The sequence below is a fragment of the Juglans microcarpa x Juglans regia genome, chromosome 3D (assembly GCF_004785595.1).
Source record: "Juglans microcarpa x Juglans regia isolate MS1-56 chromosome 3D, Jm3101_v1.0, whole genome shotgun sequence".
NCBI lineage: Eukaryota > Viridiplantae > Streptophyta > Magnoliopsida > Fagales > Juglandaceae > Juglans > Juglans microcarpa x Juglans regia.
Genome location: NC_054598.1, coordinates 25,135,391 through 25,269,584, shown reverse-complemented (window position 1 = coordinate 25,269,584; position 134,194 = coordinate 25,135,391). Strand labels below are relative to the sequence as shown.

The 134,194-nt window shown below is 35.9% G+C and overlaps 7 protein-coding genes and 1 non-coding gene across 11 annotated transcripts; 5 read left to right on the top strand and 3 right to left on the bottom strand.

Annotated features, from left to right (window-relative positions):
- The first annotated feature begins 10,652 nt into the window (after nt 1-10,652).
- LOC121256449 (F-box/kelch-repeat protein At1g23390) lies at nt 10,653-12,113 on the top strand. The gene has a single exon (XM_041157250.1). The coding sequence runs from the start codon at nt 10,760-10,762 to the stop codon at nt 11,885-11,887; it is 1,128 nt and encodes a 375-aa protein (XP_041013184.1). The 5' UTR covers nt 10,653-10,759; the 3' UTR covers nt 11,888-12,113.
- Nucleotides 12,114-33,006: 20,893 nt separating this feature from the next.
- On the bottom strand, nt 33,007-33,121 carry LOC121256778. Its single transcript, XR_005939071.1, has one exon. It is a non-coding gene; the product is annotated as a small nucleolar RNA snoR77 (small nucleolar RNA).
- A 6,025-nt stretch (nt 33,122-39,146) lies between these two features.
- LOC121256448 (protein NSP-INTERACTING KINASE 3-like) lies at nt 39,147-45,418 on the top strand. The gene is made up of 11 exons (XM_041157249.1): nt 39,147-40,022; nt 40,514-40,646; nt 40,771-40,842; nt 41,059-41,202; nt 41,364-41,435; nt 41,526-41,585; nt 41,683-41,780; nt 41,875-42,021; nt 42,920-43,261; nt 44,088-44,479; nt 44,908-45,418. The coding sequence occupies exons 1-11, from the start codon at nt 39,920-39,922 to the stop codon at nt 45,223-45,225; spliced, it is 1,881 nt and encodes a 626-aa protein (XP_041013183.1). The 5' UTR covers nt 39,147-39,919; the 3' UTR covers nt 45,226-45,418.
- Nucleotides 45,419-46,931: 1,513 nt separating this feature from the next.
- On the top strand, nt 46,932-49,349 carry LOC121255174 (protein FAR1-RELATED SEQUENCE 4-like). Its single transcript, XM_041155449.1, has 4 exons — nt 46,932-47,049; nt 48,450-48,698; nt 48,761-48,979; nt 49,129-49,349. Exons 1-4 carry the CDS (start codon nt 46,932-46,934, stop codon nt 49,347-49,349), a joined length of 807 nt encoding a protein of 268 aa, XP_041011383.1.
- Nucleotides 49,350-58,338: 8,989 nt separating this feature from the next.
- On the top strand, nt 58,339-63,164 carry LOC121256447 (protein trichome birefringence-like 2). Its single transcript, XM_041157248.1, has 5 exons — nt 58,339-59,535; nt 60,580-60,772; nt 60,861-61,051; nt 61,301-61,459; nt 62,704-63,164. The coding sequence occupies exons 1-5, from the start codon at nt 58,571-58,573 to the stop codon at nt 63,044-63,046; spliced, it is 1,851 nt and encodes a 616-aa protein (XP_041013182.1). The 5' UTR covers nt 58,339-58,570; the 3' UTR covers nt 63,047-63,164.
- A 32,356-nt stretch (nt 63,165-95,520) lies between these two features.
- On the top strand, nt 95,521-104,293 carry LOC121256446 (homeobox protein knotted-1-like 6). The gene is made up of 5 exons (XM_041157247.1): nt 95,521-96,248; nt 96,870-96,989; nt 97,120-97,255; nt 103,192-103,430; nt 103,852-104,293. The coding sequence occupies exons 1-5, from the start codon at nt 95,931-95,933 to the stop codon at nt 103,996-103,998; spliced, it is 960 nt and encodes a 319-aa protein (XP_041013181.1). The 5' UTR covers nt 95,521-95,930; the 3' UTR covers nt 103,999-104,293.
- A 3,468-nt stretch (nt 104,294-107,761) lies between these two features.
- LOC121256445 (cysteine-rich receptor-like protein kinase 2) lies at nt 107,762-113,039 on the bottom strand. Of its 3 annotated transcripts, none has more exons than XM_041157243.1 (8): nt 112,772-113,039; nt 110,521-111,365; nt 110,282-110,395; nt 109,814-109,953; nt 109,482-109,692; nt 109,045-109,279; nt 108,667-108,817; nt 107,762-108,546 (listed from the first exon to the last, which is right to left on the bottom strand). In XM_041157243.1, exons 2-8 carry the CDS (start codon nt 111,284-111,286, stop codon nt 108,205-108,207), a joined length of 1,959 nt encoding a protein of 652 aa, XP_041013177.1. In that variant the 5' UTR covers nt 111,287-111,365; nt 112,772-113,039; the 3' UTR covers nt 107,762-108,204. The 3 variants fall into 3 exon arrangements, with proteins under 3 accessions (XP_041013177.1, XP_041013179.1, XP_041013178.1); XM_041157245.1 differs by having other exon boundaries at nt 110,521-111,078; nt 112,772-113,037; XM_041157244.1 differs by lacking the exon at nt 112,772-113,039 and adding an exon at nt 111,453-111,733.
- A 1,971-nt stretch (nt 113,040-115,010) lies between these two features.
- On the bottom strand, nt 115,011-119,373 carry LOC121256443 (cysteine-rich receptor-like protein kinase 3). 2 transcript variants are annotated; one of them, XM_041157242.1, is made up of 8 exons: nt 119,078-119,373; nt 118,254-118,945; nt 117,468-117,578; nt 117,241-117,380; nt 116,940-117,150; nt 116,618-116,852; nt 115,817-115,961; nt 115,011-115,699 (listed from the first exon to the last, which is right to left on the bottom strand). In XM_041157242.1, exons 2-8 carry the CDS (start codon nt 118,858-118,860, stop codon nt 115,367-115,369), a joined length of 1,782 nt encoding a protein of 593 aa, XP_041013176.1. In that variant the 5' UTR covers nt 118,861-118,945; nt 119,078-119,373; the 3' UTR covers nt 115,011-115,366. The 2 variants fall into 2 exon arrangements, with proteins under 2 accessions (XP_041013176.1, XP_041013175.1); XM_041157241.1 differs by having other exon boundaries at nt 118,254-119,373.
- Between the last annotated feature and the right edge of the window lie 14,821 nt (nt 119,374-134,194).

Here is a 134,194-nt window from a genome sequence, read left to right as displayed (position 1 = left end):
TGAATAATTTCAGCTCATCAAATTGTGGTGCAACATGTATTATTAATAAGAATCAATTATAAAAAAAAAAAAAGGAAAAAAAAAAGAAAGAAAGAAGAATCAATTATAGTGCTTGAATAGGAGTCTAAGAGATACTAATAGACAATGAGATAGATAGATAGTCATAGAGCATAGCTATACGAGACTCATTATCAAACCTAACTATGATACATTAGGTTAATCTTCTGGTTGGTCTATTATATCTTGTAGAGGTGGATTGCCGTGTTTGACAGGGTCTCTAGGATAGCCCTTTCACACTAATAGTTTGAAACACATGCTATAGCCTATAACCCAGGTCTTGATTTGTCTCTCATCTCCATTCCAACTACATTCAGCCCGTGCGGTACGTGACTCTGTGCAAGTCCAATCCTCCAACAAATAAACAGCTCACATTGAGCCCACTAATCCTACTCCATCCATACAAGACTCGGACCCCTCCCCAGCCTAGTTGAAGACTGTTCACTTTTACATTCGTCCTCTCCACATCAAACCTGTCTCTCTCTAAGACACTGAAATCTCTAGCCCCTAGGGGTGTAAGGTTATCGGTCTAGACCGAAAAACTTGATCGGAGTTCTAAATTGTTTGGACCAGAAAATGTTAGGAATTTGAACCTACCAAATTCACCCCCAGGATCCACTTTTTGGTAAAATATGAAGAGAACCAGAGAAATAATAACAACACAAGAATTTACGTGGAAACTCCCAAAAACAGGAGAAAAACTACCAAACCCAGAGAAAAAAATACATTATGTGAAAAATTATTACAATCACACAATTTTTCTCCTCACCCCAAATGACACCCACAAAGCTTTCCCACTAGTAAAACTTTAACTCTCACCTCTTTCCTTTTTATAAGAAAAAGCTAATAGAGGACTTTTCTTAGAGTCACAAGTTACTAATTAAGCTTATGACTTGGTGTAATTAACTAAGAGGCCAAGCACCCTATTTATAGGCCTTGAGGCCTGCTCCTCAATTCTCTCCCACCGATGTGGGACTCCAAAGGAGCAACCCAACAATCTCCACCTTGCGACTTTGGCTGGTCCCACAGCCACGCTCCACTGCAATGAAGATCTTCATAGCTTTTGTTATCATGCTCCACCATAAAAGCATACCCACTCAGAATAAACCAATTCCAAGCATTTCAATTTCGGCCCATGTCAAAAATAACCTTGCTGAAAAATTATGGTGCAACTTCCACGTTTGGCTTTCCTGGAAGTTCATCAGCCATCGACATAAATTTCCACCACACACCTTGCATTAATGCCAAACCAATGCATGTGTGCAAACTTGTGGACCCACTAACATTAACACATCCTCTATCATGGTAACTTTGGGAATTAGCGGCATGCCATGAGGATGTACATGTCCCTTTAACAGACATCGTCTTCCATGGAGAGAGACACAACGTTAGTTTCATTACCAGTATCTCCATTTACTGACTTGGAGCCACTTGCCGAACCTGCTCCTGCTCTTGGACAATTTTTCTTGACGTGCCCAGATTGTCTACACCCCCAGCAGACTACTTTCATCTTCATGGAGTTCTTCCTCTTCCCATTACCAGCTACTACCAATGCTAAGTTTCCAGGTGAACCATTTCTTCCACCACCTAGTCTTCTCTCTTCAGAAAAGAGTTTACTGGTAACTTCTGAAAAAATTATTTTCTCCTTCCCATGTATCAAAATAGGCTTCATATGCTCATAGGAAGATGGAAGAGACCAAATGAGCCTCAAGGCTTGATCCTCATCATCAATTTTAACTCCAATAGATTCTAACTCAGAGACAATTCCATTGAGAACACTTAAATGATCTGAAATAGTCGTACCTTCACTCATCTGCAGTGTATGAAACTGCTCCTTCAGGTACACCCGATTTGAGACGCCCTTTGTTTGATACAACTCTTCGAGATTTTTTCAGAGTTCTTTTGCCGTAGATATTCCATGAATATTTGCAAGAACATTCTTGGCCAAGCACAGACGTATCGCACTTGCTGCTCTCAAATCCAGATCCTCCCAATCTTCATCGCTCATTACAGATCTGCTCTTTGTTTCATCAGTCACGCTAGTATCACTGCTGACTTCAGGGATTGGTCTGCCCTTCAACGCCTTGTGTAATCCTGATTGAATCAAAATATCCTTGACTTGAACTTGCCACAAGCCAAAATTGATTCTCCCATCAAATTTCTCCACCTCATATCTGATAGAATTTGAAGCCTTACTTCCTGACATTGCCTCGATGAATTTTACTGTAGAAATGAATGGTACTCACTAAGTAAGTTCCCAGGAAAGATTATTCTTTCCTAGACAGAACTTCAAGGTTCCCAGGAAAGATTGGAGGGTCACACTGGACCACTTAAATACCAATCTCCTAGACAGAACCTCCTTAGACTGTACGTATCCACACTACCACACCAAAGCTCCACCCACCAAAAAGAACCTAGTGGCTCTTATACCACTTGTTAGGAATTTGAACCTACCAAATTCACCCACAGGATCCACTTTTTGGTGAAATATGAAGAGAACCAGAGAAATAATAACAACACAAGAATTTACGTGGAAACTCACAAAAACAGGAGAAAAACCACCAGACCCAGAGAAGAAAATACACTATGTGAAAAATTATTACAATCACACAATTTTTCTCCTCACCCCAAATGACACCCACAAAGCTTTCCCACTAGTAAAATACTGAAATCTCTAGCCCCTAGGGGTGTAAGGTTATCGGTCTAGACCGAAAAACTTGATCGGAGTTCTAAATTGTTTGGACCAGAAAATTCAACCGGATCTAACTGTTCTGGTCGGTCTCGATCTCTTAGCTTTGGGGTTTTCGATTTTTGGTTCGATCCTAGGATATGATTTTTTATCCCAAACCAAACCAGACTGACCGTACTACATATATAGTTTTTTAATAATTTTTATATAGTATTTTATATGAATAAATCTTCACAATCTCCTCACACTCTACACTCCACATTTTTTTTTAATTTTTATTATTTTTTTCTTTTATCAAATATTTATTATGGGAATAATGAATAAAAAATTTGAAATAATTTAAAAAGAATAAACTCAAAAAAAATTTTTAAAAAAATATTAAAAAATTTAAAAATTTAAAAAAAATGTGGAGCGTGGAGTGTGGTGGAGGTTGTGTAGCAAAACTCATTTTATATAGTAGTTGTATAACTTAATTTATGTTTTCATCTAACTTGCGATCATTGACCATATAAAATGTTATATATACTAAATAATTTATCAAAAAAAAACAAATATGAACTAAACAGTGTTTTTAGCTCCTTTTTTAGTTGGGCGGAAATAAATAGTGTTTATTGGTAAGTTGGGTCTTTAACAAAAAAGTGGCTCGTTTTGCACAAGTTCAAACAAAATAGACTGATTGAACCGATAGATAATGATCTAGTCTGGTCTAGAGGTATCATCAGTCTGGTCTCGGGATGGAAAATGGGTGGACCAAAAGTTTTGATTCAATCCAAAAATACCCATTCGGACTGACCGGACCGATTACACCCCTAATAGCCCCTGCCAAACCTTTAGCTCCCACAATTACTACTGAGCCAACCGCCACCCGACATCCCATGATCGTTCGTTCTTGGAACAATATATTTCGACCCAAAGCATATTGATGCCTTTGTCCAATACCATTGTCCAAACCCTCTTTGATGAGATTGAACCTACCAATATTGAACCCACTTGCTACTCTATAGCGGCTAAATCACCATAGTGTCGTGCCGCCAGAAACAAGGAGTTTGATGCACTTTTAATATAGAGAAATGATTTGTACAAGTCTCAAATAGACAAGCCGCATACAAACCCTTGTAAAAAAGTAGACCCCACCTTAGAAAAGTGTAAAAAAAATTATTCTTTATTAGTGAGACCCATTTTTTTAAAAAAGACTTGTATGAAACTTGTCTATTTAAAACTTGTATCTAGCATTACTCTTTAATATATAGCCGTGAAATCGTACAAGGTTTATATAACCGTGAAACCATCCCATCCACTAACCCGAAGGAGTCCATTTGTGAATTTGTAATTAGAATTATATATCGTTGTTCCTATTTTCAAAGAATACAAGAAATATATGGTCAATTGATTTTAGATAGACCATCCAAAAATTATATCCTTTACGCAGTCTTTTTCTTCAGGGTTTGACTAAACTCAAAATATGAATTAGAAAAAAGAACAATTAAAAATTTAAAATATTAACAGAAAAGATGGATTTCAAAGAAAACTAGAAAGACTATATTCATTTTCTTCTAGAGATAAAAAAATATATCATATTCTTCATTTTGTACCTATGACGGTTTCCACTTTCCACCATCTACATTGCTCCTCTTTTGGTGCTTCTTAAATTTGAATCGTTGAATAACATTCACTCAAAATCTTATTAAAATCTCCTAATTCATAATTTTAGAGGCAGTCAATTTATAGACAGCCTTGATCGACCTAGAGTTTATAGACCCAGTCGGACAAAAAAATTGTCAATTTTCATATTATTAATATCATGTTTCGCGTGCCTTTAAGTCGAGTTCCAGAAACTCGGGTGTTTGGATTTCCACCTGCACACTTAAGCTTAAGTAAATACAGAGAATAGGAAGTCTTGGTGGTGGCCGGAGAGTCTCCGATACTAAAATCAATATATCTCCTTAGTAATTTGTATATAAGGTTGGAGAAATCAGAGAGAGTTCTTTGTACCTAGGGATTAGCTTTTAGCCTTTTATACCATATTTATGGTGGGGATCATCCGTCCCTGACTCTGATAAACTTATGTCATTTCTACTGTCAAAATTCTTTAATGCAACGTAACTTCTGAGACGGTGTCATTAAATGAGGTGTAGAGTCCATGGGGTGGTGTCATTCCCACTCGCCTGCCTGCACAGGTTCACGATGATAGAGTGTCAACAGGGTGGTGTCATGACGGCGAGTCTCATCTCCTCTTGTTGTTCGCTTTCCCCATGTATGGGTGAGCTTGATGTATGGGCCGATAGGAGAAAAAACCCCTTACACATATGGTAAAAATAGTTTTATATGAATTCCCCTAAACATTGATAATACTTTAATATGAAGTCAACTTATGGATTAAGTGACTATGTTGGCAGTGACGACTTGAACTGATCGGTAGAATCTAGAGGAAAAAATAAAGAAATTGCAGAGGATAAAAAGAATAGCACAACACAAAGGAATTAGAATGATTCAACTCTAAATATATATAAATATAAGCTGATGTCTTTAGAAAGTCTTGCAATAATAATAATAATTGTCGTCGTTCTAAAATGTTGAAGTCCGTTTTGAACGTCATCGTCACGACCACGAAACATTCACCCATTTTTTTTTTAGGGAAAAAGGCCCCACGTTTTTCAGGACGGCAGATTTCCACAGAATAGGAATATGTCAAGGCTTCTAATAATAGGGTCTATTGAATTTTGTTCAGTCAAAAGCACCTCACCTATTCAGCCGTCTTGGTTTTATATTATTTTTCTGATTTTTGGGATGAAAAAGTGGGCCAACTCATTCCAATTTCAGTCTCCATCCGATCATTTCAACACATATGCCACGCCAGACCCAAAAAGCCTAAAGGCAAGAAAGAAAATTAAAGAAAACAGCAAGCTCCTGAGTTTTGTCAGTTGTGGCCACGTATTTAACAAGTTAGTCATAGTACTTAATTAGTTAGTTAAGGCGTGTTTCATAACTACCAGTTTCGAACCACGCTGAGTTCCTGTAAAATAGAGTGGTTGAGTGTATTTGTGACACTTTCGATGTCAAAGTTAGAATATATTTAGTATCGAAGAAAAGAGAGAGAGCAGAGAGTTAGTTCAGGGTGATTAACTTCATTCCATTACCGGCTTTATGCAATTTATATCCACCTCAATGGAGTTTTGTCTACTCAGATAGTTATACTGTCACATTTAATGCGGCAGTCACTTGTCGACAACAGGATCTTGTGTGGGAATTTCATGCTTGCACTCCATGCTAGCCTATTTAATGAGGCATGATTTTTCGCGCATTACTTAGACTAGAATTCACAAGCATTTACTTGGACTGAAGCCTTCTCTTCACGATATTGGGCCGGATTAGATGCGCCTGATCCCATGCCCAGAGAGGTACGAACATAGGCCCGATCCAATGAGGGGAGAAATATCCCTTCCAGGACTTTTTGGGTTCTCTCTCTTATTAATGTTTTTATGACTAATAAATAAAATGAAAGTTAAGATGTGAGTTGGTAACTGGTTAATTAAGTTGGGATACAAAAGTTAGGAGAGAATAGGCTGGCTATTACATGAGGTTGGTTCAACTCCATTTGTTGCTGTAGCTAAATTTATTTTCTATTTGGAAGTGTAGAGATCACAGCACTACACATCCAATTATCTATACTAATTACAAGAATTTAGAGGCTTAAGGGGTTGTTTATTTGCTTTGTTAAATGAGATTAATTCATATTACTTCAAGCGGAGCAGACTACTCAGAGACTCGAATAATTCAAGTTATTCAACGTTTCAAGATCAAGAGACTAAGATAATTGTTCTAAGAAATTATAGAGAGATGAGGAACTTTTTATTTTTAAGTTTACTTTGTTTCTTTAATAACGTACATAAGAGTTATGTCTCGTTTGGTTTCACATATAATTTTAACATATCTCATCTCAACACCCTAACGTTATTGAAGCACAAATATTTTTTAATTTTTCAAATTTTTTAGTTAATCATTACCTAAACGTTACAAATTTTTCAACATTCTAAATAAAAAATAATTTAAATTTTTTCAAATTTTAAAACAAAATGATATTAAAAAATAATATCATAACAATATTTTAATTTTATAATATTTTTATTTTGTTTCTTTCTCTTTTCCAAAACTACATAAGACATCTATAACTTGATTTTATTATTATTTATAAACTACTTTCATCCGTGTAATCAAATAAAATTTAAAGAGACCAGAACAAGTAACTTTTCTTGAAATTAATTAACTCCAATGTCATTAATAACTCGTGGGAAGTTAATTAAATTAATGGCAACTTCTCTAATTACGTGGACACTGCATAAACCGTTGCTACCTACTTCTGACAGCTGACAGGCAGACTTTCTTCATAATTTACTTCTTACCAATAATTTTATTAATCGCTGGCAGGCTGCCTGTTTGTCGTTCAATAAATATATAATTAAGCAAATCGCACGACTTATTTCTCATTAAAAATTAGAAAATAAATTTCTATTAAAAATTAACGTTCAAACTCCAAACAGCAAAGAACAATGACTTTTCATAATGATCCACATATTCGTTCTCATAGCCACGTTAAGCCCCATATTTTCTATTTTTTTTAAAAAAAAGAAATTTGTAAAGGAGTTTTAGATGGTAAAAAATTAAAATTAAATCGAAATGATATTTACAGTATTAAAATATATATAAATTTCATATATTTTATTTAAAAAATATATAAATTTAAAATCTATATTAAAATCATAATTTTTTAATAATATATCATAATTTTTTTTTAAAAAAATACGTTTAATTTAAATATTCTAAAATTATATATAGCATTAATAATGGATACTTAATTCGTTTAAGGTTTAAAAATAAGAGGATTCCGTCAACTTTCGGGAGCTTAGAAAAACATATTTTAACTATGCTTTAGCCTTTTACTATACGTTTCCTAAAGATAATGGTGGGTCGCATATCAGCATAGGCGGCCAATCAACGGATAACTGGAAGTCTTATTCTGAGATAGTTTTGTCAACAGCTGATCTTGACCGAAAGAATCAAAAGGAAAGCAGAATCACTGCTCCGCCTGTGACTGCGGCCCCCAAAATGGGTCCCCTGATTTTGTCCACCATGGCGTACTACTTTCTACTATTCACTCTCTTTCTTATTAAAAATAAATAATATGAAATTACCCATTCAACAAGAGAATAATAGGACATATACTATGAAAAATCGAAGTCGTGATCGAATCAAATTGAATTCTCTCCTAGTAAAAACTCTTTCCATCCTCTCTATCAAAAACAACAAAACACGTTTTTGTCTTCCACTTTCCCCCTCCTCCCTCTCTTACACTCATTCCTTCCTTAACAAACTTATAATGAATTGGCTTTGATAATCATATCAAACAGAAAGGTTTTAATATTTATACTTAACCGTATTTATTGATACGGTAAAAATCACACAATAAGTTAGAAGGAGAGAAAGAGTCATTCCTGACTCACTGAGATAGCTTGAGCCTCATTCGATATTGTTTGGAGCCCTCGACAGTAATCCGATGCGACTATTCGGTATCGGTGTGTAAATCTATAGCAGTGAAATGTGTAGAGAAAATAAGAGAAGATTGACACATGAGTTTACGTGATTCGGCATAATACTCTATGTCCACGAAATTTTAGAGAGGAAAAATCTAATATAATATTCTTGTTTACAGTCTCTCTGTAAAATTGTAATCCTGAATATAAATTTATTGGAAAGAAGCTTTCACTGGAACTGCCTGTTCCAAAATTGAAAGAGAAATCGAAGAGAAAGAAGAAGAACCGAAGAATAAGAAGATCCTCTTAAAGTCATCCGGTCAAGGGTGGGGGGTGGCAACGATTGAGGGTTGCTCCCCACCCGTACAGGGCTAGTAGGACCCCTATTAGTCATGGGAGTTATTCGTGTATTTCTGGTCAAGGGTGAGTACCAACAGCATAGTCAGATGACTCTCTCATTTCTTGCACTGGTTTGAACTCCTGCAAAACAAAAAAGTCATCACCAAACTCTGCCGGGTCCTAAGGACAAAAGGCATTCCGATGATTAAATTAGTCATTTTGTTATCTCTAGAGAAATTCAAGAGAGAGTGGGAGCCGTTTCATCAATTTCCCCTTTGATCTATCCCCCCTTTCCATCATATTAAATGGTCTTTTTATATGATTTTCAAAGCCCATAGGTACTTGCCGTGTATCAACTTTGGATCGGTTAGATAAGTGTGAGTGTGTGGTTATTTCCTAAAAATGGGACCTAATGACCATTATCTAATAAGTAGGTTCATGCCATTATTACCACTTAGACTACGTTTGTATGTTGAGTTGAGTTGAGTTAAGTTGAGTTATTTATAAATAATAGTAAGTTAAGATGGTAGAGTGAGTTTTATAGGGTCCACCTAAGATGAGTTTAAATATGTTTAGGTGTTAAAATTAGTTTAGATGTATTTATGAGAAAATGAAAAAAGTTATGGGTCTTATGTGTAAAGAGATTTTGAGTTGAAATAAATTTAGTAATTTGAGAGTTATTTGTTTAGATATTAAATTTAATTTAAAATTAGACTGAACTGAATTGAACTCGAATGAGTTTAACAACCAGACGGGACCTTAGTGGTTTGTACGAGTAAGGACCACTATCTACCCTTGTCTCCAATTGGAGTCATAGAACTTTTCATGAAACTATAAGATGATCCAAGGTTCGCTAGGTCCATACTTAAAAAAAAAAAAACTAGTTAATATAATAATTTAACACATTCGAATCATTATAAAGCATTCAATCATCATCTCCCACTCGAATTAACATATGAACCATTCACCATCTTTCTATACACAATCTGTATTATGCAATACTTCAATCTCCACCTATAACATATAGGTGGGGCACAACTCAAGCCTCATATTTCTATTGGATTTGGTTTGATGATATTTATAACGATCTAAAAAAATCTCGAGTTATATTTTAGCTCGTACTCTTAGAAAAAAAAATAGTCAATATCATAATCAGAACCTTTTAAAATCAGTATAAAATGTTTGAACTAATTATATGACCTTATTTGCTAATTTCTTATACATAATTTGGGCAACTAGAGATTGCATATAGCAAAGACATGGTTATTATTTATCGTTGATGCCATAGTCTTTAGTTTTCCTCCTCTATTCAGGTGTTCATCATGCTGATCTGGCCGTGTGGCCGGTCAAGTAGAGTTCAATAAACCTTTCCATCTGGTCACCATCGCCTATCATCGATAATGTATTGGCCTTATATTTGGGATTGTGCTTTTATTTTTGTAGGCCTCAGTTCCAAATTAATGGGTCAAACTCACATTTATATATTTTATGATTTATACAAGTTACAAATAGACAAATCTGATACAATGCCTTATAAAAAAGTAGATCGTATCTGTAAAAAAATGTACAAAAACTATTCTTTATTAATGAGACTCACTTTTTTACATAAAATTTATATGAAATTTGTCTATTTGAAACTTATACCTATCATTACTTCTGCTACTAATACCTCATTGGCAGGACTTATTATTATGTTCTCCAAAGAATTATTCGATCATCCTTGTTCCTAAAATTTCGCATTACCATGCGCTTGATCACATTGACAGATTCATCTCCCTGAAGAGTATTTTTTAAATCGAAACAATTAATTATTAATGTTTTAGTCTTCTTTGGCTAACTAGGAGTCAAAATACAAACTTATTTGTGAAAAAATGAGGATAGTCTTCTTATTATTAAAAGTTTAATAGTTATATAGATATTTATAAATATTAAGTCACCTGTGCTCCGAAATTAAACACTTATATAAATGATTTTTGTTAGAAAAAGACGACGGTCCAATTTGGCTACTGCCCCATGCCACTCGTATCGCTCCTTCTGTTCTATTTAAGCAGCATCAAACAATCATTTCTTCCTCACACAGCTCCAAACCAACGACTTTTTTTTTTTTAATCTGAGAACATCGTAATCCTCGACCGGTTTCTCCACAATGGAGGAGGAGAAGAAGTTGGAATTAGAAGAAGCTCCAATATTCCATGGAGATGTCTTAGAGGCTGTCCTGTCGCGTGTGCCTCTCATCGATCTCGTGCCTGCATGCCAAGTGTCCAAGCCATGGGAATCTGCCGTTGTCTCCTCTCTTCGACATCTGAATCCAATCAAGCCGTGGCTCATTGTCCACACTCAGACCACCCGGCACCCGTACGCTACCACCACGCACGCGTACGACCCGCGCTCCGACCTGTGGGTGGAGATTGAGCAGCCACCGATCAAGCATGTCTCGGTTCTCCGGTCTTCTCACTCAACCCTCCTCTACATGCAGTCCCCCTTCAAATTCGCCTTCTCTTTCGACCCCCTCCACCTGATGTGGCACCTCGCCGACGCTCCGATCGCGTGGCGAACCGATCCGATCGTCGCTCTAGTGGGCCAACACATCGTCGTCGCTGGCGGCGGGTGTGACTTCGGGGACGACCCGATCCCCATGGAGACCTACGACCTCCGAACTGGTACGTGGGAAACGTGCGAGTCGATGCCCTCCATCCTCAAGGATTCCGCTGCTTCGACGTCGCTCTCTATAGCTGTGGACGAGCAGAGAATGTACGTGACGGAGAAAACCTCTGGCATGACTCACTCGTTCGATCCCAGTACCAAGACCTGGCATGGGCCGTACAATCTGCGACCTGGTACGAACGTTTTTTCCCCCGTGATCGGATTCGTCCACGGCCGTATGGTGGTGGTGGGCCTGATCGGAGACGCAGAGAATGTCAAAGGCGTAAAATTGTGGGAAGTCAGTAAGGGAACCGAAACGGTGGAGTTGAGGGAGGTGGGTGAGATGCCAAAGGAGCTGGTGGAAAAGCTAAAGGGCAAGAGCCCTCGTCTACCGTATATTGCTATGACGTCGATGGGTAATTTGGCGTACTTGCACAATCCATCGGAGCCAGGGGAGTTGATCTTGTGCGAGGTAACCGACGGCTCAAAATGCAAGTGGGGGAGTGTACGGAACGTGGTCGTGAACGAGGTCAATCGGATGCAGACTTTGGCGTTGACGTGTTCGAACGTAGGACTCGGAGATTTGCAGGCGGCGTTGAGCTCTGGGGATCGGAGATTCATTCACTGTTGAAGGACCGGAGTTACACTTCAGAGGCGTTTCCTAGGAAATTATTATATGAATATTGAATTGAATTAAACATCAAGAGAACAGGAACGGGTATATATACGGTATTTTGCGATTTGTGGACTGAGGGATGAATCTGGGTTACGTGGCTCCATTTGGGAGTGGAGCTTCATTTATTTCTGATTTAGTTATATTATGTAAATATATTGTAAATATAATTTTTTAATATGAGTTTTTAATTTAAATTTTAAAAAAATTAAATTATTTATTATATTTTATATAAATGTTTAAAAAAATTATAATGAACAGATAAAATAATAGTTTGCATAAGCAAATGAGTCTAGTTACGGACTGCTTTTCTTTTGTTCGGTAATTTGGCCTTTTTAATGATTTTATTTATTTATTTACTTTTCTTTTCATATACAATAGTTGGCTATTTCTGCTGCTTCTTTATTTATTTATTTTTTAATTTCTATTCAAATAAGCCTAATGTTATTATGTTTTTAATTTATATCATTTATTTTGTCTTATTAATGTGTGGTGCTGCATGACTTATTAAAAAATCTAAAAAATATATATTAAAAAAATGATTAAAAAGATAAAAAACATGAAGACTACACAAAAACTCTAAATTCTTCTTACCATTTTATGGTTGTATTTTTAATTTTTTTAATTTTTTTAACAAAGTCACGTGGTACCATATCGTGGTACCATATCAAAGAGATAAAATAAGTGGTATAAATTATGAGGTATAGTAACACTTCTCTTTAAATAATTATACTTTTTAATAATAGTTTTTTTATTGACATCAGATGGTTTTTACAAATTCTGGAGAAAAAGTTTCGTATAAGTGCACTCGGATATTTCAATTGCTTCAAAAATAAATATGGAGTTTCGAATCCAAGAAACGGCTCAGTTGTAGCTTTGATGGCCATAAAAACAGGTCTAATTGATCCGAATAATGTTTTGGAGAATTGGGACATTAATTCTGTAGAGCCAGCCCTCTTCATCATCTCCGCGTCCTCGTCTTTTTGGAAGACTCATTCGCCGCTTTGAATTCTAGTCCCTCAGAATCTGCTCAGCCTACTTCGTTACCTTCCCTACATACACCTACAGGTCCAACTCGTACCCATCACATCGTTACTTGCACACGAGACGGTACCCAGAGAACCAATATTTTTCTGTCAACTAGGCATCCTATTCCAACCTGCTTTGCAGCAGAATTGACCAACCCCCGAGCCAAAAACATACAAATAGACTGGAAGGGATATTTCGGACCTTTAAGCAAATGAGCTCGTGCATTGGAAGGTTCAGAGTCGAATCAACTCTGCAGGCCCAGAGTTTAGATTTTTTACCACATGGTGAATAATATAAAAAATAAAAATATTTTTGATAAATCAAGAAAGTTATCATATCTTTTTATTCGATAGTTATCCAAGATAAATTTTAGAGTCAGTAGTTATCAATATCATCATACTCCTATAAAAAACATATGAAAGTAACATATTGAGATTCATTCATATACATATACTGAGAACATTTCTATCTAACTTAGGCATCGTAGTAACTCCCATGCACTCAATGCCGCCATCTTATTTGCTGCAGGTTATCCGTACAGTTGGTGGTGTAAAATAGGTCCTTAACATTTCAACTACCACGCGATTTCAAGTAACCTGTGACCAAGAGATGAAGACCACGGACGTAGAAGCAAGGTTGGCAGAAGCTAAAGAAAAGTTGGAAAAGGTGACGATAGTGGTTAAGTAGCTACAGAAGGAGAACGAAGAGCTAAAGAGACAGAATGCTGCTACACCACCTGTCCATAATGGATAGATAAAAGAAGATGCACATAGGACAGGAAGTATAGACGCTGAGGAGTTAGAAAAGAAGAGGTTACATGACGAGTTGCGCAACCTCCTAGATAAATATGAGGACATGGCAAGGAAAATTGGAGGATCTTCCTTTGTAGAGCAGCTACTGAATCGGACTGATCTTCCCTACAGTGAGGAAGTGATGGCAATACCACTCCCACCTAAATTCAAAGTTCCCCAAACAGACAAGTATGACGGATCCAAGAACCCTGTAGATCACTTGAAAGATTTTAAAACACACATGACTCTCCATGGCTTCCAGAGAGAGGTGGCTTGCCGTGCCTTCCAATTAACATTAAAAGGAATAGCACAGGGCTGGTTCGGAACTTTACAACTAGGATCTATTAACAACTTTGAACATTTGGCCAAGCAATTTTTAACACAATTCATGGCAAGTAGGAGACGTCGATGACCCGCCGCTTGTCTTCTTACCATTAAGCAAAGCGAAGATGAAAGCATGAAAACATATTTGACCCGATTCAACAAGGAGAGGCTGACAATGAATGATCAAGATGAGAAGATCACCCTAACTGCTCTTTTGGGAAGACTATGGCCCGAAGTCCATTCATGACCAAGTTGGCCAGGAAAACCCCCATTGACTCTGAGGGAGTTCATGGACATGGCAGATGATTATGTTAACACCGAGGACACATTGTGAGCCCTCTTAGAACCCAGGAAGCAAGAGTTAAAGTTAGAGACCAAGACCTTGAATAGTGCAATGAGACAGGAAGGTCGGGTCAAGTCATCAAGAAGGGCAACGAGAAAGGTACTCCACCGAGCGAGATCAAAAGCCTCGCCTCATCCACAACAATCTGAGTGTACAAGAAAATGCAGAAATCATAAGGAAAGAAGCACGCCCACCCACAAGGGGACAACACTATTGCAAATACAACCAATCGGACACCTACTGGACAGAAGATTGCTCAACCATGAAGAAAAGAGTGGTCAGATTGGCGGGAAGTGGGGAACTTGAGCGAATGCTGGCCGAACACACCAAACCGAGAAGAGAAGATGGTCGGGAGCAAGAGCCTAGGCGGAGTTGTAGTCCAAAAAGACAGAGACAAGAAAGGGAACAGAGATATGACACCCCTTGCCAACCTCACAACCAAGACCAAGCTCCCCTGGGAGAAATCCGCACCATAGCAAGAGGATTTGCCCGAGGGGCGTGATGACTTCTAGTAGAAAAGCCCATGCCCGTAAAGTAAGATACCAAGAGGTATACATGGTAGATAAACCCTTCAAACACCCCAGGCTGGGTACCACTCCCATCATCTCTTTTGGAGATGAAGACTATCAAGGGATCCTATACCCATACAATAACGCCTTGGTAGTCACCTTGTTAATTGCAAACTACACAACCAGTCTGTTACTAATCAACAACGGGGCTCAGCAGACATCTTATTCTGGGATGCTTTCGCCAAGATGGGCATTATCCCCGACAGGCTACACCTGTCGCCAACCCTCTAAAGGGATTCTTTGGCAGGCTGTACAACCAATAGGCGTCATCGCACTACCAGTCACAGTCGGCCAGGTTTCACATATGGCAAAAACAATGACAGACTTCTTGATAGTCAAAGCCCCATCACCCTACAACGCCATACTGGGACACCCAACTTTGAATAAGCTGAAGGTTGTCACTTCTACTACTACTTAAAAATGAAGTTCCAAATGGAGATAGGCATCAGCGAGGTTCGGGGAGAACAAATTTTGGCCCGAGAATGCTACGTGCAAGAACCTAGAGCAGAGGCACCAAGTGTATGTGTCGCAAAAGGTCTAGAAGGGAAGCCACCGCCCCACCATTAATCCCAGCCAACCAGGACATGGAAGCAAGGGATGAGAATAACCTAATGCAGGCAGAGGCAAATGAGCCTCTAGAGATCGTAGCCCTATGCTAGGATCGGCAAAACGCCACGACACGGGTCGGAACAAGGCTCCCGACCGAATATAGGGAGGCATTAAAACAACTGTTGATCGAACACGCATACGTATTCACCTGGAGTGATGAAGATATGCCGAGAATTGACAATGCAATTATAAAACACAGCTTGTGTGTTAATACACCGGCAAAGAAGGTACGCCCAAAAACAACTTTCAGCACAGAGAAGTGCATAGCCATAGCCATGGAGGTAGATCATCTCCTAGCTACGGGGTTTATAAGAGAAATATACTACCCATAGTGGCTCTCCAACGTAGTGCTAGTCAAGAAAGCCAACGAGAAGTGGAAGATGTGTGTGGACTTCACGGACCTGAATAAAGCCTGCCCCAAAGGCAGCTTCCCCTTGCCACAAATTGATATTATTGTTGACACCACGATAGGATACTGAGTGTTGAGTTTTATGGACACGTATTCAGAATACAATTAGATCCGCATGAACCAAGTGAATGAAGAGAAGACAACATATATCACTGACAGAACTTTTTATTGTTACCGAGTGATGCTCTTTGGGCAGAAGAATGCTGGGCGACTTACCAAAGGCTGGTCAATCGAATGTTTAAACAGCAGATTGGAAAGACTATGGAAGTATACATCGACGACCTGTTGGTGAAAAGTAAGGAACACTCCCAACACCTAGAAGACATAAGAGAATCTTTTGATGTGCTTCGTAAGTATAAAATGAAATCAAACTCAGCGAAGTGTGCTTTCTGGATAGTTTTGGGAAAATATTGTCTTCATTGTCTTAGAAAAAGACATCGAGGCAAACGCTAAAAAGATTGACGCCATCTTGAACATGAAGCCAACTCAGAACATCAACGACGCCCAACGGTTGGCGAGTAGGGTGGCAGCATTGAACCGTTTCATGTCAAGATCTACTAAAAAATGTCTTTTATTTTTTAGGGTCTTATGAAAAATACACCTATGGAACGAAGAGTGCGATAGGGATTTCCAGAAGTTAAAGCAATATCTATCTAACCCACCACTGTTAAAGTAGCCCAACCAAAGGGATACCTTACACGTATATCTGGCAGTATCCCCACACGTCGTCTTTGCAGTCCTAGTGAAGGAAGAGGGAGCAACACAGGCGTCAATGTATTACAAAAGACGAGCATTAAGAGGCATCGAGACCAAATACCCTCAAATGGAAATGTTGGCATTTGCATTAGTGATAGTCGCCAGGTGATAGCAGCCATATTTTCAGGATTATCCCATAAAGGTGTTAACGGAACACCCCCTTGAGAGAATATTGCAAAAAACTGACAGCTTGGGAAGATTGGTTGTGTGGTCAGTGGAACTTAGTGAATTTGATATCGATTACATGCCCAGGAGTGCAGTGAAGGGGTAAGATTTGACAGATTTCATCATTGAATTTACAGACTTCCCAGTAGAAGTTGAAGTTGCACTACACCGACAACCTTGGTTGGTGTTTGTTGATGGATCCACCTGCCAAATGAGAAGAGGAACAGGGGTCTACGTCGTAGGAGAAGCAGGGCAAGAACACTACTACATGGCCACACTTACATTTAAAACTATGAAAAATGAAGCCGAGTCTGAAGCACTGATAGCTGGACTATCCATCGCAAAAAATCTAGGCATTGTAAAGATTGAAGCAAATGTGGATTCTCAAGTTGTGGTAAACCAAGTGACCGGGACATACGCCATGAAACGGGAAAATTTGAAAAAATATTTGAATCGGGTATTGGAGATCTATGACCAACTTTCCTAATTCAGTCTTGAGCAGAAACCAAGACAGGCTAGCCAAAGCCTCCTTTGTGAGAGAAGAGGCAAGTTTACCGTGGGAGGTACAGAAGAGAGTGATAAAGATCCCAAGAATCAAAGTACAGGTAAATCAGGTGGGGCCCACAGGGCAAAAGTAAGCCAAGGAAATATCGGAGTACCTAGACACGGGCAAACTCCCTAAAGAGAAAGAGACAGTGAAGAAAATCAAGAGGAACGAAGAAATTTTTGTCAGGATTAAGGGAATCCAGGGCTTTGTCGCTCCTTTGTTGAGATGCATCTCACCTGAGAAAATTCAGTACAATTTGGCGAAAATACACGAGCGCGTTTGTGGCAACCATTCTGGCGGAAAGGCTTTGGCGTAGAAAACCCTTAGGGCAGGCTACTCCTGGCCTAATGCCCTAAGAGAAGCCAAGCAGTTTGCAAAGAAGTGCATCAGATGCCAGATATATGCCCCCGTCCAGCATTGTCCCCCCGAGAAATTATTTTCTATTATCGCCCTTTCCCTTCAGGCAAAGGAGGGTAAAACATATAATAGTTACGATAGATTATTTCACAATATGGGCAGAGGCGGAGCCCCTTGCAACTATAACGACGAAAGTCATCATCAAATTTCTATGGAAAAATGTTGTCTACCAATTCGGCATCCCCCACAGCATAATCTCTGACAACGTGAAACAGTTTGAATCAGAGCATTACAAATAGCGTTGAATCCAAGCCAAATACTCGTCATTAGAGCACCCATAAGCTAATGGGCAGCCAGAAGCGATAAACAAATCCTTACTCCAAATTTTAAAGGAGAAGCTCACTGATAGGAAAGGAGATTAGGTAGAAGAGCTCCCAAGATTAATTTGGGCCTATAGGACAACTACGAAGACCCCAACGAGCAAAACATCATTCACACTAGCTTTCGGGAGCGAAGCAATCACCCCGATAGAAGCCAGTTTGTGTACGCACCGAACTCGCCACTTCAGCCAGCCTAAGAACAACAAGGTGCTCCTCAACCTCCTAAAAGAGAAAAGAAGAAGTCGAAATCCAAAATATCTTAAACAAAAGGAAGACAGAATACTAGTTCAACAAACGAGTCAAATCCAAATCTTTTAAAGTAAGCAACTTAGTGCTCAAAGATAAAGGAGCAACGACCCAAGACGAAGGAAAACTCAGACCATGATGGGAGGGGCCATACATAGTAGGCTCTAGCAACCAACTAGGGTCATATCGCCTTAAAGACAATCAAGGAAAGGAATTGCAACACCCTTGGAATGCCGAGCATTTGAAAAAATCGTACCCTTGATTCTTTTCTAAGATGTATTCAATAAAGCAAGGTCAATAAAGGCAAACAGTTTCTTAGCTCGCACGTCTCACCCTTAGCCACCAAAGTCAAGTTCAAAGACTCGCAGTGCAATCAATGGGCATAGAGGCCAACAGACCCCACGGCCACCAAAGTCGAGTCTAAAGACTCACGGTGCAATCAACAAGCGTGGAGGTCAAAAGACCCTACGACCCCCTTACTTAGCTACCAAAGTCGTGTCCAAATACTCATAGTGCAATCAACAGGCGTGGAGGTCAACAGACCCCACGACCCCTTTACTTAGCTGCCAAAGTCAAGTCCAAAAACTCGCAGTACAATCAACGAGAGTGGGGGTCAACAGACCCCATGAAACCCTTACTCAGCTACCAAAGTTGAGTCCAAAGACTCAAGATGCAATCAACAAACCCCACGACCTCCTTACTTAACCACCAAAATCGAGTCCAAAGACTCACGATGCAATCAAGAGTGTAGGGTCAAAAGATCACACGAACCCCTTACTTAGCCACCAAAGTCGAGTCTAAAAATTCGCGGTACAATCAACAAGCATGGAGGTGAACAGACCCATGACCCAATTACTTAGCCACCAATGTAGAGTGCAAAGGCTTGCAATGCAATCAAGAGCATGGAGGTCAAGAGACCCCACGACCTCCTTACTTAGCCATAAAATTTAAGTCCAAAGACTCTTGGTGCAATCAACGGGCATGGAGGTCAATAGACCCTACGACCCCCTTATTTAGCCACCAAAGTAAAGTCGAAAGACTCGTGGTGCAATCAACAGATATGAAGGTTAATAGACCTCACGACCCCCTTACTTAGCCACCAAAGTCGAGTCTAAAGACTGGCAGTGCAATCAATGGGCTTGGAGGTCAAGAGACCCACGACACCATTACTTAGCAACCAAAGTCGAGTCCAAAGACTCGCAATGCAATCAACGGACATGGAGGTCAACCCCACAACCCCTTTACTTAGTTACCAAAGTCGAGTCCAAAAACTCGCGATGCAATCAATGGGCATGGAGGTCAAGAGACCCCACGACCCCCTTACTTAGCCACCAAAGTCAAGTCCAAAAACTCGCAGTGCAACCAACGGGTGTGGAGGTCAATAGATCCCATGCCCTTTTATTTAGCCACCAAAGTTGAGTCTAAAGACTATAGATGGAGCCAATGGATGTGGAGGTAAGAATTAACATCACAAAATAAAGACAAACCAAGCACAGCATTGCAAAAAGAAAGTTAAAAGAGCCATATACCAACTATACAAAATGAGGCTAAAATAAGAACCACCATTACGAAAGGAAAACACAACAAAGAGTTATCATTACAGTCTTTCAAAATATTGTTTGATACAAGGAAGAAGATAAAAAGAAGCAAAGTCTTCATGAAGGTGGAGTCATCGAAGGTTTTGAAGGTGAGGGAGCAAATGGGAAGGCGTCAGGCATAGTATTGCATCCCAATGCGTCCACAACCTAGCATGAAACCTATCAGGTCTGAAGGAGTCGATGCCCAAACGCCTCAAGTCAGTTCAAGGATTGGCCAGCAAGTGAGATCCCAAGCGAACCACGCCAGCCCCATATCCGTATTCGAAGGCCCGATCCCAAATGGCCCTGACGACCATCAGTTGTGGGAGCACACGGGCCACCTCACCCTTGGAAGCGGCCAATTATGATTCCACTTCCAACATCCGCTGCTTTTGCTCCTTCACTTGTGTATCCAAGTGTTGCATGATTTGGTTCATTTGGCTCTGCTTTGCGTTAATTTCTTCTCTACCCTTCTTGTAAGAGGTAAACCTACCGCACAAATCTTCGTAGGACCCCTTTATTTCTGACACCTTAAAGACAAATTACCTACGAGCTTTTTCATAAGAAGTCAATGCCTGGGCAAACCCCAAACATCATTGCATGTAGCTCTCCTCAAAAGAAGCCAACGCTTGGCAAACCCCAAGCATCGTTGCTCGGTAGCAACCAACAACTGTTGAGAGGAATCCAACTCTCCACTTAGGTGGGATAGTTAGGCACGAGTAGAATCTCATTCAGACTCCGCCAGTTGCAAGGCAAAGCCATTAGGCATGATGAGGAATTTGGCGCGAAGTAACTCACTACAAATCTCGGATGCTTTATCGTGAAGGAGCTCGAGGTCTCCCTCCAGGGAGCGGATATTAGGGGTGTCAATTCATGTTAACGGGTCGTGTTCTTGTCGTGTCAAGATATGTATATTATACTATATGGGTCAACCCTAACCCGACCCGTTAAGCTTATCGTGTAGAAATCTCAAACTCTAATACGACCTATTAACAAAATGAGTCGTGTCATATCAATTCATTTTGACCCATTTATGTAGTTAACCTGTTTGATCTAGTTAAGTTTAGTATAATTTTATATAAATATTAAAATCACAATATCTATAAAAAAAATATAAAACTAACTACAAATCTAAAATTACAATTCAAACAATAAAAATATCAAAATTAAAATCTCAGAAATTTTATTTTTAGGTATAAGGGTATAATTGTAACTTTAACTTTCTTAACGGGTCAAAATGGCTTGACCCGTTGTCAACCTGTTAAGTAATCATGTCTTAACAGGTTAACCCGTTTTGATCTAACCCGTTCAGACATGACCCACCAACCTTTCCTAGGGGTTGAGGAATCCATGTCACCTCCAAAGGACGAGGGTGAAGGGGAAGAAATTGAAACTATTTCATTGTTCGTGAGCGGAGCCTCACCCTTGGAGACAGTTGCAGGGAGGGAACTTAGGTTGGAGCCTTGGTTCCCACGGTCATCAACGTTGCCCCTCAAGAACACAGAGTCCATGGTACGACTCTAGCCACCACCATCAATAGGAGTCGCAGCTTCAGACGCCGTAACCCCAGCAATGCCCATGGAGAAGGCGTCATATATGTCAAATGCAAACTTGCCGCCACCGGGAGTTGAGACTGATGAGAGGAGAGAAATGAACTCGAAAGGGGGTGTACCCATTGAGTCTGACCCCTTGGGGGGCAGATCAAAATCAAGGGTTGTGGCCAAATCGACATTGGCACAAGAGTTAATAGTCACTTCTGGCCTCACATCGTCAACGGTGCCTTCGATGCTTTCAGCAAGGTAATTAGCAGGTGCATCGCCCTCAGTATGTCGAAGACATTTACTAGGAGTCTCAAAAGGCGGGGAGACAGGTCTTTTCTTAGAAGGCGGGGAAGCATACCTCTTCTTTGAAAGAGGCATCACAACCTTTAGTTTATGCCTCTTAATGTGGGAAAGATCAGGCATAATAAGGAATCTATCAATGTTGGCAGGAATCAAGAGCTTTTCAGTCCACAGGGCACCCTTATTATCTTTGGCCCAATTTTGGACTATGTCAATGCGAGAACGCTCTCAATCAGTCAGATCTATCAAAATCTTTTTGTCATTAGGGACCCTTCCCCAATTAGCTCGAACGGTGAAATCTTGAATGTTAGGGGCGAGAAATTCCCAGCAACCACCAGAAATAAGGAAAAATTTCTTTTCCCACTGTTTGGCATTCGAATGGTAGATTTAGAATGCCACCAAACATTACGAACGAACACAAAAACTACAAATGTTACCTGATAGCCCTTTCACATAATAGAACGACAAGAATTTGCGAGCATACAGATCTAGGTATATGTCCCTCATTCCAGAACCATACGAAACACCACGCATGAACACAAAAGTACGCGCCAAGCGTGCAAATGAAGTTGGGCAGGGGCCAATCGGAAGAAATCAAGGCATCGCGAATGGCATGGATGAATGGAAGGCGTAAATTGTGAATTAGGGCAAAAATGGGGAGAGCAACCCTCCCCGAGAAGCCTTCTTAGTCAACAACACCTTTCACCGAAGGAGTGAGAACCACGGTGTCGGGGATGCGATACAAATCCATCAGCTTTGCCAAGTCTCGGGTGACAAGTGTGGAGCGCCACTGGAACCTTTCAAAGAAAGGTAAAGTTTGACCGTCAGAGGATTTGAACTCAAAATGGGGAGAAATCCCTGATAGGGCTTAGGCGAAGGCAAGGTTTGGAACACAGGAAGAGCCACGTTGAGCCATTGTTGAAGAAATGGGAAGATACGAGATCAAAATAGTGAAAGGTAGTGAGTGTTTGAAACTTGAGAATAAAGCGAGAAGAGAAAATGATGCAAGAAGATTGAAGAAGCAGAGCGAGAAAGAGAGGCAATGATGAGGAATTATTGGGAAGACGATAGGGTTACAGTGCCATCGTTTATTATTTGAATAAAAGAAAAATAATGAATTAAAGCACTGGAACAGTTCCAGATGACGTGGTGTCGTGGGCCACGTTCTTAACATAACGAAAAAATTTTTTTAAAGCCCACACCTTAGTTAGTATCGAAACTAGCGGGGTATAGTGAAAGCACAAACTGATGAATTTCCCACGTGCAGGCACAAAAGAAATTAGTGAGATCACTGGAATAGATATTTAGGGCCTTGAGACAAATAAGCTCATGCATTGGAAGGCCCAAATTTGAGACCTCAGGAGTCGAATTAGCTCTACAAGCCCAGAGTTTAGATCTTTAACCACGTGGTGAACAACATAAAGAATAAAAACATCTCCGACGAATCAGGAAAGCTATCATACCGATTTATTCAATAGTTATGCAAGATAAATTCTAGAGTTAGTTGTTATCAATATCTTTATACTCCTATAAAAACACATGAAGATAACACATTGAGATTCATTCATATACATATACTGAGAACATTTCTCTCTAACTTAGGCATCGGAGTACCCCCCCAGGCACCCAGTGCCGCCATCTTATTTATTGCAGGTTGCAGTGTGAAGCACGTCCTTAACACAGACCCTCAAAAATTTCAAATAGCAACAAGATATGCAAGAGGAGATAACAACTCTTCATGCCAATCATACTTGGACATTGGTTCCACCCACTTCCAATATGAAGTTGGTAGGCAACAAATGGGTGTTCAAACTCAAAGCTGGAGCAGATGGAACTGCTCAACATTATAAGGCACGTTGTGGCCAAGAGTTTTACACAGCTTCAAGGCCTTGATTATGATGAAACCTTTAGCCTAGTTGTGAAGCCTGCCACCATCTGTTTATATTGCATCTTGCTTTATCTCAAGATTTGCCTTTGAAACAACTTGATGTTAGTAATGTCTTCTTGCATGGAGACCTTCAAGAAAGAGTGTATTTCACTCAACCACGTTTTTCTCCTCTATATAGTTTTGAATGGTTTTAAACAAGCCCCTCAAGCTTGGTACTTGAAATTCAGCAAATGGGTTTCAGCAGGTGTCTATATGACACTTCTCTTTCTTTCAAACACAAGGGTCTGACTTTCTTCTATTGCTCATCTATGTGAATGATATAATCCTCATTGAAAACTCTACTTATGACATTCAAAGATTGATCTCTCATTTTTCTACTGTCTTTCACATGAATGACCTTGGCGACTTACACTATTTTCTTATAGTTGTCCATGATGCTAAGACCCTTACCCTCAAGCTCGCTATCTGTTATCTCTTCTTCAGAAGTTTGGTACGGATGGTGTAAAACTTGTCTCAACGCCATTAGCCTCAAGAGTACAAATATCTACTATAAAGGGTTCTCCTCTCCCTAACCCCATGGTGTATAGGCAGACGGTTGGCTCTCTTCAATATCTTACGCCCACCAAACTAGATATAACATATGTTGTCCACTTTGTCTGTTATGCAAGCTCCTCGTGAACCCCATCTCATTGTTGCGAAAATAATATTTTAGTACCTCAAGGGCACTCTCAACGTGGGGTCCAGGAATGCAGGAGAAGGCGGTAACGAAAATGAAGAAAGAAAAAACATGCAGGACGAGCTGCGTAACCTCAAAGGAAAGTACGAAAAGATGGCGAGGAAGATGGGCACTTCCTCATCAGTAGACCAATTGCTCACTAGTATGGGTCGTGCCCCTATCGCTAAAGTTTTCGAGTGCCCTTCATGGACATGTACTATGGAACTAGAGATCCCCTTGAACACTTGAAAACCTTTAGAGCCCACATGACTCTACACAGTTTCCAGGGAGAAGTGCTTGTAAAGCTTTCCCGTTGACCTTGAGGGGCTGGCGAGAGTATGGTTAGGGCCTTTGGCCCCCGGAACCATAAACGACTTTGGGGAGCCAGCATGTATGTTCCTCACACAATTTATGACAAGCTGGAGAATGAGACGCCTTGCAGCGTACCTCGTCACCATCAAGCAAGGGAAAGACGAGAGCCTGGAGGCATACCTATCCAGGTTCAACTAATAATGAATGACAATGGAAGACCAGGATGAAAAGATAACTTTGGCAATGCTTTTGGGAAGAGTGCAGCCCCGATCTCAGTTCATGGTAGAATTGGTTAGGAGAACTCCTGCCACGCTGCGAGAATTCATAGATCAAGTCGACAACTATATCAATGTCGAGCACAAGTTTCAGGCCTTGATCAAACTGAGGAGGAAAGAACTGGAGCAGGCAGAGAAGAAAGGAAAGGCGCTAACCAAGGGCAAGGCTCGCGAGAAGCCGAAGAAAGGGCCGCATGTCAACAGGAGAGAAAAAGCCCTTACAAAGGACCTAGGGCTTCAATTTGACCAACCAGTGCTCGCCATTCAGAAAGACGACTGCCAACCCGCCCAAGAAGATGATTACAAGGGCGCCAACAGCCGCTATTGTCCTACCACCAGTCCCTTCTCATAACACCGAAGATTGTCTTTCCTTGAAAGAGAGAAGAGAACAGGATGGGAGAACGAGGTTGCGGTACCCTCCTGCCCGGAGTCCAGAGAGGGAGTGGAGGCAAAGATCGCAGGAAATAAGTGCTGAGAGAGTTAGAAGGCCAAGGAAGGAAGGGAGCTCGAGGCAAAGGGTGGCTACGCAGGGACCCCTAACATGATCGCCCTCGCGCACCACATCAAGAAGGGCCATTGCTGGGGGAAATCATAACCATCGCAAGAAGGTTCGCCGGTGGGGGCACAACCTCATCTGGGAGAAAGGCGCACATCAAGCGAGTGAGATACCAAGAAGTATATTCAACAGAGTGCCGCCCAACCAAGTACAGAAGAAACGAACTGACCCCTACCATTTCTTTTGGAGAGGATGACGAGGAGGGGTCATCTACTGGCACGAAGACGCCCTAATTGTGACTATGCTGGTCGCCAACTTCACCACTAGGAGGATGGGTATCGACAAAGGCAGCTCAACAGACATCCTGTTCTAGGTAGCCTTTACATGGTGGGGATAGATGCCTCCCGATTCCAACCAGCCCCCATGCCACTAAATGGTTTCTTTGGGGACACAGTCCAGCCGGTTGGAACCATCATGTTGTCGACTTCCTGGTGGTGAAGGCTTCTTCGTCATACAACACCATAATTGGCAGTCCCACCCTCAACAGCCTAAGGGCTGCAACATCGACCTATCACTTGAAGGTGAAATTTCTAACCTCTTAGGGGGTGAGAGAAATTCGAGGAGAATAGGTCTTAGCGCGAGAGTGTTACACACAAGAATTGAAATCGAGGGGCGGCAGGGTGCACATGGTCCATGCCCACAGGACGCTGAGTGTTTGCGTGAGTTTCACTACGAAAAAGCCTTGTGACTTGTAATTTATATTTCCATGTCAATAGCGTATATTTCATTAATGAGAATGTGGCTTTTTCAGGGATAAAATGTGTCTCACCTATCTCAACTCCTTACTCCATCAACATAATCTTCATCAACACAATCTCCATCAACGTAATTTTCATCAACATAATCTCCATCATCATGATCTCCATCAACATAGTCTCCATCAACGTGATCTTCATCAACCTAATCTCCACCAATCTATCTCCATCAACGGAATCTCCACTGACGACAGTTACCTCCCCGCGAGGTATCAAGCAGATGAGTTACGCTTAAGGCTGCTTTATCTTTCTCGCGATGGAGAGTGGGCCAGACCTTAGCTGCTCGACGCTTAACTTCCTTGTGGGCATCAACAGGTGGGGGCGGATCCAGTCCCAAACTGCCCAGTAACTTACCTCCCTACGGGAGGTAGATGGAGAGATGTGCCTTAAGGTCACCTCGTCCCTCCCGCGACGGAGAGCAGGTCCAGCCCATTGACTACCCGACAATTTACCTCAACCTCTACCACGACTAAGAGTGGGATCAACGCCAACCTGACCCAGCACTTATCTTCCATGTGATGTCAACGGGCAGAAGTGAGTCTAGTCCTAAACTGCCCAACTACTTACCTCCCTATAAGGGCTAACGGATGGGCAGGCAGCCTAACCTCCTTGGTGAGGAGAGCTGGTCTAGCTTCTAAACTCCCCAAACAACTTATCCAGCCCCCATCATGGTGAAAAAAGAGAGCAAAGCAAATGACAAGGAAAAAAGAAAGATAAATTTATTGATAAGTTAAATGAATACAAAGCACGAGCAAATAGCCGCAAGGGCGTCCAGAGATACTTGGACAAAGTTCTTTACAAGAAAAGAAAATAATGTGTCTACCTCTACAAACAAAGTAGCACGAACGAAAACTAAGATACGGGAGCATCAGGATTTTGCTTAAGAGCATTGGGGTCTGGCACAAGCACATTAGGATCTGGGTCGAGAGCTTCAAAATCGAAAGAGAAGGCGTCAGGAATTATGTCTCTGCCCAAGGTGCAGCCATGCTCGAGCGCATCAAGGTCTGAAGGGAGGTCACAGGGGTTAATGGCTCTTAAATGTGCCTTTAGGGCTCTTGAGTTTGCTTAAGGGTTCTCTAAGATGTGGTCATGCATCCTCTTGAGGCCTTCGATGTATCTGTATGACCAAGCTTGGTCGCGGAGTAACACGGGTGACCTCAGCTACTTTGCTAAGCGGGGAACAACCTCCTGAACTTGAGACAGGTCGCTCCGCAGATCTTCAATGACCACTGCCTGAGCTTCCAGCCTTTTCTCAGCTCCCCCTTAATCGTCAGATGCTTGGTCAACCCTCATCCTCTTCTCTTGGTTGGCAATGGCTTGGGTGACCGCCAAAGAGTCTTTTCGTCCTTTCAAAGCTACAGAAAGGGACTGGCAGCCCTTATCCAACTACTCAAGCTGCCGGACCTCAGAGTCTCGTCTGCCCCTTAAGTTGGCATTCTCCCCCTGCAACTGGCTCAGTGATTCCTTAAGGGCCACCACCTTCACGATCAGTTCATCAACTGACCCCTCGATCGAGCTCTTCACCATTGACGCAGTAAGGACTTCATTACGAGCCAACTCGGCCTACTCATTCGCCATGACAAGCTCGGCTTTTAATGTCTTTCGCTGACGATGCATCTGGTTGACGTGCCCCCGACTCCTTTTGTGAGCGAGCCAGGCTTTCACTAGCTCCACTTCTTGACGCTCCTTATCCTCCCTCTCCCCCTGAGCACATTGCGGGCTTGGCGCATCAGAGAGTGAAGGGTCTGGTTCTCTCCTTCAATGGCTTCATGGCAATCCACAATGAAGGCAGCTAGCCGAGATGCACTATGTCGGCAATAAAACCAAAAATGGGAATAGTCAACATAGGACCCTAAGTAACAAAACAACAGAAAAGAACAAACCGATGCGAGAGACCTCTGAGAAGAAGCCAAGGATTTTGTCTCCCATTCGAGAGACTCCGCTCGAGCTCCTCCCCCTTGTGATCGAGCGAAGAAAGGAATGGCCTCTACGGAACTCTCTTCAAGGGATGGCTGGTAGTTACCCCCGCATCCCTAACGACACCCATGACCCTCTCGGAAGGGCTAATGGAGGGCTGGGAGAGAAGATGTCCCTCGGCGGTAGGATAAATTTCTCCGCCAAGACTTTGAGGCCCGTCTCTCTCATGGAAGTTCTACGGACTATCTCCCTCGCTTCTCGCCTTCATGGCCACCTCAAATTTTGCATCTGGCGACCCTGTGACAAGTACGAGAAAGAGAGAGCAGGGATCGTTTTCTCCACAACAAGGTCAAGAACCACGACCAACTTTGGCTCCACCCATTCCCCTCTAGAAATTCTCCCGACAGGCTCCTCGATTGGGGCCACCAGGATCTCAACAGCGGCAATAGCAGGAGCAGAGCCCTCAGAAGGCGGTTGGATGCAAAGGGATTCGGGGGAAGACATCCTCCCCACACCTAGACTGGAGCTCCAAGTGCGATCCTTAGCAGCACCATCAAAGACTTGACCCTCGATGGTAGACTGTGCCTTAGATGGGAGAGGAGGGGATCATCTCCACGTTCACCTCATGAGAAGACTCAACTAGTGTTGACCAACGAGGAGCTTGTTCCAAAAGGGCCCTATAGAAATGCGTTGAGAACATATTTGCCTTGCGACACAACCTACACGGGCCCATCGGCGCTGCTGGCTCAGTGAGGACAGTGACCGTGATGGGCCAAATGGTCAAAGATGCCGCTGCCTCTGGGACAGTAGGGCTTTTTCCTCCATGGCTTCTTGGTGGATTTGATTGACAAATATATGGGGTTGGTTGTGAGGGAGGCATAAATGGTGGAGGACGTCGTACCTCAATCAGCACTGAGGACTGCCCCAAAGGAAAGCGAGAAGGGAAAATTGAGCTGTTGTCGGCCCTAGCAACCTCCTTGCCTGCAAGAGGAGGGCTTTTCGAACGCTTCCGAGCCAGGGTGGCTCTGGGCTGCATGGAAATGGTACGGTCATAAAAAATGGTGTGGCCAATAAGAGGCAAGAAGGCCTTTATGCTTTCCTCCCCAATGAGAGCCTCTGAGAGGGCATTGATCGAGTGCTTCTATACACATTTTCTTACTAGGGCAATACAACACAACTCCTTAGGAAAGGCCTTCAACCGTATCGCTTTTTCGTCAAAGACCACTCCCAAATATGGCTTGAACGGGGAACTCGCAGCCATTCACCTGCCCGACTAGAAATTCCCACCCATGGCTGGACAGTAAGAAAAACTTGAGGGTCCAATCCATGAATTTGCAATAACGCGGTTCCAAAGAAACAAGGGCGTGCATCTCCCTAAATTCGTAAATATTCCCCTCACGCTTTATAAGGTTATGAGTCAAGAGAAACTCACGACCAGTAAGGTCAGCATACTCCGGGTCTAACTCCGACAAAGCAGATGATGCAATAATATATCAAGATCTTCCACGAATTTGGGTGGAGTTGAGAGGGAGCCAATGCGAGGTGATCCAGCTGGTCACGAACAGGGCAAAGGAAGGGTAACCTCAGCCAGCAAGAAAACATGTTGGGGAAGAGGGCGACCTTCGAAGCATAATCCTCATCGTCAACAGCCCCCTCATAAGGCCTATAAACCTCAAAAACCACCTTCTCTAGAACATGAAAGGTGGAAGCTAGCAACGATAAGAACTAAAGGGTGACATTTGAATGCCAGTTATATCCAATGTAGAATTGCTCCACAGTGCGAACCTCGGGGCTGGTCCAACTCCCCTGGAATCTTAGGTTGAATGGTCTTCTTGGGAGCCATAAATATTGAAGTTGAGAAAGGCAACATAAAAGAAGAGGAGTCGAGCAAAGGGAACGAGAAAGCTAAAACAGGAAGAGACGAGGATGTGAAAAAGGTGAGAAAAAGAGGGCAGAGCCATGTTTATCTAAAGAGGAAGTGACGGTTGCCCTTTTGTATCCACGTGGCAGAACGGGGGATACGAAAGCATTCGGATCCTGTGAAACGCACTACATGATGCGACATGAAAAACAAAATGGCAACTCAAGGCAAGTCTAAGGAGTCTAGTTGCTAGGACATGAGGGTAAAAACATAAAAGAATGAAGGAGAAAGGCCAAAAAGAGGGCCCCAAAGACAAGAGGGGAAACTTAAATAAACGGCAGCGGTGTTTAACATCTCAAAGTCGTGGGAACGCACGCGCCCAGTGGAGCTAGCAAGAAGTGGATGTATCCCACAACACGTATTGTGCAATACGACATAGAGAGAAGGAGCCGCTTGACTCCATAAAGTGCCAAAACCCAATCGTCAGAAAACATGCCAATAAAATCGAGAGGAGAACTGTTGTCCAACATCACTAAAATAATGAAAAAGCCATATAGGCATAATCTTGAGCCGGGAACCTCACAAGTAGAAGAGCCGAGAGAATAATAACTGCACATTTCTAGGGAAGAGGATCTCAACAATAAAAATAACGGGAAAGTATATTATAACGTGAAGACCAAGGTAAAAAAGAATTTCCATCAAACTAGTCTGATAAGAATTGGCGAGATAATTGTAAGAGGCATTTGTCCTCCCTATTGGCCCTTAAGCAAGCCCAAGATGGGTCATTGGAGAAGTAAGTTAGAGAGCCCGACCAGGCCACCACCAAGGCCCCCCATTTTTTGTGTTTGCTTAAATGTTTAGGTGTAAGCACGAAAACCCAAGTTGCTGGAATCCGGCCTAAAAGTATGCAAAACATGACGTTAACAGTTACCAAACAATAAATAACTTTTTAATAGTAGAACTTATTACTTAATATTACTTAAGTTATAAGTTATAAATCATAAAATTATAAGTTATATTTCACACCTCAATCTCAAACATGCACATGTAAAATACATTATTTCAGTATTTCTTGCTTACTATAAACTTCACAAATATCGATGAAATAGTTGCAAGCCCTTAAAATAAATTTATACTTGTAAAAAGAGAATGCATAAACTAACTCCAAGGTCAAACAATATTTCAGTATGAATAGTAATAAGGTTATTACTCTATTACTATCTATTTACTACTCATAGTTCATTTCAAGTTTTTTATTTTTTTATCATTTAAATATTTTTTTAACATTATTAACTATTAAGAAAAAATTAAAAAAATATATAACTTTATTAATAGTCACTTTTTTAATCATTAAAAGAAATAAAAAATTAATAAAAAAATTAAATATAGAATGAGTAATAAGAGTGCAGTATCCCTATTATTTTCCTAACAGTATTTCTTGCTTAGTCCATGTATACTGCACCACAGTACGTGTTAAAAAATCAATACCCAATCAGGAGAATTGAACAAGTGGGTCTTTTCCTTTTAGGAAAAATCTACGTACTAAACTAATATCCCATTATAATAATAAGATGGTATATATTGTTTATTAACTCTTTGAATTTTTCTTTAAAATGTAAATTAAAATATGATTAAAATGTGATAAAATGAATGACCATATTTTATACAGTGAAATGATTGGCCTTGAGTGTCTTCGGTTTGCCAACACAAATGCGCACGCCTAGTACCCTACCTACATACACGCGATCGCGATCCTGAAATAAAGATGGACCCACTTCTGGTCCTTCCAACGAAAACTGTGAAATTAATTTTTCCAATCTTTAAAGCAGATTTGACTTATTGTGTCATTGTTTTAGGTTTAAAATGCAGAGACTCATGAATAATTATTAATTTATTACGTAGTTTATGATTTTATCACAAATATTATATAATTAAAAATAAATACTTTTTTTTTAAATAATTTGAATAACATAACATCTTATAATTAGACGAAAATATCAGATCATCTGCGCTCGGAACTACCCTATCCTTGGTGTCTTCTAAACTGGTTTTTAAACTGTTAAAAGTAACCATCAGAGTCAGTGGTGCATTGCCACTTTCTTCGATTAGTTAAGAGTTAGAGGAACGAACGAACGAAGAAAACAAATATGAGAGATGCTTTAAAAAATGTCCCGAAATGGAATTTTCTTTTCTTATTTTTACCGAATGATTAAAAAAATATTTTTATGAAATTTTTATTTTTTTAAAAAATGTTTATGAAAAAATACATAAAAGAAAATTACACTATTCGAGATACTTTTTAAATCTCGAATTCAAGACCCATAGCAGCACTCAACAAATATATAAAGAAAAGAATATATAATTTATTCAGTTTAGTTGTTTTGTTTTTGAAGTGGGATTTTAGATAGTAAGAGTATTAATAGTGACCTCAATAAAATTTGATCAAAATTTAATTAGAAAATTTATTTTTATAAATTTAGCTAGTCATTTTTCAATAATATCAAATAACAGACTCTCTAAATCTATCATTATTCTATTAAAATATTAATTTTGATATTTTTATTTATTTTAATTCTAATTATAATTTGAATATTTATGTAATTATAACGGACTCTACACTTGGCAGATGTTGTAATTTTATCATATAGTTGGTAGGCTTTCTTGCATTGAGTTTAATGCTTCGTTTGGATCATCAATTCATCTCAATTCATCATTATAATTTTATTCAACTCATTTCAACATCCAAATACAGTCTTCATGCAGAAATCATTTATGAACACCAAGGACTCTCTTATCAAAGACAGTAGCATTTTGTGGTTTCACCGAAAGACTGGGGAAGAAAACACAAACAAAAGAATGTAGTTGAGCTTACGAGACCAGCTTCAAAGACATCTCAGCAAGTTTGAAGAGCAAAAGACATTTGATCTACGAGCAGTTTACCAGAACTCAGTGGAATATATTTTCTTGATTTGATACTCCGTCGATCCATAAATGATGGAAACAAAACACAGTGGAATAACTACAGTTGGAGAGAGATCAAAGAGAGACATGTGGGAACAGTAAAAAGATAGTGATAGGGTTACTATCGTATTACTGCTTAACTGCTACCTACGTACATTTTAAGTTTTTTATTTTTTTATCATTTTTTTAACATCTAATTACTAAGAAAAAATTAAAAAAAAATATAATTTTACTAATACTCACTTCCTTAATTATTAAATAAAATTAAAAATTAAAAAAAATCAAGTAAAAAAAAGTAATAGATAAATAGTAATAAATTAATAATTCCATCATTATTCACAGTGAGAACGTAAAGTTGAGAGTACGTCAGGGAAAGGGAAGTAGAGACTAAGAGACCAAGAACAATCAGTAATACTTGTTGAAAGGAAAATGTTGAAATTTTTGGGAAGTTTTTAAAACCAGTAAGAAAAGAGGAGACTGTAACAGAAGGCTTTACCAGAAAGGGATGGCGAATAAACGTTCCGAATCTGGGAGTCGACGGCGTCGACGGTTGCAGCTGCATTCAATTTTTCCTTCGGTGATGCTTGGGTTTTGTTGTATTTTTCTTCACCTTTTCTTTTTGCATGGACAGCAGTAGACAACGGCTAGCGGGAAGTGAATTATTTAGTTCGAAAATAATATTTAGCTAAATATTATTTAGATTATAATTACTGTTTATTTATTGAGTTTATTATAGTGAATTATTTTGTAACCTAATTTAATTTTAGTTAAAATTTAGGCTTTGTTTGTTTTCAGAAAACATCTCATCTCATCTCATCTCATTTTATCATTATAATTTTATCAAATTCTTACATAAAATAAAATAAATAATTTAATTTTTTTAAATTCTAAAATAAAAATAATATTAAAAAATATATTTTAATAATATTTTATTCAATTTTTTAATTTTAATCTCATCTCATCTCTAAAACAAACAAACCTTAGTTAAATTGAGTCCACGGTGCTAATAATATAATAAGTTATAACCACTACCACCGATACCAAGAAAAACAAAGGGATAAATCCAAGTTGGTGGAGTTTGGTTTACCTGTACAGATCCATGACTGCGAAATGGACCCACTTTCCCGACATCTTGCTCAAGTTGCCTACTCATGGCCCCCCATTAAAATCATCTCTGTTTTTAATTTCCCCCGCCCCCCAAAAATTCATATCAACCATGACGTGTAAAGCTACATCTACCAGATGATTACGTCAATGTGTTTACACCTTTTTTTTTTTTACCAAGGCCTCGCTTATTTTATTTCATTTTATTTTATTATTATAATATTTTTAAATTTTTATACAAAATAAAATAAACAATTCAATTTTTTTAAATCTCAAAACAAAAATAATATTAAAAAATATATTCTAACAATATTTTATTCAACTTTTTAACTTTAATCTCATCTCATCTTATCTCATCTTTAAAAACAAACGAACCATGAATTCTTCTTTATATATTTTTTGTGCATTCATTTTATATTATTGATAAAAATAATTATTTTATATTAAAAAAATAATATAACTAATCATATTAATAATATAAAAGTGACTATATATAAAATTTTTATTTTTTTATATACAAAAACTAAATATATAAATTTTTTATAAAAAAAGTTAAATTTCACTATGAAAAAATTTTAAAAACTTACTTTTTTTTTTTTTGAAGAGAATCCCACATTTTTATAAAATGGAACTTATACTTAATATTATTTTTAAAAATAATCTCGTAAATTGACGTAATTTTATATAATTTATTATATTTATTTTATAATAAAAATTTGAAATGATTTAACTACAGTAATTTAACATATTACTGTTGTGAGCTATTCCACATGTATGTAGCATATATTAGGGCCCACTTTCTAGTATGCTTTTTGGGAGGTGCTCTTCACGATTCAAAGCTTTGCTTTTTTTTTTTTTTTTTTTTTTTTTTTTCTACACTGATGTCCCTTTTCGCAAGAAAAAAGTTCTGAAAAAGTTTGGCGGAATCATGCAGAGCAACAACTGAACTGATGTTGGATTGGACTGGGTTTCCCAATCAACAGGGGAAGAAAACACCACAAAAAGTAGGTGTATTTTTCACCAACGTCAATCTTTCTTATCTGCCATAGACTGTTTTCTTTTAGTCTGGGTCCCCCCATGGACCCCTCTGTATTTCTTATATTGACCAAAATTGGCATATGTATATATACAGAAAATAAAATATATAAATCACATAAAAATTATTCTTATTTATTATAAACTGGCAAATTAAATTCGGGCCTATACTTTAAAATAATTAATCCATAATATAATTAAAGTCTCGTTAAATCACTATAAAAAATAATAACTTTTAATTTTCAGACAATATAAGATCTTATATACTATATTAATCGATATAGAGTATCGCATTTATCTTCATCTTATAAAAAGTATTATTTTTCGACAGCAATTTACACATAACCCTTGTTATAGGCATTTTGATAACTTAGGTATTTTTTTTATGGTTAAGTTTTCTCAAGAAGAAAAAATTCAATAAAATATGAAACTAGAAAGTAGCTCGTCTACTTGAGTGTCCAAAGTAAGAAAGAAATAATAAACATTTGAAATTACTCTAAACAATCTTACCTCATTTCAATATGGCTACTACTTGTGGTATTAGAGGACTTAGGCCAATTCATCCGGGTCCCCTTTTTTTCCAGTTCGGTCCAGAACTTGGATAATCAGATTCCGGTTACGGGTTTTGGCCCGATACTCTTTTTTTTTTTTTTTTTTTTCCCTTCAATTTGAATATTTTGATATTTCTTTCTTTTTTTTTTTCATTTTTAGCAACTAAATAGACAAAAACTCAAGAAGAAAATACATATTATGTCAATGAATCATCTATTTTATAATTTTTTTTACTCTCTTTTTCATGTAATTTTTTATTGGTAATCAAGAAATATGTAAGCTTTGATTTAAAAAAAAAAAAGGGTGCAACCCAGAACCCGAGTTCTAGATTTTTAAAAATTAGTTTTAATCTGGGTTCTAGCTCGAGTTTGACCCGGACTAACTCAATCTGGATCTCGGCCCGATTTTGAATCCAAATGAACAGTATTAAGAGGACTGACTTAATGAGACCAAAATATTCTTGGAGTTGGGTTCAAAGTCTCGATTTTGGTTGTAGAAATTCTGTGAAGAGTAGTGATAAATATACAATATTTTTTACAATATTTTTTACAACACATTATAAAATAAAAGTATTTTTATAAAATGATATTAATTTTATAAGGTATTTTATAAAAATATCTCTCTTTTTAAAATATTATTGTATAAAATATTATAAAATATATTGTATATTTATCATTTTTCTTATGTGAAATCTTATAATTATTTCGTTTATAATTTCAAAGAATGCGTTGAGCAGTGTGTATTACTCCGCTGAATGACAGTTTAATAGAATGGAGAATATTCAGTTCTCCCAAAGCGACAAACATACCTTTGGCGTGGGGTTTGATGCATGATTCCCATCGCCTGCATCACATCTAGGCATCATCTTAATATCATATTATTATTGTATTTTTATTTTTATTAGCATATAGTACAAAAACTCATCAATTTATGTAACATTAATTGCCAATTAATCACATGATGTTGGTATTTTTTAATAAATCTAATTTTTAATAACGTATTTTTTGTTAATGTCTTCTTACGGTGGTTTTTTAAAATTTATTTAGCCATTAAACTTGAGAGTTACATTTGATTAAATTGTTGACACCATTTAGTACTTTTTAAGGTTAATCAGATTTTTATTTTAAAAAGGATTTATGGTTTATAACGATGGTCAATGAGTAATCGTGCTCTTAACTTCTTATTTTGGATTCAGCAGACTCCTCATTTAAGTAGTTGTTTAATCGAAATTTTGTATATTGTAGAAGACTTGAATTTTCTTAAAAATAGTAAGATTTTTGTACCTCAATTCAAATTAATTTCGTCCCAATTTTAATTTTATTAATAGTTTTTATTTTATTATTGTGTATTTTACCAACACAAGAAATTTTACAGCTCCCGTAAATTGGTACAGGGTGTTTATGCGTAGCTATTGTCACAAGAGTAATGCTACATGTAGTCGTAGAGTATGCAAATATCGTACAGTCACTTTAAAAAATAGTGAAATTCATTATTAAAAAAATAATTTTTTTTTCATGTAGGTCCTATATTTATTCTTACGTACTCACGATTACAACTAGTATTTCTCTTATCACAATTCTATAGGGTAAATGAAAATTGTGAAAAAAATAATTAAAAAGGAAAAACGAAAGGAAAAAAAGAAAACAAAATTGATGGAAAAGAAGAGTAAAGAATGAAAGGAGAGGCGCATGCATAAAATTTTAGGGTGGTAAAGGAACTATTTGATAAATTTGAATCGAATTGAACTTATGAAAAAACAAAAAAAAAAAGTTTACTTGTAAAAATAGATACTCACTCGATTATCAAATGACTTAAATTTGATTAAACTCGATTCGATTAGATTTATTAAGGTTCACTTGTTTACGTTTGACTCGATTCGTTAATTTCTCGATTTAATTAAAACTCATTCATATATCGATAAATGTGTGTGTATATATATATATGTATTATTTAAAAATATAAGCACAACTATTTTTATAATTAAATAAAATAGTATGTAATCTAATTACTTATGTTTATAATATTAAGTATACCCCATAGTTATATATTATTTATTTAGATAATTAAGTCATTAAATTATAATAATTATTTTATAATTTGTAAAATATATAATACTTGATATATATTACTATATTATGTGTATATATTAGTAATTTATGAAAACATATAGTATGTGGTTATAATGGATAAATATAAACTAGTTAAGTATGAATTATTTATAAATCTTTACAATTTTCTTATTCAACACAGGGTGTATTTGTTAGTGGTAATTCTATATACAGTCTTTGAGTGTATAATCTCTGCCTACTCATTTTAAAAAAATAAATTTTCATGTAGATTTCAAAGTTTCTTACTTTTCTCAAATAAAATATGAGAGAACTATATACTCTAGGCTTGCAAATTTACAAGTATAATTTCTTATAAAAATTATAATAAATTTAGAATTTTTTTAATTATTTAATTATAAATAAATAATTCAAGCCGAGTTGGCTCAAATTCGAATTGGGAGCTCAACTCGTCTTGCTGAAACAAAAAGAAGATAAAAATATCAAACTCAACTCAAGATTTTCAAGCGAGCTGAACTCGAATACAAAGGCCGACTCAATTGGGTTACAATCCTAAATAATAATAATAAAAGTAACAGTAGGAGGTGCAGCAAGGCATGCGGCATATGTTGCGGTGGGCGCATACCTATTAGAGATTCTCTCACGATGTCCAACGAAGAATAACGACGGGTACAATACAAAGACCCTCGCGCGCACTTCCGCCACCCCACTTCCTATTTCTTTTCCTTTTTATAAAACAAACTCCTATTAATGTATTGAAATTCTTTGAAAAAAGCCTATGTAAGTCTTGTATTTTTTTTTTTTTTAAAAAGCCTAAATCCACGTAAAAATACTTAATTTTAAATAATGAAAAATGAGTATGCATGATTTGAATACTCTAAAAGTGTACAAATAATCTCCATTTCTATAATAAATATAGATATTTTATTGGTGTAAAGAGTTTTAAATAAAATTAATTTTATTTTTAAATTTTTATTTTTTGGATATTATGCTTTTGGGGTTCAGCTGAAGGGAGAAAGGATTAAAATAAGGGAGGTGGGCCATGGCCTGTAAAATCTTTAACATAATGTGATTATTAAAATCTTTGAAAAAAGCAGACTCAGGCCAAAAAGCCAACAGAGGCCAAGACAATACAACCACGTGACCTGCAATTTCTACTATTTGCCATGGAAGACATCCCCTTACTCTCGCTGCTCGGTCCCGCCCCCACGTCCTTTCGGTCTCTACTTTATGCAATATCTTTTCTCTCTCCCTTTCTTTTTTCAACGAGTAATCCAAACACATTTTCAGTTTTTCACTGCCTCTTTGTTTTTTAAAAGTAAAAAAACAAAAACGGAGAAATTTTCTTTATTAGAGGGTCTGCTGCATCTGTATCTCTATCTGTGTCCCACTTTGGCCTTTTGTTTTGGCATTTGCTTGTTTGGTTCTATCCGCGTGAGTTATTTTCATTGATCTCTAATTTGTGCTCGTCAACAAAAAAAAAAAAAAAAACAAGAAGATAATGGTATAGGAGTCACAGTCACAGAGAAGGGCAGAGCAATGCTGGTAGAGAACAACTGCATACTCACATGGAATTCGTGGGGATTGCCCAAAACATATAGAAATCGCATCCGGCATTCCTAGATCTCTAGGATCTCAGAATTTCAGGCTTAGATGTTTGCTGCTTGAGTTCTCGAGAAAATTCTCTTCCATTTTGCTGTTTGTCTCGACTCATATGGTGCTCGTTTCACTCAGTTTGATTCAAAATTCAGTGTTTCCGAGCCGGGTATTTTGTGGCCAAGTTATGTTATCATCTGGGTCTTTGGTATCTTCAAGCTTTAACTGATAGCAACTGAGTTTTGTTTGGGAGCAAAAAAGCTAAATGACTTCCTGTTCTGGTAATTGTGGGTCTTCTTTTCTGATTCTGAGATTTTTATTTGGATAAGGAAAGTATTAAGAAGTAAGTTCATTTGGGAATGGCTTGTTTCGTTGTTGGTTATGGTGGTTCTCATCGGTGGGTACTAGTTGGGAGAAGAAAGTAAATCATTTTTGCCGAAACTGAGAATACAGAATGGAAAGAAGTAGTCTCATGCTCTGGAAAGTAGGTCTGCTGGTTTTAGCATTGATCGAAACTTCTTCTGCGACGCTTTCTCCAACTGGTATAAACTATGAAGGTCGGCTCTCCGCAGATTTTCTGATGATCTTCAATTGAACTTCTCTCTCTTCTTCTTTTCTTTTTGAAGATTATTGAATTTATTTCTCTCTCTTTTTTTCCTGTATATTTCATTTTCGAAATAACTACTGTTCCTTATAATTGAATTTAAGAGTTAGGTCAGCAATTTATTTCATTTTATTTTTATTATTTTTTGTATTTCTGGCTAAGAATGGGAAGAGCAAAGAGTTTTTCACTGTTCACGTTATGCATATTCTTAATTTTTAAATTTGGGGTTGGAGGAAAATCTTGCTTTTTTTTAGTTGATGCTTTCATGGTTCACTATTGTAGCCGAACTACCCGTTATTACGTACCTCATTTATTACATTTCATCTATATCTTAGCGTGATGCCGCTGAGGTTACAGGGCACCAGTTTTGATTTTATTTTTGTAATTTCCTTTTTCATACACGGAATAACTCTACGTTATCATTTGCCCTGGAACTTTCAACAGTTGTAGCTTTGATGGCCATAAAAACTGATCTGGTTGATCCGCATAATGTTCTGGAGAATTGGGACATTAATTCTGTAGATCCCTGCAGCTGGAGGATGGTTACCTGTTCTGCCGATGGCCATGTTTCTGCTTTGTAAGTTGCCTGCATCTTCCTATAAACTTTGGTCAAAGAAAAGCAAGACAATACTTTTAATTAGCTCATTTCAGTTTGAACTCAATTCAGTCAAGGTTCATCATCATTATTATTTTTTAAACAGGGGATTGCCAAGCCAGAGCTTGTCTGGTACCTTGTCACCAAAGATTGGAGACCTCACTAACTTGCAATATCTGTAAGTTATTACATCATTTTCACTGATTTTAGATTTGGACTTTGTTTGTTCTTGGCAGCTGGTTATGACTTCTGTTGTGTTGATTCTTTTTGGTCTTAATTTTACTCCATCTTGTTTCAAGTATTAACACCAAGGCTTCTTCGACATAAGAGTTTTGTTTGGGTAGTGTTAAAACATTCAAGTTGAATAATAAACTATGGTTCTATAAATGTGTAGGTTGCTGCAGAACAATGCCATTTCAGGTCCAATTCCAACTACCATTGGAAAGTTGGAGAAGCTTCAGAAACTAGATCTCTCCAACAATACATTCAGTGGTGAAATACCTAGTTCGTTGGGGGGCCTCAAGAACCTGAATTATCTGTAAGTTTCAGAGACTTCATACTTCTTTTTTTATTTTTTATTTTTTTTCTTTGTTTCTTGCAAAATAAATACCTGAATTGAATGTTGTCCAGTTTGCCACATGCTCAAGTGCTAGCTTTCTGAACTCTTATAGCTTTAACTTCGTTTTTTGAGCAAGTCAGGAGGTTAAACAACAACAGCCTTACTGGACCCTGTCCCGAGTCTCTATCCAATATTGAAGGTCTCACTCTCGTGTATGTACTTGTCCTTTGCTCAGTAGTTTACTCTGCCATCCATATATTTTATAAAAAATATGTATTCACTTCTATAGTTTGAACATCTAGGGATCTTTCTTTTAACAATCTCAGTGGCAACTTGCCAAAAATATCAGCAAGAACATTCAAGTGAGCTACTTGTTCCATCTTTCTTTCAATGCTTAATTACCTTCAAGAAGTTTGTTATTGTCAATGGTTGACATTCTCTTTCTATTTTCTCTTTCAGAATTATCGGTAACCCTTTGATTTGTGGGGCAAAGGCCAACAACAGTTGTTCTGCTGTCTTTCCAGAGCCACTGTCCTTCTCACCAGACGCCCTGAAAGGTGTTTAAGACTGTTATATATTCTTCCTTTCTCTCAGCTAGCGTCTACATTACATTTTAATGACATGTCTTGGATGGGATTTATGGTTTTTTAGGTCAATCAGATTCTGAAAGAAAAAGCCATCATGTGGCAATTGCTTTTGGTGCAAGTTTTGGTTCTGTTTTTTTCATCATTCTTGTTGTTGGGTTAGTTGTTTGGTGGCGCTACAGACACAACCAGCAGATTTTCTTCGATGTAAATGGTTAGTAGCTTTATATATTTCATTTTCCATTTCTTAGTATATCAGTTTCACTAACGCAGATGGTCTTATAGCTCTCTCATTCTTCAAACTATATGCAATGTTATTTTTGACACTGATCTGGACATGATGTTCATCAACTGGAAATGTCACATTTCATAATTTTTTGTAGCTTCAGTGAGCCCTTTATTACTTTGGAAAAGTCTATTAGTTATATTGTGTATTTCAAAGGGTGCACACATGGATGCATGTTTCGCTGAAAAATCTCGACTGTTTTGAAATTTTGTGTGTAAAGTTGCGATTTCTAGCTGTTACAACTAGACAAATGGAATATATTTAACACCCATTTCAGTATTTGTGTGGAATTTCATCAGTAAGTGTTTTTTTGTTCTCATGCTTTCGAAGAGTGTTCATTTTTCAGTTTCCTAAAATGCTACCTGGCTGAATATTATTTTTCTCCATAATTATTCCATATGCGGCTGAAAGTATGTCAAGCTTTTGTAATATCTTGTTATAAAACCTTGGGATTTAGAGTGAGTTGATATTAGGCAATTTGTGGACAGAATTTGAGAATCTGAGTCACTGCTTCAGCGATCAATAAACTATTCTGTTGCTGCAATCAAGAAAAAGAGAGAATTCAAATGTGTAGCAAGGAAGAGATTGAGAAATTTGAATGTCAAAAAACAATTTTCACTACCATTTTTACACCTTAATATAAAGTAATAGTTGGGCTGTCAATCCTGTATTTGGTGTCTTGCTCAATGTGTATCAACACAGTTGATTGTAAGATTATATTGTTTTTCTGAACTCTATAGGAATCTGATATGCTGCATCTAAGGTTGTTCTTTTCACGACTGTGTGATTATCCTTGCATTCTCACTTATAATGTGTCATTTAACAGATCAATATGACCCTGAGGTATGCCTGGGCCATTTGAGAAGGTATACATTCAAGGAGCTTCGTACTGCAACTGACCACTTCAGCTCAAAGAATATTCTAGGGAGAGGTGGTTTTGGGATTGTATACAAGGGATGCTTGAATGATGGAACTCTGGTGGCAGTTAAAAGGCTAAAGGACTTTAATGCAGCTGCTGGTGAAATTCAATTTCAGACAGAAGTTGAGATGATTAGTTTGGCCATCCATCGGAATCTACTCAGGCTTTGTGGGTTCTGCTCGACTGAAAATGAGCGGCTCCTTGTTTACCCTTACATGCCCAATGGAAGTGTAGCCTCTCGACTAAGAGGTTAGCAAACAGAGAACTAGTTGTTGGTTATTTTCTTATCCCCCCTTGTATTTTTTTCATACCAAAGAATTGTGAAACCTTTGGCTACCTCTAATAAGGAACGAAAGTTGTTGCCACCACCATTGCCTTCTTTACCTTATTGCTACGTACACTAGCTACAATCCAACTCTACTTCCTTGTCCACTACTAGTTCTTAGGAACTTTGCTCCCTGCTGCATACACTAGCCCCTTAGAAATCTTGCTTCCTTTGCTCTCAGCAATCAAATCTTTGCACACCCTCAAATGCCATGATGATCGGCTCCATTGCCTCAGATTACGTTGTTACCACCCTACCTTCTCACATTATGGTGCTGCTTACCGTTATCTTTTTAACCTATCTAGCTACCAACGCTGCACATCAGGTACCAGATTGGTCCAAACCCTGATTCTGCACCAGCAAAATCATATGCAATATTACATTATCATCAAAATTGTTGAAATTCTGAACTTTTTCTTGCATTTAATTAAATTTTTGTATTTACTACTCAAATTCTTGTCCATGCATCCAATTATAGCCTTCTAACATGTCCAACATAAAAGCTTGACATTTTCCCCCATTTTCAGAAGTTTGATTAGAAGTCTCAGTTCAATGAACCACTTCCCTTGACACGTTAATCTGATTGCTAATCACACATTTCATTTCTTTTTTTTTTTATTATTTCCAAGCCAATGTAGCTATTGTAGCCAATTTAGCAGTTAATTTGTAAGCTGTTCAGCCCTCCGTTGCTAAGCAGCCGGGATTTGCACCAGCTCAAACTAATGACATAATTTTGGGTTTTTCTTTCAGATCATGTTCATGGGCGGCCAGCTTTAGACTGGACAATGCGGAAGAGAATAGCTTTAGGTACAGCAAGGGGGCTAGTGTACTTGCATGAGCAATGTGACCCCAAAATTATCCACCGTGATGTCAAAGCAGCAAATATTTTGCTGGATGAAGACTTTGAGGCAGTTGTTGGAGATTTTGGGTTGGCAAAGCTGTTGGATCACAGAGAATCTCACGTGACCACAGCTGTGCGTGGCACTGTTGGCCACATAGCTCCAGAATACTTGTCAACAGGCCAGTCATCAGAAAAGACTGATGTCTTTGGCTTTGGGATTTTGCTCCTAGAGCTAATCACAGGTCAGAAGGCGTTAGATTTCGGACGCTCGGCAAATCAGAAAGGTGTAATGCTTGATTGGGTACTCTCTCTCTGTCTCTGTCTCTCTCCCTCTCTCTGTGTGTTTCTCCTTCTCTCTGTCCAGGGTGTCTTGGTAATTTTCGATAATCTTGCAAAGTAAAATTTTTCAGAGGTCTGTAGCGATTTGTTTGTGAAAATGAAAATCATGGCCCTGATGTGATATATTATTTGTTAATTCAAACTAATTACTTCTAGGACTTATTTTGCATTCTTCTTCATATTTATCCAAAGGTAGCTCGTTGAAACAAATGATGGAACAGTTAAAAAGTAATTTGCATTGTACTTTACTCTTGAAATTAAATCCCCATCAATGCAAGCATGATAATAATCTCTCATGACTTGGGGAGAGTAGGAAATTAGTTTTAGTGGCTTAGTTTGCTCACCCTTGCTGTAGATACATCTTACATTGCAGGAAAACTCTTTGTGCAGGTTAAGAAGCTCCACCAGGAGGGAAAACTAAATCAAATGGTAGACAAGGATCTAAAGGGCAAATTTGACAGGGTTGAGTTGGAAGAAATTGTTCAGGTTGCCCTCTTATGTACTCAATTCAATCCTTCTTGCCGCCCAAAAATGTCGGAAGTTCTAAAAATGTTGGAAGGGGATGGCTTAGCTGAGAAATGGGAAGCCTCTCAGAAGCTCGAGACGCCAGGGTTTAGATCTTGTGAAAACCCTCCTCAAAGATATTCAAATTTTATAGAAGAATCTTCACTTGTGGTGGAAGCAATGGAGCTGTCTGGCCCTAGGTAATTTTTGTCCTTTTATCCCCCCCCACAAAAAAAAAAAAAAGCATATCATTAAGTGACGTGGTTTGAATGAGAATATCTGATTGTTGTTGAGAGCTACTGAATGCATGTATTCATCTGTGTAAAGAAAAAGGAAAGTCATGTATAAGTATCTTCTTTCTTTGACATAAAATTAAATTAAGTTTATTGAGCTTCTGTCAGAACAAGTCTTGGATGTTTGGTTATAGATTTGCTTGTAGTTTCTTTAACTTGTTCTTGCAGTTGGCCTTTCAAGCTGACACATGCAGCTTATTGATTCTACATTGCCCAGAAAGCATTTAGTTGTAGGGTTTGTATCCATCTGGAAAATAATCATATGCTAATCATAAGCATTTTACTCTCTCAAATCGGAGAACCGTTGGAAGAATTTAATGGTTTTTAAATGTTCTACGTTCCATAATCTCTCTAAAGAGTAATTAAATGAACACTTGCAAATGTAAACCTATTACTTCCTCATATTTTAAAGTAGCTTTTATATATCAGTAACTATTTTTCATTGAGGTAATCTAATTTCATGTATTTGAATGATTAATCTTACATATATTTCTTGTTAAGTAATGTTATGTTTTTTTAAGAAATATTTAATTTATAAAGAAATTTTACAAAAACAATTTTACAATATTGAAGCGATTTAATATGTGAATCATTCTACGTACAACCGGGGTGGGGAGCTGCAGGGGAATCAGTATGCCACATCAGTCGATTTATTAAAAAAAATAAAAGAAGTAAATAGATTCAAACAACACGACGACCTGAGGAGGAAAAGTAGACATTTTTTGGTTGCGGGGTCATCTTCGTGGTGGAGAGAAAGCAGAGATTTGGATCTCTGGGTCATCTTTGTGGGAGGAGAAAAAATAGATGCTTTAGATCTAACCCACTCTGTGCTTGTCGACGACATTACTCTAACCCACTTGAAAAGCAGTTCGTCTTCGTGGGTCGTTGAAGTGGAGCTTCAAATCTAATTCACTCTTTTTTTTTTGTGAGAATAAGCAAGAACATAAAATAATTTATTTGCCTTTGAATTTTTATAAATTGGCCACCAAATCTGTACTCTAATTTTACAAACCATGTATGTAACTACGATACTAATTACCTCCTACTTCGGGAAGGAGGTGGACTTTGTTTCATTTGTATTGGTGGAACCAAGGCTTTCTGATGTATCATAGTTGTTTATTTCACCATTTTTTTCTTTGCTTGACTAGAGCTATGAAAATAGCTTTGACGTGACCAAATCTTTCGTCTTATTTCCAGCAACTTTTTCCACACGACTTTCAGCATAGTTTGCTTCACAAGAACCCTTTCGACCGCCTAATCTCAAAGTAGTGAGCTCTCCTTTCAAAGCATTTATATCCTCAGCTATTGGCACGACATTCCATTCCTCCTCCATGTTGATTATTGTAGACCTTGAACTCCTATGAGAGCCAGTAAGGAGTAGGGCCCTAACTGAACAAGGAAGCTTAGGTGTGTTGTTTCCCGCATATGTGGTAGCTCTAAAGCTGCTTGAAGAAAAGGACCTGCACTACAACTCGCAAAGGAAGCCGCTCATTTTGAACTGCATGCCAGCAGGCTTCCGCTGACAACTTCCAGTAGTCCATCAACCTGCATATTCTCTTCCTCTCCCTTTTACTGATCTCAGGGTGTTCCTTATGCAAATAGTATTTCAGATCTCAAATGGAGAGTGGGGGAAATGGTGGGGAAGACGAAGAGGAAAGGATGGGGAAGACGAAGGGAAAAGAGGATTCGGGGGAAGACAAAGGGATTCGGTGGACTGAATGCACCATTTTGACCAGTTGAATGATATAGTGGCGTTTTAATTTATACACATTAGCCACAGTTCCCCGAAGATTCCCCTCCCAATTACCTCCAGCATTTTCTATTAGCGTAACATAATAAATTATATCAATTTGCAAATTATTATTTTTAAGATTCTTTTTTTATAAATCTAACACTTCTCATTTTTTTTAAGTACTTCTTAGTGGGTAACATGTAAGCGTTTTGTGAATATTATAAAAAAAAAAGGTACCATATGATTGGTTTATTTATATATTTTCTTGTTCTTACATTGAAATCTCAAAATTATTTTTTTAGTGAAACTTATTTATTACTTATTTTGGATTGGGAAATGCTATTGGCCCCGCTCTTAAGTCCTGTTCTTATATCCCGCTCAACGTGGCCCTACACATTTGCACAATTTATTCATGAGTTCTGCTATACTCCATACCATGAGCCGACTACCATCCCACTTGTTGACGTGATGTGCTTTGTAACACCCCCACTTGCTGACGTGGTGATGTGCTTATTAACATGTGCTATGTCAGAAGGAAAAAAAAAATCCTATGTACAGTAACGGTGCCTTTTTGACTTCCATTTCTTGCTTAAGCCTCCTGTCACTATTTTTCCCTCCAAACATTCCTAAAAACCTCCATCGATGCTCTACTCTACCAAGCCATTCAGAGCAATTTTTTTGACGCAAAGAAGACACCCATTGCTCCTGTCGCCATCACATCCTTCATTGCTCGCTGGTGACATTTTCTAGCTATCGGCGTTGGGCTTATCCACTAGTACGTACCATTTAGTCCAAACTTTTTTTAACTAATCATATATATGTTTTTTGCCCTATTTTTGTTCATGTCCTAGAGATTTAATTTGTTCATAGCATCCATGAATTTAATAATGCTTGTTCATACCCAGTGATTGGCTGAAATGGGACATCTTTAATAACACTTTGTTTATACCCTGTTTTCTTTAAAAGTTTTCAAGCACTATAAACAAGATTAGGTTCATAAGATTGTTTGAATCAAGATAGAAAACTCAAGCCCAATTACTTTCTTCTTAAGTTACACACAGGAATTGTTAAGATACTTATTAGACTCGAGACAAGAGCTTGGTACTTTGAGAAACTGATTTTTCTTCCAATATTCATTTTTTTTCTTAATTTGTTAGTTGGTATAGCACTTTTTTTTTTTAATGCTTACTCAAAATACTCTCATTTGCATTTATTATTTGGATTATGGATGAATGTGGGGATACTTATCAAGTTACACAGATAACTTCTAACAACTCTTTAGCCCTCCAAGTTGACCCAGTGGATGAGTTATTAGGCTTATTTTGTCTTTTTATTTTTTATTTTTTTGGAAATATTTTGAATCCATAGTTTTTGAGTAATTTTTTTTTATTTGACTAATGCAGATGAGGTTCAAATTGTATACGATTCAGAGTTTCATGATAAAGCGGAGGATGCTCCTATAAAGTATAAAATTATAGACGACAAAAATGTTGAGGAGCCAAAGACAGGCATGATTTTTGGGTCTAGTGATGACATTTTTTTACACTATAAGCAGTATGCCAATCAAAGGGGATTTGGTGTTGTTCAAAAAGGTTGTAAGAAAGAAGCAGATGAGACTGTCAAATACGTCACATTTGCTTGCGTTCGTCAAGGTAAAAAAAAGAAAAGACCACTTCAAGTAACATTATCAAGCCAATGCCAACAACGAAAACAGATTGCAAGGCGAAGATCAATGCCCAGTCAAGCGTTGATGGGAAGTGGTTTCTGACCACTGTTGTGCTTGAGCATAATCACGATTTCAGTCCAGGAAAAGTAAGGTTTTTTAAATGCAACAAGCAGATGGACCCAGTCATGAAAAGAAGGCTTGAGTGGAATGATAGAGCTGGAATCACAATGAGTAAGAATTTTAATTCATTGGTTGTTGAGGCCGGGGGTATGAGAACTTACCATTTGTAGAAAAGGATTGTAGAAATTTCATTTAAAAAACAAGACATCTTCATCTTGGAAAAGGCGGCGCAGAAGCTCTTTGTGAGTATTTTAGTAGGATGTAAAAAATTAATGATGGTTTCTTCTATAGCATAGATATGGATAGTGATTACAGGCTAAAGAACGTGTTTTGGGCTAATGTAAGAAGAAGGGCATCATACAAGTATTTTGGCGATGTCATTACGTTTGATACCACATACAAGACTAATAGATACGGGATGCCGTTTGCTCCCTTCGTGGGGGTTAATCATCATGGTCAATCTATACTTTTGGGGGCGGGGTTGATATCCAGTAAGAATACAGAGACTTTTGTCTAGTTGTTTGAGGAGTGGTTGAAATGCATGAATAACCGTGCACCCAAAGCAATAATAACCGATCAAGACAGGGCTATGAAATCGGCCATAGCAAAAGTATTTCCATGTGAACAACACAGATTTTGCTTGTGGCACATAATGAAAAAAATTTCAGAGAACCTTCGGTCACTAGGGCAATACCATGCTATGAAGAGTGACATTCAGACAGCAGTGTATGATTCTCAAACGTGTATAGAGTTCGAACAAAATTGGCAAAATGTACTTAACGCTTACAATCTTCAAGAGAATGCATGGTTGAGTTCATTATATAACGAGCGGATGCATTGGGTCCCTGTATATGTCAAAGACACATTTTGGGCTGGTATGACAACTACACAGCGTAGTGAAAGTATGAATGCTTTCTTTGATGACTATGTACACTCAAGCACAACATTGAAAGAATTTGTCGACCAATTCAACAATGCTCTAAGGAGGAAGGTTGAGAACGAGGTCCAAGCAGATTTCAGTTCTTTTAATAGTGTAATACCTTGTATCACTCATTACCCTATTGAGAATAAATTTCAAGATGTTTATACCATTGCAAAATATAAAGAGGTACAGGAGGAGTTTAGAGGGAAGCTATACTATCATTGCATGTTATTTCAAAATGAAGGTGCCATTTTTACCTACACAGTGGCCGATGAGGTGAAAATTGATGACAATTTTATCAAGGAAGTCATTTTTTTTTGTTTACTTCAATGAAAATGAATGTGAGGTGAAGTGTACTTGTGGTTTGTTTGAGTTTAGGGGAATTTTGTGTAGACATTCAATCACTGTTCTGACTATGAGAAAAGTGATTTCATTGCCACCTATATACATACTTGATAGATGGAGGAAAGATATCAAGTGTAGATATTCTCTTATTAAGAGTAGTTACGATGACTTGAGTGGCAACCCTGTTGGACAAAGATATGAGAAAATGTGTAATAATTTTTTTGAACTAGCATCGATGACATCTACAGAGGTGGAGCATTATTTGGACGTGATGAAACACATTGATATGTTAAAATAGAAGTATCGTGCGTTGAAGTGTACATCTTCTCAACTTTCACAACACATACTGAATGTCTCATCCAACTGTAACGAGGTTTTACATAGAAGTGATGGTTTGGTGGGGCAAAATAGTAAAGTGATAAGCCCTCTCGTAGTTCGAGGTAAAGGGAGACTACCATCAAAGCGAAAGATGTCTACGGTAGAGAAAGCAGTAAAGAAACCACGAGCAACAAGCAAATCTGGAAGTGACAAGAATGACAAGCAAAAGAGAAAATTTGTTCAGCATGATCAGGTAAATTTTTACATTTAATACTTATATATTAAATCTTAGTTTATGTTTGATTATTTTTATTTTCTGCCTTGTAGACAAGCCAAGTATCCCAAGTTCAACTGAACTTGAGTGACTCCCCAGTGACTATGATAGCTGCAAAAAGAAACATTTGTTTTGCCACTCAGGACAATTTGGATTTTTAGGTAACAAGATTAATGTTGTTTTTTTTAAAGCTTTGTAGCCTTCTTTGACACTAACACTGTTTTTTAATTCCAAAAAAAATTATGGCAGGGCAAAGACATGGATAATCAAGAGAAAGGTAGCGACAGAACCATTATTTTATTAAAAAAACTTTTGTTAGAGATGGCAATGACATTATGGATATAAAGAAAGATAGTAACCATTGTTTTGTAATGAAACTTTTGTTAGAAATGGCAGTGACACCATGGATATAAAAAAAGATAGTGACCATTATTTTGTAATTTCACTTTTGTTATATGATGTAGAAGTAATTTTTGTAAAAAAGTTTTTGTTGGATGATGTGGATGCAAAAATATGTAAAGAAAGTATTATTCAAAGTGTTATTTGAACAACTCTTTCTTTGACAATTTATGAGCTGAGAATCTGATCACTTTGTCTAGACAATGGGAAAAGTGGCACTATTTGGCCATCTTTGTATATGAATGTTGCTAAAATTCTCATTAGATATATGTCTATTCCATCCACAATTGATCAAGTGCAAACCAACTATCATTACATTCATTATAAATTACATCATATTTCAGCACATCAAAAACAAGAAAATGGATCCATTTGTTTAACATATAACAACATATAACATAAAACATCATCTTTGAACTTACAATGCCAACCCAGACCATATCATTTGGTCTCATGGTCTAAAAGTTAGCTAACAACTACAAGATCAACCACAGCTAAAATAGCAAACATTCCCTATCATCTTTACATCTTTACAAATACCCACTGCTATCATCTTTGATCATGCCATCACTCTTGTCATCACTCTTCTATTAGCTTGCTCTAAAACTGATAGTTGTATTATCTCTTCAGCGTTAATCTTCCCAATCCGCATAAAACTTTTTGGGTAAACACTGTTAATATGTCACAAGAGCCAATTCAGGTCTCTACAAGGGGTTGCTGGCAAGAAATGAAACTGCATAAATATAAGATTGAAAAGAAACATAAAGAGCAGAAAAGAAATCAGATCAAGAATCAATAATCAAGAACAAGATCAAGTTATAAATTACCACTATCTCATAGCCTATGCTTGTAGGTGATGTTTGCTAAAATAGCCGCAAATAGGATTTGCATAGCAAGAAAAAATTACCACTATCTCATAGTTTCAGATTCACATAACTGCAAATAGGATTAATCTAACGAATTTATCTTCCAATTTTTGCCAAAAACAAAACCATATTAAGTTATGAAAAAGAAAATAACAGGAAAAAATAAAGGAAAAGAATAGCAAGATTGGACTACCAAACCTCATCCATGCCCAAAGCAACCTCTTCAATACTACTCACTTACACAAGGATACAGGAAGGAAGAACTACACGTTGAAAAGTCAAAAAACAGAAACAAAGGGAACCATTAATCCTTACCTTTTTATTAAAAAGGGGAGCCCACTACTTATATAATATGTAAATACGCACCATGCCAAATGCGTCCGAAGAAGAAGAGCAGAGCAGAGCAAACGAAGTGAATACCAGCCAATCCCACGAGCTATCCATTCTTCTTGGATTCGGCGTAACTTTTCTTCAATCGCACCTACATTCTTGAGATTATACTCATTAAGTAGAATAATGAAAGTGTCGGCAAACATGGAAATGGGGTGGAGGTTTGGGTTAGGGGCGTCTGGAGGGGAAGAAAGGAGCAAAGTGTGTTAGGGCAATGAAGTGAAATTCGAAAGGGGCAATGAAGTAAAAAAAATTTAAAATTTTTTAACTAAACACGTGTTACTATACATGCCATGTCAGCCGAGTGGGATGGTACTCGACTCCTAGTATGGAGTATAGAATTTCTCTTTATTCATTTTAAAACACAAGGAAAGCAACGAAACACAATCACTTCCCGCACACTCTCCTTCTCGCCCATCAACCCAATACTGGCCCCGTCTCAACCAAGCTCCTCTCCGACCTCATCTCCCCTCCTCTCCATCTCCGACCTCATCTCCGGCCATAACTTTTTTTTTTCCTCCCTAGACTCATCGACTTCGCCCTCCCTAGACCCACCATTTCGCCGTCCCCAGCCCCATGAGTTCCAGCCACACCAGTTCGTGCTCCCCTCTCGGGCATCTCTCCGATGGAATCTCCAAGGTCTTGGTTTTATTTGTTTCTTTCTCAGTTTCCCCTGCACTAGGGAGGCTGAACGTCCCATTCTTTTTTTTTTTTTTGTCTGGATTTTTTTTTTCTTCTGAGTTATGTTGCAGTAGTATTGTTATGATCCTTACTTATTGTACTAAAGAAGGGAATGAAAATAGAATGATGGAGACATTTGTTAAAAAAGGGATTGTAGTTGACATGTTTGTGAAAATTGAAAATAGAAATGGAAATGATCTCTCGGTGTACAATGTAATGCAATGGTCACTACCCACAAACATTGATATATACCATCTTCTTGATTGCAATGGTCACTATTTTCAACATTGATATCGCCCATGTATTGTTTCTCTCGGTGTACACTATTTTCAGCAGAGATGTCATAATGTTTATTTCATTATATATTCATCTCTAGCTCTCGTATTAAAACTATTTTTATAAAGCTTTATTTTAATATTCTTGTTTCACATGTTGTATATTTGTAGACAATTTGAACGTTGCAATAAATGCCGACATAGAATTTTCAAATAATGAGTGTGATGGGGTAGAAATTGATAAGGAGATTGGAGGTGATGAACTATTGAAGAACCTACGGTTAGAATGTAATTTTCATCTGTAGAAGAAGTGCATGCTTACTATATAAAGTATGGTAAGAAGAAGGGGTTTAGAGTATCCAAAAGGAATATTAGACAGGTTGACGATGGGACGGTAAGATGGTTTTGCTTGGCAAGCGTGCAATGAGGCACATCGAAGAGTACGGTTGCCAATATTATGAAACTAAGACAAATAGTAAAGGTGGGGTGTAAGGCTAGGATTAATGCGGTATTCAATGTTGAAGGTGAATATACTATATCTAAGGTGATATTGGATCACACACACGCATGTAGTCCGAGGAAGGCAAGACATTTCAGATGTTTTAAGAAGATTGATGCTCATGTCGCTAAGAGGCTTGAAATAAATGACGGGGCATAAATAAGTTTGTCCAAAAGTTTTAAGTTTGTGGTTGTTGAAGTGGGGGGGTTATGAGAATATAACATTTGGGAAGGAGTGTCGAAACTATATTGACAAAATACAACGACTTTGCCTCGGGGTTAGAGGTAGTGTAGCTCTATGTAACTATTTCGAAAATATGCAAAATAGAAATTTGGAGTTTTATTATAAGATTCACGTTGACAATAAGATGCGGTTAAAGAATTTGTTCTGGGAAGATGCCCGGAGTAGAGCTGTGTATGAATCATTCGGTAAGGTGATTACATTTAATACAACATATCTAACTAATGCGTATAAAATGCATTTTGCACCGTTTGTGGGTGTGAACTACCATGGGAGTCAATCATTCTCTGGTGAGGATTGATATCCAGTGAGGACGCAGACACATTCGAGTGGTTAGTCATGGTTGCAATGTATAAATAACCAACCGCTAAATGCAATCATTACAGACCAAAACAAAGCCATGAAAATTGTAATCTTGAAGGTGTTTCCAACTTCTAGTTATCGATTCTACTTGTGACATATAATGAAAAAGTTTCATGAGAAATTTTGGCTCACATTGTCGATATAGGGAAATCAAGAGTACCCTACATAGGTGCGTGTATGACTCTTTCACTCAGCATGAGTTTGATGAACATTGGTTCAGTATGCTCGATACATATGATTTGTATGAGAATGCATGATTAGTATCATTGTATAGTGATTAACATTATTGGGTGCTGGCCTATGTTAGAGACACATTCTGGGCAGGAATGTCAACCACATAGCGGAGTGAAAGAATGAATGCATTTTTTGACGACTAGGTTCACTCTATAACTACGCTGAAGTAATTTGTTGACCAGTATGATTCAGCCCTTAGGAGGAATGTATGGAATGAAGCAATTGCTAACTTCAATTCCTTTAACACGGACATTCCTTGCATCAGTCGCTATTCTCTTGAGAAGTAATTTCAAAGTGCATATACTCTTACGAAATTCAAAGAGGTACAAGAGGAATTACGATGATTTCTATATTTGACTACTAAGGAGATCGGGTGTGAAGATGATAGATATACATTCGTTGTTGTGGATGAGGTTTAAGTTGGTAATAACTTATTAAAATATGTAACCTTTAATGTGGAAGTTGATAAAGATCCCCTTGATGTGAAATGCAGTTGTAAATTATTTGAGTTTAGAGGTATTTTGTGTAGACACGCTCTCCGTGTCTTAATTTAGATGGGCCAACATACAATACCATCAAAATACATTTTGGATTGGGGGAGGAAAGATGTTAAGCGGAAATACACCTTCATGAAAAGTAGTTATGACACTACCAGTATCGACGATGCACAAATGTACGATAGGATCTAAAATTGCTTCTATAAACTGTGTTCCAATGCTTCAAAGTCTGAGAGCAATTGTGTTAAATTGATTAGTCAAATAGAACAGTTGAATATATAATACCCTAGTATCGCTGATCATGATACTAGCAACACAATTGATACAACTCCTTCAACGGAGGCTTCGACCCCTAGAGTTTTTAGTTCGTTGGTAGTTTGGAGTAAGGGACCACCGTCTAAGAGAAAAATATACCTCGCTGAAAAGTGTTAAGAAATCCAGTATGAAAAAACAATTGCACAACAACCAAGCTAAGGTTCATTTTTATTAATGTTGTATACTAAATGTACCCTTCACTTGGTCTTGAATGTTTTGTTGCTTTTTATTTAATTTATACTCTTAACATTAGGATTAATAAAGTCAAGTTTGGACACATGCGCTGAAATTTTTTTCAACTCTTTTGACTGCTCATCACTCACAGATAATGTAAAATTTGATAATCTTTTAGTGAATGGCGTTACCACTGACAACATTTTTTTATGCCTCTATAGGACAACACTACAGAGGCTTTCCATCAAGACTTTAGTGTTTTTTGATTGGTAGACGCCATGAGACAAATTTATAATCTTGGGATTTTAAAACATCCTCCTACAGCTTATTGCATTACATTGTACATCGAGAGACCATTCCATTTCCATTTTCGGTTTTCACAAACATGTCAACTTCCATTTTTTTACAAATGTCTCCATCATTCTATTTTCATTCTCTTCCTTAGTACAATAAGTAAGGATCATAACAATACTACTACAACATAGCTCATAAGAAAAAAAAATAAGACGAAAAAAAAAAAAAAAAGAACTGGATGTTAGGCCTCCCTAGTGCAGGGGAAACTGAGAAAGAAAAAAAATAAAACCAAGACCTTAGAGATTCCGTCGGAGAGATGGCCGATAGGGGACCACGAACTGGGGGGACTCGAACTCGTGGGGCTAGGGACAACGAAATGGTGGGTCTGGGGAGGGCGAAGTTGATGGGCCTGGGGAGGAAAAAAAAAAGTTGTGGTCGGGGATGAGGTCGAAGATGGAGGGGAGGGAGATGAGGTCGAAGAGGAGGTTGGTTGATCGCGGGGCTAGTAGCAGGGTCGATGGGCGAGAAGGAGAGTGCACGAAAGGAGATGGTGTTCCGTTGCTTTCCTTGTGTTTTAAAATGAATAAATTATGCAAACGTGTAGGGCCACGTCGAGCGCGATAGAAAAATGGGACTTAAGAGCGAGGCCAATAGCATTTCCCTTTTAGATTTTTTTACTTCATGCTGTGGTGGAAAAAATGGAGTCTCGGTTGGTGGAAAATTCAAATATTGATTTGTTCTCATTGACTGTCGATTTGGGTTTGTTTGGAAAATAATTTCTATTCTAAACATTATTCAAATACAAATATTTTCAAACAAATCATTACAACTTTTCTAAATTTCAAACAAAAACTAAAAAATAATTCAATTTTTTCAAATCCTAAAAAACAAAAATAATATTAAAAAACGTTATTCTAGCAATATTTTAAATTTATAAGATTTTTTATTTAACTTTTTCTTACTCATTTCTCAAAACCTCATAAAACATGGCTCTGTTTCGATAGTAAAAATATTTTATCTCATATTATCATTATAAATTTTTTAAATTTTTACACAAAATATAATAAATAATTTAATTTTTTTAAATTATAATATAATAATAATATTAAAAAATAATATTTTAATAATATTTTATTTAATTTTTAATTTTTATCTCAATTCATCCTGCCTAAAGTCTTTATTCAAACGATTTTTGATTCAAATTACGTGACTATACACAAATAATTTTATATTATTTACAAAATTCTGATTTTCAAACTTGTACGCGAAACCCAACAAATTAAGTAGAAAACAAAAACCTGAAAGTAAAAGGAAAGATCAGTGTTGCAGAATCACCGTGCTCCTGTCACGGTCACGGAAATTATCATTTCCTCAGGGATGAACTGTTCTGCTCAATTTCGCCACGTGGCTAATTTTTACTGGCTGATATTTCCGGTGCAAAAGTTACTTGAGCTGTCAAGAGTCAAGACAGACAGTAGCATGTGCCGCTGCACCTTCACTATCGAAACAAACACAGAGCTTTTACAAGTCTAGGATACGCCACGTGTCAAGATTTTCGACGGCTGGAACTGACTGTTGTCGGTCCGTGTGGTTAACCAAGGAGAACTCGAACTTTTAGCCGTCTGGCTGACGAAACTACCCCTCCAGCGGTGATGCTAATTACGTACGTATATTAGATTATTCCACGCTTTGAAGTGTTTCAAACATAAGTATTTATAAATCAGTAAAATGCGAATACTTTATTAATTACATATAAAACTTGAAATTTATAAATAGAATGATTAATATATTTTGCATTTCATACCAAATATTCTTTTTTTAAAGAATTATTAAATGTTCTTAAGAGAAATGATATTTTAATTATAAAGTTGATAAATACCGTATACCCATTTTAAAAAAATGAATAAATATAAAAATTATATAAAAAAAATTAACTTTTTAATTATGAACTCTACTCTTTTTTAAAATGAATAAATAATACTTACATAATCTATAACTATATCTAAAATTACTTATAAAAATTTTTAAAATTTATTACTTTTTAATTAAAAAATTATATTTACAAATTGATATACAAGATACACTTGAGATCTATCATCTAAGTTCATAAGATAGTTTAATTAAAAATTTAAAACCTGTTTTATAAATAAAATTTTATCATATAAATAATCTAAAAATCTTGAGAATATTATTAGGCCAATAATGATTAATTTTATTAATTTTTAACTGTTTTATTTTTATTACTTTTAAAATCGAAAATTTGATAGGGAGTTCTACGTATAGTAATAAATTGGAGGAAGAGAAAGGGAAGGAAAATGGAAAAAGAAGGGGCATTAGAGTAAATTAAAAGAGTTGAAGCTCCCCCAGTCCCACTTCTCTAACACCACGACCACGTAGAAGATAACGGTACAGAACAGAAGAGGACAGGCGTAGAGACAAGAGAGAGTAGTTGAAACCTTTTCCCACTCAACACTTTACTCTCTCGCCTTGTGATCCCCGGAACCCACATCTTGTTCCTTTGCCAAACTCCCAAATCTTGTTCTCCTCCACATAGGTTCCTCCTCCTTCCTTTTCCCTCACACCTCTCTCTCTCTCTCTCTGTGCGTTTGCGTGTGGCGTTGCCGCTAAAGAGGACATGCGTTTTTCTCGGACATGGATATGAAGAAACTGCCGTTTTCAGAGCCATTTCAGTTTCCAAGAAGAAAGATTGCTTCTGGGTTCGGTTTGGGAGTTGGAATTTCTCTCGTTGTTCTTGTTGCACTTTTCCTGAACAATTCGTTGAAGATTCCCACAGGGAAACCTTTGCTGCAGGGTTTTGAAGGGCCATTGCCGTTGGCAAGTACTGCTAACTTTTCTTATTTTTCTCCTTCTAATTCTTCTACTAATGCTACTTCAGAGTTGCAGAACTCTGTGGACTTAATGCAATGGAGTGAAGAAGGAAAGGGGCCCCACGAGACCCACGGAGAAAATGTTTCAGGTATATCTAAAAAGGAAGGTCTTGAGGAGGCGAATGTGGGAGGGCTTGGTTCAATCCATTCGGTTAATTTCACCGAGACTCTTAATAATGGAAGCTTTTCTCTTCAAGAAACAAATGGTTCATTGGCTGCTAGGAGCGGGGATTCTCTGGGTTCTGAAGGAGTAGTTTTAGGGAAATTTTCTGCAAACTCCTCCGAGAGCCTAAAAAATGAAAGTGTGCTCGGTCAAGAAGGAAGTGTTATTGTAAATCTCGGGCTTTCTGATAAAGATGCGGATTCAGAGAAAAAGAAACTTATGAGGAATTCAAGTAATTGGAATAGTGTCACAGAAAAAAATAATGTGAGCAATTTTTCACATAATGGAGTACTTGGTAACGCCCCTTCTAGAGAAGAAACCGTTACCGCGGTAAATCGTGCAGATAATTGGGACGAGTATGGTTCTTCAGTAAAGAGAATGGATAGTGGTTCTTATGAGACATGTGATATCTTTGATGGTAGATGGGTGAGAGATGATACCAAGCCTTACTATCCTGCTGGCTCTTGCCCTCACATTGATAAGGATTTCGATTGTCACCTTAATGGGAGGCCAGATGATGGATATGTGAAATGGAGATGGCAGCCAAATGGGTGTAACATTCCAAGGTAGGGCCTCTTGCTAGTTTTGCCGATTTGCATGCGAGTAAAAATGAACTGAAAAATGAACTATTGATTGCCTAGTGGTTTAGGAATTGTGTATTAAATAGGTGTGTAGTAGGGAAGTTTTATGGTCAGCATGAGGCGTTCCGTACCTTTCTTACAAGTTTTGTCATAAAAGAAAAGGACGTTGCTACCGAAATCTTCAAATCTTTTTTTTTTTTTTTTTTTTTTTGACTTTCACCATTTTTTAAAACTATTTAGATATTTTTTAAATATAAAAAAATACATATTCATTTAAAACCACTTACTTACTCACTAAGTAAAAAAAATTAAAAAAAATTTCGGTTGGGAAAAGCATTTCCCAAAAGAAAAGGATTTTACTTTCCTTTCGTTGGTGTAAAAAGAAAAATTCTATACATAAGTCTCATATTCCTGCACACTAATTAAAAATATGTGAATTTATTCTTTTTTATGAAACGGGTAAAAGAATAAATTCACATATTTTTAAGTGGTGTGCAGAATGTTTATGCGTAGCACAGCTCGTGTAAAAATAATGACTTGGCATATTCTAGTATCAAAATTTAGTTCAATTGAGTTGCAAATATATAATAGAGTCTAGGTTGAAATGGAACGAACTTATGCAAGTTCGTGAGACCTTCTCTAAGCTCTCACTAGACCGTCCTGAGACAGGCGTGAGACACTGGATGAATAAGCATGAGGTGACTGTGGAAAATCTGTTGTCACTTTAGGAGTATTACCTATTGTTTGATTGCGAAAGTATCACATGGGCTCGGTTAGTTTTTCCAACATGTTGCCAGATTTGTTGAACTTCCTTTAATTATCACTATTTATGGATAATTGATCCAATCTGTATAAATCCTTACTAGACCAAATCTTTATAATGTTGTGGTTTTCATTTTGATCTGTAGTCTAGAATGCTCGATGTGTGAATTATGTTAGAAGTGCAGTGTTTATTGATACACCAACCTTTGAATTGAAGATACAAATCTTTTTTCTTATTCCTCTGTTAATTTCTGATGTTGTCCTCAGTCTGAATGCTACTGATTTTCTAGAGAGATTGAGGGGAAAGAGGCTAGTTTTTGTGGGAGATTCACTGAATAGGAACATGTGGGAATCTATGGTGTGCATACTCCGCCAAAGTGTCAGAAACAAAGCTAGAGTTTATGAGATCTCAGGAAAGAGGGAATTCAAGAAGAAGGGAATTTATGCTTTCAGATTTGAGGCAAGTATATGGAGTTTTCTGGTATTATTCTAAAAAACAAATTTAAGATGTAACCCTTTTAATTCCCCATGTATTTGCTTCATTTTAGGACTATAATTGTTCGGTGGATTTTGTTAGTTCTCCATTCCTTGTTAGAGAATCATCTTTCAATGGTAGAAATGGATCATTTGAGACGTTAAGATTGGATTTGATGGATAAGACAACTTCAATGTATCATGATGCCGATGTTATAGTCTTCAATACAGGCCATTGGTGGACGCATGAGAAAACATCTAGAGGGTAAGTATTGTCACTGTTTGTTTGATGTTTGTTGCTATATTGTGTATGCCTAGCACTGTGGTATTGGAAACGTTGAATGCCATGGGTTGCCATATTTTGTTGCTTGGGAAAAAGAAAAAGATTTTGCATCTGATTTTTAAATTGAACTTTCCCAAATACTATGTTACAATCACCCTTTCTTATTGTATGATAGTTCTGCCTATCATCAAAATTATCTCTTGTTATATCTTGGCATTGGTGGTTCTACAGAGAAAACTATTACCAAGAAGGCAACTATGTGCACCCGAGGCTTAAGGTTTTGAAAGCGTACACGAGGGCTCTCACAACTTGGGCCAGATGGATTGACAAGAACGTTGATGCCAATCAAACTCAGGTTTTCTTCAGAGGATATTCAGTTACCCATTTCAGGTTTAGGACTATTTCTTTCCTGTACTTTACCACCACGTGTTAATGACATACATTTTTCTTGTTGCTCCATTCTTACACTACCGTACTCTATTAGCTTTTCCAAATTATAAATTTATAATGTTCGATCTCATGCATAGTAGACCATTCAAAATCTCGAGGTGCAAACTTACATAGATAGATTTGACCATTCTTAAGCAGCCTTGAGTTAGATTGCTTTCTTCACATATACTGGTCCTAATATATGTGTGTTAATTTGTTGTTTCTAGCATGTGATCATTCTTTGAAGCTGTATATTTGGAAACAATTTGTAAAATAACTGGGGAATGTGAATGCCTGTGCTTTTTAATAGATCTATGGAATATTATAAGTATTTATAGTAATTTTCGAATAATTACACTCTGCAGCCCTGAGCTCTCAAGTATTTTTTAACATGCACCCCAAACTACCAACTTTAAAATATTGCATCATCAAACCGCTAAGAAGATGCATTGTACATCCTTAGTTAGAATCTAATAGTTACAACAAACGGAAAATAGGCCACTTGACATAATCTTAATGTTCATATCTTAGTGAATGGTGCAGATTTCAACTATTAGGTAGTTTGATGATGCAATTTGTATATTGGCTCGACAAGGAATGACATTGTTACCTAGCCAAAAAACAAGGAATGACATTGTAATACCCCCAATTAAGTATAGTAAGGTAGTGAATGGAGCCACATTGTTTGGGAGGGAAAAGTTTTTGGCCTTTATAATAGTTTCAAGAGATTCTGATTGTAACTTTGACTAGTGCTTTTGGAGTACAGGTCTAGATAATGATTTACTATGAGTCCATACAACGTATACTAAACGTATACAACATATAGATAGCTTAATTAAATATCCATTCTTAGTCTCCAATCTTAGCCACCTAGGCATCTATACATAATATCGGTTGCTGCATTGACACTATGTCAATAGTGCCTTACTGAAAAGTTTTCACAGCTTGCAGTATTTCTTGGCTTTTTCAACAAAATAAATTGTTTACATTGGAGTTATTTACTCATATTATCTCTAAAATATTTTGATTTATCTAATGCCGCTTTCCATATGACACCTTATAAGGGAACCTGGCGAAATTTATGTTTTATCCTTCAATTTTCTTTCACCGTTAAGTAGAAGCTAGATGAGTTTCTTTGTCTGCCTCTACTTATTTGAATGTGCCATTAGGTAATAAGTTCTCTGAACTGTTTGATGTGGTTGCAGAGGAGGCCAATGGAACTCAGGAGGACGATGCCACAAAGAAACAGAGCCAATTTTCAACCAAACTTTCTTAGCAAAGTACCCTTCAAAAATGAGAGCTCTAGAGCATGTTCTTTTGGAAACAAAATCTCCGGTGCTTTATTTAAACATAAGCAGGCTTACAGATTACAGAAAAGATGGGCATCCTTCTATTCATAGAATGGAATACAAGACAGTAGAAGAACGTATTGCCGCTGAGAGATCTCAAGATTGCAGCCATTGGTGCTTGCCCGGAGTACCAGATACGTGGAATGAACTATTATATGCTTCTCTCTTGAAGGCTGGAAAGGGGTCTTGGAAAAACTGAATAGAGTCGTACACATTGCATATCAATTTATTATTCTTCTTATAAATCCTGTTTTTTACTTCTTTTAAACATCAAATGTATCATATCTCAGCTTATATATGCCGCTCGTTTTGAATTAGTCTCAGAATTGCACGTTAATCCAGATGGCAGAATATGAGCATTTCAATCAATGTTTTGAATACCGTTTCGGTCAAGATATTGAAACGAGATATATCGGTACTGATACCATTTCGAATACTATTTCGGAATAAATAAATTATATATAAATTATAAATAGTCTGGTCTGAATTGGGGTCCAAAAATGAGCCTACAGTTTGAAAAAAAAAAAAAAAAAAAAACTAACAGGCCAAAATCTGTATATCGGCCGAAATCTGATACATTAGCCAGTATTGGCTGAAACTCGATATATTGGTTGATACAGTCGAAATTCTTTCCGGTATAAAATAATATACTTCTTTGTACCGTCTACCTGGCTAGCACAACATATTTATGTACGGCCGGTACAAAATGAAATTCAAAAGCTTGATTTCAATGCCATTAGAAATGCAATGAATATTTTCATCTACTTGCATCTTGGATTTTAGGGATGGGGTTCATATTGAAGTTAACATGTCCCATGAAACCGATGCGCGCGCACACACACAAGTAGAGTTAAGCAGTATAATTAAGGATTTTCAGTTTCTTTGCTTGTTCCTGCCGCAATGGCAAACTGATATATCCGTTCTCCGGATAAGCTAAGCATGTAACAAGCATTGTGGTTCCGTTTAATTGAAACATATGAACTACAGCTTCTACTTCTTTCAACTGAGAATTGAAAAATAAGAAGTTAAAAAAGAAAGAAGCAACTGGACTCCATCATAAGATAATCTCGTACATGAAACAACTCAATAATACAATCTGAATTACACAACACGAATAAGCATTCCACAAAACACAGACAGATCTACTCCAATTTGCAGTAACAGAGCAATAAACAATTGCCAAGTCTACTGCAAAACTTATAATTTCGAAAGCTCACCCGTAGGGCTGGAAGAAGTTCTCAAAACCCAAGTTTTATTTTTTTATTTTTTATTAGCAGAACCCAACTTTTATTTCTTGCATTCAACAACTATCTTAACATCACAAAGATTAAAGAAGAAAAAGATAAAAAAAAGCCTGAAAGACTCATGAGCGAGCCCTTGCCGTTCTGTGACTTGCCGGTTTGCAGTGCTTCAGCCAAAACCAATACTCATGGAGAATTGTTCTTCATGGTGCTGCTGCTGCGATTAGAGGTCCGATGGCTAAGCACCGGCAAACTGTTGAATCTAGAGCTGTGTGAGGGCGAGGAATCCCTCAGTGCAGCCCCATGCTTTCTAGGACCCATGGATTATTACTATCAATAATATGCTTCCATTATTACTATCAAGAAGCTGATAGGTATGCTTACATGATGATATCCCAATGGGCTCTATAAAAAGCAAGTGGAGAATTTCTCTCTGGCCATAGGGGCTTTAAATAGCTCCCGAGTGAGAAGGTGATATTGAATTTATGATATACAAAAGTGATATTTGTTCTGTTCATTATCCAAAACATAATGCTTGCTTTTCTCTTTAAACCTTCACCATCCAAAGTTGCCATGCATGTTAGGAAAAGCTCCACATAATTTGCACTTGTTCCCTTCAGATGACAATCTTACCCTTAACTAAATAAAATAACTTCTTTTTTCTGCATTTGAGCCTGTTAACTAAACTGGGAACTCTCTGGTTTTGGAACTTATGATCATTGCCCTTACTTATGAAGTTCTCATTTACACCAATGATTAACCAGTTCTACTACTATATTAGTTGGTAATTTAAAAAATAGTAATTTATTGCTTGCTATTGAGAAGTGAGATTTTTTATTTTTTTTAGCCATGCATGAATATTGCAACAAAGGATACTAATGTCAATATAACGGAAGATGGGCATCCAGACTACTTTTTCCGTTGGTGCATTATCTTTTTTATAATTGGAGTCTTCTTTTGTATTTCAGTCAGTGGATCCACTAACTGATATGCTCATCTACTACTTTTTCCAACTCCAAATCCTCCTAATTCTCCACTAATCCCATTTTCTGTGGCGGCCAACCAATCAAACGTCTGACTTTCTATCCCAAATTACCAAGCCAAATCAATTCAAGCAAGCTACAAATATCTTTCTCAGCTTCCTCATAATCTTATATTAAAGGATCTCTAAACTACTAGATATTGATCAGCAACAAAACTATGTGGATATCTTGCATTGCAGTGAAAGAATTGCAATTGATGGGTTGAACTAATTGCAAAAGATTGCCATTTCTCCTTTTTTTTCTGGCACTCAACTTTACTTAAATGGATTTATGTAAAAGGAAGTGATCTCCTCCTCCGAAATGCACCCAGCAACAACAGTTGCAGTGCCCACTAATGTTTTCTTTTGCTTTTTCTCTAATACAAACAAACAAATAAGTTAATAACAACTACTTTATAGAATCTCACTTTGCTCATCAGTGATTTATTTGCTCTTGTTAGCTGTAAGATCAGTTGTTCATGACATCATCAAATATGCCTTATATAGTGAACGATATTCTGCAGCAATTACTGCAGAAGAACCCCACTTTAGGTAAGTCCAGGTGAATATAAGAAATTATGTCCAATCAAATGACTAATTTTAATCTGGGAAAGTGTCATCAAGAATTGTAGGGGTAATTGGTTCAATTCTGTATAATTATTTGGCAATATCGCTATCAATAATATCAGCCACTTATCTGTTGGTCATAGGAAAATCGAAAGCCTCCATGAAATTGCTTCAATGGTGAATCAAGTTCCGGACCCGCTTTCTCTGCAGTTCTGTCATGTCTGGAAGATACTCTCTGATTCTCAAAACCAACCAGAAAAATGACGTTGAAATAGCCATTGTTAGGCTGACACCAACGTCTCATGTACGTAGTGGCAACAAATTCATTTACTATATATTCCCACTGAACTCTCAAGTTTCCTTTATTATCACCATGACCCTTGTGGCCCTTCCCCACTGTTTGAAGATGCACCTAGCAAGCATTTTTGTTGACCAACAGAACTTTGACTCTCTCGAGCTCTTCAAAATATCTAACACACGCATATAATCATAGAAAAATTATATTCATCATCGAACACACTGCACATGATCACACTTTTTATTCTTTTTTTTTCTTATAAAATGTGTGGTATATAAATTATGAGTAGAAGAGTTCAATAAATTTAAAAAGAATAAAATAAAAAAATAATTGAAATTTTTTTTTAAAAATATAGTATATAATATGTAAAGATAATGAGTAGTAAAAATAAAAATCATAAACATATACTCCATTCTTATGTTAAATGTCTAAGTTAGCAGCACTGAGTACACAACTAATTATTATAATTCAAGATAATTTTATTGTGTTATTGGTGCTTCAAAGATTTGACTTTTCATACATTTTTTATTCCAATGTTCAATATGGCAAAAAAATAAAAATAAAAAATAAAATTGTGAGAAATGGTTTTTATCTTGGGTTTTATCATTATTCTTTTGAATTTTATCATTCTAATGATATCGATGATGTGGCATAATTGAAACTACTATTTGAAAACTGGATTCGAAGTGACTCTACTTCATTAGAGCCCAAGTCCAATTCCTTTTGGGAATGATTATCCATTCATTTTGAGAATGATTTAGATAATAAGATGAGATGAGATAATTTTAAATGAGTTAAAAATATTATTAGAATATTATTTTTAATATTATTATAGTTTTGGGATTTAAAAAAGTTGAATTGTCTATTATATTTTGAATGAGAATTTAAGAAAATTATAATAATGAAAAGAAATGAGAGTATCCTCAATGGATTAGCCAAAGTTAAATGACAATTTTTATGAATATAGGAGAAATTTGACTTTTCGCTATTCCATTCACATAAATTCTCACATTGGAATAGCTATTTTTTCATTATATAATAATAAAATAACATAAGATGAATTTGGTTTTGACTATTCAAATTAATCTCCACATTAGATTATCCATTTATTCATTATATAGTAATGAGTAACTAATAATTTCAAAAATATTTAATTTTTTAATTATTAATTTATTTTATTTTATCATATTTTACTATTCTACCTATTATATATTAATTAATAATCATATTCTCATTAAATTAATATATCACTAACTCAAATTAATATATCAATTGTGATAAAATATGTGATAGAAATAAAGGAAGAGAAATAATTGATAAAATATGTATTTGATGTATGTACAATAACCTTCAAATTTGAAAATTCTTTTAAAAGTAACTGTAACTAAATTTCAATTATTTGGAATTTGGCTAATCCATTGTGATTATATTTTGTGCTCTAATAGTTAAATACTCAATAAATTTAATTTTTAGATGGGTTAAGAGTGAGGATGCTCTGAGATGGGTTAAGAGCGATTCTGTATCCAAACTGGGTCTTAAGGGAATCTGATTAGAGTTGAAGTCGGAATTGGAGACTTTTTGTTCTCCCAAAAACCTCCTGGTGGCTTGGAGCTCTAGGTTGCAAATTTGGCATAAAAACAATTAGGTCAAAATAAATTTTTTTTTAACATAAGATTCGTGTAATATTATAAGAAATTATCTTTATGTTTGATCCCTATTTCAAACTGGTCTTAAGGATACAAAAAAAGTTTCATACTGACCCCTTGTTTGTCTCATTTCTGAAGTATTCCATCTATCCATCCATTTTCAATCACACTAATGTTAAACTGAGAACTAATTAAGTAATTGCATGCGAGTTTATTACTTACATATGACATGGAGAAATATTATTTACAGTCTTAGAATGTGCAAGTCTCACGTACTCATTTGAAAAAAATCTGAGATTCACGTGAAAAAAATCATTTTTTAATAGTATATCTCACTTTTTTCAAAATTAGTGCACGAAATTTACACATATAACACATCCAAGCACTATATCTAACATTACTCTATTAAATATATGTGAATGTTACACATAGGCTAGAAGAGAGGGTAATACTATAATATACAATGTTTTCTCCATAAAATAAACAATGGCCCATAAGAAAAGCCCAACTCAATTTCTTTCCTAAGATTTTTTATCTGATTGCCTATGCACGACCCATGAGAGTATGGTGGGCCCACAAGCTTCTCTAGACATACAAAGTGACATGAAAAAATAATATATAAATTAAAGGAATAAATAAAGAAGTTTCATCTTAATAGCTATAATTTTTAGTAATTTCGGTGACAATGCTTTGGTTTTTTTAGTTTGAGCATCATATTATTATAAGAAGATTAAAAAAAAAAAGTATTTTCTTCATCTATTTTTAACTACATTAACTTTATTATTTGGTTTTTTTGTTTCTTACCTAAATGATTGAGCTAACTTCTAAAATAGCAACGATACAATGACAATCAAACTACAACTATTTTATTACTACATAATAAAATAATATTTTTTAAATTCAAACGCATTAAAATTAAATAAAAAAGTAAGAAAAACTTTAAAAAATTATTACTTTATTAATAAGTTGAAGATAAGTTGTTAAGTAGTAATAAGTGTATCATTTCAGATTGAAAAAAAAAAAAAAAAAAAGTGTATCATCTCTGGTTCTAAAATGGAACACCCTCAAAGAGTCAAAACTGCCCTACTTTCTCCCAAAATGGCCAAGGAGTCCTGGCTGGCTCTCTTTTGACCAGAAAGAAAGATTTTTTCTAGGCTGGCCCACGCTTCTTTGTGGAGGTGTACATATTATAGTTAGGTTGTATAAGTGTTGTACACTATTTTTTTTTTTTTTAAATAAGGCCCATATTAAAATTTTATTTATTTTTATATAGATCTTATATTTATTATTTTTTTTTAAAAGGAAATATATGAAATTTACGCACTTTATCATTAGTTCTTATGTGTATAAGATAAGATAATAGACATACAGTGGGCTGGACTACATCTCCTTAGGGTACTGTGTCCACTATTGTCCACTCATGATTTTCATTTTTGAAGATACGATGCGGGCCATTGCCAATCCTCTTACTTATTCGATTACAGCTAAAGTAAATGACTGCAATGATTATAGACATATCAATACCCTAGAGGAGTGTCCACCATCATATTTTATATTTATTATTGTATATAATATAATTATCACCACAAGTGTTATGATTTTCTTTTCTTTTTAGAAATAAAAAGACCGGTTGTAATGAAGTCAAACATATGCGTAAGAGAATTTTCTCTACTTCACAAGCCTACTAGACCTTGGCCCAATGTCTGGTTCCGGAGTCCAAAATCACCCATGGAGCAAGATATCTATAAGGAAAAGTAATCAAGTGGTTGATGGGATGGACGTGCCTGACATCGCTCGGCAACACTCCGATCATGGGAACTTGTACATGGCAGAGTGGGAAATACGAAGAACCTTCAATCCCCTGGGGGATAAGGGAACATCAACAAACCATCGAAGATAAAGCAAGATTAGGGAACTACGTCGCATTAATAACACCACTACTCGAGCTACACGCTACATTAATGACGCAATCGCAGAGCCATGCCGTATTAAAAGACTCTGATAAAAGAAATAGTATGAAGGGCACAGACTTCATAGGGGCAGACACGATCTATCCGCTAGACTCATGGTATAAATAACAAGTCTCAGGTACGAGAAACTTTCTCTCTGATCTCCAGACTCCCACACATATTTACAAACTTCCAATAGAATTTACTGGCTTTGGTATCAGAAACTCTTAGCCTCAAGGCCACCCTCTCCTAGTTGTCTTCTTCTATACTTTTGCAGGCCCAAGTTCTGAAGATCTGAGTTGCTGGAATCTGGCCCAAAGGCGTACGAAACAAGACGTTAATAATAGTGCTGTCTGTGGGATCGTTACGTGTATTTCATTTCGTGTGCCTGCTAAACCTGTTATGAACAACTCAGAAGAGACATAGAGAAACCATGGAGGCAAGACTGAAAATCATGGAGGAATGGGTGACGAAGCTGACCAACGAAGTGCAAACGCTTTGCAAGTAGAATGAGGATCTCATAAAGCCTCAACGAGTGGAGGACGAGGAAGCAGAGCCCAGCGATAGCGAATACATAGGGTCCCAGAACACAGGAGCTGAGGAGAATAGGGAGGAAAAGAGGAAGAATATGCAGGATGAGCTCTGCAATCTAAAAGGAAAATACGAAGAGATTGCAAGGAAGGTGGGCACGTCATCGTCGGTAGACCAACTACTCACGAGCATTGGTCTACCCAACACGGAGGAGGTGATGGTTGTGCCCTTACCACCAAAGTTCAAGGTCCCAACCATGGAGATGTATGATGGAGGGAGGGACCCCCTTGAGCACCTAAAAACTTTCAAGGCTCACATGACATTGTATAGCTTCTCAGGTGAGGTGGCATGCAGGGAATTCCTACTGACCTTAAAAGGGCCAACATAAGTGTGGTTTGGGTCTCTAGTGCCCGGATCCGTAGACAGCTTTGGCAAGCTTGCCCTACTTTTTTTGACACAGTTCATGTAGAGTCAAAGAAGGTGGCGTTCGACATCGTACCTCCTCACCATCAAGTAGGGAGAGGAGGAGAGCCTAAAGTCCTACCTGTCCCAGTTCAACAAGGAGCACATGACTATTGATGACCAGAAAGAGAAAATAACTCTAACGGCGCTTCTGGGAGGGGTTTCGCCACGATCCCAATTCATGGTTGAGCTGGCAAAGAGAAATCCTATGACGCTGCGAGAGTTCATGGATCAGACTGACAACTTCATCAACGCTGAGGACACTCTTTGGGCCCTGACGGAGCCAAGAAAGAAAGAGTTAGAGTGAGCATAGAGGAAGGCGAAGGCTCTACCTAGGACTAAGGCCCACGGGAAACCAGAAAAGAGCTCTTAATACAAAAGGAAGGAGGAAGCCCAGACGAGGGGACCGCGACCTCGGTTCGACCGGCCTACATTCTCCATCCACGAGGCTGACATTACCGCCCGCGAAGATGACAATCAAGGTATTGCTTGCCGCTACTGCATATACCATAGGTCCACCTCACATAACACCGAGGATTGCTTCTCCCAGCAGGGGAGAAGGGAGCATGCAGAGCGAATGAGGCCACGTTATCCCCTCACTCGAAGAATGGAGCAGGAAAGAAAGGGAAGGTCGAGGGAAAAGAACACGAATTGAGTCGAATGTTATCCCCTCGGTGAATGAGACCGCGTTATCCCCTTGGCAACGACCACTCGCAAGAGGGCCACAACAATATCACCCCCGTTCGCCGCCACGAGGAAGACCTCTACTCGAGAAAATCTGGACCATAGCGGGAGGATTCGTGGGTGGAGGCACTTCCTCCTCAAGCAGAAAGGCACACACCAAATGGGTACAATACCACGAGGTGTAATCAGTGGAGTACCATCCCACCAAGCACCAAAATGACTAAATGACCCCGGTCATCTCCTTCATGGAGGCTGACAAGGTGAGAGTCATGTACCCCCCACAAAGATGCACTGGTGGTGACTATGTTGGTCACCAACTTCACCACCTGGAGAATCCTCATAAACAATGGAAGCTCCGAGAACATCTTGTTCTAGAAAGCCTTTACCAAAATGGGAATAGATGCTGCCCAGCTGCATCCAGCCCCCATGCCATTGAAAGGCTTCTCCAAGAGTATGGTTCGACCTATGGGAACCATCACCTTGTCGGTCCTCACGGGTAGCGCCCCTTGCACGGCCTTAGTCATGGTCAACTTCCTGGTGGTGAGGACCCCGTCGTTATACAACGCCATCATTGGGAGGCCCACCCTCAATAGCTTGCGGACTGTCACATCAACCTACCACCTCAAGATGAAGTTGCCGATCTCCTGTGAAGTGGGAGAAATTTGAGGCAAACAAGTCCTAGTAAGAGAATGCTACGTCTAAAAGCTGAAGCAGAATGATGGTGGGGTTACCCCAGACAGTACCTGCAAGAGATAGTAGGCCATGCACTACTTGGAGAACCCTGGCAGGCATTCGTCTGCGTGTTATCAACAAAATACCGACAAGATGATCTTAAATTACCGAAATTTGTAACGTGAGAAAATCATCACCAAATCAATGCCTACCTTCACTCCGATGTCAACAAGTGAGAGCGAGTCAATTCCCAAACTGCCTGAACAAGCGTACCTCCTACGGGTCAAGGGGAGAGCTTGGCCGAAGGTCGCTCTTCCCTCCCACAATGGAGAGCGGGTCCTGCCCCTTTGGCGGTCTGAACAACTTACCTCGACCCTATCACTGCAAAGAGTGGACTAGCCACGTCGCTGTCCAAATAAGTTACCTCCCTCACGGGGTACCAAAAGGATGAGCACGGAAAAGGCTACTTCACCCTTCCTGCAGCGGAGTGCAGGTCAACCCTCAATGGCCCGAAGACAAAAATTTACCTTCTTTGAGAGCGTCAACAGGAGCGTGTGGGTCCAGTCTCAAATTGCCCGAACAACGTACCTCACGCAGAGCCAAAGGGGAGAACTAGGTCGAAGGCTATTCCACCCCTCCCATAATGGAGAGCAGGTCATGCCCACCTAGCAGCCTGAACAACTTACCCCGACCTTCGCCGCAACGAAGAGTGGAATCAGCACCAGCCTAACCCAACACTTACATTCCCTGCAATATTAATGAGCAGGAGCGGGTCTCGACCTCTCCCTAATGGAGTGCGGGCCCAGTCTTTCGGCTACCAGACATGAATGAAGTCTCCAAAGAGAAAAAAATCAAAGCAAGGGGCTACACGATGTCAACGAGCCAGAGGCCGCTCAGACCCTCCCACGATGGAGAGCGAGTCATGCCTTATGATTGCCCCAACGCTTACCCTGACTCTCACCACAATAAAGAACAAGCTGGCCCCCGGCCAAAGAAATGACCTCCTCAGGGGTTAAAAGAGTAGGTTGGCCTAAGGCGTCCTAACTTCTCCCCGATGGAGAGCAGGCCAGGTCTTTCAACCGCCCAAATACTGCACTGAAGAATACTAACATCAGCAACAAGCATATTGTGACATAGACCAGAAGGTTTAGGTTTGCAAAATTAAGTCTTGCCCTTAAGGATAAAGTTATGATATAATCCTTATTTTCCAATTAGAGATTAAATGCAAAATGCTAACGGATGAGAGTAGATCCAACTCCAAACTGCCGGACAGCTTACCTCCCCGCAGACCAAGGAGACTAGCCGAGGTAGAGGCTGCCTTGTCTCCCCCTAGTGGAGAGCGGGATCAGCACCATGGCTACCCGAAGAATTTATCTCAGCCATCATCGCGGCAAAGAGCAACCCAACCTACTTGTATCCAACTTTGCTGCCATGGCACTACTCGGGAGAGGCATAGAGGCGAGTTAGAGAAACGCTACCCAGCCTCTCACCCAAGGAGATAGCTGGACTTCCCTTGGCATGGCTTAAATATTAGGGAGGATTTCCATCCCCCCAATTTGGCAGCAGCGAGTGAAGTCCAACGAACATTGACAACACCTTTGTTCTTTTCTTTCAGTTACATGTCAAAGTACAGCATAACAACATAAAATGGAAGAACGAAAGGACTAGGCAGGGTAAAGCACGTTCAGAAGATAGAAGATGAAAAGAGAAAATCAGTGTAAGGAAAAGGCGGAGAGACATTGGCCTCACCAAACAAAGTCGCTAAAAGCCTCAAAAGAGCGACTACTTAACAAAGGCGGACGAAAACAGTGTGGGTAATAGAGCCATTGGCTTGTGGGGTCATCGGAAATAGGTTAGGTGCTGGCGGGGTGGATTGTGGGGCCCTGTATGCCGACAACACCCCCTAACGTCCAGCCTTTAATTTCCTACAACAAAAGCCCACAGACCGGCCATAAGAAGAAAAGGAAGAAGAACAAAAAAGGAACAAATACGCAAAGACAAATAGCCGAACACAATAAAATATACGGTAGTACCATTAATCATCACAAGTTACAGTAGTTACAGCACGAAGCCTCAGGGTTACAAAGAAAAAGTTACAATGTGAAGCTGCAGAGTTAAAAACAAAGTGTAAGCAAAGCCATCTAAGTAAAACAGAAAGTTGCAAGGCACGACGAACCAAAGCCTCATCAAATAAAGTCGCTAAAGGCCCCAAGATGACTACTTAACAAGGGCGAATGAAAGCAGCACAAAGGGATAAGCGGACGGCCAGCGGGATAGTCAAGAATCCCATAATTTCCTGTGGCAAAACTCCCCATGCCAACCACAATAAATAAATTAAATGAAAAAAAAAAGAAGGAAGGAAAAGTAGGAAAGACAAGCAGTCCAGCACAACCAAAATTTGAAACAATTTCATTAATCAAAGTTACATACAAGCCACAGGGCGACGACTCATAAGTATATACATTTACTAAAAAGAAAAGAAAGAGAAGAGCATAATAAAATAGCAATAGTGGCACGAGGAAGCTAGGGCGTGGTGACGTCAGACCTCGGCACTGGGAGTGCCAACCTCAAGAACGTTGGGAGTAGGATTGTCGGGCTCGGAAGTAGTAGACTAGGGCACGGTCGGGAATGCAAGACCTGTGAAAGCATTAGGGATCTCTTTCATTCCCAACTTGTGACTGAACACGAAAGCCACTTCGTTGACATTGATCTAGGCAAGATCAACGGTTGATCTCCCGAGGAAATAGAGACTCACGTGTCCCATTGGGCACTAGAATCTCATAATTGCTGCGATTCCAACAAAATGTATCCAATGATACGACGTGAGAAATAAATAACAGCCTGACATGAATTAATGATGAAGGGATTGAATGGGTGCTATTTAATGTGGAACAGAATCGTCAAAATACAGCCATGAAAGTTGGAGATGAACCATCGCAAAGTAGAAAGTAAAGACAAGAAAACCACTCAGACATAGTTAAGTAATAGGAAGGCAATATGCGAGCACTAAGAGGTCTGCAAACCCCATCCCGGGAAAGAAAAGGCCGCATAGTCTCGAGTAAAAAATCTGGTTAATTAAGGGAGCAATTGAAGAATTCCCCTCGGACCCGTGCCTAATATCGCTCGGCCACACTTAGATCATGGAAACTTGTACAGGGCAGAGCAGGAAATACGGAGAATGCTTGATCCTCCAATAGGGGAGCATCAATGGACCACCAAAGATAAAGCAAAGTCAGAAAACCATGCCGCATTAATGACATCACTACCTGAGTTACACGCTAATGACGCTGTCGTAGAGTTACAACACGTTAAAAGACTCTAACAAAAGGAACAGTATGAAGGGCACAGACTCCATAGGAACAGACACGATCTGTCCCCCCAGACTTATGGTATAAATAGCAAGTCTCATGTACGAGAAACTCTCTCTCTCTGATTCTTAGCCTCCCTCACTTATTTACAAACTTTTAAGAGAATTTATTGACTTTGGTATCAGAGACTCTCCGGCCCCAAGGCTATTCTCTTCGAGTTGCCTTCTTCTCTATTTTTGCATGCCCAAGTTCTGAAGACCTAAATTGTTATAATCTGGCCCAAAGGCATATGGAACACGACATTAAAAATCTGCTTATTAAAAATTAAATGAAAATAAATCGTGTTTTCGAAAGAAAAGTATCAACTTATAACTTTTTTATAATTTTATACAAAATTAAATGTGATAATATAAAATTAAAATTTGTTTTTATTGAAATGACATAATTGCATTAGTTGATTGTAAAATAAGTTATAAAATAATTAAAAAACTTGTAAGTATATTATCCCCTAATATAGATATATATATATATATATATATATATATATATATATATTGTAAGTTGAAATAGATGAATTCCTTCCAAAGTAATTAAATTTAGCCGCAATAACTTGATTTTCTCTTTCACTAAATTAAAGGCGAGAAATATTTTAGTCATAAAAGGATTACAAAGAATTAAACATATAAAGTGACATGGCTTGATGTGGTACGTATACGTTAGATTGTAAAGTTATTTTTATCATAAAGAAGACCTAACGGATCACATGACAATCATGTCATTTTTTTTATTTAGTTTTATGTAATCTTTTTATGTTTGTAACACTTCTCATCAAATGCAAGGGAGGTGTGAGGACATTCACCAACTTTTGTCAGTAAGATGGATTCAATAGGTAAAACTTTCGTCTCAACTGAGTCATTTATCAGGAAAGATATGGATTTCTATTTTACCTTTTTTTCTCCCAAGAGGACAGTCAATCATCCTCCTCATCCTTTTTCCTCCCTTTTCGAAGCCCTAATCTCCATCTAGATAAGCGTACTACTTCTTGTTTCTTATCTTTTTCTTTTGCTCTTTTCTTTGTTCTATATTCTTAGTTCGATTGTTCTTTTTCTCTTATGGAGACCATCGACTCACCAAACCCAAATCTAATTGTGCCCAAAAAAACCAAAGAGAAGGACGCACCTCCATCAAAATCTTACACTGCCACTGTTGGGAATAGGAACAAGGTAGAGCTCTCCTCAATCCCAATATCTAACATTGAACTACATCTGAAACAAGTCCAAATCAAACATGGCAAGCTAGTAATTTTCTTCACTCCTCTAGAAATCCAATATTCAGAGGCACCTTTACAGTATGCATTGGTTGCAAAATTCTCTAAGGGGAAGCCTCAAATGGACTCAATACAAAATCATATCATAAACAAATGGGGCCTATCACATCCTCCGATTGTTGGCTTGATTGACTCTCGACACATTTTGATAAAGATGCAAACTGCCGATGATCTAGTAAAAGCCTAGACTATAGACACACACTCAATGGAAGGGGCAATGTTCAGATTATTCAAATGGTTTAGAGACTTCAATCCCATGGAAGAATTGCCTATAGAGCCTGTTTGGGTAAAATTACCTCTACTTCCTTTGAACTTTTGTGTCAAATCTTACTTGAAATCCATTGTTAATCCTCTTGGTAAATTTTTAGCTGCTCATTTATCCACACTTACTCACACACGTCCCTCATTTGCTAGGGCTTGTATTGAAATGGATCTCTCTGTTCCAAAAGAAGATGCCATATGGATAAGTGTTTGGGATGATGGTTCTTGGCAAAAAATTGAATACGAGAAACATCCTAGTTATTGTAGTAACTGCAAACTCCAAGGACAATGCCCTCTTTGAATGTAGAAAGATGTTGTCCAAAAATCCCAAATCGACCTTAGATGTCTCTAAACAAGTTGCTCTTGTTGTTGAGAAGAAATGGGTTCCAAAAAATCTCTGAAGAAGAAATTGTTGCAAATTGGGACCATATTGTTTTAGCTACCGATAACCATGCCTCATAACCTATCAAATCTGATAGGAAGGCTGGCCCTAAATTAGGGGTTATACAACCCCATGTTTCCTCAAGCAATAGTAGGGAAGCAAAATCAACTTCCGTGGTCAAGCATCCATGCCCTTAACTTGAAATTGAGACTGAACTTTCTGAGACTATCTTAGATGTTCACAAGTCTGCTGAGACTAATAAGGATCAAAGCACTAGATTTGACCCCATTAATAATGATCCTTTGTTGGATGAGGTTCCTATTTCTAATTATTTATCTATGCTTGCTAATAATTTGGATTTGGATTCCTCCATTGCTATGCCACAAGGAGAAAAAAAATTCAACGAAAAACTCACTTTTATTCTAAAATTGTGAAAAGCATTGTCAAGAATGAAGGTAAAAGGGTTACCCGTGTAATTGGTGTAATCTCTAATACACAAAACTCAGATAATATGTTGGTGAATGCTTTTATATCTTGGAATGTTCGTGGTGTTGCCAACAAAGGTACTATGCGTCACTTTAAACACTTAGTAAATTTCTATAAACTGCCTTTTATTGCTCTCTTAGAACCTTTGATTCATTTTTTTCAAAGCTGCAAACATTGGAAAAGCCTTAGGTTTACCCCATATTTTTTCCAATGAGAACGATGTTGTAAAATTTGGATTTGTGCTAAGGATGATTTACATATTTCTATTATTTTATCTTCAGGACAATATATCACTCTATGTTGATTGGAATGATATTTCTACCATGGTTTCTATTATTTATGGTAAATGTAATCTCATCCTTAAAAAATCTTTATGAAATTCTTTAGTTGATATGAGACCTTCGAGCGTGCCTTGGATCATTATAGGTGACTTCAATATCATTAAGTGAGATGAGGAAAAATAGGGGGTCCACCCCTCCTTCATTTGGTAAAGCCGATTTTGTTGATTTCATTTATAATAATTCTCTATATGATCTCCCTTTTTTACTTCTAAATTCACTTGGTTTTGTTGTCGGGATGGTATTTACACTTGTGCAAGACTTGACCGTACTCCTGTTAACCAATCTTGGCTTTCTCATTTTCCTCTGGTTACTCTCACTCACTTAGAAAGAAACCATTCTGATCACTGCCCTCTTTTGATCGAGAACAAAAAAAGATTTAAAATTGGGTCCATCTTCTTTTAAACTCCAAAGACTGTGGACTAGATGCCCAAATTTTCTAGATTTTGTTTAATCTTGTTGGAACCAACATTGTCATCTATTTGGTATGCATAAAATAGCTTTTAAATTGAATATCTTAAAAATGCTTTGAAAGATTGGAATTTTTTAGTTTTTGGAAATCTTTTTCAAACCCTTGCTTTTGATTAGGGACAATATAAAAGTTGCTAAAATTACTTTGCAACAATTCAGTCTTGATTTTGTTCTTAATGCTTTCCAGAAATTAGAAAAAGAATATGATGAAAAGCTCATTCAAGAAGAAGTCTTCCTTAAACAAAAATCTAGAATACACTGGTTGTTAAAAGGCAATAAAAACACAAAATTCTTCCATCAGATGGGGTTGCTCACAAAAGGAGAAAAGCTAGCATTACTTATCTCACTCTCCATGATGGAACATCTACTTCTGAGCATAATATCATTCATTATGTGGCTGCTGATTTTTTTCATACTCAATTAATTGTTGAACTTGTTTCGGAAGCTACTCATTTGCTTAATCATATTCCCAATCTTGTGTCTGATGATGACAATGATTTGTTGCTTAAAACTCCTACTTTTGAAAAGGTTAAACAAGCGGATTGGAGCATCCCTATGGACTCTGCTCTTGGTCTCGATGGTTTCTCCTCTTCTTTCTATATTGCATGTTGGTCGATTATATGCAAGGAATTTCTTAACGACATATATGAATTTTTTCAAGGGGGTTTCTTCCCCTTTTCACAAGCACACTTCATCACTTTAATTCATAAAACTAATAAGCATGCCACTTTCTATGAATTTAGGCCCATTAGTTTATGTCAAGTCTCTTATAAAATTATCTCCAAAATTCTGGCATCTCACATTGCAACTATTATGCCTAAGATTACCTCTAGGCATCAGGGCGCTTTTGTTAAAGGGAGGATAAAGCTCAAAAATTGACTCATAGCTTGGCTAAAAATGTTCGTGGTAATAATGTCATGCTTAAAGTTGACATGGCCAAAAGTTTTGATAGAGTCAATTGGGACTATCTTTCTTGTGTTCTGATCACTTTTTGTTTTAATGCGAGCATAGTCTCTCTTCTTAAGCCTTGTGTCTTTTAGTCTACTTTTTCTATTTTCCTTAATGGTACTCATGTCGACTTTTTCACAGCTACCAGAGGGCTTAGACAAGAGGGTCCTTTATCTCATTTTCTTTTTATTCTTAGTGAATAATCATTAAGTAGAGGTCTCCATCAATTGATGACTGATGGGCATACCACTCCTTATGTTGTACCTCGTGGATGTCAACGTATCATTCACATCATTTTTCCTGATGATCTTTTAGCTTTCACAAATGGCTCCAAGAAAAGTGTCCAAACTCTTATGACCTTCATTTCTCAATATGAGAATATCTCAGGGCAAAAGACCAATCACTCTAAAAGTGTGTTCCTACTGCATAAAAATGCCCCAAGCACTTGGAAGAATATCATGAGAGTTGCCACGGGTTTCAATGAGGGTAGATTTCCCATTGTCTATCTTGGTGCCCCTTTCTCCTATAATAAGCTCCGCATATATGTTTTTTACTCTATTTTGAATAAAATCAAGAAGAAAACAAATGGGTGGAAAAATCGTTATTATTCACGGGAGGCAAGCTTGCTTTGATCAAATATGTCCTTACATCCATCCCTATCCATATTCCCTCTGTTCTCAATCCACCTAAAAAAGTCATTGATTCCATTCATAAGGCTTTTGCCACTTTTTTCTGTGGGGAATCCGAGGGCCACTCTAAAAAAAATGGATTTCTTAGTGTCATATTACCCATCCTATCCTTGAAGGAGGATTGGGTATTAGAAACTTATATGATGTCCTCCAAGCCCTTCATTGTAAGCTTGCTTGGCATTTTCTCACTTCTACTTCATCTTGGGCTACTTTTCTTCACCATAAATACATGAGAAACAGTCACTCACTTAATATTATATTGGCTAAATCTTATCATTCCAGCTCTTGGAAAGTTATATGTTGCTACCTCCCTATCATTCACCAAGAAAGTCAATGGAAAATTAGGGAGAGTGCTTTAAATTTCTGGTATGATAACTAGACTAGGAATGGTTCTTTAGTTCAGAAAAGTTTCTATGTTAATAATTCTTAGCTTCAATTAAAATATGTTTGTTCCTCTACTGGATGGAAAATACATATCCTTTCTAGCTTGGACGACACCTCTCTGCAGCATGAAGTTAATTACCACCCTATGATTCTTAAACTTGGTTGTGATATTAGAGTTTGTAGGCATTCTCATGATGGTAATTTTTCTTCTAAGTATGTTTGGAACATTTTTCAAGACCACTTGCCTCCCGTCAATGCCTTGACTTTTATTTGGAATCAATTCCTCCCTACCAAGATTGCGGTCTTTATCTGGAAACTGTGGAATAATAGAATTCCCTATGATGATAAAGTTCAACAATGTAGGACTCACATGGCTTCTAAATGCACTTTTTGTTCTAAGGGTTCTATTGAATATGCTAACCATATTTTTCTAGACTACTTTCTTGTGCAGACCATTTGGCATTATTTCTCATCATTTTTTGGTCATTTTCTTTTGGGCTTTAGTTATTGGAAAAACATTGCTATTCATTGGTGGTCTTATTTCAAGGGCTCTGACTAAATCAATTTACTTGCTCGTTTGCTATCATCTCTTATATTTTGGGAATTATGGGTAGCTCGTAATAGAGTAAGACTCAAGGGTTCTAATGCTACTACCATTACCTTTATTCGTAAGATTAAGAAGTGGCTCCGGGAGCTAAACCACTTGCTGAAACTTAAAGATATTGTGTCTAATATCAATACAGATGTTCTCAATTCTTTTGCATATCTCTCGGATCACTATTTGGACTAAAATACATATCTTGGTCAAATGGATTACGTCTTCTTGGGCACTCTCAAGCTAAATATTGATGGTGCTACGAAAGGTAATCATGGGCCTACTGGTTGTGGTAGTGTTTTACATTCAAATAATTGCTCTAACATTCCTAGTTTTTCTTGTTTTCTACTTGTTGGTACTAACACTTTTGCAAAATTGTCAGTCTTAAGATTTGTTTAACTTTGTGTAATAAACTGAGCATCACTGATTTGGTTGTTGAAACTAACTCCCTCATTGTGGTTAATTGGCTTAATAAAGTTTCTTCTCCCCTATATTTACTTTAACATTTGGAATGATATCTTACATTTCAAGAATGATTTTTTCTTCATTATTAATCATGTTTGCATAGAAGGTAATACACTAACAGATAGTCTAACAAATTATGGTGTTGTGGGACATACGGTAAGTTTTTCATCTCTCTTTCAACTCCCTAAACGTATGATTGCTATGTTCTCTCTAGATCATGCAAGTCTTTCTACTATTAGACACTAAATCTTCTAGGTTTTTCTTAATCTTCTTGTAATCTTTATATAAATTAAGTCTTTATACTTTTTTAAGAACTTGGTTTTGGGCTTTTATCCTTGTAACCCCCAAGTTTCATTATCTGTAAAATGTATTATTCCGTCATAAGTGAGGATAATCAATAAAATTGAGATCACATTCTCTTCTTGAAAAAAAAAAACTTTAGTCTCAACCGTTATTGTTTAGCTCAGCTTGAGAATACTGAACCCATACTTTGATCACTTTCGGGTTCGTTTTCTACCTAGAAGCAACATAGAAAAATATTTAAATTGAAGAAAATACGTGAATAGTTAGTAAATAATTTTGCAAAAGGGAAGTATTATTATCTTAAAGATAAAAACATAAATACTTAAATCTATATCTTCTATCGCTTAAGTCTTTTAAAAAAATTGTACTCTCACACTGTATCAACTTAGTTGATGTCTTGAATTCAAATTATATCTCTACACTTCACTGAATTAATTAAATATTGTACGTGATGAACCTATTTATTGAGTAAAAGTCTGGCTCACACGTGATTGAAAGTATTGAAGACAAAAATATTAATAATTTTTTTAGATAAGTGATAGTTTGACTCACTATTACCTCTTCCCAATTCCACTTAAAGAAGATGCATGTTCAAAATTATTAATAGACACTTTAGAATATCAAACAGATATATAATATAAGTATAACCGAAAGCCTTCTTTTTCTCGTTAAACAGTAGACAATAATGGAAAAGATGAATTAAAATATCTCAAAGTAGCAAAGAGACAAACTTTCTGTGAAAGAATAAAACACAAGAACACACTGGAATTAAACATATAAATAAGTAAAAATCTTGTCCCTTTGACTAAGCTTGGTCGACGATGTCAACCCACAAACAACCAATGATCAAACTCAACTGCTAAAAAAGAAACACAGCAGGCAGGCATCGGATATGCCTAAGACTATCATTTTAATCTCTACTGCTGTGCTTTATTTGGACAAAATTTCTTAATTTCTCTAAAGCCAAAAGCAGACTTGAAACAACAATCATTTCTCCAAAATCATGCATATAGATTTGTCGAGAATTCGCACATAAATCGATCAACGACCAGAAAGCTCGCATTACACGTACGAGGATCATATAATAAAGTCGATCATGGAGGTGGTATGTGATACAGGCATTTTCCCAGCTGGACCCTTTAAGTAGCCAATCCCTTGACAACACAAGAAAGAAATTATGCATGTACTAAAATAAGCATGATCGTGTTGGGATTAGGTGTCGTTAATCTCTATAAATTGTCCCCGGTGGGGGCAAATCAAAACTTTTTAGCATGTTGCTCTTTTGGAACGTGGCCTAAGGTGAATCGTTTTTTGTGCATGAAAGTATGTATGTATATGAGTGTATATATATATATATATATATATATATGGATCAGTCAATTAGCTAGCAGAGCTTGCATTCCTTTGATCACATGGGCATCTTTGGATAATGACTTGTTAAGAGCTTTTGTCTATTTTAGAGGAATGATCAAACACCACGTATACATTGTTGACTTGAATTTAAGAATATGGTCACGAGAACTTTCTCAAAATGCACCATTTGAGGATCGTGTCTTCCATAAACTTTTCCGCTGACCATTTGGGAATTTTCGACTAATGATGATCATTGATATGTAATATAATTAAAAAGTAAATGATTCCCAACGTCGACTTTGAAGAAGCTCTTTCACCTCATGACCTGCATATACGGATTTTATTTAAAACACGTGTCGATTTTTTACTCAGAAAGTTTAAAAAACCCTCTTGCTTTCTCCATCTTTTCGTGAATGTTGTTTGACTTGAAAAAAAACTATATACGAGGTTCTTTTTTCGTGGAGCATAACATACGTGTACGTGCTGAGAGATAAGCCATAAACAGCATTAACTCTAGCTTGTGTTGAGAGAAAAGTTTGTTGTTCAAAATCAAATCCTGAAGGAATCATGACTTTCACTTTGAGGTGCATGCTTTGCCATTTCATATAAAAGAAAGTGCATGCTGCAGGTCGCTACTGGAGAAGGGAAAAAGAAAGAATCGAAAAGGAATTAATGTTTTCATTAGATTAAATGCAAAGAAAATGATAGTTTTTTAAAGCATGGCATAAAATAGAATGCTGAAAAATATATATAATTTTAGTACAACGACAACTCTCTTAACTTTCGGCATGCACCTTGTAATTTGTATCCTTTTCCTCCTTTTCGTAGTTAAGTCTGTGCCATTACAATTTAGGTCCAGTTTGAAATTTGGACTTAACTTACGTCAACTCAGTTCAGTTTAATTTTAAGTTAAATTTAATATTTAAATACTCAACTCTTAAATCATTAAACTCATCTCAACTCAAAACCTCTTTACATATGAGACTCACAACTTTTTTCAACTCAATACTTTTTTACATGCGGGACTCATAAACTTTTTCAACTCAACACATTTTTATACGCGAGATTCACAAACTTTTTCAACTCAACATCTCTTTATACATGCGACTCACAAATTTTTTCAACTTTCTATAAATACATCTAAATTCATCTTAACATCCAAACACATCTAAACTCATCCTAGGTGGGCTCCACCAAAACTCACTCCACCATTTAAACTTACTATTATTTATAAAAATTCAACTCATTTCAACTCAACTCAACATCCAAACATAGTTTTAAAATAATGAACTGAGAGCTCCTTAATAAAATAAAAAAATAAATCTATAATTTAAGAAACTCCAAGAAAACCAAAAACCACACGTACACGTGCATACCTACTAATTAAAGACAACATATCTATATAAAAAAACCAGGTCGGAAAAGGAACAAAATAAATAAATGACTTCATTTTTTTTTTTAATGAGTAATTTGCTAGACATTCCTCAATCTTTATTCTCCATGATAACATAATTAATAGGCACTTCTGTCGTGAAAATCGTGCATTTGACCATTCAAGAAAAAGCAGAACATACAATATCCCAACGCCTCCCCTGGATTTTCATGGAAGCCTTTAATTAGAAACAGACGGCTATATATAGCTGGGTTCCTGAGACGACGCTCTACGTAAAACATGATATATTAATTTAGTACCCCCCACACAGTACTCTAAACTCCACCGAAATGTCCATGCTTTCGGCTCTTCCTTTCCAATCCCACATTTCATATATAGAATTCAAGAATTTCCAAAACCCTTTTTAATTTAGGCCTGAAATATCGATTCCCATGTCTTGGATCCTTAGTTATTACTGTCAAAACTTCCTTCTCATCTGCTGCATGCCTCCTGCCATGTCTGGGAGTACTTACTCCCTTGTCTAATGTCATATGGAGTCCCAGATCATGATTTGATCTACCATGGTTGGACCGTGCGGCGCCCGCTGGTTCGACATCAAGTACTTAAGCTCGATACGTCAGATATTCAACTTCCAAGTTTGCAAAGGAGAAGCCACGTACTTCCTTCCTTCAAAGCATTACAGGTACGCCTACACAAATATATATATATATATATATATATATATATATTGGTATTTGCATTTTCATGGTAGCGTTAAATGCTTGTTTGGGCTTGTTTGAAAGAACGCGTCCAGAGCAGGAGGCCTAGCCGCCTAGGTTAAGAATTGGGATGTTCGAGAAAATATTAGACTTCGTTTAGATGATTAATTCATCTCAATTAATTGTTATAATTTTTTTAAATTTTAATATAAAATATAATAAATAATTTAACTTTTTTAAATTTTAAAATAATAATAATATTAAAAATTAATATTTTAATAATATTTTGCTATCTCAACTTAATTCATCTAAACGTTCTAACGCAATTTAAGTCGTTGTATCTGTACATATATCCGATGTTACAGCTGCTACAGTGCTTCCAATGATCTCAACCGTAATAAATACTCGAAGATTGTGTTGTGTGAATTTCGAGGAAAATCAGACACCACCAAGAAACATATATGGGTCAAAAACTACAGGTTTCACTTTCTACTTTTTTTTTTTTTTTTTAAGTTTTAGTTTTCCTGTTATTTTGCTTTTTCCGAGAGGAATTTGTTTAATTAGGAACAGGGAGTTTTTACTGCTTTTAACTCTGTCGATGAGCTTTTTGTCAGATTTTATCTTAAAGTCCAAAATGAAGCAAAATGATCGAGTAGTCAGTCCATCAATCAATCAACCTTGAACGATAACCCATCAATACAATTGCTTTACGTGCCTTACACACCCCCCACGGACAGACCGCTCAGAACCGGCCAGCTTAAAATATTATTATATATTTTTAAATGAGTAATAATAATATTACCTGCACAATATGTTTTATTAATATTATATTTTAAAATAAAAAATAATTATATTTTCTATGATATATTTTATAAAACTATTTCTTATTTTAAAATATAATATTGTAAAAAAATATTATGTGTTTGTTTTTTCTTTTTTAAATTCATTTTACGGTACCTTCTCATTAAACTATTGAATATTTTTTAATTCTATCCATCTTTCATACTTTACTACTTTTAACGTTGAAATTAGTTAAAGTTGAGACGTTGAAATTAGTTAAAGTTGAGTTAAATTAAGGTGTTAAAATATTATTTTTTAATATTATTATTATTTTAAAATTTAAAAAAATTAAATTATTTATTATATTTTATATTAAAATTTAAAAAAATTATATTGATAAGTTAAAATAAATAAAGCTTTCAAAATAAATTTATAAAATATTAGATAATGTATTTCATATTAAATAATCTCATTTATAAATCAAGTCAATTTGTAAATTTTGTATTTATTTTTTGAGTAATATTATATACAAACTTCAAATAGACAAATATCATATATGACTTTTGTAAAAAAGTAGATCTTATTAATAAAAAATAATTTTTTTTATACTTTTTTAAAGTCGGATTCACTTTTTTGTAAAGATTTGTATGAGATTTGTCTATTTAAAATTTATATAAATCATTTCTTTATTATTATATATGCAAGTATTTTAGAAAACACTAAATATTAATTAAATATTATAAGACTCGTATTCTCCGCTATCACTCTCGTTCTTATAAATTTTAACGAGACATTTGGATGGATGTAATATTATATAATTCTTGAAAATAATAATAGATTAGCTTGGTCGAATGCATTTAAGTGGAGGAAATCAGAATCTGGATTCTCATTATTTTTAAAGAGAATATGGATTCTCTCTAAAGATGTGAGAATCCAAAACCATCAACATGCCTCAAGCTAATATAAGAAAACCTATTAAACAATTTCATAAAAAAAAAAAAATGTAAAAACTAAGATAATTTTCACAAAAACCTAAATAAAAATCTCTTAAAAAAATTGTATAAAAAACTACTTCTGAAAGCCAAATAAAAATCATATATGAAAAAATCTGTCTCCAAAAATACTTTCTTCATTTCTTTCTACCTACTTCCACGAAAGCCAATATAAATTATATCTCAAAATTCCAATAAATAATTCCAAAAAATTATCAAAATCTTCCTTAACATTCCTAGATGTTAGAATACTAAGGGCATGTTTGAAAATTTAGAATATTTCATAATTTTGTGAATAAGGTAAAATAATTTGAGTGAAGATATTTTATTAGATTTTTAAAAATGAGAGATAAAAAATTGATTAAAAATACTATAAAGTTAGAAAATTATTTGAATATAATTTTTATTTTGAAATTTATAAAAGTTGTATTAATTTTTGTGTTTTGTTTAAAAATTTATAAAAATTGTATTGATTTTTGTGTTTAAATAATGATTATCAAATAATTAGATGAAAAAGTTCAAAATTAAAACATGTTTCGTACTTGAGTGATATTTGTGTATGAAATTCTGATCAAAAGTTTTGATAATTTTAAAAATTTTAAAAATTCCCATAGCGTCCAAGCATGCCTTAAATATAGGCAAAAAGAAAGACTATTTTACATAATACTAGTGATACTACACAATTATGGGCTTGATCAAGTGAAAACAAATTGTCATGAATTTGGCTTGTTGAAAATTCATGATTTCTAACTTAATGAGTGCTAACACATGACTATCTCCTTATTAAAAAAGGAAATAAACACTCTCTCGGTAAGGTAGATCTATTAGCCAAAATACATGGTAGATGATCCGAAACCGGCATGCAAGCATGGACCATCTGATGAAGTAATTGGTAAATCATGTGTCATACGTACCCATGTGCAATCTAATCTCTCGGATCATGTTAGCCTAACCTGTACAAGTACTAGAACCATTCGACCATATTGTGAACAAAATTAGGTCAATATATAGAGCCATTTCTCTTCTATCAAAATAGCCAAAGTAGTTGTTGCGGCGCATTGAGGCAATTCTTCGACGGTTTTGGGTCCAAGATATATAAAGGTTGCCTCGACCATGACTTCAATCTTGAAATGGTATCTTCTTTGAAAGCAATTGTTATGGGCCTGACAATTAAATAAAAAACTTTAGGATTATCGATACTTATTTGATTATACCTTTAGCCCTTATAGCTTCTAACATTAGACCAAATTATTTAAAAAAAGATGATGATGCGGGTGGGAATGTTGAGTGGTCTTGGGTGATCTCTCTCAATTCCAAAAACTAGTTCAAGGAGTGAGGCTTTTTCTCACGCCTATAAATTGACCACCAACTTTTTTCACAACCGATGTGAGCCAACCTAAAAAATCTCCTCCTTAAATATCGAGCTCTGGGTTGGAGTAGAGACAACTTGTTTCTCCTGCGAATTGTTGGTAAACTTGAGCTCTAATACTAGTGGTAGGTGGTTTTTGGTCTTTCTCAAGTCTCAACCCCAAAAACTAGCTCAAGGAGTGAGACTTTCCCTCACACTTATAAATTGACTACCAGTCTCTTTCACAATCGATGTGGGACAACTCCAATATAGAAAAGATGGTAATGAAGTAGTAACAAAAAAGGGACTGTGGATAAAAGTTGGAATTTATAAGGAAGAGATCTGCGCATGTCAAGGATAGATTTGGTGTGTATGAAGAACAACAAGATTTATGTGTATTAATGTCGTGTTTTGTACGTCTGGGCAAAGTTCTAGCAATTCGGGCAGAGATCTTCACCTGCAAACACAAAAAAAAAAGTGGGCTCGAGGTCGTCCGGTGAGTCTCTGATGCCTAAGTTAGTCTCCTTATCTATATGATAATAGTTTTAGTATTTAGAGTTCATAGATAGTTCTTTGTACATGGATGAAGCTTTTATATCAAGTCTCCGGTAAACATTATGTTCCTTATATTAGGGTTCAGCCATCTCACCTATGTTTATAATAGTCTGGGCAATTAATGCGATGTGGTCTTCTGAGGCAAGGTCATTAATGCGGCATGGCTCCTGGGATGACGCTATTAATGTGGCATGGCTCCTCAGACGAATCTCGACGACGGGTGAACGACGCAATCACTTTTGGTCCCTTCTATTAGAGAATGGAGGGTCATCCGCGTCTGCCATTCATCTACTGACATAATTCATCGATTCCTGGTGTAACAAGGAAGGCTAGAGTTGGCAGGTCCCATCTGTCCCCGGTATATGGTTCTCGTGTCACGCACCATTCTTTCTCTAATATGATCTCGAGGGCCGAACCCCTTTGGATGGCTCTGGGGCTTTGGGCCAAGACCTAATGTTGAGCTCAGGCCCAACCAGAATGGGTTTGGTGGGAAATATTTCTCCCAAAGTGTATCATGGGTATACCAATTTTTGTTATAGTTTGAAAATGTTTGTGAATAGTAGTGAAAAAATAACGAAAAAGTAATAATAGAATATTGAATAATAATAAAAAGTAGGTGAAAAGTAATAATAAGTAAATAATAGTAGTGAGAGTGTTTAAGAGGTACTCTCATTAGCCAAACCATCTATATATAATAAATAATGGTTTGGTTGGGAGTGTAATGCGAAGAATGGAGAATCCTATGACGTCGTACAAGTATGGACATCTCTTCCGCCGAGAGGGAGGAGGAGGTTGCCATCCTCGTGTGATGGAATACACTTCACATAATGCATGGGGTCCATGCTACGAACTTTTCTTCAATAATGCAAAGAAAAATTGAATGAGATTTTGGATTTACTTGTATCTAAACCTAGAAATCAATTACATCAAATTGAAATCAGAATCTTTATGTCAAAAATTGCGAAAAACGATGATAATTTGTTATGAGATATTCATTGTTCTAGGAGAAAATATTTCTTTTCCCAAAAATTACTTATTAAGAAATACATTTTTGAATTTATCTTCTTCCCATTAAGTTTTTTTTTTTTTTTAATATACAATCACGATATTTTAACAAACCATTTATTATAAAATACTAATGAAATAGTTTGACTGAAGATTTTGTTGGGTTTCAGAAAATGAGAAAGAAAAAATTAAATAAAAATATTATAAATTTAAAATTTTTGTATTTAAATAATAATTAGTTAATAATTAGATAAAAATGTTAAAACATTAAAAATTTAATATTTTGTGTTCAAATGATATTTAAAAATAAAATTACGAGATTTGTCATGATAATACTTTATACTTTATTATAGTGATAAAAACATATTAAGAAAGTAAAAAAAAAAATAGTTTGTCTAGGCAGATTAGGCAATACTCGCATAGAAAAGAAATTTGGAAGGTATGGGCACACGTGAAAAATGGTGTCCCACAGGCACAGTCATTTGCTTTCCGGCCCCTCATCATGTCAACACCATCTAAACACACAAACGGCTAATGATGTACACAACTTCACAGTCACGAAGCTACGGACACACCCATCACGTTGCGACACACCTACATGTCTTGTGTAGTCAAAACTGTTGGGGCCCCACTTTTCTAATTACTAATTTTTGAATCGGTGCACGGAGGTGTTGTAGTCTAGTCTGCAGATGCAGAGCAGCATACATAGCAATTCCGATATTTAAATGTTGAAATGAATTAAATTGAATTTTGTTTAGATTATAAAATATTATTAAAATATTATTTTTTAATATTATTAATATTTAAAAATTTAAAAAAATTAAATTATTTATTATATTTTATGTTAAAATTTAAAAAAATTATAATAATGAGTTGAGATGAGTTGAGATTTGTATAAATGATATATACAAATTTTAAATACACAAATCGTATATAATTTTTTTATAAAAAAAAAACTCTAGAATAAAAAAAAAATTAAAAAATTCAATTTTTCTTAATAAAATCCATATTTTTACAAAAAAATACTTGTACAAAATTCTTGGACTTATATCTATGTATTATTTAATTAATGAATCTGGTAATAGATCAACCTTTTATGTCGAACCTGTTGTCAGACAACCAGAATCGTGTCTGCCACCGTTAAAAGGATCATATGTTTTGTAATGGAATTTGTAGGGCTAGTTTAGTTTGAGAATATTTTATTATTATTTATTATTTTATTATTATTTTTTACTTTTTTTTATTATTATTTATTATTATTTAATATTTTATTATTATTTTTTTATTATTATTAACAGAATATCTGAAATCACTTCACTATCCAAACACAATATTTTTCTGTTCTAAATATCCCAATCCCATGCTTTTTAGTCATTTGTCTAATTGGATTAGAAAAATATATTCTAAACTATTTTGGGGAAAGTATTTATTTTAATAGGATTTTTCATTCCACCTTATTTGTAAAAATAATAGTTTGGTAAAAAAAAAAAAAAAGTCCCTTTAGCTAGAGATTTATTTGAAAAAAAGTTGTAATTATCATAAATTTTATTATCATCTTTTTAAATACATGTGATAAAAGAGAAGGTGAATAACATTGCTATTTGAAATATATATTTTGAACAAGTTTTTATTAGTGATCTTAACAGATGGATCGACGCGAATAAATTAAGGAAAACTATTATGGTATAAATTCCAAAATAAACAGATTCAATTGAATAAGATGATTGCGAAATTGCAATCCGTGTTCTCAAAACCGTGTTGATCAATGTTTAATAACTCATTAAAATAGTAAGCTAAGCTACAATTAATGGGAGAATAAAACAAAGGTAGAATAATTAAAGCTATATGCATGTATATATTATTTAATAAAATATATAGATAATACATTAATATTATTAAATAAGTTTGATATTCAGAATTTTTGTGTCCAAAAAACTTTAGAACAAAACAAATGTAAAAGAAAAACATCTACAACTTGGAAGGGAATAATATTGAGAATTTGCTTGCGTGATCTTATAAGGATCTTATATACTTTATAGAAGATTTCCTGATCTACAAATTATGAGATTAAATACGTAATCTTGTACGTAACATTGTAAGTAAAATTATAAGTACATGTAACAGTAGTCTTATAATCATATAATAATTTCTGGTCTTGAGGATGTATTTTTGCTTTTGTTTTTATTTTTGTTTTACTATGTGGTCTAGTCATTTGAAATTTTAAACACGATCAAACTATTCTGAAACCTATAAAATCATATAATCACTATTACAATTCCCTCGAACAATTTTTAATGTAATTCATGTTGCTAAAGTGGCTGACAGACAACAAAGGTTATGATTAAACAGCTTTGATAATGCTTGAGAACCACCACCTTTAAGTACTCGATCCCAAGTAGTTCCACACGATCTGTCTTATAACTTGCTAGCCAGGTTGATATTTAAATTTGTAATTTGAAACTCAATCATTGAGGTGTAGAAACCAAACCAACAAGATCATATCCTTTTCTTTTTGTATAGATCATCAGAGATTATTTGTTTATGTTTTGGTATGGGTGGGGGCATATATAGTTCTAGACTTCTAAAACTAAAGTTTGGTTAGGGTTAGTAGCAATAATATTAATTGTTTAGTATTATTATTTGATCACTTTATCTGTCTATCTTTTTATCATTTTAAGTCTTAGAGTTTGGAGATAATACCAATTAGTTCGTAACGGTATCGTTTTTGGTATTCTCGAGATCAAGTAACGTTTAGGTACTGAGAGTATTTGAGGTATACTCAAACACTTTCACTATTATTTATTATTTTATTATTACTTCTTACCTACTTTTTACTACTATTTATTACTTTTCATTACTATTTAATATTCTATTATTATTTTTTTACTACTATTTTACAAACATTCTCAAATATTATCCAAACGTCGTTTATCGTATTAAAGAATAATATTATAGAGGAAAAGATCAAGATTAATTAATAATATATATATATATATATATATATATATATATATATATATGGTATATCTGGTAACTGTTGTTTATGCTTGGTTATCTATTTCGTTCCTTTTTGTACATAAATTTGGTTGATACGCCACCACTTTAGTTTAGATCAGATATTATCTCCATTAATTTCTGTTTCTTTTTAGATGTTAGTTTCTCTTTAAAAGCAAACGCCATCCTGCATGCATCGATAGCTAATAAAGTGAGGAATGTGATTGCAAAATTAATAACCTATTGGAATAAAAAGATGGAGATAATTCCGTATCATGGTCGGTCTCATTGTGAATAAACTATCAATTTCACTTCAGAAATTTAGGTTTAGATTAAAGTTGTGAATATTTTACAAGCCTAGCTAACACATAAAGTAAGTAAACATGAATAAAATAAATAGTAAGAGCTCGACAATATGTAAAGCAAAATATTCTTGTGCTTATTAATTAGTACTTAATTATACCAAATCGTGCATCCCCATGATCTTATTAATTTTGATAAACAGTCAATTGTCCATCCCATTTATCTAGTAAGTATATATCTCACTGAACATTCGCATTTGAATGATAAATTTAGGGTAGAAAATAGAAGAAAAACAAAATGAGCTTGTTAGTAGGGTTGTCGAGTCCATCATCCGATCGTGGCCCCCATCCAACCCATGTCCCCAATCAACCAAAAAATAAAAATAATAAAATAAAGTTCAACTAAACTCATCATGAGTTTGTGCTTATGGAAATCTTTATGACTGTAATTTTAAGAGGTGTGATCATCAAACGATATACCTCTTAGAATGACACTCTCTCCATAACTATAGATTGATCTATTAGTCTTCCATATCCACGACGATGGTATAATATAAATTCTATACACAGCTATGGTTGTGGGTCGGGTCCTATTCTAGGTAGATTAAGAGTCTATTTGGATATTAAGATATTTATGAATATTAGTGAAATAATTTATAAATATTAATAAATAATTAATAAATAATAGTAAAATAGTACGAGAGTATATGAAAACATATATGTTACCAACGATCCAAATTATTGTAATAGGTTGGTTGAGGAGACAAGAGAGAGGACCAGAGGTAAGGGTAGAGAAGGAGAAAGAAAAATAAGAAACACATTGAGAAGTAGAATCAAGAATGAGAATCTGACTTTTCTTTGAAATAAAAAAATATTTTATATTTATATAATGGCCAGGCTTGCTCATGAGCTCAGCGGTTTTGAATTTGACGGGTGGGTCAAGTCCGATTGACCCATCAATTAACTAGCCCTACTTCTTAATACTAGTACGTGTTTGAGTTAAGTTTTTCCCTGCTACCAACCATTTATTTTGGCTATTGGAAGACACGTGAAGTTTCATAATGTTTTATAAATTTTAAAAAATTAAAAGCTAGTTAATCGCTACATGTGCAAGATGAAAACTCTTAAATTTCAATATTTGTTCTTTGTGTGATTATTTTGATTTAAATATAATGAAAACTTCACATGAGAGTCCATATTAAAAAAAATAATAGAGTAATGCTAAATACAGTCATAAGTTGTACAAGCATGTAAAGGTCAAAAGATCTGTATCTGATCAATTATAGTGAATCCAAAAATTAATATTTTATGAACATAAAAGATGAATTTTAATAAGTTAAATGGATTTAGATTTTGAGTATGCGCGCGTGTATAATATATATTGTAGAAGGTATTAAATTCATTTATATTGTAGAATCTATTTTGTGAGGAGAAATGTAGTTTTCATTCTTTGGGTTAAGGTCCCTTCAAGTTCGGACAATAATTCAAGAGCATTAAGTAAAACAGAGATAGATACATGAAGTAAACCTTTTACTCATTTAATTTTGTCTAAAATACTTATATGGGTAACAATAATTTCGGCTGGGCTCATTTCATGTGTCAATTTTTTTCCTATTTGAGGATTTCAAGTTTGGACAAAAAGTTATTAGAGATTTTTCATTTTTTATTATCATTCCTTACATCCACTCACTCATTTAAGATATTCAAGTTCGAACAAAGATTTTGAATGGAACTTGTTTCTTTCCCAGTGAACCTAACTCAATTAACATAATATTTTTAGAGTTTGTTTAGTTATGTAGATCAGATGAAATGAAATATTTTATTGAAAGTTGAATAAAATATTTTTATAATATTATTTTTGTTTTGAAGTTTGAAAATGTTAAATTTTTTATTATATTTCATGTAAAAATTTGAAATTTTTTTAATAATTATACGAGATGAGGGGAAATGAGTTTAATTTAGTTTAATGTTTTGTTATATGTTTTTAAGCAAAGGAATAATTGATGAAGTTCCAAGACATTACTATTTATGGAATAGGGGAGGTCAGTTTCGCCAATTAGAAAAGGCTGCCGGTGCGGTGCAATTTCACTGCGTACGCATAGCTTGGATTGGCACCAAAATTAATCACTTTTTTAAATTATTAAGTGCCGTAAATAGTGCACAGAAATAAAGATGAAATGACGAAACTAACTAGGAGGAGAGAGAGAGAAAGAGGAGGAGGAAGAAAGAAAGAAAGAAAGAAAGAAAGAAGGAAAAAAAAAAAAAAAAAAAAAAAAACAGAAAAAATCCCTCAAGCTTTCATCCTCTAGCTCTCGAGCATCTTTCTTTGTTTGTTGGCCATAAAAAAGCACCCTTCCCAAGAAAACTTGGAGTTTCTCTCTGCAGAGCTGCTACTCCAATTCCAGCAAATCCAATCTTTCTATCGAAAGTATAAGTAAAAACACAAAAAACAAAGAAAATTTCGAACCAGTTTTCTATGTTTGTTACCTGTTCTCTTAAGAAAATCTCGAAATTCATTCTTCTCCTGTCCGTCTTTAATTACAGCAACATCGCAGTATTAATCATCCGCAACTGTTGTTTCATTTGAAGGACGTCTAGTTGAAGGATAAAGCTGGTAGCTAGGGAGGCCTTGGTGATGGATGACATCTACGGTCTAAACTCAACTGTGGATTACTCAGACAACTACAAGACGCTGATGTCCCCAGAAAATCTGATCCTACCGACGGCGGATTATTACCAGAGCTTCTTTTCCTCCGCGAGTGCCGTCCGCGACAATCGGTTTCCGTTATTCGGATCCGACGAGTTGCTCTCGGTGGCCTCGGTTGTTTCGGAAGCCGCTTCCATCACGCCCGAAATTCAACTCCAGGAGGACATGTCCAGCATGATAAAAGCCAAAATCGCTTCCCATCCTTGCTATCCTCGCTTGCTTCAAGCTTACATCGATTGTCAAAAGGTGAATAACAACTTTTATCGTCTATCCTGGTGCAAGACCAGCAGTTAGTCTAGTTCCTAGTCCTCTCGGACATGTTGTACACATACATCTCGTTGGTTCTAGTCGGTGGTATACTTTTGTTTCTTCGTATCTGTTCTCATAAACTACTCAAAATTGTTTTGTTTCCATAATACGGCTTTGTTCTTTTGGGCTTTTTAAATCGTGATGATAATTATTATGTGTCGGTTTGGGTCAAGTACTGTGTACTACGGCTGGAAGCGGAAGTGGTGGAATTTTGAGCTGCTTCTAGTTGTGGCTTTTAATTTCAACCTACCTCTCTGACTCTCTCTCCTGATTTTTACTACGGCTTTGATGAAGCTCATCAGAGTTAATTGTAAGTTTGAATAAGGAGTGCTCGGAGTCATATTTGGTCTTTCCTTTTGGTTTGGACGATCCGAGACATATATTGTTTTCGAATACATGGCGAGCCATGTTGTTTTCAGCTCGATTTTCCTACAATAATTTCTCCGAGAAAAGAAATCCCAGTTCCTAAGTTGTACTGCTGCACCTTTTGAGTCTTCAAGTTTTGTTTTTGAAGATTGGTCTGATGCATATATAGCAATGATGATCTTCGTTTTGCAGGTAGGGGCGCCTCCAGAGATAGCAAGTTTTTTAGACGAAATCCGGCGAGAAAACGACTTTTGTAATCGAGACGCTGTCTCCACGTGTTTAGGAGCCGATCCCGAGCTCGATGAGTTCATGGTCCCCCCCCCTCCCCTCTGCCCCCTCCCTCTTTCTTTTCCTCTCTCTCTCTTTCCGCTATATAAGTACCATATTAAGGTTTTGTCTTCAATTGCTTCCTAAGTTTGTTTTCCTTTCTTTTTGTGTGAAGGAAACCTACTGTGACATGTTGGTCAAATACAAATCCGATCTTTCGAGACCTTTTGATGAGGCAACCACGTTCTTGAACAAAATCGAAATGCAGCTCAGCAATCTCTGCACAGGTGCCTCCATTAGAAGCCTTTCCGGTCAGTCCTCTCTCTCGCTCTCTCTCTCTCTCTCTCTCTCTCTCTCTCACACACACACACACACACACACAGTGGTCATAACTTGTTTGCTGATGGATCGTATCCATGATTTATTGGTTTTTGCGCCTCTTTTTAACAAACACAAGCTAGCACGATCCAAATCTTTCGTTATCTCCGCTGATACTACAAGACCAGGAGACGTTTCTGGTTCAGGTCATGGCGCACGATAGCGCGTTTTCGGCTCACGTTAGCATATCAAACACACGTGAAGCAACATCCTTCGGTTCCCTGGTTTTAATCTCTCTCTCTCTATATAATATTTTCGTTCCTGCAAAGAACCTATTTATGGAGAAGATGGATAAGACTCGTAGACTTATAACCAAGAGCTTTGGATATGGCAATTGTCCCGCAAACAAACAAAAACCCTAGCTATGATTGACTCCAACTTCTTAGATCAGTGACTGTTTCTAATTCCACTGGCATACGCAGGTGATTATGACTGGGGATGCTTTCTTAATCAGCATATGAAGTCTTGGTTCTTCATTGAACATAGTTTATAACAGTGTTTGAACCTTTTCTCTTTTCAGTTTGTTGCTTTGGCTTGAAAGTATCAATTTTTTGAACTAGAGATTTCTGATTTTGACGTGTCGGGTATTAGAATCGAGTGATCCGTGGCATATCCAGTTGTAGCTTGATCGTCAGAACACTGTTTAATATTGCTCTCAGTGTTACCATCATTGTTAGAGAATCATAGCTACGTTTAGCTTCTTACTGATAGGTTCTTCCTCGGAGATCGATAAGTGGTGTCACTATCTAGTGATAGATAGATGATGATCACTCTTTTCCCATGCTTTGGATTTTTCAGCTTTAAAGCATGTGCTGTATGAATCTGGCTCAGTTAGAAAACCATTTCAAAAGCTTCCATCATGTACTCATACTCCTAAATGTCAATCTCACTCAACTTATGCTGACATGTAGGCTTAGATGAGTGCTGGATATTCAAACTAAACATGTCTGTATACTATGAAGAAAATATCTAACTTCGTGTTAATAGATTGATGAAAATTATGTAATTGCATACTGCTTTCTTCAGTAATCTTTGAAGTAACCATGGCTATGAAATTCATGCATGTCAATTGACCAAGTATTTCATGAATTTTCAAGTCATTCAATTTACGGTTTTGACTCTTGTACCAATTATTGAACTCTAAAGAGTCCAAGTTAATTGAGTCGAAATTCAATAAATGTTTTGATGTGAGACTAGAGGTTTTAACATGAAATAGTTCACATGTTACGCCAAAGGAAAGTACCATGCATGTTGGAATGATTTGAAATTTGTTAATGGTATGGCTAGGGATATGGTGACAAGTTGACAACTTGTGCATGATTATTAAATTGAAATCATTTATTTATGTGGATTATGCCTACAATTTATTCAGCCACTGTCTGGTAAGAGGCAAGTTTCTCGATAAGCAAGTGTCTTGTTGGGGAGGGAGGAGGGGGGGGATAGTTTTATGGATGATGCTGGGATGCCCTCCAAATATGCCCCCCAAAGTGCCCTCTAATACATTTTGATTTTTTTGTTTTTTTAATGTTAAGAAATGATACACATACAAATTCACTATCGGTAACTTTTTTAAACATTTAAGAAAAAAACTCTAGGGGGCACTTTTGGTGAGTACATTAGGAGGGCACCCAAGCATTTTCCTAATTTTATCCCTTTCGTCATTGTATATTTTATGTAATAAGAAAGCTTTCAATTAGTTTATATCTTTTCAAGATGATTTTGTTGCTTAATTTTACTTCATAAATGAAGTACTTGACATATAACGTGTGCTTTGATTTCCATTGATATTATGAGCATGTAGTTTGTTAAATTTTTGAGGGCGCATGGGTACTTTTCTTTAATCTGATTGGGTGATGCATTCTCTCTCTCTCTCTCTCTCTCTTCTAGCACAAAGTGATTAAAAGTTTAAGACACAACATTGTGATGCCTTATATTTTATTGCACCTTTTAATTATCTGTCTGTTTTAAGTTACATGCTCCTGTCTAAATTTTGATATGAGATAATGGCATGCATTGATGTCTAGCTGGCTTCTATACTAAAGTTTCAAGTTCCGATACAGCAACAGCAAAACATTACACAGATGGTTGGAGTTCATGTATAATGAACTTTGGGAATTGTCTATGGGCTGACAACTTACTTGAGTAAAGTTACAAGAGTTATACCTTCTTGGAAATTGTTAAGTGTAGTTTGACATATAATATTGAACAAAATCTAAAGGGAGTTTATTTGTTTTTAACTTTTACCACGCACATGTGCCTGTGTCACTGGTTTTTGAAAGGATTTATCTTAATTTGGCGTGATAATGAGCTGCTGGTATTGGCTTCCTTGACATCCAGTACTTAAGTTTTAATTTTCTTTGGTCTTAGTTACTCAGACATGCACTAGGCTCTTGACTATCTATTCAATTATGTAATAGTTAAAAATAAGGTGAGCTAGAAAATTTTGCATTTGCTGATAACATTGACTAGTTTTTTATTTATTTATTTTAGTTTTGAGAAATGCTTTAGCCACGAAAAGATCCCACAAAAATAAATCCACATACGGACATTGCTTGATGTGATACGTTAGATTTTAAAGCTACTTTAGTTTTATTTATGATTGCTTTACTTTTCTAGCATCGATTTGTGCTTTTGATATTTAGTGTCTTTAGCAAAGAAGGCTGCCGTTATTTCCATTTGCACAGGGCCTGATCTCAAGCCGTTGGCATGCCTCAAGACATTTTATGATGTTTTGCTAGAGATTTGTAGGTAGTCTCACACGGTAATCTGGCTGGATTTTGCTTGCTACTATAATTTCTTTTTATTTGAAAGTACAAAACTTTTTGGTGATGCTTTATGATCATTTTATATTCACTTCTCTACCTTTGTTTTGATGGGTTCTCTTATTCCTCTTTTGCAAAACTATGATTCCTTAACTTACTAAAAATATTAGAAAAGGGATTACATTTTTCAGATATCCGACCATTGCAGATGTCCAGTTGGACATTATATTGGCATATTTTCACGTGCTTGGATTTTTAAGGTGCCCGTCTGGCATGGCTGTTTTCAAGAGACCTTTGCTTCTGACCTTTACAAACTTAAGCATTTGCGGAGCATATTTCTAAGTGTTGCTTCCTCTCAAGTTGTTGCATACTTGAGATTTCTTTACATCAATGAATTTATTTATTTATTTGATAATAGTTTCTTTAGCCAATGCTTTTCCTTCCTATACTTTTAGGTCATTGTAAGTGGGTTGGTATTCCAGGTAAGAGAAGGTTTTTTTTTTTTTTTTTTTTTTTTTTATACAATCTCCTTTGTGATCCTCATGCACTTTCATCTCAAGCCATCTTAACTCGATACTTCATGCATTAATATTTATGTTTGAACAAGGAAGAAAAAGCTAAGAAAAAGAAATGACAGTACCTTGATGATGTGATATGACAATATCAGTTAGAAATGACAGTAGAATAGCCTGCATTGAATTATATATATACACATGTTTGTGTATATAGAAACTTTCGTCCTTTTCGAGTGGTCGTTTGGAAACTTTGGACTTATCATATGTTTGAACTTTGCTACATCAACTATGCTCGTGTATGGCATTGCTTTAGATTCAGAAACAAGATGTCATTGAACTTTTGTGTTGTAGCCTTTTCTATCTTTTCATCTGCCCTTTCCTGAGTTAAGCAAGAACTGCATGCATTTCGCTGCTTTTGGTGCATGCTGGCTTCGGGATTTGTCCTTTTTACTTGGCGGAATAAATACCAAAACTAAGCTTGGGTGGTCACTAACAAAGAAAAAAGCAACACTGAGTTTCGGTACTTGAATAATTTCATTTTGCACGCCCCAAAGGATTCGCAATTTGAGGATTCCATATATGTTATTCTCTGCAGTCTGGCACTTTTTTCCCTTCCTCTCACTGATTCTCTTTGGGTCTGACTCTGGTTCTAGGAAAGGTTTGTAGGAATATTGACTAGCCTGAAGGTGATTTTGTTGATGACTGAGTGAGGTGTGATCGAACGTGAGGGGCAATATGGTGAATGGGATAATAAATGATATGGGTGAAGTTAACTTTGTATTTGTTTTGTTTTGTCATGTAAAAAAGCTAGCCCGGGTCGAGCGGGTGGTCGAGGAGTTCCAGAGCTAAACTCACATGGACTCCCGCAGTTTTCGCTGCGATGCTCAGCTTTTATGGGGAGAGAGAGAGAGAGAGATATCTCTCATCCCCACTGGGCCTTCTTTTCTGGCCGACTCCTGCTTCTCCTCCTGCTTAGTGCTTATCGACATTTGCTCAGTCTTGGGTCTTCGTGCTTAATGATATTCATGACACGTGTCGGGTTTCCGCTATTTAGTTTGGGCTTGCAGGGCCCCCCGGAACCATTCCAACTTCTGTTTTGGGGTTACATTTGACTCCTTTAATTGTTTTTTTTTTAGTTGCCCGATAGGAATGAAAAATGAAACACCTTTTTTTCTCCCTCGGCACGCTTTTCCTGTGTCGGCTTTGGCACCCTCGGTTTGTGACATTGGTTTATATATTTTTCAAATCTTTCCTATTTTTATGATATTATTATTATATTTGCTTTTCTAAAATATTTTGAAAACCGTCCGAAAGAATATTACTGAGATATATATATATATATATATAATTGTTGTAAGAGGATTTAAGAAATTATAAAAAAAAAAAAAAAAGGAGTTGGGACTGGGGGCGGTCAAGGTTCCCTTAATCACATTGGGCCACACGCGAAGGAAGGAAGGAAGGAAGGGCGTTGGTTGCTTTGCGTGAGGGTGGTGGGATTTATGGGAGGCCGTACCGTCTTGTCGAACCTGACGTATTGTCTATTGATGTTGTGGCTCGCGCAAACTCTCTCACTTGTACTGACAACCGATGCAACCAGACGATACTGGTTTCTGGAACGGCTCCTTTTTTTAACTTTTTCTTTTTCTTTAGCCACCAAGTAGGCGTGGCTCCCTCTCATTCGGAGGTCAAATCCTTGCCTGCTCTACTGCCTCTCCTCTCCTCTCCTCTCCTCTAAATTTTTTGTGGGCCCCTCCCTTTCACTCCCCCGCCCTCTTCCCTCTCTCTTGTCTCGGTTTACCTCGAATGCAGTTGACATTTTTTTTTTTTTTTTTTTAAGAAATAGTTTTATTATTAAAAAATTAATTTTTTTATATGAATTCGATATTTACTCACTGTTTTAAAAATGAGTGTGTATTTCTTGCACATTTTATGATTACAAATATTATATTTCTATTTTAAATACTGCAGTGTAAAGTTAGGATTTCAGATTCAAGACCTCGAACTTCGATTTCATTTTAAACCAGCACTTAAATAAAAAAATATAAATTATTATATTTATAATATATTGTAACAATACTTAACCCAGCACATTTGTATTTCAGTAGATGCATTACATCATATATATATATATATATTTTAGATGTTCATGCTCATATGTAACGTATAAGGATGTCTAATACCTCACTTAGTATGAGAATGTGGTGAATAGGATATAATACACTATTGGAATGAAAGAAGTTCTTACAGTAGTTCATAATTATTTCAAAATACTCAAATTATTACCTTGCAACTAGTACAGTTGGAAGGGATTGTGTTTGAGTCAATCCAATGCAATCGGTTTAATTAATCGGGCTCGAATAATGATTTTGCTTTACCATAAGATACCATAAGTGGCCTTGAGCTTGTTTTGTGTAGGCATATATTTTTTAAATTCGGTCTTGGATGGATTTCATTTGAATTTAGATTGCCATGGACAAAAAAAAAAGGGATAATATTTCATTTCTTTTGTAAGGTGATTGTTGTAATGGTTTACACTTAATTGCTTGTGAGCTGCATGCCATTTCTTGAGATGGTTTTGTAATTAATGGCCAGATGAAGGTGCTGTATCATCTGATGAGGATCTTAGTGGAGGAGAGATGGAGGTTCAAGACGCCAAACTGAGGGGTGAAGACCGAGATCTCAAAGATAGGCTTCTACGGAAGTTTGGCAGTCACATTGGTACCTTGAAGCTGGAGTTCTCAAAGAAGAAGAAGAAAGGAAAGCTACCAAGAGAAGCAAGGCAAACATTGCTTGAGTGGTGGAATGTTCATTGTAAATGGCCATATCCAACGGTAAATCATCTCTTCAAATCCACGTTTATGAACCATGCAGTGTTGCATGTGCACCACATTCATATTAAAATTGCATAATCACAAGGCCGCAGTTATGCCAGTGGCTATAAATTTCTGTTGGATGGCTTCACTTCAATTCGAAAACTCATAAATAATCGTGATCTAGCTACCTTTAGTCGGCTGCGAACCTAAAAATATCATCGAGGGAGTCAGAGAGAATAGACTTGATCGATAGAAAAATCCAAAATTGTCCAGAATGTTGTTTTCTTTATACCTTGGGGATGTTGATCCTCGTGTTCTTCATTTCTTAAATGGATATAGTGTAGGAAGATTTTGTGTCGGGCATTAGCCCACATACCTTTTAGGAAGAGCCTGATGATGACCATAATTTGCTTTGCTTTGCTTTGCTTTGAACATTCAGGAAGCTGATAAGATTGCGCTGGCTGAATCAACAGGCCTAGATCAGAAGCAAATTAACAATTGGTTCATAAATCAAAGAAAGAGACATTGGAAACCATCTGAGAATATGCAATTTGCTGTTTCAGGACAACTCTTTTCAGATGACTGACGTATGTACGTGCATGTACGTACACAAATGTCTCTCCGGACGATTATTAATGCCTGTGTTAATGGTTTCATGCATGTATATTCTGAAAGGGAAGCTTGGCTGATATTGATATGTTTTAATTTCCTAGCACGGAGAAAAAAAAAATAATAATTGCATTTCTCGTCATGTAAATTTGGAAGTTGACCGACAACGACATAATGTAAATGCTGACATAGTTTTGGATGACTAGGTTGACTGGTCCCTGATCAGCTTGGCTTGCCTTGGCATTTATGTGATCTATTTTGAATTTTGTTTACTTATTTCACAAGTTGATCCTGATAGAGTTTTGATTCCAGGCGAGTCAGGAAAGGGAAGGAATTTGTTGAGGCAAGCCCTCGAAAGACGGGCATAGAGATCTTGTACGAGCAGCATGGTGTGTTTTGGGTCACACTTTTAGTAATTGTTAAAGAATCCGATGGATTTCTTCACAAATAAAAATCATTAAATTTTCTAAAAAGAACATACTCAAAGAAATTTGACGGAATTTGAGAAATAATATTTACGATCATAAAGTGTGTAAATGTAGTATATTTATTTTGAAAAAAAAAAAATAAATAAAAGATTTAGGAAAGATTTCTAACACGAAAGAATAAATAAATAATAAAATTTATAAAAATAGTTAATGATGTAAACCATTCCTTACATTGCTTTAGCTTTTAAACAACCGAATCCTATTGCATGCAAAGTGAAAACAGTGGCGCAGTAGGTAGCAGTAAAGCAATGTAGAGAAGGATCAGTTTCAACATCGATCTGAAATAACAATCAGAATTTTAATTTGTTACATAATCATCAGGATATATTAATGCTGAAGCTGATGACTTTCGTACCATAATGATCACAAGAAAAAATAGAATGGGTAGAAAATCTCTTAACCTGCTATATACTTTTATAATAAGCAAATCTTTCTGATCTTCGTCTCTCATTTGTTGCGGATGGGAGATGTAATAATGCATCATTTGATTTTTCTCTATTACGACTCTCTCCTATCAAATGTCATCATTCGGATCTACGACGACTTTAGAATGCCACTCACTTTTAGATAGGTGCCTCGACTCACCGCAAGGCATATTTAATTTTTGCAGATAAAATAAAATGAATATATTGTTAGAATATATTTTTTAATATTATTTTTATTTTAAAATTTAAAAAAATTAAATTTTTTATTTTATTTTATATAAAAATTTGAGAAAGTTGTAATAATTAAATGAGATGAAATAAGTTGAAAAATTTTAGAAAAACAAACGAGACCCTTTTCAAAGAAAGAAGACTGCACCAAGTTATGAGTTTGAATCAGACTTATAACCTAGATTAAAATATCTTACTATTATAAATAGACATTGTGCCAATTCATTAGATGCATAAAGGCACTTTAATTTATATTGCTCGGCTCACCGTCTCCAAGAATAATTCCTTAATTAGGCAATACTTTGGAACAGTGATAATATCATAATACCATGTTTTTACAATGCTAAAGTTTTAATAATGTCTGGAGAAGTTTGGTAGAATCTCTCCATAAAATGATAAAACAACTTCTTTATAGTTTTTCTACCATCTTTAAATAAAATAATATTTCTTAAAATATTTATTTTAAAAAATATTTAAAGATGTTAAAAAATTCATATAAAAAAAAAGCAAAACAATAAAAAAAGTACAAAATGCATTAGTGGGAGCTCCGACCCACCCTTCCATTAAATATTTAAAAAGTTGTCAGTGGATTAAATGAACCAGAAGTTATTTCAGTCATATAGATGTTGGATTTGCTACCAAATATTCTTTTCTTTCTATCTATTGTTTTTTTTCTTAAATTTAATTCCTTTATGCCCATTTAGAATCTTAGATAATTGAAATTTGCCAACCATAGTTTTCAATTTCATTTTGTTCCGGCCATTTCAATCTAAATTTTCCATTCCGATATACTATCCGGTACATGATACCAATGTTTTGAATACCGTACCGGACAGCGTACCGGTCAAGGCACTGGAACGAAATATTTCAGTATCGGTACTGTTTCGAGATAGCGTTTCGGGATAGTCGATCTATAAATAAATTATATATATAAATATATATAAAAATTATATTCTAAAATAATAGTCTATATATAAATAAATTATATACAAATACATATATATAAATTATAAATAGTCTAGTCTGAATTGAGGGTTAAAAAATAAATTTGTAGTTTGAAAAAATGAAAAAAAAAAAAAAAAAACACAGGCCAAAATTGAGGCCGGTATCGGCGGTATTTTGGCCGGTACGAAACAGGTATAGTACCTGTACCGGCCGGATGGCCGAAACAAAAAATTTCGGCCGTACCGGCCGGTACGGTACGAAATTTAAATCTTTGCATGATACCTCGCTGTTTCGTTTTGTTCTAAATTCTGACCAATTTTGATCATTCAGATTAGATTCAGGTTGAAATTGGCGCTTTAAGTCCTATTCTGCTCATGATTGTTTTAATGAAAATTTTGTAATTTTCTTGAGTTAGGATGACATTTTTGTAAATTTTAAATTTGGATGATATTTAATTAATTCTAAAATTTAAAAAGTATTTATATAATTTTAATTTTTTTGTAACTTTAAATATGTCTCCTCATTCTCTCTCTTTTTAAATATAATTATTTTTAATGATTTCTCAATTCTTTTATTTATTTATTTTTGTGTTTCAACTCAAATTTATGATTTTTTTAATATTAGCTTTCAACAGTAATATCTCTATTTTTTTAAACAATATTTGTAACGTATTTTCATTTTATAATTAGTCAATTCTTATATATATATATATATATATATATATATATATATAGTTAATCTCAAAACAATATACAAGAACGTACTGATATCGAAATATTCTGTTGTAATACTTAAAATTGGAATGATCTCCGAAACAAAATTTAAAACATTTCTTTTTAACTTTTTAGAGGTAAGATCCTCTAGTGCCACGCATGAGAATAATGAACATTCATGGTCAATTGAGTAGCCAACCAGAGCATCTTCATTGGTTTGGCCAAAGTTAAAGGATGGTTAAAATTTAGATAATCTGTATCAAAAAAACCTCACATTGAATTGGGCATCTCTAAAACAATTTGGATTTCAGCCACAGTGTTTCACCAAATATAGCTAACTACAATTTCTTCATTAAACATTAAAATATTAGTTTCTCACTCCAAGCAAACAAATTAAATTAATTAGAATATAATTAACATTTAACATTTGGAATATAATTATTATTAACATTTAATAATAATTTTTTTAATATTAATTTAATTAGAATATAATTATTATTAACATTTAATTGATAGAACTACAAAATGTGATAAAAATAAAAATAAATAATTAATTAATTATTAAAATAATAATATTTTATTATTATATAGAGAGTAAATAGATAATCCAATGTGGAGAATGAATTTAAATAGAATAGGCAAATGTAAATTCATGTGATATTAGCTAAAATTTGAAGATGTATTTGATCAATCCAATAAGAATGCTCTAAAGATGATGCAATGAAGGGATGGTCTTCTTCAGTTAGTTTCAATTACTATTTAAGCACACCATTGTATATGCATATCGGATCGGTACTCAAATTCTGTGTTTTCTTGTGGTTGATAAACTGGAATATCTTTGAAAGAGAACTTATGAATCCATATTAGCCCCCCGATTACCTTCTTTTGCTCGTGTATTTTGGGTCTTTAGAGCTTTGGTTACTGCATCAGATTCTTACCCATAAATGAAGAAGAGATGCTTTGTTCTTATTTATGAATAATACAACAAAATGCTAGTAATGAGATTTTGGCCGCTATATCCTGTATTAGACAGGCTGAGAATATACAAATAACCCACATTTACAGAATCAACCATGAGACATTTTTCCGTGAGGTATATTTCTTCAAACTTAAATTTGGAAGAGTTGGCGTAAATGTCTTCCTCAGTAACATATCCGGAGACTGGAGACCCTTGAGTACATTCTGCCTTATGTTGAGAGTTAAGCGGAGTTCATGCCAAGTGGCAACGACAAGAAGCCAAGGTCATGTTGTAACCTGAGATCTGTGGTTTCTTTCATTTGAGTAGAGAACTTGCAAGCAAAGGATTTTCCGCGAAATCATTCATTCTCTCTCCTCTTCAAGTCACCAAGGCAGAAGCAACTGTCCCCGGATGGTAGCACTATACTCACCTGGGATGGAAAGAACTGCGGGAGACGGTAGCAATCGAAGCAGACATTCCTGCTTTGAGGGGGTATAATGGATCCTCAGACATGTCATTCAGTTCCATGGTCCTTTCATCCATAAAAGGGGGATTCGTAGGTGCCGGGAGGTGCTCATCCTCCTTTGTTAACATCTGCAGAACCTTTGACATTGTTGGTCGTAATGACTGAATCTCTTGGGTGCACAGAAGTCCGATATGCACCACTCTTAATACCTCATTCTTTATATTGCTGTTGTGGTGATTATGCAGCATTAGATTTGGATCATATAATCGCTCCACTGTCCCTGACTGAAAATGCTTCCATGTCTATTTTTCAAAGAATAGAAGGGTAGAAATAGGAGGATTTAATTAATCTTTCTACTCACAAAAACAGATGGTTATAAACGAAGAGACCTAATTTTGGAAGGGTAAAGTTTTGAAGCTTACTATTGTGACTAAGCTCTCTGAGTACTCTAAGTTTTTGCTCCTGTTGTTCTGCTTACCAGTGACAATTTCTAACACGAGCACCCCAAAGCTGTACACATCGGCCTTTTCTGTCAATTGGCCATGGGCTAGGTACTCTGGAGCCATATATCCTCTATAAAGTTTTTAGAAGAAATCACTATTGTGTTTAGTACAAGTGAAAACAAACGTGTAAAACATCATTACTTTTGTTCTATCACTAATGCATGTTCTTACATTGGGCTAAAATGTTGGTTATTTAGAAAATAGTAGAAATTTTACATTCATTTTTTACAAGTAAATGAATTTTTAATTTTAAAGACATCCAATGCTTCAAAAATCAAATAGAGATATAATGCTTACAGTGTTCCTGCAATGGCAGTGCTTATATGGCTCTTATCTTCTTGGAATGATCTGGCCAACCCAAAATCAGCAATTTTAGCACGGAGCCTTGAGTCCAGCAAGATGTTACTGGCTTTTATATCTCTATGAATAATTTTGATATTGGACTTCTCGTGAAGATAGACTAAACCTTCTGCTGTCCCCGCAATAATCTCATGTCTCTTCTCCCAGTTCAGCACTTTACCTCTGTTTGTATCTGTCATTTTCATGGAAACATTGAGAATATTTAAATTGTTGATATCATACAGAATATCATCAACTTCGATATTACTCATATCATGGAGAGACAGGAGTACAAGTAGCAGTGAGAGAATTCTTTCTTTTCTTTTCAAAACAGTAACTATTGTCTAGAAACCATCGTTGCTATCACGGTTTTTGCATTTGAATCAAGTAATTACCAAAGATGAACTGATCAAGGCTTTTGTTGGGCATAAATTCATAGATAAGAAGGCTTTCAGGTCCTGAGCAACTGCATCCTAATAACCGGACTAGATTCTTGTGTTCCACAGTGCTTATCATGTTAACTTCATTGTAGAAATCTGCCGCTCTATGTCTATTGTTAAAGAAAAGTCTCTTGACAGCAATCTCTCGTCCATCAGGCAGAATACCCTGCAATGGTGCAATGTCGGAAACTAATAAATCTCTCAAAACATATGATTTGAGTGATTTTAATTATATATTTCTTTAGGAGGGAGGAGGGTTAATGGGGTGAGGAAAGAAGAGAAACTACCTTATAAACTGTCCCAAATCCTCCTTGCCCAAGCTTGTTGGCATTATCGAAAGCTCCTGTAGCCCTCTCTACTGTGGAATATTTGAAGTTCAAGCTACTGTCATTAAGAACTTTCACCAACTTTTCTGCATCATTTGAACCTATGGATCCAGAAAGCAAAATAAAAATAAAAATTACTTACTTTGAACGTAGTTAATAATCAACTTAAAAAGTTTTTTTTCCCTATAGGTCAATGATGCATTGCATAACAAAGTCCTTCCTAAACTTTTCGTTCATTTTAAGAACACGATGACACTCATGGAAGCTTTATAAAGTCCAGCATCTAGACTGCAATACTACTGGAGTAAAATATTGTTAACACCGATTATTAAAAGAATATATATAGTTAACACTGTACAATGATTAACATCTATATATTTTAGAGCCATGTTTTCAAAAAAAAAAAAGAAAGAAGATTAGCAATGTTACCTCTTCTCTTCTTTTGTATATACCTGTGCTTCCAGATATATATACCAATAGCTATTCCAACCACCAAAACAACCACCGAACTAACAACTGAAACTACTATCACTATAGTGGTAGCTGCAAAAGTTATGGATGGAAAACCAGTCATCAGTCCAAATTTACTACAGAAACACTAATCTTGATGCAAAATGTTTGGTCACCTAGCATAATGATCCATCTTTGATCACCTTTAGTTCATTTACCTCTTGAACTTCCATTTCCCACTTCCTTGTTGAGGAAATCTCTGTCTGAGTACCTCATGAAGCAGCCAGTGTTCAGTGCTCGCCCCTCTGACCAAGGCAAGCACTCTAATATTGAAGCAGAAGCATTGTCCAAGCATGCTCTGCAAGAAATTGCATTCAAAGTTCTCCAACAATTAGCCAGCACATAAGCCGACTCATTCACTGTCCCAGGTACAGCCACTTGTGCCCTTGCGTAGCCTTTGTGGCTTGGTGTAGCCTCAGCAGTATTCATCACAGCTTGTCTCACTGACTCTCCAAAGGTTGAGTTCTTCCTTGTTGTATTCCCACACACGGCCCTGTCACTGGGTCCTTTATACTCCTCAAAAAAGCTATAATTCTCAGACCTCATGAAGCAACCATCAAGGTAAATGCGACCCCCATTGTAAGGAAAGCACTGGGGAAGAACCGTGCGTGCCTCAGCATAGCATAATACACAGTCAAGCAATGAGAGATCCCCGTAGCACTGGGCAAGGCCAAAGTTAGTATCAGGGCCTGAACCTGTGATTGCTACTCCAAAACCTGAAAGTCGCATTTGATCACTGATATTTCCCATTGTAGCAACAAAATTTGGAACAAAAACAGTGGAATTGTGCTCAAGTTGGTTGGTACACGTTATTTGGACTGTTTGGGTTCTTGGATCTCCAACTGTTGTTTCTAGTAGAAATACAGTCTTGATAACAAGGAAAATAACATATCGACAAGGGACAGGAGGGTATTCTTTCTTCATTTCAGTATTAGTTAGGATCTATATTGCTATGTCTGATATCAATCGTGTGGCAATTCAACCATGAATTCCAGAAGTAGATCTGTGGCAAGAAGAATACAGAAGTCATTTTAACATGTAGTATGAAAAGAGGATAGAAAATTTAATCGGGAAAAAGAATGAAAATTACAGGCAACAATCAAGCGAGACAACATTTCTAATATTGATTATGTGACCGGTGGTGTCAACCCAGGCAGGCCACATCATTAGCGGTTAAGCACAAGTCCTCATACTTGACAATCAGCATGTTTTCAATAATAAAAGGCAACGAAAGTCAAGATAAAAAATAACATATTGGTGGAAAATCACTAATCCAGAATAGCATAGAGGTCTGAAACCGAAAACCAAAAGCATGTGAAACAGTAACAGCATTTGATTTTATTGGCACCGTCCTTTGAAGTTTGAACATATGGGATTGCCAGCAAGAAAATTATAGGGTTACAACCCTCTCATTTTATATTTGATTTTTTTTTTAATTTTTTATTTTACTTAATGGTTAAGGAAGTGACTATTAGTAAAATTATATATATTTTTAATTTTTTCTTAATAATTAAGGGTGTTAAAAAAATACTTAAAATAAAATGATAAAAAAATAAAAAACTTGAAAGAATCATGAGTAGTAAATGGATAATAACCCTATCACTACCCTTGCCAGCATCCCAAGTCAAAAAGGCACACATGCCTATTTTTCATTGATATGAACAGTTAGATCTTAACCGAGAACACAAATTGTCAACTCTTTGTAGTTTATGGCTCAAAATGAAAATTTTGGTTTAGGACGCGAATTAAGAAAACAATGAGAGATTGGTAACTAGAAAGAACGAATGTGGGGACGAAAGGGCAGTAATGAGAGACCCCCACTGACCAAAGGCCCAATAGACAGTCGCAGGTCGGACCCACAACCATCAATGCCTTTACCACCCCACAACCAACTTCCAATACATATCCGATCCGATTGGCGCACCACCAATCTGGCCGTTGGCCGCCGCCCGACACTTCAATGCATACCACCGGCCGACACAAACTTTTTCATGTACGAAATCCTTTACAGAAATATGGACGGGTGGGGGATCCAACCGTTGCAGATATATATAAAGAACATAACAAAGCATTTATATAAAATCACAACTTATATGTATGTTCGTGTGTGTGTATATATATATATATATATATATATATATATATATATATATGTAAATTACTAGAACTTTGAGACGGCTCTCGCTTCTCTAGCGTTTGTTTTGAGTACCTCAATCATGTACACGATAAATGCATTACAAAGCCATAAAAAACAGAGCACCCGAATTAACAAAACCATTCCATTAAAATGACAGTACGATTCAAGATATTATCGAACTTTGGGTTCTGGGTTAAAAAAAAAAGACGGCCAAATAAGAAAGAAATAAAAAGCTTTAGAGCGATGGTAAGAGGTTAGATTAGAGTAGTCACCGTTTTTGGCGTCGGAGTAGCTGAAACTCGGATTCCAGAGTGAAGTCGAGGCTGGCTTGGGAGGCTGAAGTAAGAAGAAAAGGGAGCTGAAAGCTTTAAACAATTGGGTAAATACAGAAAAAAGTCAAACAAAAAGATTTCCTGTGAATTCAAAGTAGAACGGAACTCTAGGATAGGAGTGTGGTGGGGACAACGCGGTTTCCGATCAAGAGTCTCAAGGCGCCTTTTTTCTCATATGTGTCGGTGTCGTCACCTTCACCGGGTAAGGGGTTTTTATTTATTTATTTATTTTAAATCATTGCGGACCATTATACCCTTGCTTTGTGTTTTGATATTTAAAAAAAAAAAAAAAAAAAAAAACAGAAAACCCTCAAAGCCATGAGAATAGTTTGAAAGTTCTAATAAAAGAGTTTTGTTATGTACAAATAAATTTACGTATTAATCTATGTATTAATATTATTATATTCATATTCTAAATTCAAATTAGTATTATTTTTAATAAAATCTATTTTCTGACCAATCATATTGAATGGATGCACATAATCGATCTTTTTTTAAGAAAAAGAAATAAATCTAAGAAAAAAAAGATTCTCTATTTTTTTATATAATAAAGATAATTATCTTTCTACGCATTATTTTCTTAAAGTGGAAACGAAAATCATAATGCTTTTAACTTATTTAATTAAACGGTTAAATTGTACCCTAATTTCTTAAAGTGAAATGGAAATTTATTGTGAACTCTATAATCTAATTAAATTGATTAATTTAGGTTTGGATAGTAAGTTGAGATGAGATGAGTTGACATGAAAGTTGAAAGTTAAATAAAATATTGTTAAAATATTATTTTTAATATTATTTTTATTTTAGTATTTGAAAAAGTTGAATTGTTTATTATATTTTATGTGAAAATTTGAGAAGATTATAATGATTAGATGGAATAAGATCAAATGAGTTGAAATGATTTTGATATTCAAACATCAGTAATCTCTTAACTTGATGTCAAATTAGTATTGAATTTGTAAGTTCTATATATATAAAAAAGAAGAAGTAAAAGGCACTGACATGTGAGACGAGAATTTTTAGTTTTAGATAAAAATTTAAATATTATTTTTTAATATTATTATTGTTTTGAGATTTGAAAAAGTTGAATTGTTTATAATATTTTGTGTGAGAGTTTGAAAAAGTTGCAAGAAGTGAGTTACATATGAACAGTATCATAAACAGTAAAATTTCAAGTCTCGTTTGTTTTCACAACCATTCTCGTCTCATCCCGTTTTGTTTTCGACCAATTTGCCCATTTAGATCTTCTGGTTTTGCATAATTATTTATTAAACACAATATTTTTTACAATATTTTATATAATTATATTTGAAATGAGAAGTATTTTTATAAAACATTTTATAAAAGTAACATTATTTTACAAAAATGTATATCATTACTCTTATTTATAATGCCATTTGATCTGTTTTTTTTTTTCGTATAATTTTTTAATATATTTAAATATTAAAAAAAATAATATTATTAAAAAATACTTCTTCAATCATTAAAAAAAAAAAAAAAAAAAATTATCTGGATCACCTCTTAATAGCCCAAGAAACATTTTCCTTATTTTTTAAGCTCGCAAGAATAGAAAAATTAGAAAGAAAAAATTGGTTGTGAAGCAAACAAGTTTGACTTTAAGGGGCACTCAATTATTTTAAAAAGCACTGCAGTTGAAAAAAACAGAGCATCGACACTCAATATCAATAATGGGCTTGAAAATGGGTACACCTGCTTTAGCATGATTAGTAATTAACATGAGGGCTGGGCAGCCCATGGTTTCTTCAAACTCACTTTCCGTTATCGGCTACTTTGACTTTTGTTTTTTCTCCTCTTAAGTAATTCGTTTCCTTAGCTTTGTTTCCCACACAAGAGATTTGAGGTTGGTTGTGAATTGGCAGAAGCTCCACAAACATGCAGGTGAGTCATTCATACATAGCGAGTAGAGAGTTTAGGTGCGGTTTTGATAGTGAGATGCGTGTGTTGCGATCGTTTGAGATAAAAGTTAAAAGTTAATTATTAAATTATTATTTTTTAATATTATTATTATTTTAAAATTTAAAAAAATTAAATTATTTATTATATTTTGTGTAAAAATTTAAAAAAATTATAATGATGAAATGAGATGGATTGAACGATGAAAAGGTTGGTTAAGACCTGGAGAAGAAGACAATGGAATGAACACTCGGCCTGAAGTTACCGAGATGAGTACTATATTTTTATATATCTCCAAAACAGATCTTTATAAGGCAATATACAAGATAATATTACAAATCCCTGTAATTATGCTAGATCTTATAGAGCCAGACTATAAAAGCTAATGTTGAAAATCTTGCTAAGTTTGTTCGGATCTGGTGGCTCCTCACAGCGGGAGCAAGGTAAGCGTAGGTGGTACGTTTAGCTTGGACCCAAAAAATAGAAATTGAGGCCTGGAGAGACTTTTGGTGAAAACTGAACATGAAGAGCACCTGCCTGCAGTGTAAAAACTGAACAAGAATTGTAAGTGTTTTAAGGTAAGGGAATGGATAGTGTACAAGATGTGAGGAAGGAAAGTGTTCATCTGGGCTCAATCCCACTTTCCGTCATGTTATTCCCTGAAGAATGGGACTGGGACCCGGGCTGAAAACTGTAAGTTCTAGGTGGTATAAATTGGTGGATCTCTGCAATACTAGAATTAAGAAACGGTGGCTGTGTTGGCTGAGAAATTTCATGACTGTCATCAGTTAACATTTCCACAACTGTGGACATTGATGGCCGCAGCTCTGCAGAAGCCTGTACACATAGTAGTCCTATTTTAAGCAATCGAGATGCCTCCTCTTCTTGAAACATACCCTCTAAATCTCGATCAACAGCTTCAGAGAGCCTGCCCGTTCCATTAAGGTTCCAAACCTTTTTTCCAACAAAAAAGGGTAAAAGAAGGGTGTGTTAGGTTTCAGGCTTGAAATTAGATGAGAACAATTTCTCACCAAAGCATGAATGAGAAAATAGCCAAGTGAACAGATTTACCATTTGTAGGAGAGAATATGAACTCTGAGAGAAGGCATTGTTTCTCTTTCCGCATACAACTTCAATTACAAGAACACCAAAACTGTAAACGTCTGCTTTCTCAGTCAGTTTGCCACGAACAACATACTCTGGAGCCATGTAACCTCTACAGATGCAAATATGATGAACTCTAAATCAAATATGAATATGAAAGTACAAATAATGTGTTTAATACTTCATATCTGTAGGGATGGAGGTCAATCTTTGAATAGAACATTAGGTAGACTAATGTTTATCCTTTTCTTGCGATTATTTATCCTTTTCTTTTTTAGTCATGAATTGTAACTTACTATTAACAGAAAAGACTTGGAATAATATAACAGATATATGGTCCTAGTAAAGCTAATGTTTGCTTCATATACTTTAGCATTTATCTAGATAGTACGTCCAAGCGCTTATCAAAATACACTACATAAGAACTCCATGTGTTGATTTACATGTGGAATTTTTTAAATGGGGCATTCTTTGATCACTACCGGTAATAAGTTAAATATTGAGGTCTCCTAGACTACTTTTAAACTTCTAAATTTTTTAATATTTATTGTACGACCTTTCGAATTATTTTCAACATAAATGATGAAATCCATAGTCATTTAATGCAGAACTGGATAATGTGACTCAAAAGGAGCAAAGCTACTGCTTTGACAATTAGCATAGATAAAGAGGTTTTTTAGACAACCTTTTATGACTATGAAAGATGTAGATGAAATTAATCATAAGTATGATAAACGCTACCCTAAACTAAAGAATTCAAGCACTTACAGTGTGCCTGCAACGCCAGTGCTGATGTGAGTCTTATCTTCTGGAAATAACCTAGCAAGTCCAAAATCTGCAATCTTTGCCGCAAAGTCCTCATCAAGCAGGATATTTCCCAATTTAATGTCTCTATGAATGATCCTTATCTTCGATTCCTCATGAAGATAGGCTAAGCCTTCCGCTGTACCAAGTATGATCTTATACCTCAGCTCCCACCTTAGCAGCTGAACATTCTTTTTACCTGAATCAAACCAAAAGACAAGTAGAAGAGCTGAATAAGAAAGAGCAATTGTCTTTCATAAACCGGAGTTCAAGGTTAGATTACAACCAGAAAAGTAATCGTGAAGGCTTTGATTCGGCGCATATTCGTAAACCAGAAGGCTTTCAGGGCCTGTAATGCTGCATCCTAGCAACTTAACAAGATTTTTGTGATGGATGTCACTGATCAAATTGACTTCATTAAAAAAATGATCCACCCATTGCCTTGTATTGAAGAAAAGCCTCTTGATGGCAACAACCTTCCCATCTGGCAAAACTCCCTACTTTGACACAGAAATGTATGGAGTTAATTTCATGTGTGGAAAATCCAATTCTCCAAAATGAAAGTTCACGAAAAACCTGAAAATTACTTTGTAAACTGAACCAGATCCTCCTTGTCCCAACTTATTGGAATTGTGAAAGTAATTTGTGGCCCTTTCAAGAATTTCATATGAAAAATTGAGTTTGGAGTTGTTCACCGTGGCTAAGAGAGCACCTAGTTGCTTTCTCTCTGAAAATGCCAGATCAAAGTAAGATAAATGCTACCTTAATGCTCCAATCAGAATCTTTCAGAATATCCAATCTTAAACATAGTTACCTCTCCTCTTTTTCAGCACATTCTTCCTCAAAATGAAAATAACCGTTGCTATAACCAGCACAAAAGCGAAAGCAGAAGATGTTGCAGCCAAAGTTACAGCCAAGTGGCGCCCTGAAACAGATTAACATATCACCCTTTGACCATCATTAGTCAGAATAGAAGTCAAGCATTTGTCAAACTAAGCAATCACGGGCATTGCTGAGGTTCTAATCAAGTAAGATGAACAGAATGACTGACTCAGCACCTCATCAGGCACCCTTCAGTTCCTGCAATCTATATCTATCTGAGTTTTTTTTCTTTCTTTTTTTATTTATTTTTTATTATTGTTTGGGGGAGGGGGGTTTCGAACTCACCTCCATTTTGGAAGGTTATGCCAATCAGGCCACAGGCCTTTGGCTATATCTATCTGAGTTGCATAAACCGTCACAAGCATTTCCGTTCAAGATTTTAATGACTGCAGAAGCACTGAAACTCAAAATTATTCTATTTGACTCCACTCTAAAATTAGTAAATCATTAAAATCCCAAACTCCAAACAATCTAAGCTCCCCAATCATTCACCCAAGAAAAACAAAAGGAACCAGGGAAGATTGATCTAACTTCAATTTCACATTTCAGTTCCCTGAAATGGTGGAATTGAATCATGATTCTGCTCTAGTTATAGATCAGGAGTATGAGGACTCTAAACAGAGATGCATGAGGAAAATACTAATATCTTATATTTTTTTCTCCGACGAAGGAAAGAAAGAAGAAAACAGAGAAAACTCAGGGGAACCCAACTGATTACCTCGATTACTTTCTTCAACAGGCTCACTCGAATTGAAGTAGAACTTTTGGGTCGAATACCTCAAGTAACAACCAGCGTTCAAAGCCCTTCCTTCTTCTTTTGGAGCACACGACCCAATCTTAGCCGACGCATTCGCCAAGCACTCCGCGCAAGCAGTACCATTAACAAGTTCCCAACACTGAGCCAACCCAAAAACCGTGATATTTCCTTCGGTCACAGATCCCGCAGAGAACCCATCATTCTTAGGCGCTACCACGCTCAGATTCCTCACCAAATGCTTAACATTCGCGCTGAAAACAGTATCATTCCCAACGAAATCTTTGGTCTCGCACACGGTCCTGTCTTCCAAACTCATAGTCTCTGTAAAGAAATAGTAGTCATCGTACCTGAGAAAACATCCGTCATAGAAAAGCCTGCCGCCACGGACGCCTCGTTGAAAAGGGAGACACCTGAGGACCTGGGTCTTGCACTGGGCAAAGCAGACGTTACAGTCCGTTTGTGAAAGATCCTTCATGCACTCACCAAAAGCGTAAACCGTGTTATTGCCGGTGCCGTTCACAACGGCCGCGTATCTTTGGGTGGCAATCAGAGGGGTCACGGTGTCCATGGATTCCAGAAAGCTCGCTACGAAGGTTTGCCTCTCTGCCTCTGGGGCAGTTCTTTTGGAGCATATAAGAGCAGCCTCTGTAGCTCTGGGATCGGAAAGACAACGATTTACAAAGAAAAATAAACATAGGATTGGGGGGACGAGAAGGGACGGATTAGACATCGAAGCCGGATGAAAAACAATAAGGAAAAACAAAGTTGCGAGGCTTCTACTAAACCTGCTCTTATATGAGGGTGTTTGCTCTGGTGTTTGGGAAGCGAGAAAGAGTTGCGTGTGTGAAATTGTGTTTGACTAGAAATCAATGGTGGGTTTGCTGCGAAAGACGTATGATGTTTTCATTTCCCTGGTTTACAACGGGAAATAGAGGATCAGTTGAGTCCCGCCGGCGGCCGCAAACCGTCGGATGTAGTCGCTGACTCTGACAGACATTTCCTCTAGAGTCTAGGGCAAAAAAGAGACAGATAAGAGCTAACTGTCCCACTTGTGTTTTGGTGGGATACTTCCTCCTTTTGTCATTAAAAACGTAACTGGAAGTCCTTTTCTTAGGGTAGTCCTCGCTAGCGGTATCAGTATATCACAGGATATTTTGACGTGAATACGACGTGAATTAGCTCCCATTTCAATGAATAAATATAGATATAAATTATTATTAAGAGTATTTATTTTATACACATAATATGATATTATTTAGATTATATATTTTTTTAAGTAAATGTTAAAAATAATTAATTAGAAGTAGTCATATAGTGAGTATAAAGTAACATTGTTACAATGACTTCTCTCTAACATTACTCACTTTCAATACATAGATGAAATGAAAGAGGTGAGATGAATTAAATTAAAATAATTTATAAATAATAATAAAATTTATGAGTTAAAATTTATAAATAGTAACGAAGCTTTCAATTCAAATCGTCTCTAAGTTGACTTAAATTTGATATAGATTAATTTGAATCTTAATTCTTTATTAATGCTCAAAACAAAAATTCTATGGCAGTTAATTTTAGGTATTCGTTACGTATTTTACTGATGTGATTGATAATATTATTTTTTTAATATAAAATAAATGTTTTGGCAAATCACATCAGTGAAATGTACAATGAATACGTAAAAGTTGTCAATCACATTATTAGAATGCACAATAAATATGCAAAAGTGACTGTATGTAGCAGAACTTTTCTCAAAAACCATAATCAATTCGCATAATATAAATCATTTTTATTTATAAATTTTATAAATTTTTAATTTGATATAATTTTCTTATTGTTAGATTATAATATTATATTAATATTTAACTAATTAATATCTCAAATGATTAATTTTTTTTATTAATATTTAATTTCATTTTATGAAAATATTAATCTTTTTATATATTGTTGGTTTGGATATTGACTATAAAATACTTTATAATGAATCAAGTTGTAACTATGAATGATTGATATAGTTATTTATATATATATATTATATTTGAAATTATTTTAATTGAATCAAAATAGATATACGGTCAACTAAACCTATTTATATGAAAAAGATTAAATAGGACATGTTCAAGTTAATCCAATTGAAGTTAATTATTAAACTTACATAAGTTATGTCGTGCCACCTATTATTTATACGAGTTATATTAGAATTTTTGGGCCTAGCATGTTCAGGTTAACCCATATACACTAAAACTCATAACTTGATACAACACGAAAATATAATCTTATTTATTATCATCAATGAGATAAGAATCCATTGGCATAAGGCACCCTCATCCTTAGTGTGTTTTGTTAACAACCTTATAGCTAGGGATGACAATATATGAGACGATCCGTAAACCCAATACAAATAATTGACTTTAGATTTGATATAAATGGAGTTGGGTCAAAGCAAGTTGATTCGCTAACACGCGATTAATAAATTGGTCAATTACGACCATTCTGCTAAACCCACAATCAACCTCTACAATCCCCACCATCACCCCCTTTATCTCCGTTGTAAAAACCTCTCAAGAAGCATGGAAAAAACTCAACACCATATACGCCAACAAATCTCGCACTAGAGCAATGCAACTCAAAGAGGAACTCACTTTGATCAAATGGGGAAATAAAACAATACCAGATTACCTACACATTGTCAAGTTTCTTGCTGATAAAATTGCTCTTATCGATCATCCAATTTTTTATGATGATCTTACCCTTTAAATCCTCAATGGTCTGGTTCAGATTTTTGAGAGATTGTTGGGCCGATTAGAGCTCGAGAAAAATCCTTGACATTTGAGGAACTACATGATCTTCTCGTGGGTCATGACAGGTATTTGCACTGCTTTGAAGCCACTACGCAGCAGCTCGTGGCCACTGTAAATTTCACCCATCGCCGCTTTGGCTCGACTCCATCAAAGGGCAACACAAATAACCCCTCTCGGGATTTCAATAAGCAACAAGGGCAGCATGGGCCCACTTGGCCTTTGACCTAACAAATCCCAATCCTGGCCCAAGGGACAATCGAAAGCATTCTAATGCTACAGGACGGCCCACTGGTCAGTGCCATTACCAACCTAAGTGTTAGCTTTGTGATCAACTGGGTCACATTGCAAAACAGTACCCTCGCATGTTTGTTTCCAAAGCTACTGCAAATTGTGTATCCACTTCTCAGCAAAAGATATCAAATGGCTCATTGACTCTGCCGCATCACATAATATAATTGGTGATTTGGCTAATTTATTTGTTCACTCAGAATATGACGGCACAGATGAAGTTGTAATTGGTGATGGTTCAGGTTTGTCTGTCTCACATATTGGTTCATTGGTATTTCACACACCAACATGCACTTTTTAATTAAAAGATACATTTTGTATTCCAAGTATCCGTAAAAATTTAATCTTCGTCCATCACTTCACTATACAAAATCATGTTTTTATTAAATTTCATCCCTTTTATTTCCTTGTCAAGGATCAGATTACGAGGGTGATTCTACTCAAAGGTGCATGTGAAAATGGTGTTTACACACTTCGGGACTCACTGGTAGACTATTCTTCCAAAATGGTTTCAAATGTACACGAAAGGACATTGATTGATGGGTAGTACAAGCGGCTTGGACACCCATCCAAAAAAATTGTCTAATATCTTGTTAATTCTTTTTCTCTTCCAATAACAAAAGATCATGTGTCTCATCTTTGTACTACTTGTTCTATTAATAAAGCACACCAACAACCATTTTGTTCAACTAGTCTAAAGCCATGCACCGCTTGATCTCATTTATACCGATGTTTGGGATCCATCACATACTGTTGGCCTTGATGGTTCTCAATATTATTTGATTTTTGTTGACATTTTATCAAATACTTGTGGTTTTATCTTATGACCACCAAATTTGGTGTAAGTAGTATATTTCCACAATTTAGGCATCTTGTTGAAACACGTTTTCAAACAAAAATCAAAAGTCTTTATTCTGACAATGGTGGTGAATTTGTGGCTCTTAAAAATATTTTTCAATTCATAGAATTAGTCACTACACCCTCATACACCACAACAAAATGGTGTCTCTGAACGTCGTCATCGTCATCTAGTCAAAACAGGACTAACTCTCTTACATGATGCCTCACTACCATTGTCCTATTGGCCCCATACTTTTCAAATGATTGCTTACCTTATTAACCATCAACCCACACCATTGTTGCATAACAAATTTCCATTTGAAGCCCTATTCCAACAATCTTCAAATTACCTCAAATTAAAAAAATTTAGTTCTCCTTGTTTTCCCCTCACTTCACTATACAACACAAATAAATTCCAGCCCAAAGCAGTCCCGTGTTTATTTGTGGGCTATTCTCAAACCCAAAATGCTTACAAATGCATTCATCTTAACACAAATAGAACTTACCTTTATTAGCATGTTCTATTTAATGAAAACATAAGCCCTCTCACGACCCACTACGTTGAAACTACCAGGACCCAGTCTCCACCACTTGCTCCACCCATCTTGGTGCTTCCTCTACCGCGTCCACATCCAGTGATGTTGGATTGTGCACCCATACGAACACAATCTGCCCTAATAATCTTGCATCGCATGAAGCACCCACAATTGCACAAATTGCTAACACAGTCTTGCCCAATCAATCTCTTGCTTCATCTCCCGACTCAATCTCTGAAGCGATTCGAAATCATTCAACCATTGAACCACATTGAACCCATTCAATGACTACTTGCTCCATGAACAACATTTACAAGCCTAAACAACTTCATTCAGTTACCAAACACCCTCTCCCAGCCACCATTGAACCAACTTGTGTGAGTCAAGCACTCCGTGAACCCAAGTGGATAAATGCTATGTCTGATGAGCTCACTGCTCTGATATGGCATGGTACGTTGGAATTGGTTCCCCCTTATAAACCAATGGGTTGTAAATAAATGTTTCGGGTTAAAAGAAAGGCTGATGCATCTGTTGATAGATTTAAAGCAAGACTTGTTACCAAAGGGTATAATCAACGCCCTGGGTTGGATTTGAAGGAAACATTCAGTCCGGTTGTGAAACCAGCTACTATAAGAACTGTATTAACTATTGCAATAATACAGGAGTAGAGTTTGAGATAACTTGATGTCAACAATTCATTTTTGCATGAAAAATTAATAGAAAATGTGTACTGGTTCATCATCCGGGATTCAAAGATTTTTCAAAACCTAACCATTTTTGTAGGTTACACAAGGTAATTTATAGTCTCAAACAAGCTCCAAAACTTGGTTTTTGGCTCTAAAAAAATAAAATCATAGAGTTTGGGTTTGAAAATTCAAAGGTTGATTCCTCCTTGTTTATATATAGGATCAGCTTTATTATATGCTTTACGTTGGCATATGTTGATGATTTGGTTATAACTGGCAGTGATATCCATTTTGTTGGTTCAATTATTGACAAGATTGGCACATGTTTCTCTTTAAAAGATATGGGTCAGCTTCATTTTTTTGGGGCATGAAGGCCATTCTCACTACAACTAGTTTATTCCTTTCTCAGCATAAATACATTCGTGACTTCCTGTTCAAAAGTAATATGCTTGGTGCTAAGGATATGTCTACACCACTGTCCACCACCACAACTCTCAAGCTTAATGATGACACATCTTCTGTTGACAGCACGACATTTAAGAGTGTCATAGATGCCCTTCAGTATCTATCTCTTACACATCCGGATATATCATATGCAGTGAAAAAACTCTCTCAGTTTATGCATAAACCCATTGCCACTCATTGGACAGTTGTGAAGAGGCTTCTTCGTTACTTGAAGCAAACCATTTTTTATGGCATTCACATTAAAAAAAGCTCCAGTTCAAATCTTATAACTTACATTGATGCAGATTGGGCTGGCAACTTTGATGATAGAACTTCAACTTCTGCATACATAAGTTTCCTTAGATCAAATCCAATTTCTTGGAGCTTAAAAAATAAAGTGCTGTTGCAAGATCATCTATAGAGGTCGAGTATAAGGCACTTGCAAATGTAGCATTTAATACCATTTGGCTACTTGCACCTTTCACGGAACTCAGGTTCCCTCTTTCCATATCACTAACATTGCTTTGTGACAATTTGGGAGCCACCCAACTCAGTTTTAATCCTGTCAACCACTCTAGAATGAAGCATATTCAGATAGATTTTCATTTTGTTCATGATATGGTTCAAAAAGGAACACTTAAAGTTCATCATGTCAATGCACAAGATCAATTTGCAGATCTTCTAACAAAACCATTGTCAAGGCAACGTACGGAACTACTTAGAAACAAGATTGGAAATGCTGATGACAGCTCCATCTTGTGGGGGCGTATAAAGGATAATTGCAAAAATCAAGTCAAATATCATGATGATCCCACAAATCAAGCAAAAGATCACACAACATGAAATTAGCCCAAAATCAAGTATGAAATAGTCACCATATCATAGGAATTAAATTCTATTCAATTAGCATTTTACAACCACAATTATAACTTACTTTCCTAGAATAAAATCTATACATTTTGTAATTATTCTATACGAAACAATGTATTAATAAAGTTGCACAATTTGTTGCTTAGAGAAAAATAAAAATCCTGCAAATATTCAATTCTCATCAAGGCTTTTGTTTTTGTTTTTTTTTTTCCCATAACTTTTGCAAGAAGATATTTGTAGTTTAACCATCACACGTCGACTACATTTAGGTATGCTAGGCTAATGAAATAAGATAAAGACTTCTGTCTATAGTAATGAAATGATTTGTGAATAATAACAAATGGTGTGTAGTCCTACCATGATGCATCAGCTACACTTAGGGCCTATTTGCAAATACAACTGTTTTTAGATATTCTCAGACTACTTTACTATTATTCACAAATAGTTCACTATTATTCATAAATTATTCACTATTATTCTACTACTATTTATAAACTATTTTATAACTATTAGTAGATGATCTAAGATATTCTTAGTGATGTTTGGATGTCAAATTCATCTCAATCTATCTCAAACCAATTATTGATGAGATCCACTACTTTTTCAATTACTCATAAAAAAGTTAAACATAGCTTAACCTATTTCATGACTTGAACATGAACATGCTAGGCCCAAAAATCCTAATATAACTCGTATAAATAATAGGTGGCACGATATAACCTACGTAAGTTTAATAATTAACTTATATTGGATTAACTTGAACATGTCCTATTTAATCTTTTTCATATAAATAGGTTTAGTTGACCGTATATCTATTTTGATTCAATTAAAATAATTTCAAATATAATATATATAAATAACTATATCAATCATTCATAGTTACAACTTGACTTGTTCCCTGTTTTGTCAATTTAATTATGACATGTGTTAGGATTGTCTCTTTTTCAGTCTTGGTCAATGGTGTATCTCATGGAGCAATTGTTCCTAGTAAAGGCATAAGACAAGAGGATCCATTATTCCCTTACCTTTTCCTTCTATGTATAGAGGGTTTAATTGAACTTTTGAGATTTGCTAAGAGGGACCATTTTGTTAAAGGGTTGCAAGTATGTAGAGGGGCTCCTATGGTTAATCATCTTCTTTTTGTGGATGATAGCATAATTTTCTGTAAAGCTGATGTTACAACTACCAGAAATATTCAAGCTATGCTGGATAAATATGAATTAACTTATGGTCAGAAAATCAATAAAGAAAAAATAGTCATGGTCTTTTCCTTTTCAAAAAATGTGAATGAGGATAGTTAAAGAGAATTGTTGAGCTTGTGGGGTGTTAGATCATTTCAGCAACATGAAAAATATCTAGGGTTTCTTAACCTTGTAGGTAGATCAAAATCAAGGGCATTTGTTAAAATTAAAAATAGAGTATGGTCCAAGTTACAGAGTTGGAAAGAGAAGCTTCTTTCACAAGGTGGGAGAGAAGTGCGCATAAAAGCTGTAGCTTTATCCATACCCATTTATCCTATGAGTTACTTTAAAATTCTAGTGGGTTTACATAAGGATTTGGAGAGAATGATGGCTAGATTCTAGTGGGGGCAGAAAAATAATGAGAAAAAGTTGCATTGGATGAACTGGAGTTGATTGTGTCATTCTAAGTATAGAGGATGTATGGGATTTAAGGACTTGCATTTCTTTATATGACTTTATTGGCTAAGCAAGGATGGAGGATTTTATAAAATGATGGGTCCTTATTACAAAGAATTTTTAAAGCAAGGTACTTTCCAAAAGGGATTTTTTTTGTCTAAGCTAGGGCCAAATCCTTCTTTTGCATGGAGATGGATATGAGAGGCTAAAAAATGGTTGTTGGCAGGTTGTAGATGGAGCGTAGGAACATGGGAGAATATAAAGATATGGAGAGATGCGTGGATTCTATGATATAACAATAGAGCAAGAATTTGAAGGAAGGGATGATTTTTCTGTAGAAGAAACAGTAGAATTCTTATTAATCAAGATATAAGAGCATGGAAGGAGGATCAAGTTAGAGCTCTCTTTAATCCAATAGTTGCTGCTGACATCCTCAAAATAAGATTGTCAACTACTCAATATGTGGATAAGTGGACATGGACTAAGGAAAAATATGGAAACTTCAGTGTTAAAAGTGCATATTGACTAATACAAGTCCAAAACAGTAGCAGTAGTGGGAAAAGTTCAACATTTATAGAGGAGAAGAGAATGTGGAAAATGATTTGGTAGATGCAGGCCGTTCCAAGGAGGATCAAAACTTTTTCATGGAGAGCTTGTAAAGATATTTTACCAACACTTAATAATCTGAGAAAGAAGAAGGTGGAAGTGGAAACTAGTTGCTGTTTTTGCAAGGCTACTTTGGAAGATGTTCACCATGCTTTATTGTTTTGTCCTTCTGTGAGTGAGGTTTGGAAGAAGATTGTGCTAATAATGCAACAGTTAAACTTAGATATGGATTTTATTGATGTCATTAGATTTGTTATGGCCCAAGGCATTAATGTAGATTTCACATTGTTCTTTCTAATAAGTGGGAGTTTGTGGTTCAGGTGAAACAAAATGAAAATGGAAAAGACTTTGATTGAACCAGTTCAGGCTATCAACCATGCACTGTCTTTGCACAAATTTTTTAATGATGTAAGGAATTCTTCATCTCAAGTGGTTGGAAGAATATGTCGTTGGTAGATACCTCCAAGTAGTTTTTTCAAGTTAAATGTTGATGGGGCTGTATTTTCTGATGTGAGGAAAGCAGAAGTAGGTATGGTACTTTGAGATGACAGAGGTAGAGTGGTGATGGTTGCAAGCAAGTTGGAAGATGAGGTTAAGGATGCTGCCACCATTGAATTGCTTGCTTTATTAAGAGGCTTACAACTATGTATTCCTCTTGGTCTTCAAAAACTTATTATAGAGAGTGATTGCCTGTTCATGGTTCAAGAGTTGCAAGTTGATCAAGACTCTTACTTAGCAAATAGAAATTTGATTAAGGAAGCTAAGAGCTTGATGCAATATTTTCAAGAGATATATATAAAACATGTTAATTATATGGGAAATGAGATAGCACGTAGACTAGCTCGTTATGCTTGGAATGTTGTTGATATTCATATGTGCGGGGAAAATGTTCCTACTTTTGTTGATCATGCTATTTGGTTTGATCAAAACATTATGTATTGCTCCTTTGATGAAATGAAAGTTTGGTTATCCCAAAAAAAAAAAAAATATATATATATATATATATATAAATTAAATAGCTCGTTTGATAAATAATCAAACTCTTCATGAATAGAACAAAATTTGTGACAAGCTTAACTTATATTCAAATAAAAAATAAACAAATAGAATACCGTCAATTACTTTAAACTCGCTAGCTCCTTTGTACCCCTTATTCGCAGGTGGTCTTTAAATCTTTGGTATAGGCGCAGGTGCTACTCATGCATGGACGGTTGCCAAAGTCTGCTAAATTTGGCAAGTGATTTAAGGTTGTGTTTGGTTGTTGAACAAACTCAATTCATCTCAAATCAATTATTGATAGAACCCATTACTTTTTCAACTTCTTATTAGAAAGTTAAACTCATCTAAACTTACTTTATACATTTTAATCTAAAAAGTTAAACCCCATCTCAATTTAAAAAAGTTAAATCTATCTCTATGAGATTCACAAAATATTACTATTTACTACTTATTTCAACATTTAAACGTAGCCTCTCTTTTAGGTCTTGGTAGCTAGTGGAAATACCTTAGGCATGTAGCTCCTTGCCTTCAGGTTTAGAGTGATAAATACCGACTTAGACTGGCCTCTCCTTCTCAAAATTCTTCAAAGCTTTGGTCTGAAATAATTGCCAATGCTAAGTTTCTAATTGAGAATTCTCGTCCACTCTTGACATGCTTGGCATTAGTTTGAAACGGATTTGGATCAGCAAATGCGGTGGACGCTACAAAGACCAACTTGACTTTGACCATTGCAAAGTAGTATCATGAATCTAATAAGCCGATGAATTATGCCGAGTTAATGGGACTTGGATTTGGATTTTGGGCTACCTCTACCCCCTCCACAAGAGGCTCTTTCAACGATCCCTTGCGTAGTGAGTTTAGGGTTAAAGTAGTGGAGTTTTTCGACGCAATCTCTTAGAAAAAGTAGCGAGGAAAATGGGGGTGGAGCTCTCAAGTCATCCTTGCCCAAGTTAGATATATTATTATTATTATTATTTATTGGGTACTTATCATTCGCACCTGCAAATAATTATTGTTAATTTTATATTTCAAAAAACAAAAAAATTTCATTATGTATCATTAAATTACCAATATGCTTAAAAAATATATATTTTCTAATAATATTTAAGCATTAACCGTAGAATCAATATTTTTGTATTGGTAAAAAAAAAGGGGTAACAGCGTCATAAAGCTGTATAAATTTCAGGCTTTGGACAGTTGGAACCGTGAACTTAAAAAAGGAAAGAATACTCCGCATCAATAAATACAAAATAATCATATAAATTAATATGATTTTATTTGATATATTACCTTTATTTTATAATAAAAATAATTTTATAATTTGACAAATTACATTAAATTATATCAATTTTTAAAATTATTTTTATGTAATTTTTTTGTAAATATAATATTTCCCAAAAGAAAATAGCATTATGACTCGGCTCGACCCGACCGACCTGTTGTTGTTCAGCAATCATAGTTGCGTTTTGTATATTATTGACCATTTGGTAGTGGAAGGTTCTGCATTGAAACTTAAAAGAAAGGGATCATATTGGAATAGCAAACGTGGGCCGAACGACAAGTAGCTCAACTAATGGGATGCGAAAATCTTGAAATATTCCAATGGATCTTCCTCGTTTAATTATTAATTTCCTTAATTATAAAATAAAATGAAGTATATAATATTCACCTTCACGGTTTCAAAACTCTGCCAATTAACTAAAAATATATTATTCATTGGGATAAGTATGATTTATTTTATTTATTTATTATTATTTTAATTTTTGGGAAATGATAGTTTGTTTGTTTATTTTAAACTTATGAAAGGTCTAACGGTGGTGGTATAAGCATAATCTGCAACAGGGGCTGCACGCATTTTCTTCCCCTTATATGAACATGATGGGCCAGAGTCCAGACCATATTTCGACAAATTGACAAAGGCTTGTGCTCTGATTCGTTGATGACTAAATGGATCGGACCATCTTCAGTGTTGATGATTTGCAGCATATATACAAGATCAACAACATGGGCCTTGTAAGCTATATTATTCACAATTTTTATGGATTATTTTTCCGATTTAGATTTTCTGGAGTTATCATTCAAACAACTTCAAGACTTGGATTCTCTTGTCTCAAAATTTTTTATATAATTTTTTTTGAATATTAATCAAATACAAATATTTTTTAATTTCAAAATTTTAACATTTTTATCTAATTATTAATTTAATCATTACGACTTTCTCAAACTTCTAAATAAAATAAAAAACATAATACAATTTTTTAAAATTTTAAAATAAAAATTATATTAAAAAATTATATTCAAACAAGGCCACTGCATGAATCTAATTCAAAGGGTTCGCTTGTTGGTTGGTTGGTATAGTACTTAATAGAAATATAATATCCAAGATGCTGAGACTCCTGTACTGTTATTAATTAATTAATGTTCTTGAATTTTATTACAACTTTAAATTAAATTAAAGGGTTATTTGGGGTGAAAGACTTAATGGAAGAAGAGTTACCCATTTGCAAAGTCCCTAAACCATATTAATTAATTAAAGGCTGGCCTCCAGTAGTAGTACTCTCATAATAAAAATAAAAAATAAAAATTTTATTTTTTATCCTAATTTTTTTCATGATGAATGGGTCGTTATTTAAATGGTTGACACATGGAATCATTTAAAATGTGCTATGCCAACAAATACGATTAGGAAAACAAGATTTAGATTGAAGAAAAATATTGGTCAAAAAATTTTTAAAAAAAAGTAGTACTCGTCTTTAAATATTTAGGTTGCATGGATTTGTTGATTCCAAACTCTCAACATGCTCGTAATTAATAAACTCAATTTATACATAATGCAAGTTTGAGATAGTAAGTTACAGTGAATTCATGACCTGCAATCCCTTCTTAAGTACTTCATGTATTATATATTGTTGGAAAATACGTATTTACAAGTTAGCTATTGACGTAGCAAACACATCACTTTTGTAGAAACTAGTTAATCAGTTAGTATATAAAGATTAACTCCTGATTATGTATGTTAATGCTAAATAAAAGCTATTAGCATTGATTAGTAATCAATATAAAATATTACGAGTATTAATACAATAATTTGGTTACGAAGAGAAACCCTTTGAAGAACTCCTCAAAAGTAAAATCCTACAAGACAACCAAGTCCTGGAAAGACAATTTTATCGATTGAGTGTATTACAACTAAAACGTTTACAAAACCTTTGTACCTAGACACATTTACCCAAGACACGCGACCCACTTGTCTTCTACTGCAGTAGGTAGTCAGAACCTCTGACATTCTCTAATCTTTGTCTTTTCTACTGAAACCTCTAGTGGTTGAACTCGAACACGGCAACTCCCCCTTGGAGTATGCTCTCACTCAATCTCACGGACTGAGCTTTTTGGAAAATCAGTCTCTCAAGAATTTTCTCTTGCACGATCTCTTGAAAGTTCTACCTAGATCTTCAAGCTCTCAATACTTGTGAATATATGCTACTCAAGTGTTCTTTAAAACCCTCAGCCGACTCCTCTATAAATAAGCAATGTTGTGATTGATTTGGAGAATGACTATACTGATAGGTTTATCCAGAATCTCAATCAAATACGTTGCTAACTATTTGTGAACATCTCGGACTGGATCACTTCTTCTGGATTGCATCGAGTTCAAATCAACTTCAGTTTCTTCAATAAAGCTTGCATATTTGTCTCTTCAACTAACTCTTAGACTCGAAACATACATAAGACTCTTGTAGACTCCTATCTTATAATATAAACAAGATTTGATAAGAGTTACAATTCAAATACCAATCCTTATTGGATAACTTCTATTCAAATACTCATCCTTATCGGATGCAATCCTAGAGTTCTATTTAAAATTACATTCATCCATAATTCGAATTTAAATACAGACTCATTTAATCCTAGCCAAACATAAATTACATTTACAATCTCCCCATTTGGTTGATTGATGGCGAAAATATATATTGGATGAATGTGATTTAAACCTACAAAAACAACTAACCAAACCACCAGCAAAGATCTCATACAGAAAGTTATACTTCATATCAAAAAATTCATCATAGGTAAAATGTTTGAAGTATCACAATGAGTCTTAACGTAACCACACACATATCAGTTTAATGTAGCAGGTTAAATCAAAATAAGAAAAGCAAATCATTGTTCAATATGCAAGTCTGCCTAGACCTGCTAAGACTGATCCTTGTCTCTTTGCTTGGATACGATGCAATGACATGGTAACTTCCTGGCTTGTAAATTCTCTTTCTAAAAAAATATCTTCAACAATTTTATTCATGGAAAATGCTGCTGATATATGGAAAGAATTGCATGTTCGTTTTGCTCAAAGTAATCGACCTAGGAGTTTTCAAATAAGGAAAGATCTTTCGGGTCTAATTCAAGGGAATAGTTTAGTCAGTATGTACTATTCTCAACTCCAGGGTTTGTGGGATGAATTGTCGGCACTCAAGCCATTAAGAGTCTGTAGTTGTAGACTACTTTGCACTTGCAATGCTGCAAAATCTTTAGTAGAGGATCAACAAGAAGAATCCATTATTTAGTTTTTAATGGGCCTCAATGATAGTTATTCCCAATTCAGATGACAAATTCTGTTAATGGAACCTCTACGTAACATTAGTAGAGTTCTTTGTTTGACTTTATAAGAAGAAAAATAGAGGGGTGTTTTTACATGTAATTCATTAAATCTTAGTACTTCCACTGCACTTACCACTAAAGTTAGCACTCATGTTCCTGCATCCAAGAATCGTGGAAGGCTACAACAGATTGTTTCTCAAAAAGATAAAGTAGTTTGTACTCATTGTGGCTACAATGGTTACATTGTGGATAAATGTTACAAGATTCATGGTTATCCACCTTGTTGGAAGTCTACCAAAACCAAGAATTTGTCTTTTGAGCATGAGCATGAGGCTGGTCATGTTGAGCCTTCAAAGGTTTCGGCTATACAAGAGCAATGTCAACAATTGATTGCTTTACTCCAATGTACTTCAAATTCTAAGTCGGTATTAAATCAGTCTAGTTTATTGCAATTTGTAGTTAATCAGGCTGGTTTATTTCCAACACCCATTTTAGATACTCACAACAATACTAATATGTTAGGTAAAATTCTTAAATGTTCTATATTTAATAGTTTTCATCTATTTTTGTCTTTATCGTCCAAAGAATGGATCATTGATAGTGGGGCAACTGACCATATGGTTAGTTCCACTTCTTTGCTTACTTCTATTTCCTCTTCCGCAAACCATACAGTTAAACTTCTTAATGAGAGTGTTGTACATGCAACTCATATAGGTACTGTGCAACTTTCAAATTCTTTGATTCTAGAAGATGTACTTTGTATTCCTACATTTTCTTTCAATCTTTTTTTGACCAGTAAACTCTCCACCGATTCATCTTGTTGTCTCATATTTCTATCCAATATGTGTCATATCCAGGATTTTCAATCTTGGAAGATGATTGGGATGGGTGAGCAAAGACTAGACTTTATTACCTGCTGCTGGAGCCTAAGGCCAGCTCAAAGATTGCTACACTTTCTTCTTCCTTGAAATCAAATGTTGCATATGTAAATTCTTATTCTTTTGATTTATGGCACTATAGGCTAGGCCATCTTTCTTTTCCTAGACTTTTAGTTTTGAATAAGGTTGTACCTGACATAAAAGTGTCCAATAATTCTCCTTGTATTGTTTGTCTTTTGGCTAAACAACATAGGCTTCCTTTTCCTTCAAGTCAAAGTCTATCTCGTTTTCCTTTTAAAATAATACACTGTGATATATAAGGTCATTTCTCCACATGATCTTCTCTTGATGGTTCTAAATACTTTCTTACTATTGTAGATGATTTCTCTAAGTGTGTTTGGGTATATCTGATGTATCCCAAAAGTCAAACCAGACTTCTCTTATATTCCTTTTTTGCCTTAGTTCATAATCAATTTAATAGAAGTATTAAGACAATTAGATCTGATAATGGCATGGAGTTTAACATGCCTGAATTTTATGTTTCAAAAGGGGTTATTCATCAAAAGACTTGTGTAGAAACGGCACAGCAAAAAGGAGTGGTAGAAAGGAAACATTAGCATTTGTTAAATGTAGCTTGATCCTTAAGATTTCAAGTCTCTGTACCTCTAAAATTCTGGGGTGAGTGCGTCCTGATAGCTACATATTTAATAAATAGAACAGACAC

Coding starts and splice junctions, on each gene's coding strand:
- LOC121255174 (XM_041155449.1), top strand. CDS start 46,932: ATGGAGAGTGGGGGAAATGGTGGGGAAGACGAAGAGGAAAGGATGGGG. Junction 47,050..48,449: donor TGAATGCACCATTTTGACCA/GTTGAATGATAT, acceptor TGACTAATGCAG/ATGAGGTTCAAATTGTATAC. Junction 48,980..49,128: donor ATTGGTTGTTGAGGCCGGGG/GTATGAGAACTT, acceptor TCTATAGCATAG/ATATGGATAGTGATTACAGG.
- LOC121256445 (XM_041157243.1), bottom strand. CDS start 111,286: ATGAAGAAAGAATACCCTCCTGTCCCTTGTCGATATGTTATTTTCCTT. Junction 110,396..110,520: donor GGGAAATGGAAGTTCAAGAG/GTAAATGAACTA, acceptor TAACTTTTGCAG/CTACCACTATAGTGATAGTA. Junction 108,818..109,044: donor ACTGCCATTGCAGGAACACT/GTAAGCATTATA, acceptor AAAACTTTATAG/AGGATATATGGCTCCAGAGT.
- LOC121256447 (XM_041157248.1), top strand. CDS start 58,571: ATGGATATGAAGAAACTGCCGTTTTCAGAGCCATTTCAGTTTCCAAGA. Junction 61,052..61,300: donor CATGAGAAAACATCTAGAGG/GTAAGTATTGTC, acceptor GTGGTTCTACAG/AGAAAACTATTACCAAGAAG. Junction 61,460..62,703: donor TATTCAGTTACCCATTTCAG/GTTTAGGACTAT, acceptor ATGTGGTTGCAG/AGGAGGCCAATGGAACTCAG.
- LOC121256448 (XM_041157249.1), top strand. CDS start 39,920: ATGGAAAGAAGTAGTCTCATGCTCTGGAAAGTAGGTCTGCTGGTTTTA. Junction 40,843..41,058: donor CTCACTAACTTGCAATATCT/GTAAGTTATTAC, acceptor ATAAATGTGTAG/GTTGCTGCAGAACAATGCCA. Junction 41,203..41,363: donor CTCAAGAACCTGAATTATCT/GTAAGTTTCAGA, acceptor TGAGCAAGTCAG/GAGGTTAAACAACAACAGCC.
- LOC121256446 (XM_041157247.1), top strand. CDS start 95,931: ATGGATGACATCTACGGTCTAAACTCAACTGTGGATTACTCAGACAAC. Junction 96,990..97,119: donor CCGAGCTCGATGAGTTCATG/GTCCCCCCCCCT, acceptor TTTTGTGTGAAG/GAAACCTACTGTGACATGTT. Junction 97,256..103,191: donor CTCCATTAGAAGCCTTTCCG/GTCAGTCCTCTC, acceptor ATTAATGGCCAG/ATGAAGGTGCTGTATCATCT.
- LOC121256449 (XM_041157250.1), top strand. CDS start 10,760: ATGGAGGAGGAGAAGAAGTTGGAATTAGAAGAAGCTCCAATATTCCAT.
- LOC121256443 (XM_041157241.1), bottom strand. CDS start 119,022: ATGTCTAATCCGTCCCTTCTCGTCCCCCCAATCCTATGTTTATTTTTC. Junction 117,381..117,467: donor TGTGCTGAAAAAGAGGAGAG/GTAACTATGTTT, acceptor TGGCATTTTCAG/AGAGAAAGCAACTAGGTGCT. Junction 115,962..116,617: donor ACTGGCGTTGCAGGCACACT/GTAAGTGCTTGA, acceptor TTGCATCTGTAG/AGGTTACATGGCTCCAGAGT.